The 144,179-nt window shown below is 41.1% G+C and overlaps 1 protein-coding gene across 9 annotated transcripts; it reads right to left on the minus strand.

Annotated features, from left to right (window-relative positions):
- Positions 1–751: 751 nt before the first annotated feature.
- fam204a (family with sequence similarity 204 member A) lies at positions 752–115,499 on the minus strand. 9 transcript variants are annotated; one of them, XM_059947951.1, is made up of 10 exons: positions 115,376–115,495; positions 103,600–103,678; positions 94,656–94,713; positions 91,697–91,811; positions 87,327–87,417; positions 82,049–82,136; positions 77,342–77,441; positions 65,941–66,030; positions 13,222–13,328; positions 752–1,842 (listed from the first exon to the last, which is right to left on the minus strand). In XM_059947951.1, the coding sequence occupies exons 3-10, from the start codon at positions 94,685–94,687 to the stop codon at positions 1,791–1,793; spliced, it is 675 nt and encodes a 224-aa protein (XP_059803934.1). In that variant the 5' UTR covers positions 94,688–94,713; positions 103,600–103,678; positions 115,376–115,495; the 3' UTR covers positions 752–1,790. The 9 variants fall into 9 exon arrangements, with proteins under 9 accessions (XP_059803934.1, XP_059803936.1, XP_059803941.1 ...); XM_059947953.1 differs by having other exon boundaries at positions 115,412–115,480; XM_059947958.1 differs by lacking the exon at positions 103,600–103,678 and adding an exon at positions 97,746–97,799 and having other exon boundaries at positions 115,376–115,479.
- Between the last annotated feature and the right edge of the window lie 28,680 nt (positions 115,500–144,179).

The following is a 144,179-nucleotide window of genomic DNA, read 5'->3' on the forward strand; positions in this document are numbered from 1 at the left end:
CTTCCAACCAATAAGTCTTTGTGATCCAAACCGATGAATACATGTTGTCAGGACAAGGGAATTGCCTGTTCTTAAGACGCTGCTATGGACAGTGTAGATGCATAATAAGAGAAACACAGAGGAAGTTGCTGGGTATCCGAGAGTGAATAAGTAATGAGAAACAAGCGAGAGATCGGGACTGATGGGATTGCTTTGCTGGCTTCCTTGCATGGCATAAAAAGAACAAATAAATAGTCACTGTGACAGGAACTTTCTTTGTGCCAAACTGACTGTACCATTGGAAAAAAAAATTTCAACTTATCTTGCATTATTTCTCTTCAACTTAATGAATAAAAATGTTAAACTGTTTATATAACTGTAAATGAAGATATCTTAAATTAATTAAATAATAAACTTATAAGCTCAGAAACAAATTTTGCCACCAGCTGTTAAACTCTTTGCTGTAGAGGTGTTAACCAAGTAAACATAATAAATAAAACTAGTAATTATCAGTTTCTTTTGATGTTATATTTATCCTAACGTGATCCTTTTGAGCTAGTGATGGAGAGGAGGTCACTAAACAAACTGTTACCCATTATGGACTATCTAGCACATCCTCTCTATGACCTACTGAATAAGCAGCAGAGCACCTTTTCAAATAGACTCATTCAGTTCTGCTGTCACAAAAGTCATTACAGAAAATCTTTCCTACCAGATGCAATAAGCATATACAACAATTCATCTCTGCGCAACAGGAGAACACACATCATAGTACAATAGTCTCTGCTTTATTATTTTGTACATTATTATTGCACATTGGTACATTATTGTGTATATTATTATTCTGCTTTTTATTATTAGTTAAGTCTACACACTGCTAAGTGTGTTTTTAAATGTTGCTGTTGTAACGAATTTCCCACTCAGAATCAATAAACTACTTAATATTATGCGTTAGACAATTAGCTTTTTTTTAGTAAAGTTGATACATGATATACAGTAATCCCTTTCCTCCTCCCCCACCTCCCAAGACACACACACACAAACTCCTCCTTTCAATTTATCCACAGAAAAGAGTCGAATGGTGAGAAGGACATCAAATTGACAAAACATGTTTATGACAGGAGGAAGTATAAAGTTTTTGTCAATCTGTAAGCGGAAATAATACACATGAGATGTACAAACATATCATCCAGAGCGAAATGCAGTGACTGCTTTATGAGAAAAACATTATCCATTCTTAATGTTATAATCAAATGATTGGATATTTTATTCCACAACAATCTTCTGCAAACCTTTTGTTCCAGTGACTGATAGGAATAAAGAGTTCTTGAGGAATGCAAAGCAGTTTTTTTTTCTCCATTGGTAGAACAACATAGCAGTACAGGGACTGTATTGTTATTTCAACAGACATGGGCAAAGATTTTATCTCATGGTGGCTTGAAAATGCAGTCTTCTGTTTGTAAATAGCACTTACATTGAATGAGGTAGTGGGATAGACAGAAACACCTACTGCATTATTGTTCACATCACGAAACTATGTCACCAGAGAATATTACTGGGCTTGCTGGGGGTTATTTATGAAATGGGGAAATCTTCTTTCAAGCTCCTTGACCATGTTCAGATTTTAAACACTTAAAGGTTAACTCATTCTCAATCAGAAATGTGCAGTCATGGAAGCAGCAGGGCACAATGGTTGTTATATTCCTGTAAAGTGCTTCCAGATGACTCTCTTGAGATTGGATTGAGAGTGCAAGTGCAGGTCAAGTGTTTCACATCTCAGTGCTCACTTAATTTCCATCCCGTGTCAAACATCACATATAGCCCATGTTGCTTTTTGTCTCCCATCTTTTCTTAGCTTCAAATCTGGATTGTATTTAAAAAGATACAATGTTAGCTTGTATTTTATCTGCTTCAGAATGATCTATTTAACTCAAATACCTTTTAAAGTACAGTGTTGACAAATCACTATAAAGAAAATGGTTAAATTCTTCATGATGCTGACACCTAACATAAACTAGCAGACATGAACATGCCAAAGCCTCCCACCTTTTTTGCCACTTTCTGTACGTATGTTGTAACATATATGCTCCAAATAGGGATGTGAGTTTCTATGAAAATTATGGCTTTAAAGCACTATTTTGTCACCCATGGTATCTGGTGGGTACTCCCATATGCTGCACTGCCACAACAGCTAGAAGTAATGTATCACTGAAAATATTGTTACCAAACTGTGAATATAATGAATTTTCAATAGCTTTTCTTTTTCTAGAACTATTTTGAAGATAGGTTGCAGATGCTTTTCCCACTGAAACTGGTCCAATTGCTAATCTTTTGCACTGCCTGCAACATAATATACTTTCAGAGCATTGTTCACATTGAATCCATAATCATGATTTGTTCAGCTGGCCAATACACTGTTATTATGTCAGATTTCATCTTAGCACTGTTACTTCTTTGGCTTGGTTTATGTATCACCAGAACAATGAAAGTGGGAATAAAATGCTTCGAGCATGAATCACAGATCAGCCGGTGTTCAGAGGTCAAAGAAACAGGAAACAGAAAGGGAATGTCATAAAGAATTGTTGCTGAATCAACATAGTGGCAGAAGGTTATTCAAGTCCTTTTAACATTGTTAAGATACACACCATTTGGTTTTCACATGATGATTTTTGTTTCAAATTTATTTTGTGTAGCTAGTTGTAATTCCAAGTTCTGTTAACTAGGCAGTGTTGCAGACTTTTGCTTCATTTTCACGATGTCCCCTAGATTAGACAGGATAACAGCCATTCCCAGTGTTTATCATCCAGATTTTAGAGCTGTGTAAAGGATTTAGTACATAGACTGGGTGTAAGCAAAGAGACACCATGAGTGTGAAGGGGGTGGTACTGGTACAAGTTTTAAGTATGCAACTTGGTCTATACACAAAGCTCAAAATAGCACTACCCAGCAACTCCATTTTCTCCCCCATTTGTTTCTGCTGTCTGCAAAGCATGCATGGACATTTTCCCGCATGTTGAGTTGCTCTTTCTAATGGTCTAGCTAACAACTCGCTAAACTCATAACATGTTGTTAAGCAAATGATTACATTAGCTTCCACTGTGATTTGATCCTGTGACAAGAGACATGTGAAGCAAACATCTTAAGGGCCTGCTTGGAATTTGTTAAAACAAAAGAAGAACTATAAATCTTAACATGTTTCAACATAACATGGAAAATCTTAGATACATTTTTTTCACCTAATTCTAAAACAAGTCATAACATATTGTGCACATTATCAGTTTTAGAATAAATGGCCCAGATTTTCCTGTCAAAATACTAATGCGTGAGGGAAGATTTATGTGCTAAATGTATAGCAGCAGCAGAGATGGAAAATGCATTCTTTAAGTCAAGCATTCACAGTTACTACTTCACTTTTGCCGTTAGCTTCATGATGATGGGATCTTGATCTCTGGGATAAATTTGAGGTATTCACATGACAGCTAAACTCACTACTTGGTTAAATACTGTCTATTTCTGTTCAAACCATTTTTTATGACAATAGAGGTTAATTACAGCCAAACAGTCACTCTGAAACTGAAAATGTAACCATTCCAAATGGAGAATATCAGTCTTTTGTTGTAATTAAATGAGATTTTGAAAATCCCCTTCTGTCTATTGACCTATTAACCTCCCCTTTCCCTACATTTATTTTAAAATTGTGTGGCTAATTTGCCTCTAAACTTCCTTATGGTCTTTGCACATATTGTTTCAGAGTCCTTTAATCTGGACTATCCAAGAAAAAAATTGAGTTACTTAAGGTCTGGCTCAAGACACCAGGGTTTTCTTTGCTGTAAAATGATTAGATCTACTTCTTACTTCCAGTGTCTTTGGGTAAAAACAACTTGAATCCGAATCTACAAAGCCTAGTCTGCCTAACATTGGATTCTGCTGATCTTTCTTTGCAAACTGAGTACCTCTAGTAATTTGGTGTGCTGCAAAAGCTCAAATACACTCCTTGGATCCTTCTCTACAGTTAATTTTGTGATACGAGCATCCTGTACAATCCCAGGCAGAGTTTCAACCCCCTCTTCTATCCATTTATTGACAACGGCATCATTTATGTCAATTACAGCCGCTCAGTGAACAACAGCTTACTTGGGAGCAAGGTTACTGGAAACAGCTGGTCATGAAGAGAACAGTCAACTGATGAAATTTTCTCGTGTGTTTAAAATTCCCTCTCACTCTTCAACCTCTATCATATTCAAATATCTTGCATTCCCTTTCACTAAACTTTATATTAAACAGTAAATATATTAGTTTATTAAAAATGAGATATTCAATACATCTTAGAAGACAATTAGAGGCATTGATTGTGTGGATAGCCAGAGGCTTTTTCCCCAGAGCTGAAATGGCTAACACAAGGGAGCACAGTTTTAAGGTGCTTGGAAGTAGGTACAAGTGGGATGTCAGAGCTAAGTTTCTCATACAGAGGGTGGTAGGTGTGGAAGGTACTGCCGTTGAAGGTGGTGGAGGCAGATACAAAAGGGTCTTTTAAGAGATGCTTAGATAGGTACATAGAGCTTAGAAAAATAGAGGGTTATGTGGTAGGCAGCTTCTAGAGTAGGCTACATGGTGGGCTGAAGGGCCTGTAATGTGCTGTAGATTTTCTATGTTCTATATGCGTTAAGGCAGCAATATATAGCAGATATAATGAGGCATGACGTTTACCACAACATACGTATATTAAAGCCTGTAATATATACCCAGATTGCTACTATAAATAGGACAACAGAATTCTATCACATTAACCCTTAAAGAATTGATACCATCAATAGATATTGTATCCATCCTGTACTCAGATTCACATTTCAGTGCACGGTACACAATCTCAAGAAGTACTTATCAATAGAAAAGGTCTGGCTTCCAATTTTTATCCTCAATATTCTTCAGATCTTTTCAAGAATAAAGACATGTTCATAGATAGGTGAACAGGCAGCATGTTTCCCAATGCCAATGATCATTTTTATCAGTGGGTAGCAAATGTCAAATCGGTTGAGTTTCCTTCAGCATCTATCAAATTATTTATTATGTAGAATTATATTTTTGCTGGATTTATTAAGTTTCTCTAACTCTATAATTGAAATTCAAAGCCAGAATGACCTCGTTCCCAATTGGCTGGAACATTGCTTCAAAGTTGATTTTTCAACCAGCCACAGAAGCAACAATGAATGTTTGTTCAATAGATTAAAATATTGAACTACCGGCATCACCCTCGGACAACAGCAATTTTAATGGAATATGCAGGCAGATATTATAATCAGTGATCTATTGTGATGCCATGTTAAAATCAGTTACAAATTTTTTGGGTGATGCTCCAAACTGAAACTTAATTGTTTGCAAATTGATTGTGCAAGACAATATTGCTGAAATGTCAGAATGTATTCCATTATATTGCAGTTAAATGGGAATGAATAATTCATAGAGAGTAAAATAAAACATGCACTCATAGAACACTTCACAAACTTGGGACTTCCTGAAGCACTTTACACTTACTTAAGTATCTTTTGAAGCGTTCCTGCTGTAATGAGGAAATTTGAAAGCTAATTTACACAGACTTTATAAATAGCATCATGATATTAACCTAATAAGCTTGCATATGATTTTTAAAATTTATTTTTATTTATTTTATTTAGACATACAGCACCCCCCATGTATCCATATACCCTATTTGACCAACTAACCTACAAACCCACGTCTTTGGTATGTGGGAGGAAACCATGCGGTCACAGGGAGAATGTAAGAACTCCTTACAGACAGTGGCGTAATAGAACCCAGGTTGTTGGGGTTGCAATAACATTATGCTAACCACTATGCCGTCATGCCACCCCAAATGATGGCAACTGTGGGATAGAGGTGGTAAATTTGTGAAATTTATTAACACAGGCAGCTGTGGAGGCCAGGTCATTGGATGTATTTAAGACAAAAAGTTCATGATTGAACATGGCATCAAAGATTACAGAGAGAAACCTGGGGAGTGGGGCTGTGGAGAAGAAAAAAGTATCAGCCGTGATTGAATGGTGGAGCAGGCTCAACTGACCAAATGGCCCAATTGTGGTAGATGTAGTGTATATGGATTTCATAAGGTGAATTTGATAAGGTACCCCATGCAAGGCTTATTGAGAAAGTAAGTAGGCATGGGATTCAAGGGGACATTGCTTTGTGGATCCAGAATTGGCTTGCCCACAGAAGGCAAAGAGTGGTTGTAGATGGGTCATATTATGCATGGAGGTCGGTGACCAGTGGTGTGCCTCAGGGATCTGTTCTGGGACCCTTATTCTTTGTGATTTTTATAAATGCCCTGGATGAGGAAGTGGAGGGATGGGTTAGTAAGTTTGCTGATGACACAAAGGTTTGGGGTGTTGTGGATAGTGTGGAGGGCTGTCAGAGGTTACAGCAGGACATTGATAGGATGGAAAACTGGGCTGAGAAGTGGCAGATGGAGTTCAACCCAGATAAGTGTGAGGTGGTTCATTTTGGTTGGTCAAGTATGATGGCAGAATATAGTATTAATGGAAAGACTCTTGGTAGTGTGGAGAATCAGAGGGATCTTGGGGTCCAAGTCCATAGGACACTCAAAACTGCTGTACAAGTTGACTCTGTGGTTGAGAGAGCATATGGTGCATTGTCCTTCATCAATCATGGGAATGAGTTTAAGAGCCAAGAGGTAATGTTGCAGCTATATAGGACCCTGGTTAGATCCCACTTGGAGTACTGTGCTCAGTTCTGGTCGCCTCACTACAGGAAGGACATGGAAACCATAGAAAAGGTGCAGAGGAGATTTACAAGGATATTGCATGGATTGGGGAGCATGCCTTCTGAGAATAGGTTGAGTGAGCTTGGTCTTTCTTCCTTGGCGGGACGGAGGATGAGAGGTGACCTGATAGAGGTGTACAAGATGATGAGAGGCATTGATCGTGTGGATAGTCAGAGGCTTTTTCCCAGAGCTGAAATGGCTAGCACGAGAGGGCACAGTTTTAAGTTGCTTGGAAGCAGGTACAAAGGAGATATCAGGGGTAAGTTTTTTACACAGAGAATGCTGAGTGCACGGAATGGGCTGCTGGCAATGGCGGTGGAGGTAGATACGATAGGGTCTTTTAAGAGACTCCTGGACAGGTAAATAGACCTCAGAAAAATAGACGGCTATGGTAATCCTAGGTAATTTCTAAGGTAAGGATATGTTCGGCATAGCTTTGTGGGCTGACGGGCCTGTATTGTGCTCTAGGTTTTCTACGTTTCTAATTCTGCTCCTATGTCCTATGGTCTTATTGGTTAGGAAAGTGGGATAATTTGTGCTCTAACACGAGGAAATCTGCAGATGCTGGAAATTCAAACGACAACACACACAAAATGCTGGTGGAACACAGCAGGCCAGGCAGCATCAATAGGAAGAAGCAATGTCGACGTTTCGGGCCGAGACCCTTCGTCAGGACTAACCGAAAGGAAAGATAGTAAGATAGGACGTGGAATTAAAATGTGTGGCCACTGGGAGATCCTGCTTTCTCTGGCGGACAGAGCGTAAGTGTTCAGCGAAACAGTCTCCCAGTCTGCGTCGGGTCTCACCAATATATTAAACCACGTCCCATTCCCATTCTGACATGCCTATCCATGGCCTCCTCTACTGTTAAAATGAATCCAAACTCAGGTTGGAGGAACAACATCTTATATACTGGCTGGGTAGCCTCCAACCTGATGGCATGAACACTGACTTCTCTAACTTCTGTTAATGATCCTCCTCCCCTTCTTACCCCATCCCCGACATATTTAGTTGTTTGCCTGTTCTCCATCTCCCTCTGGTGCTCCCCCCCGCTTTCTTTCTCCTGAGGCCTCCCGTCCCATGATCCTTTCCCTTCTCCAGTTCTGTATCACTTTCGCCAATCACCTTTTCAGCTCTTAGCTTCAATCCACCCCCTCCGGTCTTCTCCTATCATTTTGCATTTCCCCATCCCCCCTCTACTTTCAAATCTCTCACTATCTTTCCTTTCGGTTAGTCCTGACGAAGGGTTTCAGCCCGAAACGTCGACATTGCTTCTCCCTATAGATGCTGCCTAGCCTGCAGTGTTCTACCAGCATTTTGTGTGTGTTGTAATTTGTGCTCTATTCCCTGTCTTTGAAAGAATGTTATCAACTCTTTCCTATCCACCTGAAAGAGTAAATGGCTACCTATTCCCCATCCACCTGAGAGAGTCGATGACCCTGTTTCCTGTCCAACTGAGAGAGTAGGTTTCCTATTTCCTGTTTCCTATCAACCTGAGAGAGTAGATAATCCTGTTTGCTGTCCACCTGACAGTAGATAATCCAGTTTGCTGTCCACCTGACAGTAGATAATCCTGTTTGCTGTCCACCTGACAGTAGATAATCCAGTTTGCTGTCCACCTGAGAGTAGATAATCCTGTTTGCTCTCCATCTGACAGTAGATAATCCTGTTTGCTGTCCACCTGACAGTAGATAATCCAGTTTGCTGTCCCCCTGAGAGAGTAGATAATCCAGTTTGCTGTCCCCCTGAGAGAGTAGATAATCCTGTTTGCTGTCCCCCTGAGAGAGTAGATAATCCTGTTTGCTGTCCACCTGACAGTAGATAATCCTGTTTGCTGTCCCCCTGAGAGAGTAGATAATCCTGTTTGCTGTCCACCTGAGAGAGTAGATAATCCAGTTTGCTGTCCACCTGACAGTAGATAATCCAGTTTGCTGTCCACCTGACAGTAGATAATCCAGTTTGCTGTCCCCCTGAGAGAGTAGATAATCCAGTTTGCTGTCCCCCTGAGAGAGTAGATAATCCTGTTTGCTGTCCCCCTGAGAGAGTAGATAATCCTGTTTGCTGTCCACCTGACAGTAGATAATCCTGTTTGCTGTCCACCTGACAGTAGATAATCCTGTTTGCTGTCCACCTGACAGTAGATAATCCTGTTTGCTGTCCACCTGACAGTAGATAATCCTGTTTGCTCTCCACCTGACAGTAGATAATCCTGTTTGCTGTCCACCTGACAGTAGATAATCCTGTTTGCTCTCCATCTGACAGTAGATAATCCTGTTTGCTGTCCACCTGACAGTAGATAATCCTGTTTGCTGTCCACCTGACAGTAGATAATCCTGTTTGCTCTCCATCTGACAGTAGATAATCCTGTTTGCTGTCCACCTGACAGTAGATAATCCTGTTTGCTGTCCACCTGACAGTAGATAATCCTGTTTGCTGTCCCCCTGAGAGAGTAGATAATCCTGTTTGCTGTCCACCTGACAGTAGATAATCCAGTTTGCTGTCCACCTGACAGTAGATAATCCTGTTTGCTGTCCACCTGACAGTAGATAATCCTGTTTGCTGTCCACCTGACAGTAGATAATCCTGTTTGCTGTCCACCTGACAGTAGATAATCCTGTTTGCTGTCCCCCTGAGAGAGTAGATAATCCTGTTTGCTGTCCACCTGACAGTAGATAATCCTGTTTGCTGTCCACCTGACAGTAGATAATCCTGTTTGCTGTCCACCTGACAGTAGATAATCCTGTTTGCTGTCCCCCTGAGAGAGTAGATAATCCTGTTTGCTGTCCACCTGACAGTAGATAATCCTGTTTGCTGTCCACCTGACAGTAGATAATCCTGTTTGCTGTCCACCTGACAGTAGATAATCCAGTTTGCTGTCCCCCTGAGAGAGTAGATAATCCTGTTTGCTGTCCACCTGAGAGAGTAGATAATCCTGTTTGCTGTCCACCTGACAGTAGATAATCCTGTTTGCTGTCCACCTGAGAGAGTAGATGACCTTCAGTTTCCTATCCATCTGAGAGAGTTGAAGACCATCTGATTCCTGTCCACCTGCGACCAGATGACCATCAGTTCCTAATCCGTCAGGGTCAGTAGATGTTCATTAATTTCCTATCCACATAAGAGTTTAAATTACCCTATTTTCTATCCACCTGTGAGAGTGACGACTATCTGTTTCCTATTCACTGGGAGAGTAGGTGACCCGCAGTTTCTGTCCACCTGAGAAAGTAGAATACCATCAGTTTCTTGACCACCTGAGAGTAGATTACCTTTGGTTTCCTGTCCACCTGAGAATAGATAACCATCAGTTTTCCATCCACCTGAGACAGTAGATGACCCAGTTTCCTATGCACTTAAGAGAGATGACGAACAGTTGTCTATACATCCAAGAGAGTAGATTACCAACATTTTCCTATCCAGCTGAGAGAGTATATGACACGTTTTCCTATCCACCTGAGAGATCACAAGATCTCAATACAAAGGAGCAGAAGTAGGCCATTCAGCCCATCGAGACTGTTCCGCCACTCTACCATGAGCTAAACTATTCTCCCGTCTAGTTCCAATTTCCGGCTTTTTTCCCATATCCCTTGATACCCTGACCAATCAGATACCTGTCAATCTCCTCCTTAAAAACCTTCAATGATTGGGCCTCCACAGCTGTATGTGGCAACGAATTCCATAAATCCATGACCCTCTGGCTAAAAAAATTTCTCCTCATCTCTGTTTTAAATGGGTACCCTCTAACTCCAAGACTGTGACCTCTTGGCCTGCACTCACCCACCAAGGGAAACAGCCTTTCCACATCTACTCTGTCCAACCCTTTCAACATTCGAAATGTTTCTATGAGATCCCTTGTCATTCTTCTGTACTCTGATGAATACAATCCAAGAGCTGATAAACACTCCTCATATGTTAGTCGCTGCATTCCAGGAATCATCCTAGTGAATCTTCTCTGAACTCTCTCCAACATCAGCACATCCTTTCTAAGATAGGGGGCTCAAAACTGCACACAGTATTCCAAATGGGGTCTCACCAGTGCCCCATAGAGCCTCATCAACACCTCCTTACTCTTATACACTATTCCTCTTGAAATGAATGCCAACATAACATTCGCTTTCCTTACTGCTGATCCAACCTGGTGGTTAACCTTTAGGGTATCCTGCACTAGGACCCTGAGTCCCTTTGCACTTCCGATTTTTGCATTTTCTCCCCATCTAAATTATAATCTGCCCGATTGTTTCTTCTTCCAAAATGTACAACCGTACATTTCGCAACATTGTATCTCATCTGCCATTTCTTTGCCCACTCTCCTAAACTGACCAAGTCTCTCTGCAACCTTTCCGTTTCTTCAACACTTCCTGCTCCTCCACCTATCTTGGTGTCATCCGCAAACTTAGCGAAAAAACTGTTTAATCCATAATCTAAATCATCGATATACAGTGTAAAAAGAAGAGGCCCCAACACCAACCCCTGTGGAACACCACTAGTGGCCAGCAACCAACCAAATAGGATCCCTTTATTCCCACTCTTTGCTTTCTGCCTTTCAGCCAATGCTCCACCCATTCCAATATCCTTCCTGTAATTCCACAGGCCCTCATCTTATTAAGCAGCCTCTTACGTGGCACCTTATCAAAGGCCTTTTGAAAATCCAAATACACAACATCTACAGCCTCTCCCTTGTCAACCTTATTTGAGATTACCTCAAAAAATTCCAATAGGTTAGTGAGGCAGGATCTTCCCTTCATGAAACCATGCTGGCTTGGGCCTATTTTGTCATGCATCTCAAGGTAATTCATAATCTCATCCTTGAGAATCGACTCCAATAACTTTCCCACTACCAATGTCAGACTAATAAGTCTGTAATTTTGCTGCCTCCCCACTTTCTTAAACAATGGAACTACATTTGCGACCTTCCAGTTCTCCGGAACCGTGCCCAAATCTACTGATTCCTGGAAGATTATTTCCAATGCCTCACAATCTCCAAAGCCACCTCCTTCAGAACCCGTGGATGCACTTCATCTGGTACGGGAGACTTATCTATCCTTATCTAAAGAGCAGATAACCATCAGTTTCTTATCCAATTGAAAGAGTAGATGATCCTGTTTCCTATCCTCTAGAGAGAGTGTAGATGACAATCAGGTTCCTTTCCACCTGAGAAAGTAGGTGACCTTGTTTCCTATCCATCTGAACGTAGAACACCCTGTTTCCTGTCCACCTGAGAGAGTAGACGACCCTGATACCTATCCACCTGAGAATAGATGACCATCATTTTCCTATTCACCTGAGAGAGTAGATGACCATTAGTTTTCTGTCCATCTGAGAGAGTAGGTAATTAGTTTCCTGTCACCTGAGTGATGAGATGGCTATCAGTTTTTGTCCACCTGAGTGAATAGATGACCATCAATTTCCTGTCCACCAGAGAGAGCAGATGACTGTCAATTTCCTGTCCACCTGAGAGAGTAGATGACTGTCACTTTCCTATCTACCCAAGAAAATAGATCAGATTTATGTTTCAAACAGATATCAACATCTCTGACAGTACAGAGTTAGTGGAATAATCTAGGTGTAAGTCAAACTGGGGTGGATAGTCAGAGGCTTTATCTGAGGGCTGAAATGGTTAGCACGAGAGGGCACAGTTTTAAGGTGCTTAGAAGTATGTACAGAGGGGATGTCAGGGTTAATTTTTGACACAGAGAGTGGTGAGTGCGTGGAATGGGCTTCTGGCGATGGTGGTGGAGGTGGATACAATAAGGTCTTTTAAGTGACTCCTGGACAGGTACATGGAGCTTAGAAAAACAGAGGGCTATGGGTAAGCCTAGGTAATTCCTAAATTAAGTACGTGTTCGGCACAGATTGAGGGCCGAAGGGCCTGTATTGTGCTGTAGGTTTTCTATGTTTCTAAATGAACACCAAAAACATCTTCACCGTTAATGTTTGACTTTGTTGCCTGTCTGAACAGACTGACGTGTCAGACTCACGACATAATCAATGATCCGCAGCAGCAACCTTAGTCAACTGAATGGACAAACATTAGAAACATAAAGTGCATCAAAAAGTTACTGATTTTAAAAGGTAATGCTTCAGACTTAAACCGTTCATAGTACAAAGTTGTCAAGGCTGAAAAATCACTGAAACTAAGTGTTGCCATATTGCAAACTTGGCAATGTAAAACACTACATCAGGTATTGATCCTTATCAAAATATCACTTAAGCTATCTCTGGAAGATTAATTAATTATCATGCCATTGGTAGATAGCATCTTGGAACATACAGATTGCAGTTTCCAATGTGTGACTGCCAGAAACCACAGGATATTTCTAGAAGTTCTAGAAACATTACCCAGAAATGCCTGCATCAGATAGCAAATAAATTATCTCTCAAGGATCCTTGTCTCTCCTGAAGATCTCTCCTCAGTTTGTATATGGAAAACTGATTGATGATGTATGACTTACCCCCATGCAAGCTGCTTCTTCTTTTGAGCCTGTTGAGAAGCTTCAGCCTCTTGTTTGGCTTTGGCAAAATCACGACAATCAACAGCTTTTGCTATTTGCACACCCAGCTATTGAAAAACCAAGAGTTAAATGCAAGAACTTAGTAAATCAAAATTTATTCCAAGATAGCACATTTGCCTTCTTACCAGAAATCTGGTCATCAGCAAAATAATTATTAAATGGTCCTAATATTTTTAATGTTCTTCTTCACATCTATTCACAGTGAAATTCATGAAATGGTTTCAATTGACGTAAAAAGAGCTGAGTATTTCCAGTTCCAAAAAAATTCTCACTGAAATGCAAACTGTGCACAGATATGTAATAGAATTACACTATTGCCAAAGGCATAACCTGCTAAACCATTAAACTGAAGATTCAGCATTCCTTAGTTTCAACAAATATTTAGCTTCTTTGTTAACTTACGGGGGGGGGGGGGGGAGGGACAAGAAGGAAACTGCAATAACTTGAAAGCTATGTGAAGCAATATTTTTAAAGCACGAGGTTTGTCCCAGGCTGTTCACACGAATGGTCGTACATTTTCAGAATATGATGGTGAGAGTTGTTGTCCTAATATTCCAACCTACTCAATCTTCCTGCTTTGCATAATTTTGTGTAAATTCAACTCATATATTGTTTTTTTTAGATTTCTAAATTTGTTCTCGTGATTAGGGTTCACTGGCAAGTTCTCAAATGGTGGTCAGGACTGTAAATTGGGGTAGTGGTGTCTCAGAAAGCTGCTGTATTTTTGTGGTGAAGTGTATTTCTTTATGACATAGAATGAGGCCATTTCAGCACATTGTGTTCATTCTGGTCACAAAGCTATCTATTATCTACGAATTTTGACTGCTTGAATCACAACTGACTATGGTAACCCCAATGCACAGGAATGCAAGAGACTACACAGACTGGTGAGCTCAGCCAATTCCATCACAGGTTCAGCTCTTTCTACCACCGAGGACATCGACACGAGGCCATGTCTCAGGAAGGAAGACAACCTGATTCATAAAGATCCCCACCATCCAAGCCATGCCATTTTCTCATTGTGGGCATTAAGCATGAGATTACAGGAATCTGAGGACCCACAACCCAAGGCTCAACAATACCACTTCCTTACTAGTACTTGAACTGACCTCAGAAACCCTAATTCTACCTTAGACTACATTTCCCTCAATTTGCACTAATGTTGTTATGTTTCTTTTGTAGTGTATGTATAATTTACATAATTTATTTTTGTCATGTTTGAAATGTACCTTGCTGCTGTAGCAAAAAAGTAAATTCTTATGACAGTTAACCCTGGGAATTACATCCATGGCAATAAACTTGAATTTGAGCTTGTATTTTCCTTATCTAATGTCCCCATATTCCCATCAGGAGACAGGTAAATTAGAATGGGAGGAAGGAAACTGGAGTAGTTGGGGTTAATTCACGTAGGCACAGGAAGAAGGTGCAAAATCCACACAGTGTCAGGTGAGCATTTAACCTGGGTCACTGGGGCTGCGAGGCTGAACCACTGTTCCATCACGTTGCTAACATTTTTAATGTGTCAACAAACCATCTGGAATACACACTGCATTTCTCCTCTGCCCTCCCAAAGGCTCAGGCCCAGATTACTTGGGTACTGTGTATCGTGCAGCAGCACATTTGAAGGGTCACGCTCTATGTAAGACTGGGGCATATCTAACAGACTACAAGACCAGCTCTATTCACAATTAACATGCATGAATTTACAAACTTTTAGGAGGAATCAGTCAGGTTCAAAAACCCTTCTGGAATTCTCTCTGGCTCAGCCAGAAGGACTGAAGCCAAATTGGTTGCTCCAAGTGCTCATTCAGTTTAAACATGGCTTGTGTGGTTTTCAACTAAGTTATTAAAAATCAAATCTTCTTTTGGCATTTTGTTTCCCAGCTCTTTAGATTGTTTCTCAGCAAACTGTTTCATTTCCAATAGAGACATTTTGATTTTCTCTCTAATAAGTTCTCCCAGGCTATGCATTTTGTATGTGACACATGACTTCATTTCTATCATCAGCACTCTCTAGCTGGCTGCCAGATGCACAAGGTTCACCTGGAGTAACTCCTATATCATTGGGAATCAACTGGCATCTTTGTCCCTGACTTTGAACACTTAATGAAATTTAACTGCATTCACAAGCCTGTTTACACAACTTACAGCTAATAACGCCTCTGCCACAAAATTGCCTCTGGGCAATCCATAACAGCCTTATAACACTTCTAGACATCCCATTCCTTGATTTGTTCAGCTTTGGATTTCATCAACCTCCCTCACTCTCTTGAAAATCTTCCTCAGAGCTTACCACTGATTAAGCCTTTGGTTACCATATCTAGTATCACACAAAATGCTGCAGGAACTTAGCAGGCCAGGCAGTGGAAAGTAATAAACAGTTAATGTTTTGGGCTGAGACCCTTCATCAGGATTGATACTGAAAGGGGAAGAAGTCAGAATATAAAGGTTTGCTCAGCAATCTAAGTAACACTCTGTGAAGCACCCTCAGATGTTTGATTTTATTAAAGGCATTATACAAATCCAATCTGCTTATAATTGGCAGATATCTATGTCCTGACAGACCGCGGCTCAGTTGGTAGATATCTACGTATTGAATTGAATTGAACTGAATTGACTTAATTTCTCACATCCTTCACATACATGAGGAGTAAATATCTTTTATGTTACATCTCCGTCTAAATGTGCAATCATAGTAATTTATAATAAATAGAACAGTAATGTAATATAGAGTACAGTCAAATCAGCGTGAGTTAATCAGTCTGATGGCCTGGTGGAAGAAGCTCTCCTGGAGCCTGTTGGTCCTGGCTTTTATGCTGCGGTACCGTTTCCCAGATGGTAGCAGCTGGAATAGATTGTGGTTGGGGTGACTCAGGCCCCCAGTGATCCTACAGCCCTTTTTACACACCTGTCCTTGTAAGTGTCCTGAAACATGGGAAGTTCACTACTCTAGACGCACTGGGCTGTCCGCACCACTCTCTGCATTGTCCTACAATTAAGGGAGGTATAGTTCCCATACCAGGCAGTGATGCAGCCAGGATGCCCTTGTAGAAAGTTCTTAGGACTTGGGGGCCCATACCAAACTTCCTCAACCATCTGAGGTGAAAGGTGCGCTGCTGTGCCTTTTTCACCATACAGCTGGCAGCCCATGGCTCAGTTGATCAATATCTGTGTACTGTCAGACCATGCTTCAGTTGATAGCTATCTATGTCCTGTCAGGCCATGACTCAGTTGGCAGATATCTATGTACTGTCAGACCATAGTTCAGTTGGCAGATATCTATGTGCTGTCAGTCCATAGTTCAGTTGGCAGATACCTATGTGCTGTTAGTCCATGGTTCAGTTGGCAGATATCTACGTACCGTCAGTCCATGGTTCATTCGGTAGATATCTATGTACTGTCAGACCATAGTTCAGTTGGCAGATATCTACATACCGTCAGTCCATGGTTCATTCGGTAGATATCTATGTACTGTCCGACCATGGTTCAGTTGGCAGATGTCTACGTACCGTCAGACCATAGTTCAGTTGGCAGATATCTATGTACTGTCAGTCCATGGTTCATTCGGTAGATATCTATGTACTGTCAGACCATAGTTCAGTTGGCAGATGTCTATGTACCGTCAGACCATAGTTCAGTTGGCAGATATCTATGTACTGTCAGTCCATGGTTCATTCGGTAGATATCTATGTACTGTCCGACCATGGTTCAGTTGGCAGATGTCTACGTACCGTCAGACCATAGTTCAGTTGGCAGATATCTATGTACTGTCAGTCCATGGTTCATTCGGTAGATATCTATGTACTGTCAGACCATAGTTCAGTTGGCAGATGTCTACGTACCGTCAGACCATAGTTCAGTTGGCAGATATCTATGTACTGTCAGTCCATGGTTCATTCGGTAGATATCTACGTACCGCCAGTCCATGGTTCATTCTGTAGATATCTACGTACTGGCAGCTCATGGCTTATTTGGTAGATATCTATGTACTGTCAGTCCACAGCTCATTTGGTAGATATCTCCGTACTGGCAGCCCATGACTCAGTTGACTGAACTCCCATCACTAAATCAGATGTTGGGCTCAGAGTAGTGCTCAAGATTCAAGGCTAAAATACTAGCGTCATCTATCTGATGAATTATTAAACCAAGGTTTCATCTCCACTCTACATTAGAAATAAATGGTCTGTGGCACACTTTCAAAGAAGAGCAGGGGAGTTATTTCTGATATCTTTACATATCAATATTTACCTTTCACCCAACAACATAGCACTGCTTATGAAGATTCAGGTCTATAAATGGGCAATTTTACCATGTTGTTAAATGAAAATACTGAGGGGTTGCTGCAAGCATTCAGTTGAATAATTTGAAAGATAAAGATTTTATATGAGTCTCCCTAGATCATACTTTTATTTTTCTTTTCTCCCATGGGAAAGAAATTTTGCATCTTTGTTACTGGTGGTATAGGTCTGAACAAATATTAATGAAAGATGCATGGATATTCATCCTTCTACTATAACTTAAGAACCAACTATTTCTGCTCATGAAGGAATACTATTCAAACAAACTCTCAGGGTAATTGTCTAAAAACAAGACTGTCCACACACATTAAAATATATAGCAGATAACTCATTAGAGGAGATAACAGAGCGGGGGAGGGGAATGTTGACAATCTTTGGACACTATTTTCCAAAATTGAAAAGCACAATAAATTAAAAAGTTTTTGAATGATTAATTTCCTTATAAAGCATAATTTGTTTAATCAGTTTTATGATTATGCAGTTAAACCTACAGGTACTTATGTATTACAGGTTCACTTTGGAATTGCCAACATAACCAGCCTTACCCAAGTCAATGTTCCTATTACTGAGTAACTTGAAGGTGACATAAACATATTGAACTTATTTCCAATTAGGCAATCATCACAGCAGTATTTTTTTTACTCTAATATTATGGGACCTTTAAAATACATTCAACACTTCATGCAAAATAAGCTGTATCTGTCAATAACTAATTAATGGCTGCAAATTGTAAAAGAATGCACTCAATTAAGAATTATCTGCATCTCACTAACATTCAGTGATGATTGAAAGTCATACAAAACACACTGGTCCAGCTCTGCATGTACAACCAGAAATAACCGCACATGACAAACCAAGTTTCTCAAAAATTAATAAAGGCATTTCAATTTCAGTATATTATTACTATGGCTCTTTGGCTAACAGCAATTATATTTAAGATTTTAAAAAATACACAACAATTTTTTTTACAAATGCAAGAAAGAATGCTCACTATTTTCATCTATCACAAATCAAATGCACATGCCAATGCTTTCTGATTCCTTGCAAAGTTCAAAGGTTCAAAGTAAATTTATTATCAATTCAGTGATGCGGTGAGTAAAGCTGAGTGAAGTTATCCCCTCTGGTTTAAGAGCCTGATGGTTGAAGGATAATAACTGTTCCTGAACTTAGTGGTCTGGGTCCTAAGGTTCCTGTATCTTCTTCCTGATGGTAGTAGCAAGAAGAGAGTATGGTCTGGGTGGTGGCACTCCTTGATGATGGATACTACTTTCCTGCAACAGCACTTCGTGCAGTTGTGCTCAATAGAGGGAAGGGCTTTACCCAAGATAGACTGGGCTGTATCCACTGCTTTTTGTAGGCTTTTCTATTCAAGGACATTGGTGTTTCCATACCAGGCTGTGATGCAGCCAGTCAATATACTCTCTGCCCCACATCTACAGAAGTTTGTCAAAGTTTTAGATGCCATGCTGAGTCTTCACAAACTTTTAATTAGAAGAACTGCCATGCTTTCTGCTGGACCTAGGAAAAGTAATCTGAAATGATAACACTGAGGAATTTAAAGTTACTGATTCTCTCCACCTCTGATAATCAATAATCAGCTCCTTGGTCTTGCTGACATTGAGTAAGAGGTTATGGCACCATGTAGCCAGATTCAGCCAAAGACAGTGGTGTTATCAGCAAATTTAAATATGGCATTCGAGCTGTGCTTAGCCTCATATTCATAAGTATAAAGCGAGCAGAAGAGGTGGAGAAGCACACAATCGTGTGGTGCACCTGTGCTGATGGAGATTGTGGAGGAGATGTTGTTGCCAATCTCAACTGACTGGTGTCTCACTATAAGTGAAGAAATTGAGGATGCAGTTGCACAAGGAGCTACTGAGGAGAAGGTCTTGAAGCCTATTCGTTATTTTTGAGTGGATGCTTTTATTGAATGTTGATCTGTAGTCAATGAAGACATCCTAATGTTATGCACCTTTGCTGTCCAGAAGTTCCAGGGTTTGAATGAAGAGCAAATGAAATGGCATCTGCAGTTGACTTGTTGTGATGGTAGGCAAATTGGAGCAGAACAAAGTTGTTTCTCAGGCAGGAGTTGATATGTTTCATCACCAACCTCTCAAAGCACTTGATCATAATGAATGTACAGAAAAACCTACTGGATGAGGCAGGTTACCATGTTCTTCTTAGGCACTGGCATAACCGAAGCCTGCTTGAAGCAAGTGGCTATCTCAGACTGTCAAAGCAAAAGGTTAAAGATCCCAGTGAACATTCCAGCTGGCTGATCAGCGCAGGCATTTAGTATATGGTTAGGTACCCCATCTGAGCTAGATGCTTTCCGTGGGTTCATTCTCCTGGAAGATGCTCTCACATCTGAAATCATAGGATCATGGGTCTGTGGGAGTCTGTGAAGGTGCCTCCATGTTTTGACAGTCAAGGCAAGCATTAAAAGGCATTGAGCTCATCTGGGAGTGAAGCTTTGTCACCTATGCTACTTGGTGTCACTTTGTAGGAGCTGATAGCATTCAAGCCCTGCCACAGCTTTTGAGCATTCTTCAGTGATTCAGGTATAGAACAGAATAGTTACCTCGCATCTGACATGATTTTCCAGAAATCGTACCTGGCTTCTTGTATCTTATTTTAGTACCAGACATGAACACCACTGATCTTCCTCAGTAGATTGTGAATCTCATGATTCATCCAGAGCTTCTGGTTAGGGAAGACTCTGAAAGATTTTGTGGACACATACTCATCTATGACTGTTTTTATATAGCCCATAATAACTGTGGTGTATTTGGTTCAGATTCTCTCATGAGTCCTTGAACATAGCCCAGTTCACTGACTCAAAAGCAATCCTGTAGCTACTCTTCTGCCTCCTGCGCTGAAAGGTAGGCAGTTTTAATGTCCTAAAGCAGTGGTCATATGTATTAGGACCTTTGGTGCTACAGGTGATATGTTGATGATTATTGAGCACAGATGTCTTCAAACAAGCCTGATTGAAGTCCCCAAACATGGTTTGAAAGGCATCAGGGTAGGTTGTTTCTTGTTTGCTGGGAGCAGCACTTAAATACATCAAGTTCTTGCTTAGCATTGGCCTTTGGTGGCAGATAAACTGCGGTCAGGATCATGGTGAAGAACTCTCTTGATAATTAAAACGGTTGGCACTTAATCATCAAATGTTCCAGGTCAGGGGACCAAGGGCGCATAAGACTGCTATGTCCAAGCACCACACAGAGATTATCGTGAAATATGGACCTCATTTTGCCTTCAGCAGTCCAATCTATCCGATGGATTGAGAAGCCTTCGGATGTAATTGTCATATTCAGTATGTCTGGGGTGAACCACGTCTCCATGAAACAGCAATTCTTCATTTCCCTCCGATACAGTAATCTTGCCCTTAGGTCCTCAACCTTGTTCTCCAGTGACTCTATATTTGCTAACAAGATGCTGGGCGGAGGAAATTACATGTCCCTTCATTTTAGATGGACTTGGAGTCTTCCCCTCCTCCCTCGCTTTCAGCCATGGCGATGTACCTTCTTCTGCTTAAAGCATGCCTGAGAGTTAAGTCCACTGAGTCATTCAGAAGATTGTGAAATGGTTTGTTTGTTAAGAAGGCTCAAAAGTACCTTTACTTAAAAGGGTATTAGAGACTGCAGATTGCAGTAAGTTTAGTTCAAAAGATGTATATTTGAAAGTTTTACAAACAGCCTGCAACACATTGTCGTGGTTTACCAGTGCCATCTTGCCAAAAGGAATTTCAGAAATTATAACATTATTCACTATGGTAAGATCACTGAATTTTTAGCTTTGTTATTAAACAGAGAATACTTTTTGAATTTCGTGTAACAAATGCTACTATAAATATATATCACATTCCATTTCAATACTCTTGTAGACCATTTGTCAATTCGTATAATGATTAGCAAGCATTTTAAATAACAAAAACCCATATATTTAAAATATTTAATGCATCCATATACAGTGTACATTATTTTTATTCAGTTCATTAACTTTTATGTGCATGTTAATGACAGAAAGAACTGAAAACATGTGCCTTAATATGCACTGCACTAAGCATGCACTAGAGCGCCGCCACTGGTGACAGGGTATGGTTTCATCCTGAACACAATTTACAGTATCCTGCCCAAATCTGTTCATAGGAATGAATGAGTTACACCTACATACCCCAGTTCAATTGCCAGAGCCACCCCAGGAATGACAAAGAAGCAGGAAAACTTGGATCTGTTCTGTTCACGAGCTTCCAAATTCACTTCACGACAAGTGTACCAGAAACTTCAGTTCCCTGGGTTCCAGCAAGATAATAACAGGAAAGAAGGAACAGATCCAAGTTCCAAGTTCCAATGATTTGGTCAGACTTTGTATTAAAATCTAACTAAGATAGCAGAATTCAAACACCCAATATGAAAGGACTGCTGATGTATTGAAGATTACTAAGTTTACTGATACTAATATTGTGGTTTTCTGGAGAGACAATAAAAGACCATAAGACCATAAAATATAGGAGAAGAATTAGGCCATTTGGCCCAGCGAGTCTGCTCCACCATTTCATCATGGCTGATCCAATTTTCTCTCAGCCACAATGTACTGCTTTCTCCTTGGATTCCTTCGTGCCCTGACCAATCAAGAATCAATCAACCTCTGCCTTAAATATACATAAAGACTTGGTCTCCGCAGCTACCTGTGGTAATGAACTCTCTGGATAAAAAAAATTCCTTTTCATCTCCATTCTAAAAGGATGACCCTCTATTCTGAGGCTGTCCCTCCGTTTTAGATTCTCCCACCAGAGGAAACATCAGCTCCCATCCATTCCATCAAGGCCACTTAATAGGTTTCAATGAGGTCATCCCTCATTCTTCTGAATTTTAGTGAATACAGAGCTATCAAAAACTCTGCATATGACAAGCCATTCAATCCTGGAATAGTTTTCACAAACGTCCTTTGAAACCTCTCCAGTTTCAGCACATGCTTTCTAAGGGGCCCAAAATTGCTCACAATACTGCAACTGAGGCCTTACCAGTACTTTATAAAGTCTCAGCATTACATCTTTGCGTTTATATTCCAGTCCTCTTGAAATGAATGCTAACATTGCATTTGTCTTCCTTACCACAGACTCAACCTGCAAATTAATCTTTAGGAAATCTTGCGCAAGGATTCTAAGTCACTTTGCATCTTAGTTTTTTTGTATATTCTCTCCATTTAGAAAAAAGTCAACCCTTTCATTTCTTCTACCAAAGTGCATGACCATACACTTACTGACATTGTACTCTATCTGCCATTTATTTGCCTACTCTCCTAATCTGTCTAAGATCTTCTGTAGCCTCCCTACTTTCTCAAAACTACTTGTCCCTCCACCTATCTTTGTACCATCAGCAAACTTTGCAAAAAAACCCATCAATTCCATCATCCAAATCACTGACTTTTCACGTAAAAAGAATCGGTCCCAACACAGACCACTGTGGAACACCATCAGTCACCGGCAGCCAGACAGAAGAGGCTCCCTTTATTCCCACTCTTTGTCTCCTGCCAATCAGCCAATGCTTTATCCATGCTAGAATCTTTTCTGTATTTCCATGGGCTCGTAGTTTGTTAAGCAGCCTCATGTGTGGCACCTTCTGAAAATCCAAGTACACTACAAGTCCCCTTTGTCTATCCTGTTGCCATTTCTTCAAACAATTCCAACAATTTGTCAGATAAGATTTTCCCTTGAGGAAACCTTGTTGACTACGGACTATTTTATCAAGTTCCTCCAAGTACCCTGAGACCTCATCCTTAATAATCGACACCAACATCTTCCCAACTATTGAAGTCAAACTAACTGACCTATAGTTTCCTTTCTCCTACCTCTCTCCCTTCTTGAAGAGTCGACTGACACTTGCAATTTTTCAGAATTCAGGAACCATTCTAGAATCTAGTGATTCTTGAAAGATCATTCCTACTGCCTCCACTATCTCTTTCAGAACCCTGGGATGTACACCATTCAGTCTAGATGACTTATCTACCTCAGACCTTTCAGTTTCCAAAGAATCTTCCCTCTAGTTATGGTAATTTCACAGTTCATGACCCCTGACACCTGGAACTTCCAACATACTGCTAGTGTCTTCCCCAGTGAAGGCTAATACAAAACACTTATTTAGTTCATCCACTATTTCATTTCCCCCATTGCCACCTCTCCAGCATTGTTTCCAGCGGTCTGATATCCACTGCGCATTATAGCAGCCGTCCAGCAACACTTGCACAGTACCAAGCAGCACTCTTGCCTCTCTTTTACACATCATGTATCTGAAGAAACTTTTGGTATCTTATTTAATATCTCTGGCTAGCTTACGTTGGTATTCTATCTTTACCTTCTTAAGGACTTTTTTAGTTGCTTTCAAAAGCTTCTCAATCTTCTAACTTCCCATTAATTTTTGCTCTGTTATATGCCCTCACTTTAGCTTTTACGGTGGCTTCTGACTTCTTTTGTTAGCCATGGTTGTGTTATCTTTCCTTTAGAACCAGGGGTCACCAACCTTTTTTGCACCGTGGACCAGTTTAATCTTGGGGGTGGTAGTGTTGTTAATCACGACCGGAGTATAGGTGGTAAGTCAACTATAAGTCACTTATAAGTGGCTAGTACACTCAATTTTGTTTCTTAAAGGGTTTATCTAACGAATTTAATATTAAACACACAGTGCATATTTTCCTCACATGAATACAGTGATAAGTCAATTATAACTCACAAGTCAATAGCATCATAACATTTTAAGTAACGTTTGGAAATTAAACACACTGCGCATATTTTCCTTGTATGAACATATAAAATCATTGCAGCATACCAATATCGCTGAATCAGTGGGAGCCAGTCATTCTGCAATTTAGTTTTCGCAGCTCTCAGCACTTGCTTCTGTCCTGCTTGCTTACATTTATTTCACTATAAAAGCTCAACAGGTTTGTCTTTAAGTGCAGGATGCTTGGACTCAAGGTGCCGAAGTAGTTTTGAGGGCTTCATTGCTTCATTATACAGCCTCCAGGCCCAAACTCCATCCTCCCGCCTGCCCGCCATCAGACGCCTTGGCCAGGTGTGGCTGGTCATGGATGAGGAGAGAGGACAAGGTCAGGGCTGAAGATCCCCATGCCCGGGCTGCGGCGGTCACAGTCTGGAGAGAGTGACTGACAGACCGAGCAAGGAGTGCGACAGGGCGCGTGCCCACGCCCCCTCCCCCCATAGGTAGGTAGGATCTATCAGCCAACAAAAGTTTGACTCGAGGGATGACTTTCAGTAAATCGCAGCGAGGGAGCTGCTCTGCTACTTACGAAACTCTGAGCCCGAATTAGGTCATCTACGAATATTTTAGCACCGGGTTCCCCACAAACATTCGGTGTGCTAAACAGGTTTAGAGGCGGCGCCCATCTGTCCGTGCTCCAGGCAAGTACCAACAGCACCGTCTTGTTGTGGCTGGTTACCCGAGGCCAACCAATGATCCCTGGCGCTATCACTGCGTTTAGGCGACTGATGACCTTGCATGCGTTCAAGTTCATCAGCGGGCGTGACAGGGAATGAGGAAAGGTGTAGCTGACTCATATTGTTTCATATCGCCAAATCATATCATTTCCTCGCGGCCCGGTAGCACATGCTTTGCGGCCTGGTGGTTGGGGACCACTGTTTTAGAATATTTCTTCCTCTTTGGGATGTATACATTCTGTGTCTTCCAAATTGTTGCAGAAATTGCTGCTCTGCCATCATCCCTCCCATTGTTCTTAACAATCAATTCTGGTGAGCTCCTCTCTCATGTCTCCACTGTAATACAGTACTGATACATCTGATGTTAGCTTGTCCATCTCAAATTTCAGGGTGAATTCAATCATATTATGATCACTTTCCCCTTAAGGTTCGTTAAGGTCTCTAATCAATTCTGGTTCATTGCACAACACCCAATCACGAATAGCTGATTCCCTAGTGGGTTCAACCATGAGCAGCTTTAAAAAGCCATCCCATGGGCACTCTAGAAATAGCCTCTCCTGGAATCCAGCACCAACCTAATTTTCCCAATCTATCTGCATACTGAAGTCCCCCATGACTAGTGTAACATTGTCTTTTTGATATGCATTTTCTATCACCCATTGTAATTTGTAGGCCACATCCTTACGACTTACAAACAAGCTGAATGAACCCAGCATGTCTGACAGCATCTGCTGAAATGAGCAGTCAACGTTTCGGGCCGAGACCCTTCATCAGAACTGTTTGGGGGTTTGAAAACAACTCCCATTGGGGTCTCTTTACCCTTGCAGTTTTTTAGCTCTATCTACAATGATTCAACATCTTACAACCCCATGTCACCTCTTTTTAATGATCAGATTTTATTTCTTACCAACAGAGCAATGACGCCCCTTCTGCTTTCCTGCCTGGCCTTTCAATACAATGAGTATCCTTGGACATTAAGTGCCCAGCTATAATCTTTCAGCCATGGTTCAGAGATGGCTAGAACATTATACCTACCAATACGCAACTATGCTGCAAGTTCATCTACCTTATTCTGTATACTGCGTGCATTCAAATATAACATCTTCTATCCTGTATTCATCTTTTCGACTTTGTCTGCACTTAATGTTGCAACTTATCCTGTTGACAGCAAATTTTCCTATCAGCCGCCTCTCCTTACTAAACATTGCTTCTATTTGTAAACCAGCTGCCTCATCTTCAGCACGATTATCTGCCTTTTCTACGATACTTCTTGCATTAGGGCACTAGTTGCACCATGCTCAAGCTTTTCATTCCTCAACTTGCCTGTGGGCTTACCAGTATCTGTTTCCACAACCTCTCCATTAACTGTTCTGGCACTCTGGTTTCTATCCCCTTGCAACTCTAGTTTAAACCCCACCATGCAGCATTAATAAACCTTCCCACTAGGATATCAGTCCCTCTGCAGTTCAGGTGCAAACCGTCTCTTTTGTACAGGACCCACCTTCCCTGGAAGAGAGCCCAATGATCCTAAAATTTTATACCCTCTGTCCTACACCAACTTCTTAGCCACATATTATATTGTATAATCTTCTCAGTTCTGGCCTCACTAGCACGTGGCGCGGGTAGCAATACTGAGACCACAACCCTGGAGATTCTGCCTTTTAATTTAGCACCTAACTCCCTGAACTTTCTACGCAGAACGTCATCTCTTGAGATTGTCATTGGTACCTACACAGACCATGACTTCGGGCTGTTCACCCTCTTACTTAAGAATACTGAGAACTCGATTCAAGATATCCTGGACCCTGATGCGTGGGAGGCAACATACTATCCATGTATCTTAATCTCATGCACAAAACCTCCTGTCCATTCCTCTAACTAATGAATCCCCTATCACCACAGCATGTCATATCCCCCCCTTTCCCTTCTGAGTCACAGAGGTAGACTCTGTGTCAGACAGCACTGACCACTGTGACTTTCCTGTTAGGTCATCCCTCACCCCCCCACCCCCCATCTCCCCAACAGTATGCCTGTTCAGAGAGATAACCACAATGGTACTCTGCACTGGCTCCTTAACCCCTTTCCTCTTCCTGTCACCCAGTTTCCTGTGTCCTGCACCTTGGATGTAACTACCTCTCTATATGTTTTAACTTCCATCTTTTCAGCCTTTAAAATGATCTGGAGTTCATCTGGTTTCAGCTCCAACTCCTTAAAACGGATTGTTGAGAAGCTGGAGCTAGATGTATTTCTTGCAGTTATAGTCATCCGGGAGACTGGAGGTCTCCGTCTTCCCACATCGCACAAGAGAAGCATTCAACTATCATGCCTGGCATCTCTACTGTGCTGGATGAGCAGATATATAGAAGTGAAGGAGAAAAAAAAATTAACCTCAAGCCTTTTTTGCCCTAATGCGATGCTTCTCTGACTGAAGTCTCTCTTTATGGAAGCCTCAAAGAGCTAAAGCATCAAGTTCACCACTCTAACTCTTGTCCACATGAACAACAGCCACTATGACAAAGGGACACTAATTTCAAATATTGGGCACCTCAAATATTAAGTCCAGGAACTTTTCGTTTGAATTAATCTCTCCAACTAGGTCTCACTCTTGGGTAGCCATTATTCTCGGTTAACTTGGTGTTTTTTAAAAAAATTCAATACATGAACTGAGGAATACCAGTGAAGAGTTATTTCCTCAATTTCATAACAAAACAAAGAAAATCATAAAAAGAATACTCAGAGATTGCAAGCGTGTCATTCCAAATTCTAATATGAACACAATCTAGAATCACTTGTCTATAATTTAACATCTATTACCAATGAATAGGAGTGGCACATTGTCTCTGTTCTTAGAGACAGACCTTAAAACTGAGATAATAGACAATAGACAATAGGTGTAGGAGTAGGCCATTTGGCCCTTCGAGCCAGCACTGCCATTCACTGGGATCATGGCTGATCGTCCACAATCAGTAGCCCATTCCTGCCTTCTTCCCATATCCCTTGACTCCGCTATCTTTAAGAGCTCTATCTTTCTTGAAAGCATCCCGAGATCTTTGTCTGTGCTTTTTATATACGTTTCAAAAGCATTAACATATTTTGATGAACCCAAAGGACGACAGAAATCTTTTGTGGGATGAGGACTTGCAGTGGCTACTTTTGATTAAGTATTACTGAAATTTCCCTGGCTCTTACCTGTCTCATATAGCCTGAACATCCCTTTAGAACTGTAACTGTAATGATTTATACATAATAGCAGGAACCTTTAACATGAGCTGGAATGGTACAATAACAAGAAGCATAACCTTTCTTATAGCATTCAGCTACAAAGAACACAAAATTAGATGGATTTGATCAATTAACAGATAAGCAAAATATCCACTGAGATTTTTCCAATGACTGTAAAACTCAAGATTTTAAATTCTCTTAATAATTTGTCACAAATTATAACTCTTCAATTCTGCTAATGTCTTTGAAATATTTGCATGCACTTTTAATACCTCAATTCAATTGAAGTGCTATTTTCCAGCATTCATAATATGCAATATTTTTCATTCCCTTTACATTATGGAAATTTTGGTAAACAGTGGAAACTGCAATACAGGCCGAGTGAAGCTATGGTCAAAGTAATATTGTGTCACATCATTGTGCAGATCAGTTGGGAATGAGGGTGGAAAGGACAAAGTCTGAGCATGCAGTAAGAAAACTGAACTCCAGATCTAAAAGCTGGTGAAGTTCAGATGGAAATGGAGGGTGGAGAGGACAGAGTCTGAGCACGCAGTAAGAGAACTGAACTCCAAAGGCTTTTTATCACTGTATTTCAGGAACCAAGGGTGTAAAATGTTCTAATTTGGGTTATATTAAAAGCCATAAAAGGTCTTTCAAAAAGATTAATGGTACTTTCTTGGATTGAAGATAAGGGTTTTAGCTGGCTGGAAATACAAGGTTTTTGCTAGGCCCTTGAGGCATTCATCTATACAGCCACTTGGAAGCGTCTGCATAACCTCCAGCTAATCAACAGTAAAGATTTTTCCCCCAAAATTCCTCATAATTTAATAACAAGAATACTATTAAATCCAATGGGGATGGGGAAATAATGCTAAAATTGTTATTAATAATTCAGGGAAAGGTTCACTGGCTGTTTTAAAACAAACATTTTTGAAGTAGAAACTCTGCTGTGATTTGTGTGTTAAATTATGTTATCAGTTCAGTCTGTGGTTTCCTTGATTGTCTTTACTGGAACTCTGCATTAATGTCTATGCAAGTTACCTAGGAGACCAAACAGATCAAAGAGACAAAACTCCAATGTCTGATTAATCAGCCTACAAACGGCTTATTTTTTTTTTTGCCTTCATGCAAGTATGAAAATTAGATTCTGGGAACGGTACATTGTGCAGATTTGTTCATTCTTATCAGAACAAAGCACGCAGCAGCTTATTTCATGGATCACTAGCCCAGTTGTCAATGCAACACTGAGCAGGTGACAGCTCTTCATTTCATAGGTTGAACAAAATTAGTGAATTTCAGTGTAAATTAGCCTTTCATCTTGTAGGTAATATGGCAGATTTTCAATTTCCAGGGTCTATACGCTAAAAAGTCTAAAATATTCTTATCCTCCCTCCCTCCAACAAACACATAGCTGGCGCCCATGTTTTCACATGTTCTTTATCTCCGCTCTTCCAAGTGAGAAAAAGCTTATTAGTTTGCTTTGAACTTCAATCGCATTTACAACAACAGTTTTATAAGCTAATTAGAAAAACAGATTAATTAATGACTAACTAGTAATAAAATGGCAATCAGGAAGAAAGAAACAGAGGGTGCTAAGCTTCAACTACCATCAATTAATACCTCATTACAAACAAATTATATATGTATTTTGCTGTGGGCTTCAATTTACTGAAAAATGACTGCAATTAAAAAGAGAAAACATGTTGCTTAATTAAACTGCAAAAAATCAATAGCACAAAAAAAAGGCTTTGCCTACCTCGGCAATTAGTAGAATACAATAAAACTAATTCTGTTGCTTGACTTTCTTAGCCTATTATTGAAGCTCAATAACATGCTCCACTAATTTAAAACTAAAATCACAAGAGGAAGTCTTCCTCACATTCAAAAACATTCTAAAAAATTATCCTTGACATTTTTGTCTACTTATCTTAGAGTTTATTAACTTTGAATAACTCAGTGATGAAACCTTTAACTAGTGATCACTTTTATAAACTTGACTGAACTAATCAAATATAATGCACTATTAACTATTCCTGGTAATAAATAACATCCATGCCCTAAATTCAGCCTTAAAAAGCGATGTTTAAAGCAAGCCTGCAATGTGTTAAATTCAAGAACTATATGAGTGGCATTATCTTCATTAATGTAACAAAGTCTCATAGCAAATCTCTTTAATGAACCATAAACTGTTTTTACTGAAAACAGCTTTTAGTATGCTAGGGCAATTTAAAAGTTAATTGCATATTTGACTTTCAACCATCATACCATTCAAAATTCATAAGCTGAATTCTCTAAGTTAATTCTTGGGATGTTTTTAATTTGCTGTTACCTGTTGTCAAAGTAATTGGCTAATCAAAAAATGCAAAACTAAGTTATTTATTTTTGACTATTAATCTTAATTGCCAAGATCTTGCCACTGTAATTCTGCAGGAGCTAAAATTAATCTACTGATTTACAAAATACTGATCCTGATCTGTTATAGTTACTATTCTATAGCTTTGCTGAGTACACCAGCAGAGAAATGAATCTCAGGGTTGTCTGTGGTGACATATATGTACTCTGATTATAAAATTTGAACTTTACTTTGAAATAACACAAAAACACTGGATATTCTGCATTAGTACTCACTGGAGATTTGGGATATTTGTGTTATTGTCATAGCACAGTATTTACATTATTAGTACTAGGAAAATTAAATAGCGGTGGACTCATATAGAAAGATTACAATGAAATGACAAAAAGAACTCACAACTCCACCCAATTTTTAAATGGCTTCTGGAAGGGTTCAAAATGGATAGTTAGTAGAAACTCATAACGGCATTTCATTTGACTGGTGTGTATGGTGCGCAGGCTTGGGTTCTCATGCAATTTTATTTCCATAAACTCAAGATGATAGAAATGTGGTGTGCCCTGAATATACCATGCTACTGATTTTTTAAAAAATACTGCCTACTTCCTATAGTGAAAATTACAGGACTACTCTCATAGGCGCCAGTGTAAACACTGTATAATAGACAATAGACAGTAGGTGCAGGAGTAGGCCATTCAGCCCTTCTAGCCTGCACCAACATTCACTGTGATCATGGCAGATCATACACAATCAGTACCCCGTTCCTGCCCTCTCCCCATATCTCTTGACCCCATTATCTATAAGAGCTCTATCTAACTCTCTCTTGAATGCATCCAGAGACTTGGCCTCCACTGCCTTCTGGGGTAGAGCATTCCACATATCCACCACTCTCTGGGTGAAAAAGTTTTTCTGCATCTCTGTTCTAAATGGCCTACCCCTTATTCTTAAACTGTGGCTTCTAGTTCTGGACTCACCCATCAGCGGGAACATGCTTCCTGCCTCCAGTGTGTCCAATCCCTTAATAATCTTATATGTTTCAATCAGATCCCTTCTCATCCTTCTAAATTCCAGTGTATACAAGCCCAGTCGCTCCAATCTTTCAACATATGACAGTCCCGCCATTCTGGGAATTAACCTTGTGAACCTACGCTGCACTTCCTCAATAGCAAGAATGTCCTTCCTCAAATTTGGAGACCAAAACTGCACACAATACTCCAGGTGGGGTCTCACCAGGGCCCTGTACAGCTGCAGAAGGACCTCTTTACTCCGAGACTCAATTCCTCTTGTTATAAAAGCCAGCATGCCATTAGCTTTCTTCACTGCCTGCTGTACCTGTATGCTTGCTTTCATTGACTGATGTACAAGAATACCTAGATCTCGTTGTACTTCCCCTTTTCCTAACTTGACTCCATTTAGATAGTAATCTGCCTTCCTGTTCTTGCCACCAAAGTGGATAACCTCACATTTATCCACATTAAACTGCATCTGCCATACATTTGCCCACTCACCCAACCTGTCCAAGTCACCCTCCATTCTCATAACATCCTCCTGACATTTCACACTGCCACCCAGCTTTGTGTCATCAGCAAATTTGCTAATGTTACTTTTAATCCCTTCATCTAAATCATTAATGTATATTGTAAACAGCTGCGGTCCCAGCACCAAACCTTGCGGTAACCCACTGGTCACAGCCTGCCATTCTGAAAGGGACCCGTTAATCACTACTCTTTGTTTCCTGTCAGCCAGCCAATTTTCAGTCCATGTCAGTACTCTGCCCCCAATACCATGTGCCCTAATTTTGCCCACTAATCTCCTATGTGGGACTTTATCAAAAGCTTTCTGGAAGTCCAGGTACACTACATCCACTGGCTCTCCCTTGTCCATTTTCATAGTTACATGTAATTGCTCTACATAAGCTTATACAGATCATAAATATAATAAATAGGCTCGGTCATTTAACTTCCTGGTGTGACCAAAACCATAATAATAAAGTAAACATAAACTGCTGGAGTTTCACATTTTCAGAAGGATATTATTAGGCAATGTGATGCAACCATATAATCATTAGCTATCAAGGCTAACCTTATGCGATACACACAAAATGTTGGGGGGACTCAGTAGGTCAGGCAGTGTCTATAGAAATGAATAAACATTCGACAATTCAGGCTGACATCCATCTTCAAGACTGGAAAAGAAGAAGGAAGATGCCAGAATAAAAAGGTTTGGTGTGGGGAAGGAGGTTAGCTGGAAGGTGACAGGTGAAGCCAGATGTATAAGAAAGATAAAGGATCAGAGAGGAAGGAATCTGATAGGAAAGGAGAGAGGACTTTAGAAGAAAAGGAAGAAGGAGGGGACCTAGAAAGAAGTGATAGGTAGAAGAGAAGAGGTAAGGCTAAAGGAAGAGGGGAGGGAAAAGAAATTACAGGAAGAAAACTATAATGAGAATGCATGTCACATATGTGGCATGCATCCTCGTTACAGTTTTCTCCTGCAGCACATTATTACAAGGTTATATTCAATAAAATTTGTGATGTACCAGAAATCCTTCTAATGAATGCTTGTAATGGTGGTTTCAGAGGTAGATTAAATAATTGGAAAGAGCCCAAATGAAAATCAAAGACCATTTAGTGAACAAAATCATGTGGTGAAAATAATACTTGTGGGATCAAATATTTTAAAAAATTAGTCTTTTCGTCTTTTTTTTAATCTTTGAATAAAACCAGAAATTAATCTGAGAGGCATGCTTTTTTAACTAAAACTGTTATTATACAAAAGCTGTATCTCAATAAAATGTGTAATGTACTGAATTTTCCCTTATCTACTGTCAGCACCAACTCTCAACCAATTTACTCTCATAATTTTATAAATGTGTTGGCCCACGAACAGTCATTAATAGCTCAACCAAGTGGCCATTCTTTGTGGCCAATTTCACATTGATTATCAGCAAGTATTGCTTTTGAGAATTCACAGGATGACAATGACCACTCATGTATACACTTAGTCAGGAATATTAAACTCTCTGCAAATCAGCCAAGAAACAAAGACATTTAGAGTGCAGCGAGTAGCCTCTTAGGTTATTTTGGTTCTACTGGAATACTCCAGCAATGCAAAACCAATCTCAATCCTGATCTTTTTCCAGCAGGTCTATACCTTGATTTGGTTTCAGGTAAATATTGAGTTAGTTTGATACCTCAATACAGTATAAGGGAATATGGCTCTAACAGAATTGTTAAATTCTGGATGAAATATTAAATACATAATTCATGTTTTTTTGATGGACACAAATCTCACAGCATTCTATAAAAGTATTTGACGAGGCACAAGAGTGACTGTACTTCAATTGTGTTTATTGGTTGTAATAAGTTAGGGCATACTGAAATTGTGAAAAGCACTATCCCCAACGTTTTATTCTGGCATCTCCCCCTTTCCTTTTTGGTCGCAAAGAAGGGTCTCAGCTTGAAATGTCAACTATTTATTCATTTCTACCAATGCTGCCTGACCTGCTGAGTTCCTTCAGTACTTTGTTGTGTTTCTTTGGATTCCCAGCATCTGCAGACTTCCTCGTGTTTATGTAAATTCAAATCCTTCTTTTTATTAATTCTATCCGAACTTCAAAAGGCTCCCATTGTTTAAAATGTTTATATAGGGCAGGGTAATATATTTGAAGTAAAATCATTTCAATGAGCTGATTCAAGTCACACAACGCTTTTCTCTATATACTGCAATTACCAGCAAAATTAATTTGTTTACATCAGAAAAGAACATCATAATTGGAAGCGGTAAAGCGGTACATACAGGAATGTGGAGGGGTACAGTACAAAAATTCAATCTTGCACAAACAAAGCAAAAAAATATTTGAATTTATTTAAAATTTAAATGAATTAAATCTCAATCATTGATTTTAAATCCCAATCAGATTTTACTTTATATTACACTGGTAAAAACTAACAAACTGGCAGTCTGAAAGATTGCACAGTCCTTTGAATTGGAGATGTATCTGTAGAGCTAGGATAAATAAAGGTGAATCTGCCTTTTAATTTAAAACACTGATGTACTATTAAGCTGTTCATATAATTTTAGATATTCATTTTCACAAAATTTAGGGTTAAGCACAAGGACTATTTATCTATTGATTTATTTACGTAGAGATATTGCATGGTAACAGGCTCTTACAGCTCAATGAACCCACGACACCCAAATGACCAATTAGCCTACTAACCCATACGTCTTCAGAAAGTGCGAGGAGGCCAGATCACTTGAAGGAAAACTGTGTAGTCACGGGGAGAATGTATGTACACACTCCTTACAGACTGCTGCTGATTTGGTCGGGGCTCACTGGCGCTATAACAGCATTATGTTAACCACTACACTACCTTGACAGCCTTAATCAGGCCCTTTAGCATGACATCAACCACTCAGGCACATTAATATTATGTAAATAATATTTTTATTATTTTCCCACATCCTACCACTTATCTACAACCTACACACTTTAACCTACCAACTCATCTCTTTGGGATGTGGGAGGAAACTGGAATCCATGTAGCCACAGGAAGAATGTGCAGTATAAAAAGAGGACAGAATACTGACTGTTTTCCCTCCCCATGCTATTAATGTTAGGAAATATATTGGAGGCAACATGATTAGTAGATGCATGGAATAGATTAAAGGGGTAGTTGTGGAATCAGGTAGTTTGGTGGAGTTTAAGAAGCTTTACTATTCTATGCATGTTCTACCTAAATGTAAAACCAGTGAAGTCTAAACCTACACAAAATGCTGGTGGAATACAGCAGGCCAGGCAGCATCTATAAGACGAAGCACTGTCGATGTTTCGGGCCGAGACCCTTCATCCTGACGAAAGGTCTTGGCCCGAAACGTCGACAGTGCTTCTCCTTATAGATGCTGCCTGGCCTGCTGTGTCCCACCAGCATTTTGTGTGTGTTGCTTGAATTTCCAGCATCTGCAGATTTCCTCGTGTTTGCTTTTGAAAGTCTAAACCTACTTATAATACATCCGAATCATCCCCTTATTTCTTAACCATTCTCTCAAGCAACATCACCACCACTTGGGTCATTCATGCTCTCTTGCTCTCTAGCCTCCCCCCCAGAGCCATCTTTATTCTCTCCATTCTTCTCCCTTCTCTAATATGATATCTAACCTCCCCTAGTTCTGATAAAAGGAGTTCCATTGTTTTTTTTCACTTCACACCTTGTCTGAGCTACTGAATATTTCAAATATTTTGTTATTATTTCAGATCTCCAACATTTTCAGTTTTCCATTGTCTTAAATTGATGTATATCAGAGAAAATTATTTAAGCTGACGTGGAAGAATGTGCATCATCCAACAACAACTTTTTTTAAAAAGTAAGCTTTCTTACAACCATTCTTGTGGCTCAACTTTGCAATCTTGGATTTTCTTCTAAGTTATTGGGCACAGTGAATGTATGAAACAATGGCTAAAAAGCTCATTGTATGATAAAATTAAACATCATAATATAATAATCTTAATATCTAAATTGAATCATTAATAAGTAAAATATCCAGCCAACATTATATAGCCCTAGCTTCAATGACATTACATATAGTAACCTAAAAGAAATCAACCACTTAAGACCAATTTTGTGTAATGGTCAAAATGAACTAAAGATAAACTATGTACCACTCTATATATTTGAGGGGAGTTTTCTGCTAGTAGGAGGACTACAAAGAATGAGTATATTCAACTAGCATCTGCAAAGGTTCCTTAATTTACCAACAAATCACTTTATCTGGAGTTTTTGATTTTCTGGTTCACTTGACATGAAAGATTTCTGATCGTTTTTAAAGTTCTTTTGAAAAGTCTTTAGACAACAATTAATTTCACACTATGAATGTATAACAAAATGCATCTTATACTTGATTACAACTTTATGTGAGAAAAGTTCACCAAAGTTCACTATCCTCCAATAACATAATTCCTCTAAATTATACAAAATCGATTAAAATATTTTGGCAGTGTCTTAAATGAGGTCACTACGTTTTATTGTAATTAAATTATTGCTTTGGGCTAGAGCACTCACAGACAGTACGGCACCTTTGCAAAAACAAGAGTTATCTAAAGCTACAAATCAAATGTGAAGTTTGAGTTTTGGCCAAACAAAAAATTTCAGATGAAGAGATTGCTTCAGGCCAACAGCAAACAATTTCTGGTTTTAAAACAAAGGCATGTAGGTAAGCTGCAGATTTCTCCCTAACAGCCTCAGTACTGGGCAAAACTGTTATGCACAAGTATATAGCTAGGATACCTAAGACTTCTACACAATATTGTAGTAATTTTATGTATTGCACTGTACTACTGCTGCAAAACAAAACAAATGTTATGATATTTGTCAGTGATGATAAAACAGTCCACAACTCTATTGTGGACTGAGAGTGGGAAGGGAGCAGGGAGAGGGGAATCTTGGTTGGGAAAAGGGGAAGGAAGAGGGGAGGGAGCAAGAAGCACCAGAGAAACATTTTGCAATGCTCAATAAACCAACTGTTTGGAATCAAATGACCATGCTTGGTATCTCACAGCTGGGTGTTTATGCCTCCGCACCATGTCCTGTCCCTAGTAATCCTCTGTCACCTGTCTTACACCCCCTTATCATTCCCAACATCCTTTGCTCCTGCCAGATTTACAAATTGCATGTTGACAAATACAGTACTGTGCAATGATCTTATATACCCTAGCTATATATATGTGCCTAAGACTTTTACACAGTACTGTACCTCAAAAACCCACTGTATATATACTGTAGTTTTCATCAGATATGAACTTTGTAAATAGAACAGTAATAATTACTTACCAGAAGTGTTTAAACAGTGCAGTACTTTATTCCATCTAGTCACTATTAATCAATGTCCTGTATGCCTTTCTCTTAGCTACTTAATAATACTTCTGGAGAAAGCTTTGGGCATTAGTACGAAGATGTTTAGTTAGTTGAGTAGCATTAAGTATGAGAGCTTCTACACCCCCAATTCATCATGATGAACACTCTCTGATTTATCTGATGTAGGCGGACTCTTTAATGACCACCTTTCTCTCAAGGAATTACTCCTGTTCATAATTTCTGTTGATAACATTCACTTTAGGCACTTAGTTATTTGATTTATGCATTTTGTGCATTGGCATCTAAAGATTTAGTTAACTGTGAAGTAATCATGTATTGAGACTGCCATCTACTATATTTAACATTAAGGAAAATAGTACAAACATCTTAGGTACATGAGAGGTATTAAAAAGACTTTTGACTCAGATACCCTAAGCGCTTTACTGTATATTTTCATTTTGGAGTATAATCTTCATGGACTGTAAGAAATACGACACCAAACTTCACAAGGCAAACTTCGATAAACTGTAACATAATAATAACCAGATTTCTTCTAATTTCTCCTGGATTATGCTCTGCAAGTATGTGTTTTACATAATTAACTTATTTTTTATTTATTTACAGCACCTTAACAGGTCCAGGAAAATGATCCTGTGCTGCCCAAATACACCAATGTGACCAATTAACCTACCAGCCCATATGTCTTAGGGATGTGAGGAAACCCACCTGGTCTCAGGGAGAACATACAAACTCCTTACAGAAACCAGCAAAGTTTAATCTAGCTTACTGGAGCTGTTATGCTAACCACTACTCTACCATGCCACCCACTTAAAGATTAAAATACTTTTCAAAATTTGTGAACGTGGTGCTTCTGACAGGCTGATTTCAAGGGGAAACCCAAGAGTTTGTCATGTTGGCACCTATCAAGACATACTTTTAACTGGCATGTCAGCAGACGACTCTCCTCACTCTTACCACTTCCCATGTGTTTCACATCCAATGATCCAAATTCACTTCAGCATATTGATATCAAGTGTGCAAAACAGCAACAGCTCGAAGAAAGGAATTTAGCCATTCAGCCCATCAAGTCCTTTCCACCATTCCATCATGGCTGATCCTGGAGCCCTCTCAACCAGAACTGAGGGAAATACATGTTAGTAGGGAAGTGGTGTTAGGTAAACTGAAGGGATTGAAGGCAGATAAATCCCCAGGGCCAGATGGTCTGCATCCCAGAGTGCTTAAGGAAGTAGCCCAAGAAATAGTGGATGCATTAGTGATAATTTTTCAAAGCTCCTTAGATTCTGGATTAGTTCCTGAGGATTGGAGGGTGGCTAATGTAACCCCACTTTTTAAAAAAGGAGGGAGAGAAAAACCGGGGAATTATAGACCAGTTAGTCTGACATCGGTGGTGGGGAAAATGCTAGAGTCAGTTATCAAAGATGTGATAACAGTACATTTGGAAAGAGGTGAAATCATCGGACTTGTGAATTTGTGAAAGAAAAATCATGTCTGACGAATCTTATAGAATTTTTTGAAGATGTAACTAGTAGAGTGGATAGGGGAGAGCTAGCGGATGTGGTATACTTAGATTTTCAAAAGGCTTTTGACAAGGTCCCACACAGGAGATTAGTGTGCAAACTTAAAGCACATGGTATTGGGGGTATGGTATTGATGTGGATAGAGAATTGGTTGGCAGACAGGAAGCAAAGAGTGGGAGTAAACGGAACCTTTCCAGAATGGCAGTCAGTGACTAGTGGGGTACCGCAAGGCTCAGTACTGGGACGCCAGTTGTTTACAATATATATTAATGATTTAGACGAGGGAATTAAATGCAATATCTCCAAGTTTGCGGATGACACGAAGCTGGGCGGTGGTGCTAAGGGGATGCAGGGTGTCTTGGTTAGGTTAGGTGAGTGGGCAAATTCATGGCAGATGCAATTTAATGTGGATAAATGTGAGGTTATCCACTTTGGTTGCAAGAACAGGAAAACAGATTATTATCTGAACGGTGGCTGATTAGGAAAAGGGGAGATGAAACGAGACCTGGGTCTCATTGTACACCGGTCATTGAAGGTGGGCATGCAGGTACAGCAGGCGGAGAAAAAGGCAAATGGTATGTTGGCATTCATAGCAAAAGGATTTGAGTACAGGAGCAGGGAGGTTCTACTGCAGTTGTACAAGGCCTTGGTGACACCGCACCTAGAATATTGCGTGCAGTTTTGGTCCCCTAATCTGAGGAAAGACATTCTTGCCATAGAGGGAGTACAGGGAAGGTTCACCAGATTGATTCCTGCGATGGCAGGACTTTCATCCTGAAAGACTGGATCGACTAGGCTTATACTCACTGGAATTTAGAAGATTGAGGGGGGGATCTTATTGAAACATGTAAAATTCTAAAGGAATTGGACAGGCTAGATGCAGGAAGATTGTTTCCAATGTTGGGGAAGTCCAAAACGAGGGGTCACAGTTTAAGGATAAAGGGGAAGCCTTTTAGGACTGAGATGAGAAAAAACTTCTTCACACAGAGAGTGGTGAATCTGTGGAATTCTCTGCCACAGGAAACAGTTGAGGCCAGTTCATTGGCTATATTTAAGAGGAAGTTAGATATGGCCCTTGTGGCTAAAGGGATCGGGGGTAAGAAGAGAAAGCAGGTACAGGGTTCTGAGTTGGATGATCAGCCATGATCATACTGAATGGTGGTGCAGGCTTGAAGGGCCGAATGGCCTACTCTTGCACCTATTTTCTATGTTTCTATACACCTGTCTCCTCACCATATTCTGTGGTGCCCTGACCGATCAGAACTATCTACTTCTGCCTTAAATATACTCATGGACTTGGCCTCCACCGCAGTCTGTGGCAGGACATTCCACAGATTTACTACTCACTTGCTAAAAAAATTCCTCCTTACCTCTGTTCTAAAAGGTTGCCCCTCAATTTTGAGGCTGTGCCCTCTAGTTCTTGATACCCCCACCACAGGAAACATCCTCTCCATATCCACACTATCTAGTCCTTCCAACATTCACTACGTGTCAATGAGATCCCCATGCATTCTTCTAAATTCCAGTGAGTACAGGTCCAAAACTACCAAATGCTCCTCAGATGTTAACCCCTTCATTCCCAGAATATTCCTTTTACAGGGCTTCCTTCATTTTTCTAGTTATGTTGTTGGTACCAATATGTACCACAATTTCAGGCTGCTCAGCTTCCCTTTTCAGGATATTATGGACGTGTTCAGAAACATCATGGACCCTGGGATCTGGGAGGCAAAGTACCAACCGTGTTTCCTTTTTGCGTGCTCAGAAGCACTTATCTGCCCCTCTGACTATAGAGTCTCTTATAACTGCTTTCCATGTTTGATACTAGAATCAAAAAATACGCATCAAGGGTAGGAAAATGAGTTAGGTCAGTCATAATCTTGTTGAGTGGTGGTGCAGACTGAAGAGTCTGAATAATCGACTTCTGCTCCTTTCTCTTATGTTAGGAAGCTGCTCTGTGACAGGTAAAATACTAATGTATTAAAGAATATGGAAGTGTCACCTTATGGGAGGAGGGAGCGGCGGGCGAGGTGCTTACTTCTTTAAAGGCATGAATAGATTTCTCCAAAATAGTCCACTGTTATCAGGAAATGAATTGTGGGTTTCTGTTATCTGTTATCCACTTATATCTATTATACTCTCACAGCTACCTGGACTATACTCTTTCCCACCTGTTACTTGTAAAAACTCTATCCCCTTATGTCAATTCACTGTCTCCGCTGCATCTGCTCTCAGGATGAGGCTCTTCATTCTAGAATGGAGACGTTCTCCTTTTTCAAAGAAAGGGGGTTTCCTTTCCTCCACCATCAACGCTGCCCTCAACCACATCTTCCATTTCACGCCCGTTGCTCTCACCCCATCCTTGTCCACCCCACCAGGGATAGGATTCCTCTTGACCTCACCTACCACCCCACCAGCCTCTGCATCCAGCACATAATTCTCCGCAACTTCCGCCATCTCTAACTGGATCCCACCACCAGGCACATCTTTTCCTCCCCCTCACACTTTGCTTTCTGCAAGGATCGCTCCCTACATGACTCACTTGTCCATTCGTCCCTCTCCACTTATCTCCCTCCTGGCAATTATCCTTGCAAGTGGAACAAGTTCTACACCTGCCGCTACACTTCCTCCCTCACTACTGTTCAGGGCCCCAAACAGTCCTTCCAGGTGAGGCAACATTTCATCTATGAGTCTGTTGGGTTCATATATTGTGTCCAGTTCTCCCAGTGCAGCCTCCTGTATATTGGTGAGACCCAACGTAGACTGGAAGACCAATTCACCAAGCACCTACGCTCTGTCCGCCATAAAAAGTGGTATCTCTCAGCAGCCACTCAATTTAATTCCATTTCCCATTCCAATATGTCCATCCATGGACTCCTCCACTGTCGTGATGAGGCCACACTTAGGTTGGAGGAATAACTCTTTATTTTTCAATTGGATAGCCTCCAACCTAAATTTTTCAATTAGTTAACTTTTCTTCTATTTGTGCTAAATATACGTTGATTTAATTTAAAGTGGTGCATAGGGCTCATATATCGAAAGATAAATTAGCTCGTTCTTACTCTTCTATAAATCCGATCTGCGATAGATGTCATTCTGAGGTAGCCTCTTTGACTCAATTGGTCTTGCCCTCTTTTGGAAAAATATTGTAAAGATATTTTTGATGTATTCTCTATAGTTTTGCACATTGATTTACAAACTCACCCTATCACTGCAATTTTTGGTTTACCAATGATTGATCTGCCCTCTTCAGCTCGACGGATGATTGCATTTGCTACTTTAATGGCTAGAAGATCTATTTTATTGAATTGGAAAGAGAGGAATCCTCCAACTACTTCTCAATGGTTTTCCCAAACCATATCCTGTTTAAACTTAGAAAAAATTAGAAGTGGTACCTTTGATCCCTTGGTTAAATTTGAGGAAACTTGGAGGCCATTTATCCAATACTTTCATCGAATGTAATCTGACCTTTTCTGATTCCTTTATATTATTTATTAATTTGAGTACTTCCCCCACCCCTTTTAAATCTGCCCCTCAGTTTTTATTCTCCAATCCTGCTGAAGGGTCTCAGCCCAAAATGTCAACTCTACACATTTCCATAGATGCTGACTGGCCTGCTGAGTTTCTCCAGCATTTTGTGTGTGTTGCTCGGATTTCCAGCATCTGCAGATTTTCTCTTGTTTTTAATACTACCGAAGGTAGGGAGGAATGTGCCCTGATGTACTGGGCTGAGTCCACTACTCGGTGCAACCCCTTAAGCTCCTGCAAACCAAATTGCCATATCAAACCAAGATACAACAGTGCATTCCCACAACCCAGAACCTTCACACATAGGCCCTCCCCTGGTTACATGTGATCAAGCATTTGGGATACTAGTAGGAAGGTTTCTGACCTGCAAACTATCCAGGTTAAGAACAGTTCACAGGAATAGAACTTTGCTATCCCTGAGAAGAGCCTATACTTGTTGATTAATTCAGCAAATTTCTATTGAGTTTGATATCTTTTCAGCAAATGTGCTCAAGCTCATAAAAAGATCCAACTTGTGTGAAGAAATTTTCAATTCCCTTCTACTTCTTTTGCAAACTTTCCCCAGTTTATGCACCATAGTTTTCAACTAACTTGTAAGAACTATCTTCTTCATACTTGCTTGATCAAAGTTGTAAAATTGTAATGATCCAAGTGGGATCATCTTCTGCTGAAGGAGAACAATTGCAATCTCTCCACGCAGCTTCAGTCACTTATTCCAAATTTCCCTTGCATTCTATTATATATTCCCAGATAGCCCAATCAGCGATTTCTAAAAATTTAAGATGATAAAAATTCATTCTTTTTATGTTAAATATCCCCATTTACAAAGTAAACATAACTAATGCTTTCCTATATGTCTGAATTCCTTGACATCCCATCTTGAAAGATCTTTAGAGATGCTTTTCTTGCACCCTCTGATCATGCACTCCTCTCAAAGTAGCATTATTTAGGTTACGTATGCCTAAAAATGTGATCATACTCTTCAATGGGATTGAATTATAGCACCAAACCAAAATACATAGTGCAATCACTACTCTACAGTATACATATGACATGATGAAACTTGCTATTGCATGCCTGAAGAAAGACCCTGCAGAAGTAATATTAATCCTCTTGAAATGTATAAATGATGTCTCTGGAGCTGATTGATGTATATGAAATTAGCACTTGGTGTGGAAATGGCACAGGAAATTAGGTCCCAACCATTTAAAGGATTATCATATTTTTGTAGGTTTGTTAGAAAATCAGTTTGTACAGAGCTCACTGTCTTGGACACAGCGTGAGCTTGAAGTCATAGTACCTCTGATTGTTTGAGAGCATGCTTGAGATGGATTTTTTGGTTTGTTCAAGTGTCTAGTTATAAGGTTGTGTGGTCCTTTTTCAGCATTTATCTGATTACATGCACTGAATGTGATTGTGACCATTTCCATATTGTGTGGAATCACCATGGAAATTCAATCAGCCAAATAAATCTGAAAGGCAGCTCAAGGGCAATTTGGGATAAGCAATAAACACCAAACTACCAGTGCTTTCTAATATCCATAAAGTGATAATGATAAGAAGTGAAATTCAACCCCACAGTGATACAATTCCAATGCTGCCGTTCCTCTGTTAGAATTCATTTCAAGCAGGATTTAGGAGGAAAGATTTTTGAAGTGCGATTGCACCTTCAACTTTCAAATCTAAAGTCAATAAAACTGCAGTCAAAACTTGGATTGAAAAAGCAGAGCTTGAGTACTCGAATGCATTTCCATTGTAGGGTGGCTTCTGAGACACTCAGTGACTTGGACTATATATATTATGTGACTTATGTTTTTCTACTATCATAACTATATTTGCTATATGTGCTGTGAGTGTGTACTGTGTTTTGCACTTTGGCCCCGGAAAAACACTTTCTTTTGGCTGTACTGATGTGGATGGTTGAATGACAATTAAACTTGAAAGTTGGCCACCAGTCATATTGGAAAAGATGGGAGTGAAGCTTAATAAAGAAACAAATGGAGCTAGCCTCCCTGCTTTCCTAAAAACATAGCACAGACCCTCAAGGTAGATCAAACAATATTCTAAATATCCCATTGTGCATTCTCATCAGCCCTCATCGTAAGGTTGGCCTATGTTAATTACCACAAGTGCTCCACCACTGAATCTTTTGGGTAGGAGCAGGCCTGGAAGCTCATGTGAAGATCCCAACTTCAAATTGCTCTCTACAGTGCATGCAATATCAAGATCAGAGTCAGTGGAACTAAAGGATGGTGGCACAATGCTTGATCCTTCTTTTAAATGATAGCTAAGCTGCCAGGGTCTGAAATAGGAAATATATGAGCACGAGCCCATCAATAGAGTAGGACCAAGGTAAAATAGTCGTGTTCAAACAGCCTGATGATATGATGAGGTGCAGTAGAAAGAAGAGGATGTAAGGAAAAGGATTAGCTATTCACATAACATTCTTAATTATCTCCAACCTCCAAGAAGGTTGGCATGGTAGCATCGTGGTTAGCACAATTGCTTGACAGCATAGCAACCACCGATTGGGATTTGATTCCTGTGTGTAAGAAGTTTGTATGTTTTCCTCATGTCCACCTGGGTTGCCTTGCAGGCTGCCTCCAGCACAATCCTTTCTGATTTGACTTGACACAAACGATGCAGTTCAATGCTTCATTTGTTTCGATGTACATGGGAAAAATCAAGTTAATTTTTAATTTTATCTCCTACTGGTCATTGATCACTAAACAACCCAGACATTTTTTTTTTCATATTGATGTCTTTACCAGCTCCACTTTAGCCCTCAGAGGCTTCACTTAGAATTAGGATGTCCGTTCGATGTCAGTAAGTGGGATGTCTGCTCCTGGATTAGTGGAGCTACATTCTTTTCAGTGCTCCCCAAGCTGCATGATGAATTCCAGCATCAGTTGAATTTAGTGCTCATGTAAGACACGCATGGTTGCCAAGTATTAGCAGAGCCTGCTTCCAGCTGTGGGAAGGGATCTTTCAGATATACATCTTTTTTTAATGTGTTCCAATGAGGAAAAATATTGGTGCTATCACCTGATGAGTGTACATTGCTGCATTTTTTACATGCACAAAATCTACAGACTACTAGAACTCAAATTTTCTTCAGCTTCTGCAGAATGTAATTTTAACACTCTTTTATGGAGTAGAACTTCTAAGCTCTATAAACGTGCAGTGCAGAGTATATTGACTGGATGTATCACAGCTTGGTATAGAAACACCAATGGCCTTGAACAGAAAATCCTGCAAAAAGTAGTAGATATGGCCCAGTCCATCATAGGTAAAGCCTTCCCCATCTACACCGAGCACTGCCGCAAGAAAGCAACTTCCATCATCATGGACCCCCACTACCCAGGTCATGCTTTCTTCTCGATAGTGCCATCAGGAAGAAGGTACAGGAGCTGCAGGACCCACACCACCAGGTTCAGGAACAGTTACTACCCCTCAACCATCAGCCTCTTGAACTAGTGGGGATAACTTCACTTGCCCATCCCTGAACTGTTCCCACAGCCTAAGGACTCACTTTCAAGGACTCTTCATTTCATGTTCTTGATATTGTTGTGTTTTGCGCATTGACTGTTTGCCCATCCTGTTGGTGTGGTCTTTCACTGATTCTATTGTGTTTCTTGGATTTACTGAGTATGCCCACAAGAAAATGAATCAGTGTTGTATATGGTGACATAATGTACTACGATAATAATTTACCTTGAACTTTGAAGTTAATATCTGTGTGATGCATCTCTTTAATTCTTTGCCTATTAAATCACAATTTATATACTTGACATCTGATCGAGAGAACAAGCTACATGTGCTGGTCTCTTTTCTTTTGTGCAATAAAAAAAGAGGGGGAGGTGTTGCGTTGCTTGTCAGAGAAAATATTACAGCAGTGCTCTGGCAGGATAGATTAGAGGGCGCGTCTAGGAAGGCTATTTGGGTGGAATTGAGGAATGGGAAAGGTGTAGTAATACTTTTAGGGTTGTATTATAGACCACCTAATGGGGAGCGAGAATTGGAGGAGCAAATTTGCAAGGAGATAGCAGATATTTGTAGTAAGCACAGGGTTGTGATTGTGGGAGATTTTAATTTTCCACACATAGACTGGGAGGCCCATACTGTAAAAGGGATAGATGGTTTGGAGTTTATAAAATGTGTACAGGATAGTTTTTTGCAGCAATACATAGAGGTACCAACCAGAGAAGGGGCAGTGTTGGATCTTCTGTTAGGGAATGAAATAGGTCAGTTGATGGAGGTATGTGTTGGGGAGAACTTCAGGTCCAGTGATCACAATGCCAATAGTTTCAATATAATTATGGAGAAAGATAGGACTGGACCCAGGGTTGAGATTTTTAAGTGGAGAAAGGCTAACTTTGAGGTGTTGCGAAAGGATTTAGAAGGAGTGGATTGGGACAATTTGTTTTATGGGAAGGATGTAATAGAGAAATGGAGGTCATTTAAAGGTGAAATTTTGAGGGTACAGAATCTTTATGTTCCTGTTAGGTTGAAAGGAAAGGTTAAAAGTTTGAGAGAGCCATGGTTTTCAAGGGATATTGGAAACTTGGTTAGGAAAAAGAGAGATATCTACAATAAATATAGGTAGCATGGAGTAAATGAGGTGCTCGAGGAATATAAAGAATGTAAAAAGAATCTTAAGAAAGAAATTAGAAAAGCTAAAAGAAGGTTGCTTTGGCAAGTAAGGTGAAAATAAATCCGAAGGGTTTCTACAGTTATATTAATAGTAAAAGAATAGTGAGGGATAAAATTGGTCCCTAGAGAATCAGAGTGGACAGCTATGTGTGGAGCTGAAAGAGATGGGGGAGCTTTTGAACAATGTCTTTTCTTCTGTATTCACTAAGGAAAAGGATATTGAATTGTGTAAGGTAAGGGAAACAAGTAGGGAAGTTATGGAAACTACGACGATTAAAAAGGAGGAAGTACTGGCGCGTTTAAGGAATATAAAAGTGGATAAATCTCCGGGTCCTGACAGGATATTCCCTAGGACCTTGAGGGATGTTAGTGTAGAAAATAGCAGGGGCTCTGACAGAAATATTTCAAATATCATTACAAACGTGTATGGTGCCGGAGGACTGGCATATTGCTCATGTGGTTCCATTGTTTAAAAAGGGTTCTAAGAGTAAACCTAACAATTATAGGCCTGTCAGTTTGATGTCAGTGGTGGGTAAATTAATGTAAAGTATTCTTAGAGATGGTATATTTAATTATCTGGATAGACAGGGTCTGATTAGGATTAGTCAACATGGATTTGTGTGTGGAAGGTCATATTTGACAAATCTTATTGAATTTTTTGACGAGGTTATGAGGAAAGTTGACAAGGGTAAAGCAGTGGATGTTGTCTATATGGACTTCAGTAAGGCCTTTGACAAGGTTCCGCACGGAAGGTTAGTTAGGAAGGTTCAATCGTTAGGTATTAATATTGAAGTAGTAAAATGGATTCAAATGGGAGACGCCAGAGAGTAGTGGTGGATAACTGTTTGTCAGGTTGGAGACCGGTGACTTGTGGTGTGCCTCAGGGATCTGTACTGAGTCCAATGTTGTTTGTCATATACACTAATGATCTGGATGATGGGGTGGTAAATTGGATTAGTAAGTATGCAGATGATACTAAGGTAGGAGGCGTCGAGGATAATGAAGTAGGTATTCAAAGCTTGCAGAGAGATTTAGGCCAGTTAGAAGAGTGGGCTGAGCGATGGCAGATGGAGTTTAATGCTGATAAGTGTGAGGTGCTACATTTTGGTAGGAATAATCCAAATAGGACATACATGGTAAATAGTAGGGCATTGAAGAATGCAGTAGAACAGAGTGATCTAGGAATAATGGTGCATAGTTCCCTGAAGGTGGAATCTCATGTGGATAGGGTGGTGAAGAAAGCTGTTGGCCTTTATAAATCAGAGCATTGAGTATAGGAGTTGGGATGTAATGTTAAAATTGTACAAGGCATTGGTAAGGCCGAATTTGGAGTACTGTGTACAGTTCTGGTCACCGAATTATAGGAAAGATGTCAACAAAATAGAGAGAGTACAGAGAAGATTTACTAGAATGTTAACTGGGTTTCAGCACCTAAATTACAGGGAAAGATTGAACAAGTTAGGTCTTTATTCTTTGGAACGTAGAAGGTTAAGGGGGGACTTGATCGAGGTATTTAAAATTATGAGGGGGATAGATACAGTTGACGTGGATAGGCTTTTTCCATTGAGAGTAGGGGAGATTCAAACAGGAGGACATGCGTTGAAAGTTAGAGGGCAAAAGTTTAAGGGTAACATCAGGGGGAATTTCTTTACTCAGAGAGTGGTAGCTGTGTGGAATGAGTTTTCATTACAAGTGGTAGAGGCAGGTTCGGTATTGTCATTTAAAGCAAAATTGGATAGGTATAGGGACAGGAAAGGAATGGAGGGTTATGGGCTGAGTGTGGGTCAGTGGGATTAGGTGAGAGTAAGCATTCGGCATGGACTAGAAGGGCCGAGATAGCCTGTTTCCATGCTGTAATTGTTATATGGTTATATGTTATATAAAATCCAAATGGAAGACAACTTCTGTATCATTTTACGTTCTTAGAGATAGTGTGAGCTGTCTTAATTAGAAGAATTCTTAATAAATTATTCAAGTTTAAACCAAGAAAAAAATAAATCAAAATATTTAACCCAATGTAAAACCAAGTATTTAAAACCTATCAAATGGAGGAAAAGAAAAAAACTGAATTACATGAGAGATAAAATAAAGACAAACATTTGAAAAAGCTTATTTTAATTTAAAAGGGCAATTTAAGTATCTGAAGAAATGTGACTCTATTCCATGTAAAAGTGAGTCTTCAGCTCCAGAAACTGGTGGCAATGATTAATATGTCATTAAAATTTCACTTACACTTGAATATAATACACCCAAATTTTCTTGGGCTGTGTAGTAACTGACTATTTAATACATGCTGCAACTTCTCTTTTAATGCAGAGAACTTCAGTGAGGTACTGGTGCAGCAAAGTAATTTGTTGATTACAGTCCTGGACTGTGCAGGTACCCAGTTTCCTCCATAACAATGGTCGGTGCTGTTGGAATCAATGCTTGCACTACTGCACAAAATATGCCAGTATCAATAGACAATAGACAATAGGTGCAGAAGTAGACCATTCGGCCCCTCGAGTACGCACCGCCATTCTGAGATCATGGCTGATCATTCACTATCAATATCCAGTCCCTGCCTTGTCCCCATATCCCTTGATTCCCCTATCCATCAGATATCTATCTAGCTCCTTCTTGAAAGCATCCAGAGAATTGGCCTCCACCGTCTTCCGAGGCAGTGCATTCCACACCTCCACAACTCTCTGGGAGAAGAAGCTCTTCCTCAACTCTGTTTTAAATAACTGACCTCTTATTCTCAATCCATGCCCTCTGGTACTGGACTCTCCCAACATCTGGAACATATTTCCTGCCTCAATCCTATCAAATCCTTTAATTATCTTAAACGTTTCAATCAGATCCTCTCTCAATATCCTCAATTCCAGCGTGTACAAGCCCAATCTCTCCAATCTCTCTGCGTAAGACAGCCCTGCCATCCCAGGAATCAACCTAGTGAATCTACTCTGCACTTCCTCAATTGCCAGAATGTCCTTCCTTAAACCTGGAGACCAAAACTGTACACAATATTCCAGTTGTGGTCTCACCAGGGCTCTGTACAAATGCAAAAGGACATCCTTGCTCTTGTACTCAATTCCCCTTGTAACAAAGGCCAACATTCCATTTGCCCTCTTCACTGCCTGTTGCACTTGCTCATTCACCTTCATTGACTGGTGAACTAGGACTCCTAGGTCTCTTTGCATTTCTCCCTTACCTAACTCTACACCGTTCAGACAATACTCTGCCCTCTTGTTCCTGCTTCCAAAGTGGATAACTTCACATTTATTCACATTGAATGACATCTGCCAAGTATCTGCCCACAAACCCAGCCTATCCAAGTCTCCCTGTATTCTCCTAACGTCCTCTTCGCATGTCACACTGCCACCCAGTTTGTATCGTCAGCAAACTTGCTGATATAGTTTTCAATGCCCTCATCTAAATCGTTGACATAAATCGTAAAGAGCTGTGGTCCCAATACAGAGCCCTGTGGTACCCCACTAGTCACCTCCAGCCAGTCCGAGAAACACCCATTCACTGCTACCCTTTGCTTTCTATCTGCCAACCAGTTTTCTATCCATGTTGAAACCCTGCCCCCAATGCCATGAGCTCTGATTTTACTCACCAATCTCCTATGTAGCACCTTATCGAATGCCTTCTGAAAATCTATGTACACAACATCCACTGGCTTACCCTCGTCTAACATCCTTGTTACACCCTCAAAAAACTCCAACAGATTAGTCAAGCATGATTTGCCCTTGGTAAATCCATGCTGGCTCGGCCTAATCCTATTTCTGCCATCAAGATGTGCCACTATTTCGTCCTTAATAATGGACTCAAGCATCTTCCCCACGACTGACGTTAGGCTAACAGGACGATAGTTCTCCGTTTTCTCCTTCCCTCCCTTCTTGAAAAGTGGGATAACATTAGCCACTCTCCAATCTTCAGGAACTGATCCTGAATCTAAGGAACATTGGAAAATGATTACCAATGCATCCGCAATTTCCTGAGCCACCTCTTTTAGAACCCTCGGATGCAGACCATCTGGACCCAGGGATTTATTAGCCTTCAGTCCTACCAGTCTACTCATCACAGTTTCTTTCCTAATGTCAATCTGTCTCAATTCCTCTGATATCTTATGACCCTGGCCCATCCATACATCTGGGAGATTGCTTGTGTCCTCCCTGGTGAAGACAGATCTAAAGTACGCATTAAATTCTGTTGCCATTTCCCATAACAATTTCTCCCAATTCATTCTTCAAGGGGCCTACATTGTTCTTAACTATCTTCTTTCTCTTCACATAGCTAAAAAAGCTTTTGCTATCCCCTTTTATATTCCTGGCTAGACTGAGCTCATACCTGATTTTTTCCCTCCGTATTGCTTTTTTAGTTAAGATCTGCTGTTCCTTAAAACTTCCCCAATCATCTGTATTCCCACTCAACTTGGCCCTGTCATACTTCTTTTTCTTTAATGCTATACAATCTCTATTCAAACTGTTGTGATTAATATTATCAATAATAATAAACTATTAAACAACATACTACACCAATTATACTACAAACATGTATCATAAATACTCAGGCAAACACAAGGAAATCTGCACATGCTGGAAATTCAAGCAACACACACAAAATGCTGGTGGAACACAGCAGGCCAGGCGGCATCTATAGGGAGAAGCGCTGTCGACATTTCGGGCCGAGACCCTTCATCAGGACTAACTGAAAGGAAAGATAGTAAGAGATTTGAAAGTAGGAGGGTGAGGGGAAAATGTGAAATGATAGAAGAAGACCGGAGGGGTTGGGGTGAAGCTGAGAGCTAGAAAGGTGATTGGCAAAAGGGATACAGAACTAGAGAAGGGAAAGGATCATGGGATGGGAGGCCTAGGGAGAAAGAAAGGGGGAGGGGAGCACCAGAGGGAGATGGAGAACAGGCAGAGTGATGGGCAGAGAGAGAAAGAAAAAAAAAGGGAGGAAAAAACAACTAAATATATCAGGGATGGGGTAAGAAGGGGAGGAGGGGCATTAACAGAAGTTAGATAAGTCAATGTTCATGCCATCAGGTTGGAGGCTACCCAGCCGGTATATAAGGTGTTGTTCTTCCTACCTGAGTGTGGCTTCATCTTGACAGTAGAGGAGGCCATGGATAGACATATCAAAATGGGAATGGGACGTGGAATTAAAATGTGTGGCCACTGGGAGATCCTGCTTTCTCTGGTGGACAGAGCGTAGGTGTTCAGTGAAACGGTCTTCCAGTCTGTGTCGGGTCTCACCAATATATAAAAAGCCACACCTGGAGCACCGGATGTCGTATACCACACCAGCCGACTTACAGGTGAAGTGTTGCCTCACCTGGAAGGCCAGTCTGGGGCCCTGAATGGTGGTGAGGGAGGAAGTGCAAGGGCAGGTGTAACACTTGTTCCGCTTGCAAGGATAACTGCCAGGAAGGAGATCGGTGGGAAGGGACAGGGGGGGATGAATGGGCAAGGAAGTCACGTAGGGAGCGATCCCTGCGGAAAGCAGGGGGGGGGGGGGGGGAGGGAAAGATGTGCTTGGTAGTGAGATCCCGTTGGAGGTGGCGGAAGTTACGGAAAATTATACGTTGGATCTGGAGACTGGTGGGGTGGTAGGTGAGGACAAGGGGGACCCTATCCGGTGGGGTGGTGGGCGGATGGGGTGAGGGCAGATGTCCTCCCCTTCTTACCCCATCCCTGATATATTTAGTTTTTTTTCCCCCTCCCTTTTTTTTCTTTCTCTCTCTGTCCATCACTCTGCCTGTTCTCCACCTCCCTCTGGTGCTCCCCTCCCCCTTTCTTTCTCCCTAGGCCTCCCGTCCCATGATCCTTTCCCTTTTCTAGCTCTGTATCACTTTTGCCAATCACCTTTCTGGCTCTCAGCTTCACCCCACCGGTCTTCTCCTATTATTTCGCATTCTCCCCTCCCCCTCCTACTTTCAAATCTCTTACTATCTTTCCTTTCGGTTAGTCCTGACAAAAGGTCTCGGCCCGAAACGTCGACAGCGCTTCTCCCTATAGATGCTGCCTGGCCTGCTGTGTTCCACCAGCATTTTGTGTGTGTCACAAATACTCAAATTATTTTTGTATAAATACATTAATTATGAAAGAAAAAAATGTTATACGCAATTAAATACAATTAGTTCTCTCATCATTTATAGAATCCAAATTGCGCCACTGGGTAAAAAATGTATTATTCTAATTAGACCTAATTTTATGTTAATACTTATTATTTCAACTATCATCTGGATAGCAATAATTATTTCTCATTAACATTTTGAAAGATCTAGTGAGTACCCAAGATGATCTGTAAGGAATAACATTCTCATGCTACAACAATACATGACAAATGGAGTGGTAGAGGGTTCCTGATGTCTCAAACCTGTCCCACCATTTGATATAATAGTGGCTGATCCGCCCCTAGCCTCTTCTTGCTAGTTTATCTTTTTCTTTTTCAATCTTTTTATTAGTTTTTTTAAGAAAAACATAACATAATATTATATTACATACGTTATGAATACAATAGATTTGAAATTGAGTTGGTAACAAGGTAACAATATCTTATTAAACTATCAGCAAAAAAGGATCATACAATATCAATCTAATCTATATTGATTATACATGAAAAGATTAAAAATAATCATCAAAAGAAAAAGAAATGTAAAATATAAGAAAAAATGTATATTTAAAGAAATAATAAAAAAATAAACCTAAACTAACATGGGAAATAATAATAGTTTATAAGTATATGATAGTGTCAAAAAACTCTGGAACTCCATACCAGAACAAGAATAATAAGAGTAAAGGTCTGGAAGAAGTCAAATTAATTCATATGAAAGTGTCGAATGAACGGTCCCCAAGTTTCTTCAAATTTAATTGATGAGTCAAAAATAGTACTAATTTTTTCTAAACTTAAACAAGAAATAGTTTGAGAGAACCATTGAAATGTGGTAGGAGGATTTACTTCTTTCCAATTTTGTAATATAGATCTCCTGGCCATTAATTTTACAAAGGCAATCATTCGTCTAATTGAAGGGGAGAATCGATTATCATCTTCATTTGGTATACCAAAAATTGCAGTGATAAAATGAGGTTGTAAATCAATATTCCAAATTGAGGAAATAGTAGCAAATATGTCCTTCCAATAATTATGTAAAGTAGGACATGACCAAAACATGTGGGTCAATGAAGCCACATCTAAATGACATCTGTCACATTGAGGATTAACAAGAGAATAAAACCGAGCAAGCTTATCTTTAGACATATGAGCTCTTACCTTTTAATCTCCTTAGTTTACCTTTTAAAAGTTTACCTTTTAATCTCCTTAATTCCCCACTTTCAAAAATTTCTCTACTCCCCCCTTTAAATTCCATTGATCTAGGGTTCACAAAGCTCCAAGGGTATGGAGACTCAACGAAAGCACTTAGTGTCTTCAATAAGAAGAAATTTCGACATATCTGAGTTCTAAATAATGCCTCCTTATCTTTTTCCTATGGCTTTTCTTCAAGACTCTCCCTCTAGTGCAAGGGTTCCCAACTTACTTTCGGACCAATATCATTAAACAAGGGGTCCGTGGAACCCAGATTGGGAACCCCTGCTTTAGTAGAAACAGCTCAACACTTATCCTCGAGGATCTGCTACAATAGAATGATCACTCATTCTTCTGTTGATCTACTAATTAAAATTACAAACTTCCTTCAAGAAGGCTGCGAGTGAACTGCTGATTTTTCAGAATGGAGGGAGTTTTTTTACTACTTGGGTTAAAGAGAGGTGAGACTGCGCAGGTGTGTGACGTCAGCCAGTAGAGCACGAAAGGGTTAAAAAGACCGCCAGTGTCGGAGCAGGCAGCGAAGTGAGAGGCAGCAGAGTGGTAGGGCTTTGGCTCAAAGGGGTTAGGCGGTAATGGGACGAGGAAAGGTAGGAAGTATGTGTGTGAGGCCAGTTTTCTGTGCTTGGTGTCAGATGTGGGGGTTCCTGGGGTCTCACAGCCTCCCGGACTGCTATATCTGCACCAGGTGTGTCAAGCTGCAGCTCCTGAGGGACTGAGTTAGGGAACTGGAGAGTGAGAAGGTGATAGAGAGGAGCTATAGGCAGGTGGTCACACCAGGGCCATGGGAGACAGACAAGTGGGAGGGGGAAGGGGAAGAGTCAGGGTCTAGAGAGTACCCCTGTGGCTGTACCCCTTGACAATAAGTACTCCTATTTGAGTACTGTTGGTGGGGGAGGGGAACAGCCTACCTGGGGGAAGCGACAATGGCCGTGCCTCTGGCACAGAGTCCGGCCCTGTGGCTCAGGAGGGTAGGGAAAGGAAGAGGAAGGCAGTAGTGATAGGGGACTCTATAGTCAGGAGTTCAGACAGGCAATTCTGTGGATGCAGGAAAGAAATGCGGATGGTAGTTTGCCTCCCAGGTGCCAGGGTCCGGGATGTTTCAGATCACACCCAAGATATCCTACGGTGGGAAGGAGAACAGCCAGAGGTTGTGGTAAATATTGGTACCAATGACATAGGTAGGAAAAGGGAAGAGGTCCTGAAAAAAGACTACAGGGAGTTAGGAAGAAAGTTGAGAAGCAGAACCGCAAAGGTAGTAAGCTCGGGATTACTGCCTGTGCCTTGCGACAGTGAGAGTAGGAATAGAATGAGGCGGAGGATAAATTCGTGGCTGAGGGATTGGAGCAGGGGGCAGGGATTCAGATTTCTGGATCACTGGGACCTCCTTTGGGGCAGGTGTGACCTAAAAAAAAGGGTAGGTTGCACCTGAATCCCAGGGGGACCAATATCCTGGCGGGGAGGTTTGCTGAGGCTACTGGGGAGAGTTTAAACTAGAATTATTGGGGAGTAGGAACCGAACTGAAGAGACTGGGGAAGAGGAGGTTAGCTCACGAATAGAGAAAGCTTGAAGCCATTGCGAGAGGGAAGACAGGCAGGTGACAGAGAAGGGACGCACTCAGACCGAAGGCTTGAGATGTGTCTATTTTAATGCAAGGAGTGTTGTGAACAAAGTGGATGAACTTAGAGTGTGGATCTGTACTTGGAGATATGATGTGGTGGCCATTACAGAGACTTGGATGGCTCAGGGACAGGATTGATTACTTCAAGTAACGGGTTTTAGATGTTTCAGAAAGGACAGGGAGGGAGGCAAAAGAGGTGGGGGCGTGGAACAGTTGATCAGAGATAATGTCACGGCTGCAGAAAAGGTGGATGCTACGGAGGGATTGTCTACGGAGTCTCTGTGGGTGGAGGTTAGGAACAGGAAGGGGTCAATAACTTTATTCGGTGTTTTTTATAGGCCGCCCAATAGTAACAGATAGGGAAACAAACCCTGGCAAGTTGTAATAATAACAGAGTTGTCGTGATGGGAGATTTTAATTTCCCAAATATCGATTGGCATCTCCCTAGAGCAAGGGGTTTAGAAGGGGTGGAGTTTGTTAGGTGTCTTCAGGAAGGTTTCTTGACACAATATGTAGATAAGCCTACAAGAGGAGAGACTGTACTTGATTTGGTATTGGGAAATTAACCTGGTCAGGTGTCAGATCTCTCAGTGGGAGAGCATTTTGAAGATAGTGATCATAATTCTATCTCTTTCACAACAGCATTGGAGAGAGATAGGAACAGACAAGTTAGAAAAGCGTTTAATTGGAGTAAAGGGAATTATGAGGCTATCAGGCTGGAAATTGGAGGCTTAAATTTTTAAACAGATGTTCTTAGGGAAAAGTATGGAAGAAATGTGGCAAATATTCAGGGGATATTTGTGTAGAGTTCTGTATAGGTACTTTCCAATGAGACAGGGAAGTTATGGTAGGGTACAGGAACCATGCGTGGTGTACAAAGACTGTAATAAATCTAGTCAAGAAGAAAAGCCTACAAAAGGTTCAGAGAACTAGGTAATGTTAGAGATCTAGAAAATTATAAGGCTAATAAAAAGGAGTTTAAGAAGGAAATTAGGAGAGCCAGAAGGGGCCATGACAAGGCCTTGGCGGGCAGGATTAAGGACAACCACAAGGCATTCTACAAATATGTGAAGAACAAGAGGATAAGACATGACAGAATAGGACCTATCAAGTGTGACGTTGGGTAAGTGTGTATGGAGCTGGAGAAAATGGCAGAGGTACTTAATGAATACTTTACTTCAGTATTCACTATGGAAAAGGATCTTAATGATAGTAGTGATGACTTGCAGCAGACTGAAAAGCTTGAGTATGCAGATATTAAGAAGGAGGATATTTTGGAGCTTTTGGAAAGCATCAAGTTGGGTGAGTCACTGGGACCGGACGAAATGTACCCCAGGATACTGTAGGAGGTGAGGGAGGAGATTGCTGAGCCTCTGGCGATGATCTTTGTATCATCAATGGGGACGGGAGAGCTTCCCGAGGATTGGAGGGTTGCAGATGTTATTCCTTTATTCAAGAAAGGGAGTAGAGGTTGCCCAGGAAATTATAACCAGTGAGTCTTACTTCAGTGGTTGGTAAGCTGAAGGAGAAGATCCTGAGAGGCAGGACTTACGAACATTTGGAGAGGTATAATATGATTAGGAATAGTCAGCATGGCTTTGTCAAGGGCAGGTCTTGCTTTACGAGCCTGATTGAAATTTTTGAGAATGTGACTAAACCCATTGATGAAGGAAGAGCAGTAGATGCAGTGTATATGGATTTCAGTAAGGCATTTGATAAAGTACCCATGCAAGCCTTATTGAGAAAGTAAGGAGGCATGGAATCCAAGGGGACATTGCTTTGTGGATCCAGAATTTGACAGGGGGTGGGAAATGGAGTGAAGGGACTCAGGATAGGACCGATAGGTTCCGCTGATAAAGAATGGCATGAATACATTCGAAAGATGTGGCATAGGATTAGAAGATATTGAATCCCTGTGGATTAAGTTAAGAAACTGCAAGGGTAAAAGGACCCTGATAGCAGTTATATACAGGCCTTCAAACAGTAGCTGGGATGTGGACTACAGAAAATAGGAAAGGGCAATGTTATGATTGTCATGGGAGATTTTAACATGCAGGTAGATTGGGATATTCAAGTTGGCAATGGACCTCAAGAAAGCGAACTTGCTGAATGCCTACAAGATGGCTTTTTAGAGCAGTTTGTCATTGAGCCAACAAAGGGATGAGTTATACTGGATTGGGTGTTATGTAATGAGCCAGAGGTGAATAGGGAGCTTAAGGTAAAGGAACCCTTGGGAGGCAGAAATCACAATATGATTGAGTTCAGTTTGAGATTTGATAGGGAGAAAGTAAAGTCTGACAAGCAGTATTTCAGTGGAGTAAAGGAAATTACACTGGTATGAATCAGAATCAGAATCAGGTTTATTATCACCGGCATGTGACGTGAAATTTGTTAACTTAGCAACAGCAGTTCAATGGAATAATCTAGCAAAGAGAGAAAATAAATAACAATAAAACAAAACATAATAAATAATCAAGTAAATCAATTACGTATATTGAATAGATTTTTTAAAATGTGCAAAAACAGAAATACTGTATACTTAAAAATGTGAGGTAGTGTCCAAAATTTCAATGTCCATTTAGGAATCAGATGGCAGAGGGGAAGAAGCTGTTCCTGAATCGCTGAGTGTGTGCTTTCAGGCTTCTGTATCTCCTTTCTGATGGTATCAGTGAGAAAATGCATGCCCTGGGTGCTGGAGGTCCTTAATAATGGATGCTGCCTTTCTGAGACACCGCTCCCTGAAGATGTCCTGGGTACTTTGTAGGCTCATGCCCAAGATGGAGCTGACTAGATTTACAACCTTCTGCAGCTTCTTTTGGTGCTGTGCAGTAGCCCCTCCATAATAGACAGTGATGCAGCCAGTTAGAATGCTCTCCATGGTACAACTGTAGAAGGTTTTGAGTGTATTTGTTCACATGCCAAATTTCTTCAAGCTCCTAATGAAGTATAGTCACTGTCTTGCCTTCTTTATGACCACATCGATATGTTGGGAGGAGTTGGCCAAAGTAAATTGGAAGGAGGTGCTGGAAGGGATGGTTGGTGCAGCTGTAACGAAATCCAATTTCCCCTTGGGATCAATAAAGTTTGTCTGTCTGTCTGTCTGTCTGTCTGTCTGTCAATGGCTTGAGTTTCTGAGGAAAATGAGGGAGGTACAGGATATTCCAAAAACAAAGTACTCAAATGGCAAAATAGTAGAACTGGCTGACAAGGGAAGTCAAAGGTAATCAAAAAGCAAAAGAGAGTGCATACAACAAAGCAAAAATCAGTAAGAGGATTGGGAAGCTTTCAAAAACTTACAGAAAGCAACTAAAAGTTCCAGAGGACTGAAAAATTGCAAATGTCACTCCACTCTTTACGGAAGGAGGGAGGCAGCAGAAAAGAAATTATAGATCATTTACCCTGACTTCAGTGGTTGGGAAGATGTTGGAGTCAATTAAGGATGAGGTTTTGGAATACTTAGTGATACAGGGACAAGATAGGACAGAGTCAGCATAGTTTTCTTAAAGGAAAATCTTGCCTGACAAACCTGTTGGAATTCTTCAAAGAGATTGAAAGTCGGATAGCTAAAGGCGATGCAGTAGATATTGTATATTTGGATTCTTCGTAAGGCCTCTGACAAGGTGCCACACATCAGGCTGCTTACTAAGTTAAAAGCCCATGGCATTACAGGAAAGTTACAACAAGGTTAGAGCATTGGCTGATAGGTAGGAGGCGATGAGTGGAATATAATGTTCCTTTACTGGTTGGCTGCCAGTGACTAGTGGTGTTCCACATTGATCGGTATCGGGACCATTTTTAAAAATTCTGTATATCAAGATGATAGGATAGATGGCTTTGTTGCCAAGTTTGCAGATGATAGGAAGATTGGTGGAGGGCAGGTAGTGTTGAGGAAACAGGTAGGATGCAGAAGGACTTGGACAGATTAGGAGAATGGGCAAGAAAGTGGCAAATGAAATACAATATTGGAAAATGCATGGTCATGCACTTTATTGGAACAAATGAACGTACATTCTATTTTCTAAAAGGGGAGAAAATCCAAAATCTGAGATACAAAGGGACTTAGGAGTCCTTCTGCAGAGCACCCTAAAGGTTAACTAGTGGTGAAGAAGACAAATGCAATGGTAGCGTTCATTTCAAGAAGTCTAGAATAAAAGAGCAAGGATGTGATGCTGAAGCTTTACAAGACACTGGTGATGCCTCACCTTGAGTTTTGTGAGCAGTTCTGGGCTTCTTATCTAAGGAAAGATACGCTCCCATTGGAGAGAGTTCAGAGGAGGTTCACAAGGTTGAGTCCAGGAATGAAAGGGTTATCATGAGGAATGCTTGATGGCTTTGGGTCTGTACTCATTGGAATTATGAAGGATGAGGGGGGGGGTCTCATTGAAACATTTTGAATTTTAAAAGGCCTAGAAGTGAAAAGGATGTTTCCCATGGTGGGGGAGTCTAGGACAAGAGAGCACAGCTTCAGGATAGGGCATCGATTTAATAGACAATAGACAGTAGGTGCAGGAATAGGCCATTCGGCCCTTCTAGCCAGCACTGCCATTCACTGTGATCATGACTGATCATACATAATCAGTACCCCGTTCCTGCCCTCTCCCCATATCCCTTGACCCCGCTATCTATAAGAGCTCTATCTAACTCTCTCTTGAAAGCATCCAGAGACTTGGCCTCCACTGCCTTCTGGGGCAGAGCATTCCACATATCCACCACTCTCTGGGTGAAAAAGTTTTTCTGCATCTCTGTTCTAAATGGCCTACCTCTTATTCTTAAACTGTGGCCTCTAGTTCTGGACTCACCCATCAGCGGGAACATGCTTCCTGCCTCCAGCGTGTCCAATCCCTTAATAATCATATATGTTTCAATCAGATCCCCTCTCATCCTTCTAAATTCCAGTGTATACAAGCCCAGTCGCTCCAATCTTTCAACATATGACAGTCCCGCCATTCTGGGAATTAACCTTGTGAATCTACGCTGCACTCCCTCAATAGCAAGAATGTCCTTCCTCAAATTTGGAGACCAAAACTGCACACAATACTCCAGGTGGGGTCTCACCAGGGCCCTGTACAGCTGCAGAAGGATCTCTTTACTCCTATACTCAATTCCTCTTGTTATAAAGGCCAGCATGCCATTAGCTTTCTTCACTGCCTGCTGTACCTGCATGCTTGCTTTCATTGACTGATGTACAAGAACACCTCGATCTCATTGTACTTCCCCTTTTCCTAACTTGACTCCATTTAGATAGTAATCTGCCTTCCTGTTCTTGCCACCAAAGTGGATAACCTCACATTCATCCACATTAAACTGCATCTGTCATACATTTGCCCACTCACCCAACCTGTCCAAGTCACCCTGCATTCTCATAACACCCTCCTGACATTTCACACTGCCACCCAGTTTTGTGTCATCAGCAAATTTGCTAATGTTACTGTTATGAGTGATGAATAGACCTAATGGTCAATGGGGTGCAGAGTTAACCATTCCCAACCCCGCTCCTGAGAACTACGAACTATTGCTGTTGCTATGCTGCTCATGAGAGACAGAGAGATGAAACACAGGCAAGAACATCTGCTACAGATAAGAGAGGGGAGAGAGACTGTTGATTTACTGTATTTTGACTCTTTCTGGATTATTTACCTTCCACTACAAGGACTTTACTTTGCTCGTTAATATTCCTCAGGAGATAGCAGGAGTGGCCTGATTTGATGGACACAGTCATTCAGAGTTGATGGATAGCTGAGACCCCGTGCATGGGGATAAAAGACAGGTCTGGAGAGACACCCTTCAGACACACCAGTGGACACTGACTGCGTGTTGGGAACCCACAGAAAGGTGGGGGCTTCAGAGACCGAATCAGGAGATCGGTCAGTAAAGCTCACAATGTTACAGCAGGGCCGGTGGGGACTTGTGTGTGTGTCCACTCATACCAGAGTGACGAGTTCACCACAGAAGAATGGTCTAGCTGAAGACCACAATGATACAACGGACTAAGAAAGCAACGGAAGGTTTGCCTGTTGTAGCTGTTACCTCTTGCTCTCTCTCTCTCTCTCTTCAATGATTTCAATACAACAACCATAACTACCTCAGCATTTATGAACTGAACTCTATACTTTCCTATGACAAATCATTTACCCCTAGACATCGATAGAGCTTGTTTATTATTATTATTATTATTCCTACACTTTTAGGTTTATTACTGCTGACTTGTTTTATATGTATATTTGCATTTCTGATATTGTATTGTGTAGTTTACTAATAAACACCTTTAGTTTGGTACCACCAGACTCCAACGGATTCTTCTTTCTCTGCTGGTCAGACACCCAGTTATGGGGTACGTAACATTACTTTTAATCCATTCATCTAAATCATTAATGTATATTGTAAACAGCAGCAGTCCCAGCACCGAACCTTGCCGTACCCCACTGGTCACAGCCTGCCATTCCGAAAGGGACCCGTTAATCGCTACACTTTATTTCCTGTCAGCCAGCCAATTTTCAATCCATGTCAGTACTCTGACCCCAATACCATGTGCCCTAATTTTGCCCACTAATCTCCTATGTGGGACTTTATCAAAAGCTTTCTGGAAGTCCAGGTACACTACATCCACTGGCTCTCCCTTGTCCATTTTCATAGTGACATCCTCAAAAAACTCCAGATTAGTCAAGCTTGATTTTCCCTTCATAAATCCATGCTGACTCGGACTGATCATTCTATTGCTATCCAAATGTGTCGTAATTTCCTCTTTTATAATTGACTCCAGCATCTTTCCCACCACTGACGTCAGGCTAACTGGTCTATAATTCCCTGTTTTCTCTTTCCCTCCTTTCTTGAAAAGTGGGACAACATTAGCCACCCTCCAATCAGCAGGAACTGTTCCTGAATCTATTGAACATTGGAAAATGATTACCAATGCGTCCATGATTTTTAGAGCCACCTCCTTAAGTACCCTGGGATGCAGACCATCAGGTCCTGGGAACTTATCAGCCTTCAGACCCAACAGTCTATCCAACACCGTTTCCTGCCTAATATAAATTTCATTCAGTTTATCCATTACCCTATTTCCTTTGGCCACTATTACATCTGGGAGATTGTTTGTGTCTTTGCTAGTGAAGACAGATCCAAAGTACCTATTCAACTCATCTGCTATTTCCTTGTTCCCCATAATAAATTCACCCGTTTCTGACTTCAATGGCCTAATTTTGGTCTTAACTACTTTGTTGCTTTTCACATACCTAAAGAAGCTTTTACTATCCTCCTTTATATTCTTGGCTAGTTTACCTTTGTACCTCATTTTTTCTTGGCGTATTGCCTTTTTTGTTATCTTCTGTTGTTCTTTAAAAGCTTCCCAGTCCTCCGGCTTCCTGCTCATCTTTGCTATGTTATACCTCTTCTCTTTAATTTTTATACTGTCCTTTATTTCCCTCGTCAGCCACGGCCGCCCCTTACTCCCCTTAGAACAGAGGTGCAGAGAAATTTCTTTAGCCAGAGGCTGGTGGTGAATTTGTGGAACTTGTTACCACAAGCAGCTATGCCAGTCAGGTTGTTGATGTATTTAAGGTGGAGATTGATAGGTTCTGGATTGGCTACAGCATCAAAGATTATGGGGACAAGTCCAGGGAGTGGGGCTGAGGAGGTGAAAAAAGGATCATCCATGAATGAATGGCGGAGCATACTCGATGGGCCAAATGGCCTAATTCTGCTCCGATGTCTTCTGGTTTTATTATAGTCTAAAATATTGTCAAGATTTTGGAAAAATGAAATCCAAAGACCACACATTTTCTTAAAATAAAGAGAAAATCATGAAACTGTGCTGAAACAATTCAAGATTAACTTGAAAGACAGCGAAATCACTCAAAAACTTCTATAGTTGTACCGTGGTGAGCATTCTGACAGGCTGTGTCACTGTCTGGAATGGAGGGGCTATTGCACAGGACTGAAAGAAGCTGCAGTAGATTGTAAGTCTCGAGTACTAGCCTATAAAGTACCCAGGATATCTTCAGGGAGCGGTGTCTTAGAAAGACAGCGCCCATTATTAAGGACCCCCAGCACCCAGGGCATGTCCTTTTTCTCGCTGTTACCATCAGGTAAGAGATACAGAAGCCGGAAGGCACACACTCAGCGATTCAGGAACAACTTCTTCACCTCTGCCATCCAATTTCTAAATGGACATTGAAGCTTTGGACACTATCTCACTTTTTCTAATACACAATATTTCTGTTTTTGCGTGTTCTTTTAAATCTATTGTAATTGATTTACTTGTTTATTATTATGTTATTTTATTTATTATTATTATTTTTTTCTCTCTCTGCTAGATTATGTATTACATTGAACTGCTGCTGCTAAGTTAACAAATTTCATGTCACATGCCGGTGATAATAAACCTGATTCTGATCAATCTATAATACCTGCAATATTTATCATAAGAGCATATTCTGTTCATCAAAATAAAACTTATGTTGCAATTTGGCTAAATTGAATCTACAATGAAAGAGGTTTCTCTGGCAATATGAAAATATGTATATATTTAAAGCATATGTGATACAACAGGCATCAACATAGAATAGCCTTTCATCATGATTTACCCCTAGTAACGTTGAAGTGGGACACACACACACACACACACACACACACACACACACACAATTAAACCTAATTATTTTACTAAATGTCTGGATTCACAGCATGTTAGAGAGGAACTGGTTTTTGTCCAATTTCAAAATTATTTCTAATTGAGAAGAAATATTTACGAAACCAAACTGCACCTTTCTTAATCCAGTGGATTTTTCAGACTAACAAAAAAAGTATAATATAAACATATGCAGAATAAGTTCATTTGGAAGACAGATTGCATTATGGACATAATTATTCACAAATCCAGAAAGAGAAAATTTCCAAAAATTCCTTCTGGACAAGTAGCTGCAGAAATGCTAGGGTGAGGGTGGAAACCACTAAATTCAATATCTACCACAGAAATGAGAAGAATGGGTGTTCAGGCAAAATATCAGAAAGGCATTCAGCAGCTGTGATGCCTGAACTCAGCAAGGAATCAAAGGCTTGAATTTTGCAGTTTACACTCTTAGAGATTATTACAGAATTTTTATACTCTTTAACTTGGCAATTTACAATAAATAGTGTTTCAGTTCGCTACCCTCCAGAGAATCTAGTATTTGAGTAACACCCCAAGGTACAGAATTATCTGTCAGCTGACCTGACTGAAGAACCCTCCCTCATGCATTTGGCCTAAACCATAAATATTCGAAAATTTAAGTCAGTGTAAAACCATATACAGAAAACAAAATAAGGGGGGAAGAAAATGGATTGAGAGAGAGATAGGTAACAAAGCAAAAAAATTCTATTTGATAAAAAGAAACCCAATCCTTTCAATATTTGCCAAGGTAAATCTGTTGCCAGAGAGGTTGCTCGTGCTACTGAAAATAATAAAAATCCAGTTACAATTTCCAGCCATAACTTTTCCTGGAACATTTACTGGAGAAGGACTGAAACTCACGTTCTTCATGTTAAGACACTAAAATAGTACAATATGAGAAGGAAACATCCTTGTACTATCAATGCTTCAGATAATAAAAGCAGCAATGTGATTAAATCCATTGTTATTTCCACCACAAAATCTGTCTAATACCATATGAAGGAGAGACAACAAAATAATATTTTTGAAATAGTCTTCTAATGAAGAACTATTAAAAATGAAACATGGATTCCATGAATATTTTAAACAATTCCAGCTTTTGTTCTTCACATGGAAAGGCTAAAAAAATTAATGTACTGTAATTTATCATGATGAAGGCACAGCTTGTGGCCTAACAGCTTACCTTACGAAGAGCAAGGTTGTCACTCAACCGCTCTGCTTCATCTATGTCCCCTGCAGCAATGGCCTTGTCAAGGTTTTTTTCTAGATTTGTCTGAAAAACAGTTTAATAAGAGAATTGCAAATAACAGAATGTAAAACTTCAGCTACCTGAGGCTACATTTGATGGGGAAGAAATCATTTATGTAAGAAAAGACCTGAACAAGTAATGACTTGTAAATAAAACACCATCTGTTAGAGTTGTTGCTGAGTACTTTCAACATATTCATCTTTATTTCAGTTATTATCAACTAGTCTTACACTTGTAACTAGTTAATAATTTCTTTTGCATTGAATCCAACAAAATAACTTTCAGTATAAAACCATAAGGTATCGGAACAGATTTAGGCCATTCAGCCCATTGAATTCACTCCTCCATTTCACCTAGATTCCATTCAACCCCATACACCTGCCCTCTGACTATATCCCCTGACGGCCTGACCAATCAGGAATCTATCAGCTTCCACTTTAAGTATATCTACAGACTTGGCCTCTACCGCTATCTGTGGCCGAGCATTCCACAGATTTACTACTCTCTGGGTAAAAAATCTCCTTCTTACTTTTATTCTAAAAGGTTGCTTCTCAATTTGGAGGCCATGTCCTCTAGTCCTGGATACCCCCACCAGAGAGAACATCCTCTCCACATCCATCTATCTTTCAACATTCGGTAGACTTCAATGAGATCCCTTCTAAATTCCAGTGAGTACAGGCCCAAAGCTGCCAAATGCACTTCATATGTCAACCCCTTCATTCCCGGAATCACCTTCGTGAGCCTCCTCAGGACACTCTCCAATAAATATCCTTTTTGAGATAAGGGACCAACTGAACCTAAATAATGTCTTAATGCAGCCTAAATAATGTCTTATAAAGTTTCAGCACTATCTCCTTATTTTTATATTCTATTCCACTTAAAATTAATGCCAATATTGCAATTGCCTTTTTTTTACCACAGACTCAGCCTGTGAATTAACCTTCTGGGAGACTTGCACGAGGACCCCTAAGTTCTTTTGCACCTCTGATGCTTCAATTTTCCCTCACACATCATACATTTTCCAACACTTTTTTGTCCATTCTTCCAATTTGTCTAAGTCTTGTTGCAATCGCATTGCTTCCTCAGCGCTACCTATGCCTCCACCTATCTTCATATCAACTGCAAACTTTGTCACAATGCCATTGATTCCACAATCTAAATCACTGACAAAAAATGTGAAAAGTAGCAGTCCCAATACTGACCCCTGAGGAACACACTAGTCACCAGCAGCCAACCAGAATAAGCCCCCTTGATTCCCACTCACTGCCTCCTGCCTGTCAGCCATTCCTCAATCTATGCCAGTACCTTTCCTGTAACACCATGGGATTTTATCTTGCTTAAACAGCCTCATGTGAGGCACCTTATCAAATGTCTTCTAAAGATCTAGTAAATGACATCCATTGTCTTTCCTTTGTCCAACCTGCTGGTTAATTCCTTGAAGAATTCTAACAGATTTGCTAGGCAAGTCCCCTTACAGCCACCATGCTGACTTTGACTCATTTTATCATTAATCTTCAAGTATCCCAAAACCCCATCTTTAATAATGGACTCCAACACTGGCCTATGATTTCCTCTCTGTCTTCCTCCCTTCTTAAAGAATGGAGTGACATTTGCAATTTTTCAGTCCTCTGGGACCATGCCAGAATCACTTCAACAACCTCTTTCAGGATTCTGAGATGTAGTACATTAGTCCAGGTGGTTTTCCACCTGAAGACTTCCAGTTTGCCTGGCACTTTTTCCTTTGTAGTAGTATTGGCACTCCTGCTCCCTGACACTCACGGATCTCTGGCATCAGGGATATGGGGAGAAGGCAGGAACGGGGTACTGATTGTGGATGATCAGCCATGATCACATTGAATGGCGGTGCTGGCTCGAAGGGCTGAATGGCCTACTCCTGCACCTATTGTCTATTGTCATACAGCTAGTGTCTTCCACAATTCAGTAAAAAACTTTACTGAATAAGAAGTAAAGTTCTTATTCAGTTCGTCTGCCATTTCTTTGCCCCCAGCAAGTTTTTTCCAGTGGTGCACCTCCCTTTTACTTTTTATATAACTGAAAATACTTTTACTATCCTGCCTTTTATTATCAGCTAACTTGCCCTCATATTTCAGCTTTTCCTTTCTGATAGTTGTTTTAGTTGTGCCTTTTGTTGGATTTTAAAAGCATCCCAATCAGCCAACTTCCTATTCACTTTTGCTACCTTCTATGCCCTTTCCTTGGCTTTTATGTAGTCCTTAACTTCCCTTGTCAGCCACAGTTGCTTACCCCTGCCATTTGAGAACAACTTCCTCTATAGGACATACCTATCCAGCACCTTGTGAACTATTCCCAGAAACTTCAGCTTTCTTTGCTATGCCATTAACCCTGCCAGTATCTCTCTCCAAAACACCTGGGCCAGCTCCTCTCTCATGCCTCTGGAATTCCCTTCATTCCATTGCGATACTGATACATGTGACTTATGCTTCTCCCTCTCAAACTGCAGTTATGAATTCAATCATATTGGAATCACTAGCTCCAAAGGGTTCTGTTACATTAAGCTCCCTAATAAGATCTGGGCTTTTACACAACACCTAATCTAATATGGCTTTTCCTCAAGTAGGCTCAAAATCAAGCTGCTCTAAAAAGCCGTCGTGTAGGCATTCAACAAATTCCCTCACTTGCAATCTGACACTAACCTGATTTTTCCAAATCCCTTTTATACTGAAGACCCCCAATACAATTGTGTCATTACCCTGTTTACAAGCCCCTTTCCAGCACCTTTTGACATCTCAACCCCACATCTTGACTGTTATTTGGAGGACTATATATGATTCCCATAATGATTTTTTTTACTCCTGCAGCTTAACTTCACCCACAAAGATTCAACATTCTCTGACCCTACGTCACCTCTTTCTAAAGATGCAATTCCATCTCTTTACCAACAAACCCACACCACTGCCTATGTCTTTCTGCCTGTCCTTTTGTTACAAAGTATATCCTTCGATGTTAAACTCACAACTATGACCTTCTTTCAGCCATGAGTCAGTGATGTCACTATGTCATTCTGACCAACCTCTAATTGCTCCCTGAGTTTAATTCACCTTATTCCTGACGCTACGTGCATTTAAGTACAAACTACTGCAATGTCAGAATCCGAATCAGAATCAGGTTTATTATCACTGGCATATAATATGAAATTCGTTAACTTAGTAGCAGCAGTTCAATGCAATACATCATATAGAAGAGAAAAAAAATCGATTACAATAAATGTATATTGAATAGATTAAAAACAGAAATACTGTATATTAAAAAAGTGAGGACATGTCCAAGGGTTCAACATCCATTTAGGAATCAGATGGTAGAGGGGAAGAAGCTGTTCCTGAATTGCTGAGTGTGTGTCTTCAGGCTTCTGTGCCTCCTACCTGATGGTAACAGTAAGAAAGAGGACATGCCCTGGGTGCTGGAGGTCCTTAATAATGGATACTGCCTTTCTGAGACACTGCTCCTTGAAGATGTCCTGGGTACTTGGTAGGCAAGTACCCAAGATGGAGCTGACTAGATTTACAATCCTCTGCAGCTTCTTTTAGTCCTGTGCAGTAGTTTCCTCCCTCCCCACACCAGACAGCCCTGAATTTCTAAGGAACAGCATTTGTCTCTCAATCTGACAACAGGGTCCATTTTGATAATTAACATAAAACGTTATGTTCAGTTTGGCAAATGTTGTCACAGCATCTTCACACATAGAATTAAACAAAATAGCAAACTAGCTGCATTACTGTGGAATGCCTACTAACATATTATTTTAGGTAACAATGTTTAATTATACCAACACAAATGATAATGGTTCTGTATTTCAGAGTCTTGAACTGGATTGACAATTGCATTTTTTTTTGTATTCAAGAACTAAACACCAATAGCTGTCAACTTGATGTGCAACGTCTTGGCAATCTTATGTTATAGTCGCTCTGCTACTGGCACAAATATTCTTCACACACTAAATTCTTACCTCAAGACGTTGAAGATTTAAATCATCCAATGATAGCAGACACAAAACAGAGTTTAAAATAATTGTGTGATATTTGATTTTTTGCAATCTGTACTTCACCGAACTGGTTTTAACCTGTTTTACATCAATTATATCTTAAACATTAGTCTATCAATTCAGTCCCTGAAGCAGAAAGATGTTTTTTCCTTTCTTTTTTACAACGCCATTAGGGTGACATAAAGCATACTGATTAACATTGTCAATCTTGATCAGGTATTAGAGTGTCTAAATATTTAACTTTGGCATGCAGACATTTGTTATTAAACTATCTTGCACAGTAAAACCTGCAAGTGCCTGCAAGACGAAGCGAGTTGACTGTGAAGTCTCAGCAAGCGTCAACAGACTACAATGTAAAGACACATTGCATCCTTTAGCCATTGTTTTTCTGCTGCACATTTGACAAGGGTAAACTTTCTATGTGCTGTTCTTGTGTATCTTCACCATATGATCTTTATGTGGTATCTCCTGTACCTAATAAAGTTGTCGTGGTCTTTTGCTGGAGTAGTCCATTCACTTCAAGATTCAATGTGTTGTGCATTCACAGATGTTCTTCTGCACACCACTGATGTAACATGTGATTATAAGAGTTACTGTCGTCTTTCTGTCAGCTTCAACCGGTCTGGCCATTCTCTTCTGACCTCTGTCATTAACAAGGCATTTTGCCCACGTAAAAGAGATAGATTTCTTTTCTTTTTTTCACTATTCTCTGTTAGCTCTAGAAACTGCTGTGCATTAAAATCACAGGACATCAGTAATTTCTGAGATACTCAAACCACCCCGTCTGGCACCAACAACTATTCCATGGTCAAAGTTGCTGAAATCACATTTCTTCCCCATTCTGAACAACTGAATCTCTTGACCACAGAAACACTGAAAACCTACAGCACAATACAGGCCCTTCAGCGCATAATGCCATGCCGAACGTGCACTTACTTTAGAAATTACCTAGGGTTACCCATAGACCTCTATTTTTCTAAGCTCCATGTACCTATCCAGAAATCTCTTAAAAGACCCTATTGTATCCACCTCCACCATTGTCGCTGGAGCCCATTCCATGCTCTCACCACTCTCTGCATAAAAAACTTACCCCTGACATCTCCTCTGTACCTACTTCCAAGCATCTTAAAACTGTGCCCTCTCGTGTTAGCAATTTCAGCCTTGGGAAAAAGCTTCTGACTATCCACACGATCAATGCCTTTCATTATCTTATACACCTCTACCAAGTCACCTCTCATCCTCTGTTGCTCCAAGGAGAAAAGATCAAGTTCACTCAATCTATTCTCATAAAGCATGCTCCCCAATCCAGGCAACAGCCTTGTAAATCTCCTCTGCACCCTTTCTACAGTTTCCACATCCTTCCTGTAGTGAGGTGACCAGAACTGAGCACAGTACTCCAAGTGGGGTCTGACCAGGGTCCAAGGTAGCTGTAACAATACCTCTCGGCTCTTAAACTCAATCCAATAGCTGATGAAGGCCAACACACCGTATGACTTCTTAAACACACAGTCAACCTGCGCGGCAGCTTTGAGTATCCTCTGGACTCGGACCCCAAGGTCCCTCTGGTCCTTCACACTGCCAAGTGTATTGCCACTAATTCCATGTTCTGCCATCATATCTGACCTACCAAAATGAACCACCTCACATTTATCTGGGTTGAACTCCATCTGCCACTTCTCAGCCCAGTTTTGCATCCTACAATATCCCACTGTATCCTGACAGCCTTCCAAGCTGTCCACAACACCCTCAACTTTTGTGTCATCAGCAAATTTACTAACCCATCCTTCCACTTCCTCATCCAGGTCAATTACATGAATCACGAAGAGAAGGGGTCCCAGAACAGATCCCTGAGTAACACTAGTGGTCACCTACCTCCATGCAGAATATGACCGGTCTACAACCACTCTTTGCCTTCTTGGTGCAGGCTGGTTCTGGATCCACAAAGCAAGGTCCCCTTGGATCCCTTGCCTCCTTACTTTCTCAATAAGCCTTGCATGGGGTAACTTATCAAATGCCTTGCTGAAATCCATATACACTACATCTACTGCTCTACCTTCATCAATGCATTTCATCACATCCTCAAAAAATTCTACCAGGCTTGTAAGGCACGACCTGCCTTTGACAAAGCCATGTTGACTATTCCCAATCATATTATGCCTTGCCAAATGTTCATAAATCCTGCCTCTCAGGATCTTCTCCATCAACCCACTGAGGTTAGACTCACTGGTCAATAATTTCCTGGGCTATCCCTACTCCCTTTCTTTAATAAGGGCACAACATCTGCAACCCTCCAATCCTCCAGAACTTCTCTCATCCACATTGATGATGCAAAGATTATTGCCAGAGGCTCAGCAATCTCCTCCCTCGCCTCCCACAGTAGCTCGGCCCCAGTGACATCCAACTTGATGCTTTCCAAAAGCTCCAGCACATCCTCTTTCTTAATGTTTATATGCTCCAGCTTTTCAGTTTGCTGTAAGCCATCCTGACAATCTCCAAGGTCCTTTTCTGTAGTGAATACTGAAGCAAAGCATTCATTAAGTACCTCTGCCACCTCCTCTGGTTCCATTCACACTTTTCCACTGTCACACTTTATTGGTCCTATTCTCTCACATCTTATCCTCTTGCTCTTCACATACTTGTAGAATGTCTTGGGGTTTTCCTTAACCTTGCTTGACAAGGCCTTCTCATGGCTCCTTCAGGCTTTTCTAATTTCATTCTTAAGCTCTTTCCTGATAGCATTATAATTTTCTAGTTCTGACATGGATAAACTTTCTCCATTGAGAGTAGGGGAGATTCAAACAAGAGAGACATGAGTTGAGAGTTAAGGGACAAAAGTTTAGAGGTAATACAAGGAGGAACTTCTTTACTCAGACAGTAGCAGCTGTGTGGACTGAGCTTCCTGTAGAAGTGGTGGAGGCAGGTTCGATTTTGCCATTTAAAAAAATTGGATAGGTATATGGACAGGAAAGGAATGGAGGGTTATGGGCTGAGTGCAGGTAGGTGGGACTAGGTGAGAGTAAGCACTCGGCATGGACTAGAAGGGCCAAGATGGCCTGTTTCCATGCTGTAATTGTTATATGGTTCTCTATCATTATCTACTTTTTTGAACCTTTCATAAGCTTTTCTTTTCTTCTTGACTAGATTTTCTGCAGCTTTTGAACACCATCTTTCCAGTACCTTACCATCCTTTCCCTGTCTCATTAGAATGTATCTATGCAGAACACCACACAAATATCCCCTGAACATTTGCCACATTTCTGCCATATATTTCCTTGAGAACATCTGCACCCAATTTATGCTTCCAAGTTCCTGCCTGATAGCTTCATATTTCCTTTTACTTCAATTAAACATTTTTCTGACTTATCTGCTCCTATCCCTCTCCAATGTATGGTAAAGGAGATAGAATTGTTATCACTGTCTCCAAAATGCTGTTCCATCGACAGACCTGACACCTGACCAGGTTCATTTCCCAATACCAGTTCAAGTACAGTCTGTCCTCTTTTAGGTTTATCTATATATTGTGTCAGAGAACCTTCCTGAACACACCTAAAAAACTCCACCCCACCTAAACCCCTTGCTCTAGGGAGATGCCAATCAATATTGGGGAAATTAAAATCACAACAGCCCTGCTATTACTGCACCATGTCTGCATGCTTTTATGCATTGATTTGCTGCCACATGATCAGCTGATTAGATATCTGCATTAAAAATCAGGTGTACCTAATAAAACGGATATTGAATGTACAGTCAGCCCTCCTTTTCCGCGGGGGATTGGTTCCAGGACCGCTCGCGGATACCAAAATTTGCGGATGCTCAAGTCCCTTATTCAACCTGTCTCAATGCAGTAGGACCAAGCGGAACCCCAGAGCTTATTTAACCTGTCTCATTGCGGTGGACACTAGGACCCAGCGGTAGAGATCTGAATCCGCAGTGTTTCTGTTCACAAAAATAAACACGAACACGATTGAAAATAAAGTGGAAAGAATAAACGCAATCGGAAAGAGGTGAAATGCCATCGGTCATTGGAAAATCGTTAGGCTATGTCGGTCAATGATCAGAACAATTTTAAAGGATAAAGTGAGAAAGGCTCTGCCCCAATGAAAGCTACAATTATTACTAAGCAACGCAGTGGTTTAATTATTAGGTTTTGGGGTTTTGGGTTTTTGATCCTCCACATCAACCAGGCACGGATGGAGAGCGCGCTCGGAAGTGGTCTGTCACTGGATCGAACTCGGGAACTTCCCGAGCCCAGCGCTGAAACATACGTTCTTAAGTGTTTTATATGCATAGAAAGGTAAAATATATACTATATACTAAGACAAACGTTTGACTAACTGACGCTAAATAATACCGGATGTACCTGTTCCGACTTACTTAGTAAGAGAACTTCCAATCTTTTTTGATCCCGATCCACGATAACGCACACACATCCTCCCGTATTCTTTAAATCATCTCTAGATTACTTATAATGCCTAATACAATGTAAATGCTATGTAAAATGGTTGTTATACTGCATTGCTTAGGGAATAATGCTCGAACAACAAGTGCTGGAAGAGCACTTCCGGGTTTTTGCAATTCACGGTTGAATTCGCGGATAAGGAGGGCCGACTGTATATTGTTAAAGCAATGATAATGAAGGAAGTATCATTCCCTGGCTCCAATTCATGACTTGCCAAATACATTTGGGGAAAAGATTATAAATTTGATTTGTCCTTCAGCTCATTTTGCACTTCAAAGTAGAAAAGTAATTCTTATCATACTGTGGATTATAAACATTTAAAGATTAAATGTTGGTAAAAAAAAACAGATCGAACATGGCTGTTGTCCAAATGGATTCTGAAACTGAAGCATAGAAATTCATCAGGGAGAATAAACAGTCCCCAAAAGCCAAAATTAACTGTCACTTTGCAAAAATCTGCATTAATAATAATTAACCTACACCTGTCAAAGAACTTGTTTTACAACTTGATAAACGGTTAAATAAAGTAGAACTTTATTGGTTTAAATAATGATCATAATCGAAAACATAAGAAATTTAACAGATGCTGTTAATTCAGGGTAATACACAATAAATGCTGGAGGAACTCAGCACGTCAGGCAGCAGCTATGAAGAGGAATAAAATGTGTCATCTAGACTGGAAAGAAAGGAGAAAATAGTCAGAAAAGGAGGGAAGTGGGGAGAGGGGATGGAGGGCAAGCTGGCAGATGGGTCAGGGGAAGATAGTTGAGTGTGGGGGGGGGGGGGGGATGAAGTGAAAAGCCAGGAGGTGGAAAGGTAAAGGACTTCATATGATGGAGCTTGATAAGGAAGTGGATCATTGGAGGAAGGAAAGGTAGAGGAACAGCAAAGTGAGGTGGTAGGCAGATAAGGATAAGAGAAATGGTAAGAAGGCGGCCCGTATGGGAATGGAAAAGAAAGAGAAAGGAAGGAGATGGATATTACCAGAACATAAGATCATAATCCATTATCTTTCTGAGAAAGTCCCTGGCCTCAAAGATGATTTGCCTTCCCTTCAGTTTTAAGAGGTTTGTGCTGGGCAAATATGGGGTCCTGGATGATGGATGGTGCCTTTTTGAGGCATCGTCTTTTGAAGCTGTTCTCAATGTTAGGGAGGCTGGTGCCCTTGATAGGACTGGATGAGGTTAACAACTTTCTGCAGCTTTTTCTCATACTGTGCATTTCCCTTCCACACCAGATGGTGATACAACCAGTTAGATTTGCTTTTTTTAAGAGCAAAAACCTTGATGTGAATAATTTTAAAATGGGAAGGTTTGCAAAATAAAGTTTGATTGGAACACATGTTGAATATTTATTCAGCTAGTACTTGTTAGGAATTGTAGGTAATTTCAAATTGAACTGTTTAGGATTTCTTCTCAGAAATACCAGCAAAATTTCTGAATCATTTTTGTTAGGGTTTTAAATGATTTTACTCAGAAATGCTGTTTAATAGCATTAAAGGAAGTTGAGTTTAGCAGATGACAAAGAGTGAGGGCAGGACTTTTTCCACCTGTTATTGAGCTTCCATTCTCCACTCTCCGTAAGTACCCCCTGCCTAACAATCAGTAACAGCAAGGTGTACTTGTGTGCAGAGTATTATAAAGTTCCACAACATTTTACAGGAAATTATCACATGGAATTTGCAATGAATCACAGAAGAGGGTTTAGAAAACATCACTTAAATGATAGTTAATGAGGAGCAACCCAAAGGGAGAAAACGGAAATGGTTAAGGGAGGGAAGTTTCAGGAGGAAATTTCAGAAGGCAAATCCCACTGCACTGAAACAATTATAGTCAGGGATGAGTAAAAGGGAAGATCTTCACAGTGTTATATGTCAGACACAATTGCAATAAGAGAGTAAGGGGGTGGTGAATCTATGGAATTCATTGCCACAGATAGCTGTGGAGGTCAAGTCATAAGATCATAAGCCATAGGAGCAGAATTAGGCCATTTGGCCCATCAAGTCTGCTCCAGTATTTCATCATGGCTGATCCATTTCTCTCTCAGCCCTGGTCTTCTGCCTTCTCCCCTAACCGTTCATGCCCTTACTAATCAAGTCATCGGGTATACTTAAAGCAGAGGTAGATAGGTCCTTGATTAATAAGGGTTTCAAAGATTACGGTGAGAAGGTAGGAGAATGGGGTTGAGGGAGATAATAAATCAGCTGTGATATAATGGTGCAGCAGACTCAATGGGCCAAATGGCTTATTCTGTTCCAATATCTCTTATGGTCTTATGGAGAGTGTGTGCCAATGACAAATATGAAAATAAGAACAGATTTTTAAATCACAATGTTGCTTAATCAGTGATCAAAGTAGATTAACAAGCACAGGCCTGAATAAATGGTAAGGCACAAGGCAGGATGCTTCAGAAGAGCTTAAGTTCAGAGACGGTCCACAATGGTCCAGTGCTGTATTACAGTAGTTTAGTCTAGAGGTAACAATGATAAGGATGAGAGATCAAGCAGCAGATCAGTTGACATAATCCATATTGATATCATGTTAGAAAGTTGGAAAAAAGGCAACCTTAATGTTGGAACTGATGCTGAGTTGAAACTTATCTTGGAGTCATATATGATGCTAAAATCACAGTCACCTCAGTTCTACATTTTGACACGTCCATCCTAAATGTTTACCACTCAAGACTATTTCTTTGACCAAGTATTTCAGTCATCCCTTCTAATTCTTTCTTGCTAGCTCTGTTGATAATGCTGCGTAAGGTTATTTATCAGGCACTTCAGATTTCTTTTCATCTATAGTGAGGCCTGTCTTATGAAGATCAAAGTTGCATACAATAAAATCAGGGAACATTATTACCTTTGAATGAGATGTGTTGCATGCAGGAGACTTAAATCTATCATTTGCTCCAAAATATTGCCTTAGTTCACCCCAGTGGGCCTTCCTCAAGGCCAGATCACTGTAAAATCAAGGACAATATTAACATTACTAGCATAAAATTAATTACAATTTGAAAAAGTAAAACATTCAATAACCAAGCTATTACCATCCTATATAATAACACCTGTCACTCTCTTGATATCATCATTGTCCAATTTCAAATTGTCCAATTGCGTCTCAGATCGGAGTTCTGAGAGGCGGGACTGCACAGGCGCGTGAAGGAGGCCTGGGAAGGAGGGAAGATATAAAAAGAACACAGCCTTAAGAAGCGGGCAGCGGAGTGCGCCGGGAGCAGAGTGTAGGGCTTGGGCTCAGGGGGTTTAGGCGGAAGAGGGCACAGTAGGCTTATCTTTTAGTTCTTGTTATTTTCAGTTATTCGGGAAATATGAGTGTGAGGGCAGCTTGTTGTTCTCGGTGTCGGATGTAGGAGGTCCTGGAGTCTCCGAGCCTCCCGGACGTCCACATCTGCGCCAGGTGCACCGAACTGCAGCTCCTGAGGGACCGAGTTAGGGAACTGGAGCTGCAGCTTGATGACCTTCGCCTGGTCAGGGAGAGTGAGGAGGTGATAGAGAGGAGTTACAGGCAGGTGGTCACCCTGGGGCCACGGGAGGCAGATAGGTGGGTCACGGTCAGGAAGGGGAAGAGGCAGGTACTAGAGAGTACCCCAGTGGCTGTACCCCTTGACAATAAGTACTCATGTTGGGGGGGGACAGCCTACCTGGTGGAAGTGACAGTGGCCGGGTCTCCGGCACAGAGGACGGCCCTGTAGCTCAGAAGGGTAGGGATAGAAGAAAGAGGACCATAGTAATAGGGGACTCAATAGTCAGGGGTTCAGACAGGCGGTTCTGTGGAGGTGCTCGGGAGTCCCGGATGGTAATTTGCCTCCCTGGTGCCAGGGTTCGGGACACTTCTGATCGTGTCCAAGATATCCTGAAGTGGGAGGGTGAGGAGCCAGAGGTCGTGGTACATGTAGGTACCAATGACATAGGTAGGAAAGGGGAAGAGGTCCTGAAACGAGAGTACAGGGAGTTAGGAAGGCAGTTAAGAAGAAGGACCGCAAAGGTAGTAATCTCGGGATTACTGCCTGTGCCACGCGACAGTGAGAGTAGGAATGGAATTAGGTGGAGGATGAATGCGTGGCTGTGGGATTGGAGCAGGGGGCAGGGATTCAAGTTTCTGGATCATTGGGACCTCTTCTGGGGCAGGCGTGACCTGTTCAAGAAGGACAGGTTACACTTGAATCCTGGGGGGACCAATATCCTAGCGGGGAGGTTTGCTAGAGCTACAGGGCAGACTTTAAACTAGTAAGATGGGGGGGCGGGAATCAATTTGAGGAAACTATGGGAGAGGAGGTTAGTTCACCAGTAGAGCAAGTAAATAGACAGTGTGTGAGGGAGGCAAGGCAGGTGATGGAGAAGGGATGCGCTCAGCCCGAAGATGTAGGGGAGAAGAAAGAAAAGGATAATAAATTTGAATGCATTCTTAGGGATGAAAAGAGAGGATGAGGTGGAGAGTATCTTAAATGTATCTATTTTAATGCTAGGAGCATTGTAAGAAAGGTGGAGGAGCTTAAAGCGTGGTTATGATGTTGTAGCTATTAGTGAAACATGTTTGCAGGAAGGGTGTGATTGGCAACTAAATATTCCTGGATTTAGTTGCTTCAGGTGTGATAGAGTAGGAGGGGCCAGAGGTGGAGATGTTGCATTGCTTGTCCGAGAAAATCTTATGGCGGTGCTTTGGAAGGATAGATTAGAGAGCTCCTCTAGGGAGACTATTTGGGTGGAATTGAGGAATGGGAAAGGTGTAGTAACACTGATAGGAGTGTATTATAGGCCACCTAATGGGGAGCGTGAGTTGGAAGAGCAAATGTGTAAGGAGATAGCAGATATTTGTAGTAAACACAAGGTGGTGATTGTGGGAGATTTTAATTTTCCACACGTAGACTGGGAAGCTCATTCTGTAAAAGGGCTGGATGGGTTAGAGTTTGTGAAATGTGTGCAGGATAGTTTTTTGCAACAATACATAGAAATACTGACTAGAGATGGGGCAGTGTTGGATCTCCTGTTAGGGAATGCAATAGGTCAGCTGACAGATGTATGTGTTGGGGAGCATTTCGGGTCCAGTGATCACAATAGCATTAGCTTCAATATAATTATGGAGAAGGACAGGACAGGACCTAGAGTTGAGATTTTTGATTGGAGAAAGGCTAACTTTGAGGAGATGCGAAGGGATTTAGAGAGAGTGGATTGGGTCAAGTTGTTTTATGGGAAGGATGTAATAGAGAAATGGAGGTCATTTAAGGGTGAAATTATGAGGGTACAGAATCTTTATGTTCCTGTTAGGTTGAAAGAAAAGGTTAAAGGTTTGAAAGCACCATGGTTTTCAAGGGATATTAGAAATTTGGTTCCGAAAAAGAGGGATGTCTACAATAGATATAGGCAGCATGGAGTAAAGGAATTGCTCGAGGAATATAAAGAATGTAAAAGGAATCTTAAGAAAGAGATTAGAAAAGCTAAAAGAAGATACGAGGTTGGTTTGGCAAATAAGGTGAAAGTAAATCCGAAAGGTTTCTGCAGTTATATTAAAAGCAAGAGGATAGTGAGGGATAAAATTGGCCCCTTAGAGAATCAGAGTGGTCAGCTATGTGTGGAGCCGAGGGAGATGGGAGAGATTTTGAACGATTTCTTCTCTTCGGTATTCACTAAGGAGAAGGATATTGAATTGCGTAAGGTGTGGGAAACAAGTAAGGAAGTTATGGAACCTATGACAATTAAAGAGGTGGAACTACTGGCGCTTTTAAGAAATTTAAAAGTGGATAAATCTCCGGGTCCTGACAGGATATTCCCCAGGACCTTGAGGGAAGTTTGTGTAGAAATAGCAGGAGTTCTGACGGAGATCTTTAAGATGTCATTAGAAACGGGGATTGTGCCGGAGGATTGGCGTATTGCTCATGTGGTTCCATTGTTTAAAAAGGGTTCTAGAAGTAAGCCTAGCAATTATAGACCTGTCAGTTTGACATCAGTGGTGGGTAAATTAATGGAAAGTATTCTTAGAGATAGTATTAATAATTATCTGGATAGACAGGATCTGATTAGGAGTAGCCAGCATGGATTTGTGCGTGGAAGGTCATGCTTGACAAACCTTATTGAATTTTTTGAAGAAGTTACGAGGAATGTTGACGAGGGTAAGGCAGTGGATGTAGTCTATATGGACTTCAGCAAAGCCTTTGACAAAGTTCCACATGGAAGGTTAGTTAAGAAGGTTCAGTCGTTAGGTATTAATGCTGGAGTAATAAAATGGATTCAACAGTGGCTAGATGGGAGATGCCAGAGAGTAGTGGTGGATAATTGTTTATCGGGATGGAGGCCGGTGACTAGCGGGGTGCCTCAGGGATCTGTTTTGGGCCCAATGTTGTTTGTAATATACATAAATGATCTGGATGATGGGGTGGTAAATTGGATTAGTAAGTATGCCGATGATACTAAGGTAGGAGGTGTTGTGGATAATGAGGTGGGTTTTCAAAGCTTGCAGGGAGGTTTATGCCGGTTAGAAGAATGGGCTGAACGTTGGCAGATGGAGTTTAATGCTGAGAAGTGTGAGGTTCTACATTTTGGCAGGAATAATCCAAATAGAACATACAGGGTAAATGGTAGGGCATTGAGCAATGCAGAGGAACAGAGAGATCTAGGAATAACAGTGCATAGTTCCCTGAAGGTGGAGTCTCATGTAGATAGGGTGGTGAAGAAGGCTTTTGGAACGCTGGCCTTTATAAATCAAAGCATTGAGTACAGAAGTTGGGATGTAATGTTAAAATTGTACAAGGCATTGGTAAGGCCAAATTTGGAATATTGTGTGCAGTTCTGGTCACCGAATTATAGGAAAGATATGAATAAATTAGAGAGAGTGCAGAGACGATTTACTAGGATGTTACCTGGGTTTCAGCACTTAAGTTACAGAGAAAGGTTGAACAAGTTAGGTCTCTATTCATTGGAGCACAGGTTGAGGGGGGATTTGATCGAGGTATTTAAAATTTTGAGAGGGATAGATAGAGTTGACGTGAATAGGCTGTTTCCATTGAGAGTAGGGGAGATTCAAACGACAGGACATGATTTGAGAGTTAGGGGGCAGAAGTTTAAGGGAAACTCGAGGGGGTATTTCTTTACACAGAGAGTGATAGCTGTGTGGAATGAGCTTCCTGTAGAAGTAGTAGAGGCCAGTTCAGTTGTGTCATTTAAGATAAAATTGGATAGGTATATGGACAGGAAAGGAGTGGAGGGTTATGGGCTGAGTGCGGGTAGGTGGGACTAGGTGAGATTAAGAGCTTGGCACGGACTAGGAGGGCCGAGATGGCCTGTTTCCGTGCTGTGATTGTTATATGGTTATTATTTTCTACAGGAGTGATATGTGGAAAACAAATTTCAAAGCGATAGGCATTAACTAAGCATTCTTCATAACTATTGAGAATTTTATTGACTGAATTATATTCAGGAAAAACTAATTTAAGCTCATTTTAGAAGCATTGTTGATTTATTCTTATTAAATTGGTTTAACAATTTTAAAAAAACGAAATCATTGCACAACTGTGAGAGAACTGATAAAGTCTATACATTAATTCCACTTAAATACCTTTCAGTCTCAGTTTTCTGCTCTTGCATGGATTTCTGCATTTCGATGAAAGTCTCCTCGTTATTCCTTCCTACATTTATCAGGCCTTCTGCACAAGTATAATTTCAATTATATACAAATCCATTAACTATGATGATCCAAAAACATTTGTAATACTGACATAATTTTTTCCATTAGCTTACAAAGGATTGAGGACAAATGATGTCCAGAAAGAATGATATGGAGTACTATCTATTTTGAATTATTGACTTGTGAAATCCTTCAATTATTATTACCTTCAGAGAATTAAAGTTCTAAGATACAGAAATGAAAGACTTATTGTTACATATAAATCTCCTTCTAAGGTTCTATTTATCTTTATCAATTATTTTATCAATCTATATCATGAATATTCTTCAGTGGTATTGGTGGTGGGTAGTCAATAAGTGATTTTTTTAAAGTGCTTGGATGTCAGGGGTAAGTTTTTTTACGCAGGGAGTGGTGCAACAGCGGTTCAGGTGGATACGATCGGGTCTTTTAAGAGACTCCTAGATAGGTACATGGAGCTTAGAAAAACAGAGGGCTATGGGTAACTCTAGGTAATTTCTAAATTAAATACATGTTTGGCACAGCACTGTGGGCCAAAGGGCCTGTATTGTGCTGTAGGTTTTCTATGTTTTTAAGTCATACAGAAATAGAGTTAAATAACACAGAAACAAGCCCCTTGGCCCAAACTGATCATGCTGGCCGAATTGCTCATGATGAATGTACAGCAGCTTCAGCCTGGCCCCCCAAGTCTTACACTTAAGTTTTCAGGAACACACTGGATCCATTGATTCCTTGTAGCACTTTATTCATACAAACGACAGCTCTACCAATTTTTTGTTTTTAATTTCAATGGAGACACGTTCCCCTGTCATTCCTCAGTAAGAATAAGCTTTCCTCTTCACAGATTATGAATAAATTTTGCAACTCAAATTGGCAGAAGCAAAAAACAAATCCCTCTCCCATTCCTATGTTGAGTATTATATTCTAGTAAAAGATTTCACGATCACCCAGAGTTGTTGTGGACCATGCCACCTGCAAGGCGCCTTGTTCCCAAACCCCAGCTCATCCTGTTAGGGAGGGTATTGGTGAACGGTCCCATGGCCCTGGAGGGGGGAGAAGATGAGAATGTTCTGCCTCTGGAGGTGCTGCTCATTTTGAACACAATTTGTTTTGTACAATCATCACTTCCTGTTTGTAAGCTGTTTTTTTAACATTATTTCCTACATGGTTTAATTTGGATTTTCACTTGGAGCAAACACATTCATTTCCATCCGATCTTTACTTGCCCTGAAACAGCAATATCTGAGTCTTGAGCTTCTTAACATTGGTAAACACTCAATAGATACACTTTGAAGGAATTGTTATGTTTATCATTTATCACTATTAAGCTGTCATTGTGCTCCAAGTTCACTCTCATCCATGCTATAGCGATAGAATGTTGCATGTATGCATTTTACCTTGTTTAACACTTATCATGAGAATAATTGATAATATTAGCATATTCAGCCACACAATGATTCTGCATTTTAATTAGAATTGACTTTATTATTTACATCCTTCATATACATGAGTAAAAATCTTTCTGTTACATCTCCGTCTAAATGTACAATGTGCAATTTATGCTAATTTATAATAAATACTATATAAACAGAAATACAGTTACATCAGTAGGAATTAATTAGTCAGATGGCCTGGTGGAAGAAGCTGTCCTGGAGCCTGTTGGTCCTGGCTTTTATGCTGCAGTACCACTTCCCAGATAGTAGCAGCTGGAACAGTTTGTGGTTGTGGTGACTCGGATCCCCAATGATCCTTCAGGTCCTTTTTACACACCTGCCTTTGTAAATGTCCTGAATAGTGGGAAGTTCACATCTACAAATGTGCTGGACTGTCCGCACCATTCTCTGCAGAGTCTTGTGATTGAGGGCAGTAGAGTTTCCATATCAGGCAGTGATGTAGCCAGTCAGGATGCTCTCAATTGTGCCCCTATAGAAAGTTCTTAGGATTTGGGGGCCTACACTAAGCTTCTTCAATCGTCTGAGGTGAGAGATGCTGTTGTGCCTTTTTCACCACACAGCTGGTATGTATCGACCACGTGAAATCTTCGGTAATGTTCGTGCAGGGGTTAGCCTGTCTCCATTCCTCCTGTAGTCCACAACCAGCTCCATTGTTTTTGCGACATTGAGGGAGAGGTTGTTTCCTTGACACCACTGAGTCAGGGTGATGACTTTTTCTCTGTAGGCTGACTCATTATTATTTGAGGTTAGGCCAACCTGTGTAGTGTCGTCAGCAAATTAGCAGATTGGAGCTGTGGGTAGCAACACAGTCATGGGTATACAGGGAGTAAAGGAGGGACTTAGTACACAGCCCTGAGGGGCATCTGTATTGAGGGTCGGGGGCAGAGGTGAGGGAGCTCACTCTTACCACCTGCCGGCAATCTGACAGGAAGTCCAGGATCCAGCTGCACAAGGCCAGGTGAAGCCGAGGTCTCTGAGTTTCTTGTCAAGCCTGGAGGGAATTATGGCGTCAATTGTTGAACTGTAGTCTAAGAACAGCATCCTCACATAAGCATCCCTCTTTCCCAGATGTGTAAGGATGGTGTGTAGAGCTATTGTGTCATCTGTTGATTGGTTGTGCCGGTAAGTAAATTGTAGGGGGTCCAGTGTGGGTGGTAGCATGCTGCAGATGTAGTCCTTGACCAGCCTCTCAAAGCATTTGCTTATTATTGAGGTGAGTGTGAAAGGACGCCAGTCGTTCAGACATGTTACCTTGGTCTTTTTAGGTACTGGAACAATGGTGGATGTTTTTAAGCAGGAGGGCACTCTACACTGGGAGAGGGAGAGATTAAAAATTGAATCTAATACACGTTTTACTTAGCTTTCAGTAGATCCACAAAGTTTTCTCATTAAAAATCATGAAGAAAGTTTCTGGCTTGGGTGATTTTTGAGAAGCTGTTTAACACCCTGCCTAGCTTTGTACACAACACACTGCAAGGGCAGTCGAGAGACTGTTACTGTTTCTGTTTCTGCCTAGATGCTCTGATTTCTGCATACATCCCAAAGACATAGAGGTTGATGGGTTAATTTACTGTGGTACATTGCCCATAGTGTATGGGTGGGTGGTAGAATCTTGAGATGGGGGTTGGTGAAGAGTTGATCCTCACCAACTGTAGGTTGGAATCTGCAGATAAGACTCAATGTGAAATAGCTTTACCAGACTGAGCTCTATGATGAGACGTACCATAATCTTTAGTAACTGAGACAAAGTAGTATTTACCCCACAGAATTTGAAGTAAGAAGCTTTCTTACAGTGATGTGCAAGATTCTGAGAAGTTCTGAGGCTGGAGAATACAAACTAAGATGAGGCGTTTCAGAATAAAGAGTTGATTATTTGGAATTGAGGTGAAGAGAAATTTTGCAAATTTCTTTGCAAATTTGCAAATTTCAAACTTTTGAAAATCTTTGGAATTTTCTACTCAGAAGATTGGGTGTGCTCAGTCAATCAATATATTCAAAGCAGCGATCAACATAGTTTTGAATGCTAAGAGGATCAAGAGAAATGGGAATTGGGATGGGAAACAGGACAGTAATCATTTAGCCACAGCTTTATTAAGCAAACAAGTAGCTGCTAAGGGACATACGGTTGACATTCTTCTGTTGCTTGTTTTTATTCTTTTTATAATTTTGGACATCTGTTTTAAACCGTATCTACATATTAATAAGTAGGAAAGAGCAGTAACAGGTTCAATCCGAGTCATTAATGAAAGTAAAATGAAAAATAAGTAGTACTTTTTTCCTGAGGCAGCATAATTATAGCAACACTTTACTACGTAAGGCTCTGTAGTTTCACCCAAATGCACCTCAGATCTGTTTCCTAAGCAATCCGTAGTGATGAGACTCACTAAATGTGAGAAACACTGGACCTGTACAGATTCAAGCAGGGGTTCCCAAATCAGAGCAAACAGACTCCTTGCATTGGTTCACAACATAAAAAGTATAGAAATCCCTGGATTAGAGATATGTACTATAGAGCAACATATAGAAAAACGTACTAAACAGTTTTAGATAAGTTCTGATAGATTAGAAAAATTAATAAATATGAAGTATCTCAGATTCAGATAACATAGAAACATAGAAAACCTACAACACAATACAGGCCCTTCGCCCCACAAAGTTGAACCAAACATGTCCTTACAATAGAAATTACTAGGCTTACCTATAGCCCTCTATTTTACTAAGCTCCATGTACCTATCCAAAAGTCTCTTAAAAGACCCTATCGTATCTGCCTCCATCACCATTGCCGGCAGCCCATTCCACGCACTCATCACTGTCTGAGTAAAAAACTTACCCTGACATCTCCTCTGTACCTACTGCCCAGCACCTTAAATCTGTGCTCTTGTGGCAACTACTTCAGCCCTTGGAAAAAGCCTCTGATCATCCACACGATCAATGCCTCTCATCATCTTATACACCTCTATCAGTCACCTCTCATCCTTCGTCGCTCCAAGGAGAAAAGGCCGAGTTCACACAACCTGTTTTCCTAAGCAATGTTCCCCAATCCAGGCAACATCCTTGTAAATCTCCTCTGCACCCTTTCTATGGCTTCCACATCCTTCCTGTAGTGAGATGACCAGAACTGAGCACAGTACTCCAAGTGGGGTCTGACCAGGGTCCTATATAGCTGCAACATTACCTCTCGGCTCCTAAATTCAATTCCACGATTAATGAAGCCCAATACACTCTATGCCCTCTTAACCACAAAGTCAACCTGCACAGCAGCTTTGAGTGTCCTATGGACTCGGACCCCAAGATCCCTCTGATCCTCCACACTGCCAAACAGTCTTACCATTAATACTATATTCTGCCATCATATTTGATGAACCATTTCACACTTATCTGGGTTGTACTCCATATGCCACTTCTTAGTCCAGTTTTGCATCTTATCAATGTCCCACTGTAACCTCTGACAGCCCTCCATACTACCCACAACACCCCCAATCTTTCTGTCATCAGCAAACTTACTAACCCATCCCTCCACTTCCTTACCCAGGTCATTTATAAAAATCAGGAAGAGCTAATTTATCACATGTGTATGGAAACATGCATGAAATGTGTCGGTGGATCTCAGCCCCGATTATCATTTCATTAACATTATTTTATGAATTGTGATTCTATATGACATTAGTACCCAATTTGCTGCTATCAATTTTCATTAATAATTGAATGAAGTAAATAATTTCTTAGTAAGTCATACCTGCAGCAGAAGCTTTTCGTTTTCGTCTCACCCTCTTTTTTAAGGAAAGCTGAGCTGCAGCACTCCTTTTTTCTTTCAATTCCTGAAATTTCTGAGAAAACAAAACAGGATTAAAATAACAAAAAACCTCAACAGATCATTATTGTGCTTGCTGCAATTTAATTCACAGATGTGAATGAATGGATTGTATTTCACAAATCAGAAAATTATTCATGATGGTGGTAAGAACATTATATAATATGAGAAGATGCTGGGAACAGCTTGAAAGAGGCAGCATCTAGAAAGAGAAAGAGAGTTAATGCTTCAGATCAAAGATCCTTTGTCAGATCTGACACAGAGAAGGAACAAGGTATTGTAAGTTGCAAAGGTGAGGGGAGTGATATGGAAGGAAATATCTCTGATAGTATGTGCCTGGGCTGCTCTGTGATAAATTCAAGTCAATGAGTCAATAGAATACTACTAAATACTGAAAGCACTACAGAAAATGACCATGTCCATTAAACAGGCTACTCCCATCGACCTGCACCAGGGCCCCAGCCCTCCTTATCTCTACCATCCATGTACCTATCCAAACTTCTGTTAAACATTGAAATTGAGTTTATTTGCACCACTTGAGCTTATATGCCCATTCCACATTCTCGTGACCCTCTTGAGTGAAGAAATTTCCCCTCATGTTTCCCTTAAACTTTTCACCATTCACCTTTAACCCCTGGCCTCTCATTGTAGTCCCACCCAACCTCAGTGGAAAAAGCCTGCTTGCATTTACCCTATCTATACCCCTCACAATTCTGTATACATCTATCAAATCTCCTCTCAATCTTCTATGTTCCAAGGAATAAAATCAGAACATTCAATTTTTCCTTATAATTAAGGTCCTCCAGACCTGGCAACATTGTTGTAAATTTTCTCTGTACTCTGTCAACCTTACTTATATCTGTCCTATAGGTAGGTGACCAAAACTGCAACATTACTCCAAGTTAGGCCTCACCAATGTCTTATACAACTTCACCATAACATCTCGTCTCCTGTACTCAATACAGTGACTCATAGAAACATAGAAATCTACAGCACGTTGAGGGCCCTTCGGCCCACAATGTGGCACTGACCATGTTATATACTGCAGAAACTGCCTACAATTACCCTACCGCCCTCTACTGCTCTAAGCTCCACGTACCTATTGAAGAGTCTCTTAACAGACCCTATTGTATCCGCTTCTACCACCATCACTGCATTCCATGCACCCACCGCTCCCTGTATGAAAAACTTATCTCTGACATCCCCCTTGTTCCTACTTCCAAGCACCTTAAAACTATATCTCCTCGTGTTAGCCATTTCACACATGGGGAAAAGCCTCTGCCTATCCACATGATCAATGGCTCTCATCATCTTATACACCTCTATCAGGTCACTTCTCCTCCTCTGTCACTCCAAGGAGAAAAGGCAAAGTTCAAGAAGGCCAATGTGCCAAAAGCTTTCTTTACAACACTATCTAACCATGATAGATAATAGATCTATCAACAAATTATGGATCTTTATTCCCAGATCTCTTTGAACTACTGCATTCCTCAGTCACCTATCATTCACTTTGTAAGGTCTATTCTGTTTGGTCCTACCGAAGTGTAATGTCTTGCACTTCTCTGCATTAAATTCCATCTGCCATTTCTCAGCCCAATTTTCCAGCTGGTCCAGATCCTACTGCAAGCTAAGATAGCCTTCCTCACTGTCTAGTACACCTCCAATCTTGGGGTCATCTGCAAACTTGCTGATCCAGTTAACCACATTATCATCCAGATCGTTGATATAGATGACAAAGAACGATGGACCCACCACTGATCCCTGCTACACTCCACCAGCTATGGGCCTCCAGTCACAGAGGCAACCATCTACGACCACACTCTGGCTTCTCCCACAAAGCCAATGTCCAATCCAATTTATTACCTCAAACTGAATGCCAAGAAACTGAACCTTCTTGGCCTACCTCCCATGCAGGACTTTGTCAAATGCCTTGCTAAAGTCCATGTAAACAACATCTACTACCTTCCCTTCATTAACTTTCCTGGTAACTTCTTCGAAAAATTCTATAAGATTGGTTAGACACGATGAACCTTGCACAAAGCCATACTAACTATCCCCAATCAGTACCTGTCTATCCAGATACAGATATATCAGGTCCCCTGGAATATCTCCCAATAACATTCCCACAATATACTCTTAACATATCTGTAGAATCCCTTAGATTCTCCTTTTTGTCTGCTAGGGCAACCTCATGCCTTCCTTTTGGACTCCTGATTTCTTTCTTAAATGTTCTCTTGCAAATTTTTTCTTCAATTGTTTATTTAAAAACATCTCCTCAATCACATATAATACTTATCACCTATAGCCTATAGTAAGTCCTGGGCGACACTGAAGTTTGAGTTAATAAACAGCAAGCAGTCCATCTAAAAAAAACACTCCTCCTAATCTGGCGTTACTGCAGGACAAACACGTTTAATATCCTGGGGGTCACCAATGGCCAGAGACTTAACTAGCACAGTCATAATGCAGTTACATGTGCCTGGCAGATTCTGTGATAGGTGGCTCACTTGTAGAGCTAATTGAAGTTTCCCTGTCAGATATAAAGTTACTGTCAACAATGTAATGGAAAATTCACCAATTGTTAGATAATCTAAAATCTCAAAAAACTGAACATCATAAGAAAGTGAACTTCTTTTATCAGCACTGAATTTAGTCAGTATCTGCTCCTTCTTCAATTGTGTATGATGGCCTGAATAGGTTCTCGTGCAAAAGAACCAACAGCAAATCTGCCTATTCTAACATAACCTCTTTTCCCAAGCAGATAACAAGAATGGCAATGTTATATAAGTCTGATGATTATTGTCAGATGGCAGAGTAACTTTATGCTGCTAACATAATTTGTGTTCTTCGACATCTTTATTCCAAATAATTTCCATAAACTTTTTCTAATAAATGACAAGAATAAAAGCTGACATAAACTAAAATATCCCTTCTTATCTCATGCTTAGAGTCAGCAATTTAGTTTTCACTTGGTGGAAATAATTACAGAAAACAATTGTGTTGAAGGGTTTAGCTGACATCTTTACTATCTGTGGACTGGTGATAACATCTCCTCCGCGCTGATGATCAACAATGGTGCACCTCAGGGGTGTGTGCTTAGCCCAATGCTCTACTCTCTTTATGACTGTGCTCTACCCATGACTGTGTGGCTAGGCATAGTTCAATTATCATCTATAAATTTGCTGATGATACAATCATTGTTGGTAGGATCTCAGATGGAGACGACAGGGCGTACAGGAGTGAGATATGCCAACTAGTGGAGTGGTGTCGTCGCAAAATGTGGCACTCGATGTCAGTAAGACGAAAGAGCTGATTATGGACTTCAGGAAGGGTAAGATGAAGGAACACATACCAATCCTCATAAAGGGTTCAGAAGTGGAGAGAATGAGCAGCTTCAAGTTCCTGGGTGTCAAGACCTCTTAAGATCTAACCTGGTCCCAACATATCGATGTAGTTATAAAGAAGGCAAGACAGCAATTATACTTCATTAGGAGTTTGAAGAGATTTTGTATGTCAACAAATACACTCAAAAACTTCTTTACATGTACCGTGGAGAGCATTCATACTCTCTGGTATGGGGGAGGACTGAAACAGGACTGAAAGAAGCTGCAGAGGGTTGTAAATTTAGTTGGCTCCATCTTGGGTACTAGCTTACAAAATACCTAAGACATCTTCAAGGAGTGGTGATTCAGAAAGGCAGTGTCCATTATTATGGACCTCCAGCACTCAAGACGTGCCCTTTTCTCACTGTTACCATCAGGTAGGAGGTACAGAAACCAGAAGGTACACACTCAGGGATTCAGGAACAGCTTCTTCCCCTCTGCCATCCAATTCCTAAATGGACATTGAACTCATGAACACCACCTCACTTTTTAATATATATTATTTTTGTTTTTTGCACGATTTTTAATCTACTCCAATATGTACACTGTAATTGATTACTTAGTTATTTATTATTGTTCTTTTTCTTCTTCTTCTATATTATGTATTGCATTGAACTGCTGCTAAGCTAACAAATTTCACAACACATGCCGGTGATAATAAACCTAAACCTGACACTGATTCTGATACTAATAATGTTATTCCTTGATTACTGTAGGACATATTCATAAATTCTCTACCAATCATTTTCAGTTTTTTCTATATCTCAATAGTCAATTAACATTTGACTTTCCCATAGGGGAAATTAATCAACTGTATAGTTGCCAGTTTGTAATGCATAACAAAACTGAATAAGTGAAAGAAAATAGAATTAAATAACTATTACTAACTTAACCACATAATGAAAAACATACTTTCCATAGATGCAGAGAAACTCCGGATGGACACTCCTCTGTTATATCTGAAGGTTTTGTTTCCTTCAAACTGCTATCTGCTTCACTTGTACTGCCACTCTCTTCAGGGAGCATGCTGAAAGAAGTTACATAAAATAGGAAAAGAAGTAAGAAGCAGAGAAATGAGAGAAGCATAACAATTCACAGGAAAATTGTAGAAGGCAAAGTTTCTTTACAAACTTAACTTTACAAATCTTGCTTTAGAAAACAAACATAAACATTGAATAACTAACCTGGTAACTACAAAGCCCATTTCCAGAAAAGTTGGGATATTTTCCAAAAAGCAATAAAAACAAAAATCTGCGATATGTTAATTCACGTGAACCCTTATTTAACTGACAAAAGTACAAAGAAAAGATTTTCAATAGTTTTACTGACCAACTTAATCATATTTTGTAAATATACATAACTTTAGAATTTGATGGCTGCAACACACTCAACAAAAGTTGGGACAGAGTTAAAATAAGATTGAAAAGTGCACAGAATATTTAAGTTACACTGGTTTGGAAGACTCCACCACATTGGTAGCAGGTGAGGTATCATGACTGGGTATAAAAGTAGCGTCCATCAAAGGCTCAGTCTTTGCAAGCAAGGATGGGTCGTGGCTTACCCCTTTGTGCCAAAATTTGTGAGAGAATTGTTAGTCAGTTCAAAAGGAACATTTCCCAATGCAAGATTGCAGAGAATTTATGTCTTTCAACATCCACAGTACATAATATTGTGAAAAGATTCAGAGAATTCAGAGACATCTCAGTGCATAAAGGGCAAGGTCGGAAACCACTGTTGAATGTGCGTGATCTTTGAGCCCTCAGGCAGCACTGCCTAAGAAACCGTCATGCTACTGTGACAGTTATAGCCACCTGGGCTTGGGAGTACTTCGGAAAACCATTGTCACTTAACACAGTCCGTCGCTGCATCCAGAAATGCAACTTGAAACTGTATTATGCAAGGAGGAAGCCATACATCAACTCTATGCAGAAACGCCGACGAGTTCTCTGGGCCCGAGCTCATCTCAGATGGACTGAAACACTGTGAAACCGTGTGCTGTGGTCAGATGAGTCCACATTTCAGCTAGTTTTCAGAAAAAACGGGCGTCGAGTTCTCCGTGCCAAAGGTGAAAACGACCATCCTGATTGTTATCAGCAAAAGGTGCAAAAGCCAGCATCTGTGATGGTATGGGGCTCCATCAGTGCCCACGGCATGGGTGAGTTGCATGTATGTGAAGGTACCGTTGACTCTGAGGCGTATATTAGGATTTTAGAGAGACATATGTTGCCATCAAGGCGACGTCTCTTCCCGGGACGTTCATGCTTATTTCAGCAGGACAATGCCAGACCACATTCTGCACAGGCTACAACAGCGTGTATGGCGCATCATGAAGAGGAGAATCAGGCAACGGAGACCACGGACTGTTGAGCAGCTAAAGTCTTATATCAAGCAAGAATGGACAAAACTTCCAATTGCAAATCTACTACAATTAGTATCCTCAGTTCCAAAATGATTAAAAAGTGTTATTAAAAGGAAAGGTGATGTAACACAGTGGTAAACATGCCTCTGTCCCAACTTTTGTTGAGTGTGTTGCAGCCATCAAATTCTAAATTTGTGTATACTTACAAAATACAATTAAGTTGGTCAGTAAATCTATTGAAAATCTTTTCTTTGTACCTTTGTCAGTTAAATAAAGGTTCATGTGAATTAACATATCACAGATTTTTGCTTTTATTGCATTTTGGAAAATATCCCAACTTTTCTGGAAATGGGGTTTGTATATTAGGACTATATTACAGTTTTCAATATTTCATTTAATATGTCAGGTAACTACAGACTGCTGCATTCAGCAGATTGATGAACAGATTTCATAATGTGAATATTGAAGTCCAGTAAAAATGTTAATACAAGATTGACTTAATTAGAACATCTACACGAACAGCTTTGGATCGGAAACAGAAAAAAAGATTCACATTACATTAATATAGACTACAGTTATTGAAAAATGTTTAAGTTATGTCAGAATGACAAACATGCATTACAGAAGATCTTTCTCATTCCACTGAAAGAAAGGTTTAGCATCCATCTCTAAATAAAACACGAGGAAATCTGCAGATGCTGGAAATTCAAACAACACCACACACAAAATGCTGGTAAAACACAGCAGGCCAGGCAGCATCTATAGGGAGAAGCGCTGTCGACGTTTCGGCCCTTGGGTTTCAGCCCGAAACATCGACAGCGCTTCTCCCTATAGATGCTGCCTGGCCTGCGGTGTTCCACCAGCATTTTGTGTGTGTTGTTGTTTGAATCTCTAAATAAACATTGTTTTTGATGACTGAACAGCAAAATCCTGATACGGAGTTTCATGACACTTTTTGGTTGATATTGTCCTCCTTTTGTAATTTCTTTCTCTCCTTGAGACAAACCAATCTGGGTCTGAAAAGAGAAAATTGATTCTAAACTGATAACTAGTTAGGATAGATATCCCAATATTGTTCATTTGCTATGTGTTGTGTTGTACAACATAGGCGATCATGACTACGATTGTTCTTGGCAAATTTTTCTACAGAAGTGGTTTGCCATTGTCTTCTTCTGGGCAGTGTCTTCACAAGACAGGGGACCCCAGCCATTATCAATACTCTTTCAGATTTTCTGCCTGGTGGTAGTGGTTACATAACCAGGACTTGAGAAATGCACCAGCTGCTCATACAAATATCCACCACCTATTCCTATAATTTCATGTGACCCTGATCGGAGGGGGGGAGGGGCTAAGCAGGTGCTATACCTTGTCCAAGGATGATCTGAAGGAGTGCCTTACTCCTCCTTTGGTGCAGACGTATCTTTACCCCACCACCCTGCTTTAATATAGTATGCTCATTAAAAAAACCTATAACTCAGTGTGCAAATTTTCAGATTTCTAAAGAGTTCTTACCTGAATGGTTTTTGGTCTGTGAAATCTACCATTGCAGTTTTTGGGAATGGATTTATACCTTGAAAACAAGGGAAAATTTAAAACTTATACATTCACACTGAACTAATTGAAATGAAAAATATTACTTTAACATGACAGTACTTACATAGAATCTACATGAGGTGCTGCCTTAAGAAGGCAACATCTATCATCAAAGACCACCAACTACCAGTATAGAACCCTGAGAGTCCAAACTACCAGGTTCAAAACTGCTACTATTCAGTTCTAAAGTTTGTAAACCATCCCACAACACTATGGCCACCTTATACTGAAATGGACTTTTTATGTTCTAATTGTGTCCTTGTAAAAATTGTGTAATTATGTTTTATTGTGAACACTATTTATATGCTGCTAAGTGTCTGTGATGCGGTTATATAGAAGATTTTCAATGTACCTCTGCAAACGTGCATTTGTGCATATCAAAGTCAAGTCAAAGTCAAATCACTTTTGTCATTTCAACCATCAACTGCTGGTACAGTACACAATAAAAATGAAACAATGTTCCTCCAGGACCATGGTGCTACATGAAACAACACAAAACTACAATAGACTATGTGAGGCAGCACAAGGCTACACTAGACTAAGTAAAACAACACAAAAACTACACTGGACTGCAGACCTACACAGGACTACATAAAGTTCACAAAACAGTGAAGAGCAGTACAATAATTAATAAACAAGACAATAGGCACAGTAGAGGACAAATTACAATATAATAATAAATGATGTAGATGTCAGTCTAGGCTCTGGGTATTGAGGAGTCTGATGGCTTGGGGGAAGAAACTGTTACACATTCTGGTCGTGAGAGCCTGAATGCTTTGGTCCCTTTTGCCAGATGGCAGGAGAGAGATAAGTTTGTGTGAGGGGTGGGTGGGGTCCTTCACAATGCTGTTAGCTTTGTGGGTGCAGCGTGTGGTGTAAATGCCTGTAATGGCAGGAAGAGAGACCCCCGATGATCTTCTCGGCTGACCTCACTATCCGCTGCAGGGTCTTGCGATCCGAGATGGTGCAATTCCCGAACCAGGCAGTGATGCAGCTGCTCAGGATGCTCTCAATACATCCTCTGTAGAATGTGGTGAGGATGAGGGGGTGGAAGATGGACTTTTCTCAGCCTTCGCAAGAAAGTAGAGATGCTGCTGGGCTTTCTTGGCTATGGAGCTGGTGTTGAGGGACCAGGTGAGGTTCTCCACCAGGTGAACACCAAGAAATCTGGTGCTCTTAACAATCTCAACGGAGGAGCCGTCAATGTTCAGCGGAGAGTGGTCACTCCACGCTCTCCTGAAGTCAACAACCATCCCTTTTGTTTACATTCAGAGATAAGTTGTTGGTTCTGCACCAGTCCGTTAGCTGCTGCACCTCCTCTCTGTATGCTGACTCGTCGTTCTTGCTGATGAGACCCACCACAGTCGTGTCATCAGATATGACAGCAAACACAACATTAAGACTTCTGAAATTCTACTGAATACCAAGGAGACACATTTCCTAAAAGATACCAAGACTCTACAAGGTTGCTCTAAAGCAGGAGTTCCCAACCTGGGGTCTACGAACCCCTTGTTTAATGGTTGCATAAAAAAGATCGTGAACCCCTGCTCCAACCAAATAACCAAATTTCCAGTTTTTAAACATTCCAGATCATAACTTAATTGTCTTTCTTAAAGGGAATAAACAAACTAACATGAAGAAAAGACAAGCAACACACACAAAATGCTGGTGGAACGCAGCAGGCCAGGCACCATTTACGGGGAGAAGCACTGCCAACGTTTTGGGCCTCAGCTGATAGATGCTGCCTGGCCTGCTGTGTTCCACCAGCATTTTGTGTGTGTTGCTTGAATTTCCAGCATCTGCAGATTTCCTCGTGTTTGCTGAAGAAGACATATTATTTTAACATTTTAATGCATTAGAACTGTACATTAAAACAGTAATGTGTGGGGTGGTGTGCCTCCTGTAGTTTTGACACAAGCATTATGTTTAGTAGAAGTGGTCTTACATAACTGCAGATGGGAAAGGTGTACAGGAATGGAGTTCTTGTGGGAGTGGATTGGGAAGATAATCCATCAGGTAGACTGAAGTAGGAGTGACCCAAGGATTGTAAAAAGAGCGATGAAAAACAATGGGAATGGAGAGGACCTGGGTGGGATGATAAATTGGAAGAAGGTAGGTTGATCAGGGAAATGATCAGAAAGTTAGCAGGAGTTGGAGAATTTTTGAGACCCATGTTATTTATGATTTAATGCTTTATGGAGCCAAAGAATGAAAATTCACTAATATGATGCTGATTTACAAATTATCTGTAACACCCTGGTTAAGATTTTGGAGAAGTGTTTGTGAGAGACACTGGTTGAAATCTTTTTTTTGGTGGAAGCTGGGAGAAGACAGGAGGGAAGATGACTGAGGATGCCGTCCCTGTAGCGCAGGGTGTTCTGTGCAGATGAATGGCTTCAACGAGGAAGGACCTATACGCCCATGGGAAACCCGTTTGTTCGAGATGGATTTCGAGCAACATTCGGAAGGTGGTGTGTGCTTTCACAGACCAAGGGTCCAGCACGTGATTCACAGACAAATTCAAGAGGAGCTCCAACTAAAGCACACATTTGACTGTTTAAGTATAAAGGGCCCTTTTTTTTCCCTCTCTTTCCTTTAATAACTGTTTAAGTTAACATTCTTAAATATACTTCTTTATAATTGTATGCACTGTACAATCCTTGCTGACGGGCGATTGCTGGGGGCAGTAAATCACACAAACCGGGGTTTGGATGGGTGAGACATCCCAACCTCATGGATTTAGCAGGATCAGTCGTATGCACCCTAGCCATACAAAGTCTGAGAAAGGAGGGTTTTTCATCACAGAGTCCAGCGGCGAGGGGCTAACGAGCTGCATTTCCAGAGGAGCCCAATAAAAACGGGTTTCATATCTAATAACAATCCGGATTTTTTTTAAATTCCATGACATCACACACAAAAATTAAACATTATATTATGCAAAACTTTCACTTAGATTTCACATAAGCCAAAATTAACAATTCAAGTGACACAGTGTAAAAATATCCTTACTTTGTAAAACAACAGGCACAAAATGCTGGAGAAACTCAGTAGGTCTGGCATCCTCTATGGAGGGGAAGAAACATTGACTGTTTTATACCTCCAGCAGTTTGCATGCATTGTTCTGTATTTCTACCATCTGCAGAATCTCGTGTTCATACTCTGTAAAAGTAGGATTTTAAGAACTAAATGTTTCACTAATATTTTGCATTGTCTTTTTGATCGTTGTCTTTTCGCTGTACATTGCTGAATTTTATTGACTTCAAACAAGCCAGTGGTTTAACATCCTTTGTTAACAGAAATGTCAAGCTTTGTAGTATGAGTGACTGGTGGGAATATAATGAATATGAAATGAAACAAATATACTGGCTAACAATCCAATTCTGTAATAACTTCAGAACCATTTCTGCACTGGCATAAGTTACTAAGACCATCACAAAAAAAAACTTAAGCTCCCGTACACTGGACATGATCATAGATCTTTTTAACCCAGTGATATTATTACTTGAAGCATAATACCCCTGCCAAATGATGATTACTAATAGATGTAGAGAGCTCTCAATGGACTGCTTATATACCTTCATTATAAGCTCACTAACACAAAATGGGGAACAAGCTCGAAAACATTGCGAGCCAGTGCACTTGCTCTTTGCTATTCCACTGCCAAATACGCCTGCCCTGCATGGGAAAGATCTACTCATGCTAAGAAGATGGATGCCATTCTGAATGCAAGCTGCCAACTTATCACAGGTTGTTTAAAACCAACAAACAGCAGAAGCCTATATGTCCTGCCGGTTATGTCCTGATATAAGAGAAATGGTAGCCACCAAGAAAGAACGACTCTGTCAAATATCAGATGAGAGATAGCTTCTACATAGTCATACATCTACACCCAGTTGCCTAAGTCAAGGAAGAGCTTCAGGAACAGTGTTGATCCATTACAATCAACCCCATCTGAAGCCCACATTGCCCTGTGGAAGGAACGGCTCATCAGTCCCAAACAACCCCCAATGATGGAAATTCCACCAGATGAAAGCCTTCCCCCAGGAGCTAATTGCAACTGGGCGACCTTTAAGTGTTTTAACAGACTTAGGACTGGTGTAGGTCATTCAAAGGTGTCACTAAGCAAATGGGGATATACAACCAGCCCAACAATCTGTGAATGTGGAACTGAGTCACAAACTATGCAACATCTCCTGCAATGCCCATCGCTAGAGGAACTATTGCAGATCTTGCTGCATTCAACAACAAGGGGCAAAAATGTGTCCAGCTCTGGCTGGGCCACGTATAGACTATCCGTGGACATGATAAAAAGAATCATCTTCATTATAGCTGTATTATCACCAGTAATCTAAAGGAGGACATGTAAACCAAATCAAAGACCATATGTGCAACAATCATAAAATTGCCTTTAGTCTGCAATAGACTGATTTTTTTCAATGATTTCCATTAAACTTGTCAGACAAAACTTGCCTTTCCAAACTCATGCTGTTCTTCATTAACCCACTTCTTTCCAGGGGAGCATTCCACTTTGTTATTAGCTTACACATCACAGGCGTTAACAGACTGATTTATAGGTGTCGATTTCCTCCTTTGAAGAATAGTGTACAGTGGGAACCAAAGCAATAATTTGTACTTAGACTGTTCATTTCACTTATAAAATCATCCCAATGCACTTGTATGCTGGCATAACTTCCAGAGCCAAGTGATGTTTGAAATATTGCAGTTATACCTTCCAGATTGAAATAACGGTTGAAATATCCTCATAGCCTCTTATATTTAAGATGTGAGTTCCATCAGTAATCTTGGGTATATGTCAACAGGGCCCTAGTCCTTTCCACTAGGTTACACCATATCTTTTTCAATATCGCATCTATGTAGTTATTGTGGCCAGCTGCTCCACCTCCTCTTACATCACCTTGAAAACTCAGAAAAAGCAGTCCATTGTTGCCTTGCTTTCATCTACAATTTTGCTTTCTTTTTTATTTCCATTTAACATAGCCTAAATTAACTATTTCCCTTTGCCTGTTAAATCCATCACTTTTGTTCATACAACAATGTATTCTCTTCCTTTTGTACTTTTACAACTGTTTCAATATTTTTCTTTACTATTCTTTAACTTGCTATGTATCTAATTCCTCTTCTCAACCTTAATCTAATTTTCAATTTCAAGCACACATTTTCCAAATTTTCTGCAAAATCAACAGTAGTTATATTTACAATCATGCTCAAGTTCAGCATACCTTCGCAGTGCAACACACACAAAATGCTGGAGGAACTCAGCAGGTCAGACAGCATCTATGGAAAAGAGTAAGCAGTTGATGTTTCGGCCCAAGTCCTTTCTCCAGAACTGAGTGGGAAGGGGTAAGATGCCTGAAATAAAAGGTGGGGGGGGGAAGGGGAAAGAAGCTAGCTGGAAGATAAATGTCAAGAAGATCAAGGGCTGGAGAAGAAAGAATCTTACAGGAAAGTGGAGCATAGGAGAAAGGGAAGGAGGAGGGGATCTAGGGGAAGTAATAGAATTAAAAGGTCAGAGTGGTGAATAGAGGAAGGGGGAGGGGAAAGTTGTGATCTGCACCAGCTGCTCATGTGGCAGCCCACCACCTGCTCCCATGGCTTCATGTGACCTTGCTTGGAAGCTAAGCAGGTGCTCACCTTTCCCAACAGTGACCTGCAGGCTAGCACCTCCTACACCTTTCTACACATCCATTGGTAGAGACGTATCTCCACGCTACTATCCAAAACCACAACAGATCCTTTTTCATTGATACATCTAAATATGGTTGTTTGTCTTCCCTAATATTCTTCATTCCCCACTTGATCTGTCAAAATTATACCAGGAGTGGCTCTTTAAATAAGAAAATGTGTTGATCTGGAAAGTGATCTTGAATGATTTCCTTGAATTTCTTTCCTTTTTATTTTTAGTGAGACTGTTGAATAGTTTAATGCTATTCTATATACTCTCAAGGGAGTAAATTTCTTTCCGATTCCTTACTAATTTAAAACTAAGCAGAATGAATATGTTGGCACAATCACCTATGAAATTCTATATACAAAGCAGCAGTGATGGATACAACTTATTACAATCAGTCCAACAGTAACTGCAAAATCATTCTCTGGTGTTCAAACAACACACACCAAATGCTGGAGGGACTCAGCAGGCCAGACAGCATCAATGGGAAAAAGTACAGTTGATGTTTTGGGCAGAGACCTTGCTGAATGGTTTCAGCCTGAAACATCGACTGAGCCCTGTCAAAGGGTCTCGGCCTGAAATGTCAACTGTACTTTTTTCCATAGATGCTGCCTGGCTTGTGGAGGTCCTCCAGCACTTTGTGTGTGTTGTTTGGATTTCCAGCATCTGCAGATTTCTCATTTGCTCTGGTGCTCAATGCAGCTTCCTAAAAACTTTTTAAGAATATGCAATAGCACATTTCCTTTCTAAATTTGAATAATACTTTGACCATTAATTGCTGTTACTGAGCCACTTCCCTTTTTGTATCCAGTTTTCTGCCAATATATGCATTTCACAAAAATTATAAATGATATGCAAGTATAAACCTACCAATCTAAATTAAAGGGTCTGTAGCTTTTAAATGTAAAAGAAAAGCCAAGTAAAAAGTAATGAATGCCTCGGCGATATCATAATGAAAATGATCTTATTTTTAGTCTTCAGATGATGACGACTGCTTGAGCTTTGCTCTTTCAGTCAAAGATGCCAGCTGAACTCCACAACACAATTGTTTTCCATAATTATTCACACCTAGCAAAAACTCAATTGCTAACCATGAGCAGAGTTAGAAAGGCATGCTGTCGAACACTGTGTCCAAATGCAGTGATTGCTAACCGTGAACCAAAAATCTGCTATTTTTTTCTATCTTCTCTTGAATTAAACGGTCTGTTATTTAAATTCTGATTTCCAGTTTAAATTGCCATTTCCTACTGTAGTTGGACATTTTAGTTTGTACAATTTTAGCTTGTACAATCTCCTGCATTTTGTTCTTGACATTTATTAGAAAATGTTTATGGAAATTATTTCAAATAAAGATGTTGAAGAACATAAAGTATGTTAGTAGCACAAGGTTTCTCAGCCTTCGTACAGTAATCATCAGATTTACACACAGGGAATACGATTATCCTTTATATTTCTTACTGTAACATAGTTTTTTTTATGTATTGCACAGTAAAGTCATAAAGTCACTGAATACTACAGCACAGAACAGGTCTTTTGGCACATCTAGTCAGTGCTGAACCATTAATCTGTCTAGTTCCACTGACCTGAACCCAGACCATAGCCCTTTCTACCCTGCCATCTATACATGTATCTATCTGAATTTTTCTTAAATGCTGAAATTGAACTGGCATCCACCAGTTGGGCTGGCAGCTCATTCCACACTCTTACAACCCTCCAAGAGAAGTTGTTTCCCCTCATGTACAGCTTAAACATTTGACCTTTCACCCTTAGCCTATGACCTCTAGTTGTAGTTTCACCCAACCTCAGTGGAAAAAGCCTGCTTGCATTTATCCTACCTATAACCCTCATAATTTTGTATACCTCTATCAAATCTCCTCTCAATCTTCTACATTCTAGGGAATAAAGTCCTAACCTATTCAACCTTTCCTATGACTCAGGTTCTACCTTGTAACATCCTTGTAAATCTTCTCTGCACTTTTTCAGTTTTATTTACTACCTCATCTTGAATGCCAAGCGACTGAACCTTCTTGACTAACCTCTTGTGTGGGATGTTATCAAATGCATCACTAAACTCCATGTAGATAATATCCACAGCCTTGCCTTCATCAACTTTCCTGGTAGCTCAAATAAGATTGATTAGACGCAACCTACTACGCACAAAGCCATGCTGACTATCCCCATCTGACCCATCTCTTATGGCTCCATACGTAGATGACCACTCTGATTTTCCAGAGGACCAGTTTTGCCCCTTGCTATCCCTTTGTTCTTAACGTATCTGGAGCTCCTTCACATTATCTGCTGAACAACCTCATACTTTTGATTAGCCCTCCTGATTTCCTTCTTAAGTGTGCTATTGCATTTCTTATTCTCCTTAAGTACAGTCGGCCCTCCTTATCCATGGGGGATTGGTTCCGGGACCCCCCACGGATACCAAAAAACACGGATGCTCAAGTCTCTTATTTAACCTGTCTCAGTGAGGTGGTCTTTAGGACCCAGCAGAACCACGGACCTTATTTAACCTGTCTCAGTACAGTGGACTTCAGGACCTGGCGCAGCTCTGAATCCGCAGTGTTTCTGCTCACGAAAATAATCATGATCACGATTGAAAATAAAGTGGAAATAATAAAGCGATCAGAAAGAGGTGAAATGCCATCGGTCATTAGAAAAGCATTAGGCTACAGTCGGCCAACAATCGGAACAATTTTAATGGAGCACGTGAAAGGCCCTGCCCCGATGAAAGCTACAATTATTACTAAGCAATGCAGTGGTTTAATTATTGAAATACATAAGTTTCTTAAGTGTATTATATGCATAGAAAGGTAAAACATATACTATATACTAAGACAAATGTTTGACTAACTGACACTAAATAATACTGGATGTACCTGTTCCAACTTCAAATCTGATTTAAAGACAGACTCAGGAACGGAACTCGTTCATAACCCGGGACTGCCTATACATTAAAATCATCTCTAGATTACTTATAATACCTAATACAATGTAAATGCTATGTTAATAGTTGTTATACTGTATTGTTTAGGGAATAATGACAAGAGAAATTAGTCTATCCATGCTCAAACAACAAGTGCTGGAGAGAGAACTTCCGGGTTTTCTCGATCCGCACATGCTGAACCCTCGGATAAGGAGGGCCGACTGTACTGCATTTGTTCTTACCTGTCTATAACTGCTATGCACTTCCTTTTTTTTCTTAACCAGGACCTCAATATCTTTCAAAAACCAAGGTTCCCCAATCCTAGCAACAGAAACAAAATGTTGGAAGGACTCAGCAGACCAGGCAGCACCTGAATTGAATTTATTACTTACATCCTTCATATACATGACTAGTAAAAACCTTTACGTTACATCTCTGTCTAAATGTGCAATTTATAGTTATTTATAATAATTATGTAAAACAGGATAGTCAATATAACATAGAAATACAGTTGCATCAGCATGAATTAAGCAGTCTGATGGCCTGGTGGAATCTGCCCCAGAGTCTGCTGGTCCTGGCTTTTATGCTGCAGTACCATTTCCCAGATGGTAGCAACTGAAACAGTTTGTGGTTGGGGTGACTCAGGTCTCCAACGATCATTTGGGCCCTTTTTACACACTTGTCTTTGTAAATTCCCAAATAGTGGGAAGTTCACATGTAGTCCTGTGTAAATCTGTAGTCTAATGGAGTTTTTGTGTTGTTTTACATAGTCTAGTGTAGCCTTGAGTTGTCTCACATAGTCTAGAGCAGTTTTGTGTTGTTTCATGTAGCACCATGGTCCTGGAGGAATGTTGTTTAATTTTTACTGTGTATTGTACCAGCAGTTTATGGTCGAAATGACAATAAAGAGCAACTTGACTTGACTACAGATGCACTGGACTGTCCATACCATTCTCTGCAGAGTCCTGTGATTGAGGGCAGTACAGTTTCCATATCAGGCAGTAATGCAGCAAGTCAGGATGCTCTCAATTGTGCCCCTATAGAAAGTTCTTAGAATATGGGGCCTACTTCAATCGTCTGAGGTAAAAAAGGCGCTGTTGAGTCTTTCATCACACAGCTGGTGTGTACAGACCACATGAGATCCTCGGTGATGTTTATCAGAGGAACTTCAAGCTGTTCACCCTCTCAATTCCAGATCCATTGATGTCAATAGGGGCTAGACTGTCTCCATTTCCCCTGTAGTCCACAACCAGCAACTTTGTATTTACGACATTGAAGGAGAGGTTGTTTTCTTGACACCACTGAGTCAGGGTGATGACTCCTTCTCTGTAGGCTGCCTCATTATTATTTGAGATTAGGTCAATCGGTGTAGTGTTGTCAGCAAATTTAACTAGCAGATTGGAGCTGTGGTTGGCGACACAGTCATGGGTATACAGAGAGTAAAGGAGGAAGTTTAGTACACAGCCCTGAGGGGCACCTGTCTTGAGGATCAGAGGGGCAGAGGTGAGGCAGCCCACTCTTACTACCTGCCAGCGATCTGACAGTAAGTCCAGGATCCAACTGCACAAGGCAGGGTGAAAGTCGAGGTCTCTGAGTTTCTTGTCAAACCGATGGAAAGGAGTACAGTTGACGTTTCAGGCTGATACTCTGTTATTGTTACTTTTTCTCCTAACAGAAGCAAAAAAAACTCAGTACTCTCAAAATTTCATTTTTGAACACCTTTGCCAGAAAATAGTCTGTCCAAATCCACACTTGCTAGTTCATTTCTGATACCATCAAAATTGGCCTTTCTTCAATTTAAATCTCAACTCGCAGACCAGACCTATCCTTTTCCATAATTTTTCTTGAAACTAATGACATTATGATCACTAGATGTAAACTGTTTCCTGCACACATTTCTGTCACCTGCCCTGCCTCATTCCCTGATAGGAAGTCTTAGATTAGATCTCTCTAATTGAGACCTCTACGTATCAATAAAGAATTTCCTGAGTCCTGACGAAGGGTCTTGGCCCAAAACATCGACAGTGCTTCTCCCTATAACCATATAACCATATAACAATCACAGCACGGAAACAGGCCATCTTAGCCCTCCTAGTCCGTGCCGAACCCTTAATAAATGCTGCGTTCCCCCAGCATTTTGTGTGTGTTGGTTGAATTTCCAACATCTGCAGATTTCCTTGTGCTTCCTGAACATACAGTTGAAGTCAGAAGATTACATACACCTTAGCCAAATACATTTAAACACAGTTTTTCACAATTCCTGACATTTAATCCTAGAAAACATTCCCTGTCTCAGGTCAGTTAGAATCACAACTTTATTTTAAGAATGTGAAATGTCAGAGTAATAGTAGAGAGAATGATTTATTTCAGCTTTTATTTCTTTTATCACATTCCCAGTGGGTTAGAAGTTTACATACACTTTGTTAGTATTTGGTAACATTGCCTTTAAATTGTTTAACTTGGGTCAAACGTTTTGGATAGCCTTTCCACAAGCTTCTCACAACAAGCTGCTGGAATTTAGTTCCATTCCTCCAGACTGAACTGGTGTAACTGAGTCAGGTTTATAGGCCTCCTTGCTCACACACGCTTTTTCAGTTCTGCCCACAAACTTTCTATCGGATTGAGGTCAGGATTTTGTGATGTCCACTCCAATACATTGACTTTGTTGTCCTTAGGCAATTTTGCCACAACTTTGGAGACATGCTTGGGGTCATTATCCATTTGGAAGACCCATTTGCGACCGAGCTTTAACTTCCTGGCTGATGTCTTGAGATGCTGCCTCAATGTATCAACATAATTTCCTTCCTCATGACACCATCTATTTTGTGAAGTGCACCAGTCCCTCCTGCAGCAAAGCACCCCCAAAACATGATTCTGCAACCCCCATGCTTCATGGTTGGGATGGTGTTCCTCAGTTTGCAAGCCTCAACCTTTTTCTTCCAAACATAACGATAGTCATCATGGCCAAACAGTTCAATTTTTGTTTCATCAGACCAGGGTACATTTCTCCAAAAAGTAAGATCTTTGTCCCCATGTGCACTTGCAAACTGTAGTCTGTTTTTTGTATGGCGGTTTTGGTGCAGTGGCTTCTTCCTTGCTGAGTAGCCTTTCAGGTTATGTCGATATAGGACTCAATTTATTATGGATATAGATACTTGTCTACCTATTTTGTCCAGCATCTTCACAAGGTCCTTTGCTGTTGTTCTGGGATCGACATGCACTTTTCGCGCCAAAGTACGTTCATCTCTAGGAGACAGTATGCGTCTCCTTCCTGAGCCATGTGACGGTTGCGTGGTCCCATGGAGTTTATACTTACGTTCTATAGTTTGTACGGATGAATATGGGACCTTCAGGCTTTTGGAAATAGCTCCCAAGGATGAACCAGACTTGTGGAGGTCCACAATTCTTTTTTCCCGAGGTCTTGGCTGATTTCTTTTAATTTTGCTTGTAAACTTCTGAACCACTGGAATTGTGATATAGTCAATTAAAAGTGAAATAACCTGTCTGTAAACAATGGTTGGAAAAATTACGAGCATTTGGAGAAGTACAGTCTACTCTACTCTACTCATGGATAGTCAACATGGCTTTGTGAAGGGAAGATCGTGCCTCACGAGCCTGATTGAGTTTTTTGAAGAGGTAACACAAGAAATTGATGAGGGTAGGGCAGTGGATGTGGTCTACATGGACTTTAGCAAGGCATTTGACAAGGTCCCTCACAAAAGACTCATCCAGAAAGTCAAGAGGCATGGGATAAGTGGAACCTTGGCTATTTGGATAAAAAATTGGCTTAAAGGAAGAAGCAGAGGGTAGTTGTGGAAGGAAAGTATTCTGCCTGGAGGTCAGTAACTAGTGGAGTGCCGCAGGGATCTGTTCTGGGACCCCTGCTATTTGCGATTTTTATAAATGACATGGATGTAGAGGTGGAGAGATGGGTGAGTAAGTTTGCAGATGACATGAAGATTGGAGGAGTTGTGGACTGAGCTGTAGGTTGTCGAAGGTTACAAGAGGATGTAGACAGGCTGCAGAGTTGGGCAGAAAAATGGCAGATGGAGTTCAATCCGGATAAGTGTGAGGTGATGCATTTTAGAAGGACAAACCAGAAGACTGAGTACATGATTAATGGTCAGTTACTTAAGAGTGTGGATGAACAAAGGGACCTTGGGGTTCAAATCCATACATCCCTCAAGGTCACTGCGCAGGCTGATAGGGTAGTTAAGAAGGCCTATGGGATGCCAGGCTTCATTAATGGCGGATTGGGTTCAAGAGTAGAGAGGTCATGTTACAACTCTACAAATCTCTGGTGAGACAGCACTTAGAATATTGTGTTCAATTCTGGTCACCTCATTATAGGAAGGATGTGGAAGCTATGGAGAGGGAACAGAGGAAATTTACCAGGATGTTGCCTGGTTTGGAGAACAAGTCATAAGAAGCAAGGTTAGCAGAGCTGGGACTTTTCTCTTTGGAGTGTAGAAGAATGAGAGGGGACTTGATAGAGGTCTACAAGATTATGAGAAGCACAGATAGGGTGGATAGTCAGTACCCGTTTCCCAGGGCACCAATAGCAAACACCAGAGGGCATATGTACAAAATTAAGGGAGGGAAGCTTAGGGGAGACATCAGGGATAAGTTTTTTACACAGAGGGTTGTGAGTGCCTGGAATGACTTGCCAGGGATGGTGGCGGAGGCTAAAACATTAAGGGTATTTAAGAGCCTCTTGGACAGGCACATGGATGAAAGAAAAATAGAGGGTTATGGGGTAGTGTGGGTTTAGTACTTTTTTTAAGGATTATATGGGTCAGCACAACATGGAAGGCTGAAGGGCCTGTACTGAGCTGTAGTGTTCTATGGTTCAATTACTCGTGTCATGCACAAAGAAGATGTCCTCAACGTCTTGCCAAAACTACAATTTGCTAATATGAAATCTGTGGAGTGGGTAAACAATGAGTTTTAATGACTTCAACCTAAGTGTATGCAAACTTCTGACTTCCACTGTATTTGATGATCTCTATCCCATCCAGTCTTCACAGCATGGAGTCAATATACTGGAAGTTAATATCACCTACTATCACAACCTAATGTTTCTTGGAACATTCTGTGATCGCTCTCAACTTTGATCCTCTAAATCCCGTGAACTCAATAGCGAGGTCATACCTTTATTACTCATTTCCAACCATAGTACCTCACTGGACGATTTCTTCAGTCTGCCCTGTTTGAGTACTACTGTGACATATTCCATGACCAGTAATGCCACCACTCCCCCTTTAATCCCTCTCACTCTGTCACATCGAAAATAATAGAACCCTAGAATATAGAGCTACCTGTCTGGCCCCTACTGCAACCAAGTCTTACTGATGGTCACAATGTCATAATTTTATCTGTTGATCCATGCCCCAGGCTCATCTATCTTTCTTACAATATTTGCATTGAAATATATGCAGCTCAGAACACTAGTCTCACCATGCTCAACCTTTTGATTCCTGATGTAATATGCAGGCTTAATAACAACTTTCTCCACAAGCACTCTTGCTCTGGGACTCTGGTTCCCAACCCACTGCAACTCCAGTTTAACATCCCCTCACATCCCCTGTGCAGCAATTGCAAACCTTCCCACTTGGAAATTAGTCCTTCTCCAGTTTAGCTGCAAATCATCTCTTCTATACAGGTCCCATCTTCCCTGGAAGAGAGCCCAATGGTCCAAAAATCTGAAGCTTTCCCTTCTTAGCCATTTATTAAACTTAATAGACTTCCTATTTCTGGCCTCACTCGTATGTGGCATGGGTAGCAATCCTGAGATTGCAACCCTAGAGGTCCTGCCCTTTAACACCTAAATCCCTGAACTCACTTTGAAGGACTTTGACACTCCTCCTACCCGTGTACAATGCGGACATGACTTCTGGCTGCTCAACTTCCCACTTAAGAATGCTGAGGACTTGATGCTTCAGTATTCACTACAGAAAAGGATCTTGGTGATTGTGGGGATGACTTACAGAAGATTGAAAAGGTTGAGCATATTGACATTAAGAAAGAGGATGAGCTAGAGCTTTTCGAAGCACCAAGTTGGATAAGTCTCTGGGACTGGACAAGAGGTACTCCAGGCTACAGTGGAGAGGAGAATGCTGAGCCTCTGGCAATGATCTTTGCATCATTAATGGGGATGGGAGAGGTTCATTTTTATAAATGACTTGGATGAGGAAGTGGAGGGATGGGTTAGTGAATTTGCTGATGACACAAAGGTTGGGGGTGTTGTGGACAGGTGTCAGAGGTTACAGTGGGACAGCGATAGGATGTAAAACTGGGCTGAGAAGTGGCATATGGAGTTCAACCCAGATAAGTGTGAGGTGGTTCATTTTGGTGCATCAAACATGATGGCAGAATATAGTATTAATGGTAAGACTTTTGAAGTGTGGAGGATCAGAAGGATCTTGGGATCCAACTCCATAGGACACTCAAAGCTGCTGTGCACGTTGACTGAGTGATTAAGAAGGCATACGGTGCTTTGGCCTTCACCAACCGTGGGATTGAGTTTAAGAGCCGAGAGGTAATGTTGCAGCTATATAGGACCCTGGTCAGACCCCACTTGGAGTATCGTGCTCAGTTCTAGTCACCTCACTACAGGAAGGATGGGGAAACTATAGAAAGGGTGCAGAGGAGATTTACAAGGATGTAGCCTGGATTGGGGAACATGCCTTATGAGAATAGGTGAGCAAATTTGGCCTTTTCTCCTTGGAGCAGCAGAGTATGAGAGGTGACCTGATAGAGGTGTATAAGATGATGACAGACATTGATCGTGTGGATAGTCAGAGGCTTTTTCCCAGGGCTGAAATGGCTAACACGAGAGGACACATTTTTAAGGTGCTTGTAAGTAGGTACAGAGGAGATGTCAGGGGTAGGTTTTTTATGCAGAGTGGTGAGTGCGTGGAATGGGCTGCTGGCAATGGTGGTGGAGGCGGATCCGATAGGGTCTTTTAAGAGACTCCAGGATAGGTACATGGAGCTTAGAAAAATAGAGGGTTGTGGGTAAGCCTAGTAATTTCTAAAGTAAGTACATGTTCGGCACAGCATTGTGGGCTGAAGGGTCTGTATTGTGCTGTAATTTTTCTATGTTTCTATCCCAGATGTCCCTGACCCTGGCACTGGGAAACAACATTCTATTTAGGAATCTCATTCTCTTCCACAGAACCTACTTTCTGATCCCTGAACCAACGAATCCCTTATAAATACAGCTCAGCTCAGCTCCCCACCTTCCCTTCTGAACCAAAGAGCCAGATTCAGTGCGACCTCTTTCCTCTGCTAGGTCATTGCCTCCTCCCCCAACAGTATCCGAAGTGCTATAGCTGTTGTTGAGGGGTATAGTCACAGGGGTACATAGACTATAGAAAAGTACAGAACAGGACAGGCCATTCGGCCCACATTGTTGTGCCGAGCTAGCAAAAGCAAATCATAAAACATAGTAATCCCTCCTGCCTACACCAGATCCATATCTCTCTATCTTCCTTACATCTATATGTCTGTCCAAAAAAATGCCTCTAATGTATTTGCCTTTACCACCATGCCAGGCAGTGCATTTCAGGCATCCACAACTCTCTGAGTAAAAAAACTTACTCCTCACATCCCCCTTGAACCTAGCCCTTCTCACGTCAATCTACTAAACATTAGTGTTAGACACTTCAACCATGGGAAACAGACACTCTGTCTACTCTATCTATGCATCTCAGAATCTTGTGAACCTCTATCAGATAGCCACTAAGCCTCCAGCACTCCATAGAAAACAGCCCAAGTTTATCCAGCCTCTCTAAATCAGGCAGCATCCTGGATAACCTCTACTGCACCCACTCCAAAGCCTCAACGTACTTCCTATAGTGGGGTGACCAAAAATGTACGCAATACTCCAGATGTGGCCTATCCAGAGCTTATAAAGTTGCAACATAACCTCCTGAATTTTGACCTCAATGCTTCGAGTAATAAAAGCAAGCATTCCATAAGCTTTCATAACCACCTTATCAACCTGCGTAGCCACTTTCAAGGAGCTATGAACTTGGATCACAATATCTCTCTGCTCAATAACACAATTAAGGACCTTGTCCTTACCAGTGGTCTGTCTCCTTGCATTTGCCCTGCCGAAGTGCAACACCTCACATTTATCTGGGTTGAACTCCATCTGCCATTTCTCAACTTGTATAGCAACTGATGTATATCATACGTATTCTCTGCCAGTCTTCTACACCATTCACAACTCCACCAATCTTGGTATCACCTGCAAACAGGGGTGGAGCTGAAGACGGCACCAGAGGGCAACTTCACACAACCCATCGGTGATAAGTTAAATTCTTCCTCTTGATTTTTCTTTTTGGGGTGGCTGGGGTGCTGTCAGGGTCTTTGATCTATAATAGCACTGAAACTGCAGATCTGCATGGCAGCGTGTTCCCATTTTTGGAGCTCGCCAATTGGCCGCACATTTTATAAATCCAGGTTGGCTGGAAGTCAGGCGCCTTTGGGGTTCTGCTTTGTGGACACGAATTGTCCCAGTGTTACAAACTGCAGCTAAACAGGAGTGAGAACATCGATGATACTATGTTCTTGTTTGGTTGAACCCCAAATCATACCAACCCTAAACACATATTGTTTATGAAAGCTGGCCTTCTCACCATTGAGTCATGCAGCAGTTAGCAGAGATAGTTAATGAGCCAAGTTTGCATATGAGCCCTGGTGAGGGGTTACATTGTATAAGAAGAAATAAAAAATGAATAATGAGAAAATTCTACCTACGGTCTATACTTCTCTTCGATGAAGCCTTGATGACCAAGATCTCAACTCCTCACTCCAACACTGGCCCACTCACACAATGGTGCTCTCTGCTAAAAACTAACCTGTTTATTGGATCTTGACAAGTGTCTAATTATGACCAATCCAAAGTCTCCAATGTCACTGTTGCATGGGACAATGGCATGCAAAATGTGCCAACTGCCCCCACTTCCTTCTTTTAAACTCTCTCCCTCTACACAATCTAGTAACTCCTCAGGAACTGTGGCACATAAAAGGTGAAACTGTTGTCATAAAATGTCACATTTTGCAACACATGTCAGTAATAATAATTATAATTCTGGTACGATATGTAAGTGAAGAAAATTCTTGTTGAGCCAGTCTGGTCACCAAGGAAAAATAAAAAAAAACAGGGAGCACATTGCGAGTAATTGGGAAATAAAGGAGATACCATGTGAGCAAACATGTCATAAATCCAATTGGAGCATTACACAAAACAACATTCATCGAGAAAATAAAGGCTATAAAAATAAAGTACGGCACATTCTATGGAAAATGAAAGGTGTAAAAACACAGTAGTCAAAGATAGAATGGAAGGGTGGTGGCAAAGGATAATGCTAAATAAAGGTATATAAAAAAACAATTCCCAGGAGGAAAGAACTATATATATACTTTCTCTCTCAAGTGTCTTTCTTTCTCAGGTTCTGTGCTACTTGGAGGTTTCACATTACTCCCAGTAACTCCTCAGAATCTGCAGGACATTATTCATAATTTTTGACAATTTAAGTATTCACCTTTTGTTATATACAACCTTTAAATGATTATTTCCATTACTAAATTAATAAATGCCATATATTCTGTAAGTCTATAGCATCACCCTGATGAACTACCGTGAATTGCTCAATTATTCCTAAACAGCCTCTGTACCCTTGGATAGTTTGACACTATAGATAATGGATAACTTTAGTTGTTGTTTCATTCTTTAAGAAAATAACTGCAGTTATAAACCAAGTAACTGTAGGCTGGTGAGCTTTATGTCAGTAGGGGAAATTCATGGAGAAAATCCCAAGGGATGTGATTTTTGTACATTTGGAAAGGAAGGAGCTGATCAGAGATAGCTAGCATAGCTTTGTGCAGGAAAATCCTGTCCACTAATTTGACTGAGATGTTTTTTTAGAAACATAGAAAACCTACAGCACAATACAGGCCCTTTGGCCCACAAAGCTGTGCCAAACATGCCCTTACCTTAGAAATGACCTAGGGTTACCCACAGCCCATGTACTAAGCTCCATGTACCTATCCAGGAGTCTATCATATCTGCCTCCACCACCGTCGCCAGCAGCCCATTCCACACACTCACTCTGCATAAAAAACTTACCACTGACATCTCCTCTGTACCTACTTCCAAGCATCTTAAAACTGTGCCCTCTCGTGCTAACCATTTCAGCCCTGGGAAAAAGCCTGACCATCCATATTATCAATGCCTCATCATCTTATACACCTCTATCAGTTAACTTCTCATCCTCCGTCGCTCCAAGGAGAAAAAGCCAAGTTCACTCAACCTGTTCTCATAAGGCATACTCCCCAACCCAGGCAACATCCTTGTAAATCTCCTCTGCACCCTTTCTATGGTTTCCACATCCTTCCTGTAGTGAGGTGACCAGAACTGGGCACAGTACTCCAAGTGGGATCTGACCAGGGTATGTAACTAAATGAATATGTAACTAAAAAAAGGGAGGCATTTTGCAAAGTCCCACACGGTAGGCTATGTCCAGAAGATTAAGATGTATGGAGTCCAAGGAAATCTGACTAACTGAACCTAAAACTGGCCTGGTGAAAGAAGGCAGATGGTAGCACTGAAAAGATGCTTTCCTGAATGGAAGTCAGTGACTAGCAATGTATCACAGGGATCGGGGTTGAGACCAGTGTTGTTATATATTAATAACTTGAATGTGAACTTAGGAGGATCAACAGGCAGGTTGTCTAAGGCTGGAGCAGGATACAGAGTAGATGGAAATTTGGGTAGTTCAAGATACTGGAGTGACTGGACTTGTATACACTGGAATTTAGAAGGATGAGAGGGGATCTGATTGAAACATATAAGATTATTAACGGATTGGACATGCTAGAGGCAGGAAAAATGTTCCCGATGTTGGGGGAGTCCAGAACCAGAGGCCGCAGTTTAAGAATAAGGGGTAGGCCATTTAGAACAGAGTTGAGGAAAAACTTTTTCACTCAGAGAGTTGTGGATCTATGGAATGCTCTGCCTCAGAAGGCAGTGGAGACCAATTCTCTGGATGCTTTCAAGAAAAAGTTAGACAGAGCTCTTAAAGATAGCGGAGTCAAGGGATATGGGGAGAAGGCAGGAACAGGGTACCAACTGTGGATGATCAGCCATGATCACACTGAATGGCAGTGCTGGCTCAAAGGGCCGAATGGCCTACTCCTGCACCTATTGTCTATTGTCTATAATGCATTTGGGTCAATTAAAGGGGAGGCAGAACACTACATAATGTTAATGAACAGAGGAACCGTAGATTCAGGAACATGGTTCTCTGAAAGAAGCAACAGTTTTATATGGTTTATGGAACACAACTCTGAATAGAATAATGGAGAGAGTACAACAAAGTTGCCAATGAAGGACAAGGGCATAGTGTTGTTCCAAAAGGTAAGTACAGGGCAGGGCATAGGGTTGTTCCAATATGCTACTGGGCAGGGCACAGGGTAGTAGCCCCCAGCGGATGAATAAAGCGAAGAACATGGTACAATTCTGAATGGCCAGTGGACAGCAGAAAAGTGGATAGTTCACAATAGACGAATGGAGGACAGAGCACAGGTTAGCTCCCTTAAGGAATGGAGAGGACATGTGCAGAGTAGTTTTAGTAGAGGAATGGAGGGTAAAGTACATTGGAGTGGCCTATAAATGAGTGGAGGGCAAAGCACAGAATGGCTCCAAAAGAAGGACAAGGTCCAGGGTAATTCCCAATGGCCGTATGAGGGTCAGACGTTGTTCATTCCCTGGTGATACCACTCTATATTACCAATACAAGAGATTCTGCAAATGCTGGAATCTTAAGCAACAGACATAAAATGCTGGCAGCATCCTACGGGCCCTTTATTCTCCTCCACAGATGCTGTTTGACGCTGAATTCCTCCAGCATTGTACGTGTGTTACTCGAGATTGCGTTTGCTTTGACTTTTCGTAATAACGCGTGAATTTGCAATCTATGTACATGATAAATCACTAATACTGGCTACCTTCATCCCAGATACTGCTGATGGATTTGATGTTACCTCACCACCGCAGTGCCACGGTCAGGGCTCCCTCCCGAAAATTAAAATGGCGCCTGCACCCGCTGAGCTGCGGGCGGCCGGAACGCGGTAACAGAGTGAGGAGTTCCGCCGGAAAGGTTACGGAGAGGCAAACGTGCGGCTCCACCGGACAGAATACAGAGCGGTACCCAGGTACAGCGCAAAGTCAGCTTTGTGGGCACGTGTCGGAATCAAAATCGGGTTTAATATCATGTGTTCATTTCGCTGCTATTTTACTCTGTAAATCTCAGCAGTCGCAGTTTTCCATTCAATGTCCTATGGACGTATGTTACAGATTTTATGTGGGATGAGGTCAGTGGGTAGTGACCTTTTGGAAACTGGTCAGCCTCCCCCCCCACTCCTGAGGAGCAGATTGTGCGGAAGGCGGGTTACACCGGGGGGGGGGGGGGGGTCTAAGGCGATGTATGCGTGGGGTTTAGGCTACTAACTATGGGGTCTTGTGGGGTAAGACTTAAAATAACGCCAGTAATTTTGAGTGCGAAAGCTTTTTGGAATTTTTGTAAAAGGAAACTCCTTGTTCACTATATTTACCCTTGTGATTATCTATATTAATTGTTCCAACAATGGCATTTAACTGACTGGATCTCAAAGCCTGAAATTCCCTCCCAAACTCTTCATCTTTTTTCTTTGAATATTCTTTCAAAATTTTGACAACGTCTTTGGTTATCTTTAACCTCAGTGATTCAGAATCAAATTTTGGTTGTAAGTGCTGATTATGAGATGCGTCGGTCCTGTAAAGTGATTGTATAAATGCAAACAATTTTTAAGAAATGAAGCAGCTATTTTTGCTGTTGAAAGTAGCAAGTGCACAGAATGTATTCTGGTGGGAAACTTCAGTTTTCATCAACGAGTCTGCTTTGGCAGCACATCACAGAAACTGCCTAAATCCTGAAAGACACATCCACTATATGGAGTTTGCAGCAAATATTGAGCAAACCACACAAAGGATAAATCCTCTTAATCTCGTCTGTCTACAACAAGGGTTCCCAATTCCCAACCTGGATGAACCTTGTTCAGTGTAAGGCTGTATACCATTAAAAAAAGTTTGGGAAACCCTGGTCTATAACAATGTTATTGAGAAGCTGCTACTTCTACTAATTAAGACAGTTGCCCAAATATGTCTTATTTTCAAATACCATCTGGTTAATTGTCATCAATCTATACTCGCTCATTATCCTGAAGTGTTATTAGTGGCCACTTGGGCATAAATAACTTGCTTATTGATGCCTGGTTGGAGCTTTGCCAGGACTGGCCAGTTTCAGATTTGTATAGATTATCAATCATCGCATCCCAGGAATTCCTCAGGGCGGTGTCCTTTGTCTACTATCAGTAACTCTCCTTTGCTAGACAACGGACCAATGCCATCAAGAAAGAGTCTATCCTGGGGATTCCCAACTTTTTTTTATACCATGAACCCTTACCATTAACTGAGAGGTCCACGGACCCCAGATTGGGAACCCTTTGGTTAGACTCTAACCACAATCCTGATAGTGCATCACATTACCAGCACTGGTCCCACACCATCAAATTCCTGATGGACATTACTAACTGGAAACTCAACTGATGTAGCCATATAAATGCTGAGATGATAAGGCTGTAAATCTTAATGTAAGTGGCTGACTTCGGAATCAGGTTTAATATCACCAGCATAAGTCATAAAATTTGTTGGTTTTGAGCAGCAGTACATTGAACATAGAATAGTACAGCGCATTATGGGCTCTTCGGCCCACAATATTGTGCTGACCCTCAAACCCTGCCTCCCACATAACTCCCCCCCCCCCCCACCTTAAATTCCTCTGTATACTTGTCTAGTAGTCTCTTAAACTTCAGTAGTGTATCTGCCTCCACCACTGACTCAGGCAGTGCATTCCACGCACCAACCACTCTGAGTGAAAAACCTTCCTCTAATATCCCCCTTGAACTTCCCTCCCTTTACCTTAAAGCTATGTCCTCTTGTACTGAGCAGTGGTGCCCTGGGGAAGAGGCACTGGCTGCCCACTCTATCTTTTCCTCTTAATATTTAGTACACCTCTATCATGTCTCCTCTCATCCTCCTCCTCTCCAAAGAGTAAAGCCCTAGCTCCCTTAATCTCTGATCATAATCCATACTCTCTAAACCAGGCAGCATCCTAGTAAATCTCTTCCAATGCTTCCACATCCTTCCTATACTGAGGCGACCACAAGTGTGGCCTAACTAGAGTTTTATAGAGCTGCATCATTGCATCATGTCTCTTAAACTCTATCCCTCAACTTATGAAAGCTAACACTCCATATGCTTTCTTAACTACCCTATCTATCTGTGAGGCAACTTTCAGGGATCTGTGGACATGTATCCCCAGATCCCTCTGCTCCTCCACACCACCAAGTATCCTGCCATTTACTTTGTACTCTGCCTCAGAGTTTGTCCTTCCAAAGTGTACCACCTCACACTTCTCCGGGTTGAACTCCATTTGCCACTTCTCAGCCCACTTCTGCATCCTATCAATGTCTCTCTGCAATCTTCGACAATCCTCTACACTATCTACAACACCACCAACCTTTGTGTCGTCTGCAAACTTGCCAACCCACCCTTCTACCCCCACATCCAGGTCATTAATAAAAATCACAAAAAGTAGAGGTACCAGAACAGATCCTTGTGGGACACCACTAGTCACAACCCTCCAATCTGAATGTACTCCATCCACCACGACTCCCTGCCTTCTGCAGGCAAGCCAATTCTGAATCCACCTGGCCAAACTTCCCTGGATCCCATGCCTTCTGACTTTCTGGATAAACCTACTAAACCTTGTCAAATGCCTTACTAAAATCCATGTAGATCACATCCACTGCACTACCCTCATTTATATGCCTGGTCACCTCTTCAAAGAACTCTATCAGGCTTGTTAGGCATGATCTGCCTTTCACAAAGCCATGCTGACTGTCCCTGATCAGACCATGATTCTCTAAATGCCCATAGATCCTATCTCTAAGAATCTTTTCCAACAGCTTTCCCACCACAGATGTAAGGCTTTGCAATACTTAATAAAAATATAAATTACAATAAGAAATATATATAAAATATGTATTTCAAAAAGAGAGGGAAATAATGAAGTAATATTCATTGCCTGTCTCCTGATATGTTGATGTGTGCCTTCAGACTCCTGTACCAGAGGGCATGTCCTGGGTGATAGGGATCCTTGATGATGGATGCCACCTCTTTAAGTCACCGCCTTTTGAAGGTGTCCTCAGTGCTGGTGAGGCTAGTGGCAATGACAGAGCTGACTGAGTTCTCAACTTTCTGCAGTTTTTTCTGATTCCATTCAGTGGCTCCACCCCTCCATACCAGACAATGATGCAACCAGTTGGAATGGTCTCCACTGTACACCTGTACAAATTTGCAAGCGTCATTGGTGATATACCAAGTCTCCTGAAACTGCTATTATTAACCAACAGACTCTCACAGCTACCTGAACTATACCTCATCCCACCCTTCTCTCAATTCTCTGTCACCACTGCATTTGCTCTCAAGCTGAGGCTTTTCATTCTAGAATGAAGGAGATGTCCTCCTTTTTCAAAGAAAGAGGCATCCCTTCCTCCACCATCAAGGCTGCCCTCGACCATGTCTCTTCCATTTCATACACGTCTGCTCTTAGCCCATCCTCCCACCACCGTACCAGGGATAGGGATCCGCTTGTCCTCACCTACCACCCCACCAGTTTCTGCATCCAGCACAAACGAGAAAATCTGCAGATGCTGGAAATTCGAGCAACATAAACAAAATGCTGGAAGCATTCAGCAGGACAGGCAGCATCTAAGGAAAAAAGTACAGTTGACGTTTCAGTCCTGCTGAAGGGTTTCGGCCCAAAACGCCAACTGTATTTTTTCCTTAGATGCTGCCTGGCCTGCTGAGTTTCTCCAGCATTTTGTATGTGTTGCTCCACATCCAGCACATAATTCTCTGAAACTTTTGCCGCCTCCAACTGGATCCCACCACCAAACACATCTTTCCCTCCCCCATTTATTGCTTTCCACAGGGATTGCTCCTACATGACCCCTTTGTCCATTCGTCCTTCTCCACTGATCTCCCTCCTGGCACTTATCCTTGCAAGCGGAACAAGTGCTACACCTGCCCCTACATCTCCTCCCTCACTACCATTTAGGGCCCCAAACAGTCCTTGCAGGTGAGGTGACACTTCACCTGTCAGTCTGTTGGGGTCATCTACTGTATCCAGTGCTCTCGGTGTGACCTCCTGTATATCAGTGATACCTGATGTAGATTGGGAGACTGCTTCACTGAGCATCTATACTCTGTTCGCCAGAACAAGCAGGATCCCCCACCCATTTTAATTCTACTTTACATTCCCATTCCGATATGTTCATCCATGCCTCCTCCTCTGTCGCGATGATATCTAGTATTCCATTTGGGTAACCTCCAACCTGATGGCATGAACACTGATTTCTCAAGCTTCCAGTAATGCCTTCCCCCCAACCCTTCACCATTTCCCACCCCTTTTCCTTCTCTCATGTTATCTTCTTGCCTGCCCATCGCCACCCCTGGTGCACCTACCCCTTTTTTTCTTTCTTCCATGGCCTTCTGGCCTTCTGTCTTTTTCACCAATCAACTTCCTAGCTCTTTGCTTCATCCCTCCCCCTTCAAGTTTTGCCTATCGCCTGATGTTTCTCTGTCCCCTCCCCCTGCCTTTCAAATTTACTGCTCAGCTTTTTCCTCCAGTCCTGCTGAAGGGTTTCAGCCCGAAATGTCAACTGTACTTTTTTCCATAGGTGCTGCCTGGCCTGCTGAGTTCCTCTGGAATTTTGCGTGTGTTGCTCCTAATGAAGTACAGTTGCTGTCATGGCATCTTTGTAATGGCATCATTATGTTCAGCCCAGGATAGATCCTCAGAGATGTTGAAACCAGAAACTTGAGGCTGCTCACCCTTTCCACTTATGATCCCCAGTGAGGACTGGTGTGTGTTCCATCAACTTTCCCTTCTTGAAATCTACAATCAGTTCCTTGGTCTTACTGGTATTGAGTGCAAGTTGTTGCTGCGATACCACTCAGTCAGCTAATGCCATTGTGCCCTGGCCCACCTGGACAGCCCTAACTTTTACGTCAAAATGCTTTTCATTTTCATTTTAGCACAGCATTCAATACAGGTGCTGTGATCCCCTCCAAGCTGATAGCCAAACCTCATCAGCTTGGTATCAGTTCATCCCTCTGCAATTGGACCTTGGACTTTCTGACTAACAGACCCCAATCTGTTAAATTAGACAACCTCTCCTCCTCCATTCTCCCCCTGAACACCGGCGTGCCTCAAGGCTGTGTGCTGAGCCCTCTTCTATACTCTCTTTTCACCTATGACTGCATTCCTGTATGTGGTTCCAACTCCATAATCAAGTTTACAGACGATACTACTTGGCCTGATCAGAGGGGATGACAAGGCGGCTTACAGGGATGAGGTCCAGCATCTGGCCACGTGGTGTGCCGATAACAATCTGGCTCTTAACACCCAGAAGACCAAGGAGATTATGGTGGACTTCAGGCAGGCTAGGAGCCATACTCATGTCCCCATCTACATCAAAGGAGCTGTAGTGGAGCGTGTATCAAGCTTCAGATTCCTTGGTGTCCACATCTCTGATGATCTTACCTGGTCCCTGAACTCCTCCATCCTGATCAAAAAGGTGCAACAGTGTCTTTATTTCCTGTGGAGCATCAAGAAAGCTCACCTCTATCCCTGGATACTGACGGACTTTTACCGCTGTACCATTGACAGCATACTCACCAACTGCATCTCAGTGTGGTATGGCAATTGTCACGTAACGGACTGCAAAGCACTCCAGCAGGTGGTGAAAAATGCCCAGCGGATTATTGGCACCCAATTGCTTACCATTGAGAACATCTACCATAAACGCTGCCTGGGCAGGGCGAAAAGCATTATGAAGGATGCAAATCACCCTAACCATGGACTTTTTACTCTCCTCCCATCCGGTAGGTGCTACAGGAGTCTCCGCTCCCGCACCAGCAGGCACAGGAAGAGCTTCTTCCCTGAGGCTGTGACCCTGCTGAACCTCACATCTCACCACTAAGCAGTATTGCACCCATACTGTACTGTCTCAGTACTTCTATATTTGTATGCTGTAGCACTTACTTTTTATTCACAATTATTTTGTAAATAACACTGTTCTTTTGTTCTTTTGCTCTTTTGGTTAGATGCTAATTGCATTTGTATCTGTACTCGGCACGATGACAATAAAGTTTAATCTAATCTAATCTGTCTCACTCTGGTCTGCCTCTTTGTTACCATCTGAAATTCTGCCAACAATTGTTGTGTCATCAGCAAATTTATAGAAGGTGTTGAAATTATCCATAGCCACACAGTCATGGGTGTAGAGAGAGTAGAATAGTGGGCTAAACACACATCTTTTCCCACCATCTACAAGACATGGTATTCTTCATTTGCCTTGGTGAGTCCACCTCCAACAACTCATAAAAGCTTAACATCATACATGATCCTGTTACTGCTATCCAAATGTGTCATAATTTCCTCTTTTATAATTGACTCCAGCATCTTTCCCACCACTGACGTCAGGCTAACCGGTCTGTAATTCCCTGTTTTCTCTCTCCTTCCTGTCTTGAAAAGTGGGACAACATTAGCCACCCTCCAATCAGCAGGAACTGTTCCTGAATCTATAGAACATTGGAAAATGATTACCAATGTTTCCACGATTTCTAGAGCCACCTCTTTGTACCCTGGGATGCAGACCATCAGGTCCTGGGGATTTATCAGCCTTCAGACTCAACAGTCTATCCAACACCATTTCTTGCCTAATATAAATTTCCTTCAGTTCATCCTTTACCCTAGTTCCTTTGGCCTTCACCAAAAGGATTGCAGTGATTCTGAGTTTAAGGTAAATTTATTATCAAAGTACATATATGTCACCATATACAACCCTGAGATTCTTTTTCTTGCAGGCATTCACAGTAAATGCAAAGAATACAATTGAATCAATGAAAGACCACACCCAACAGAACGGACAAACAACCAATGGGGGAAAAAGACAACTACGAATACAAAAAGAAAGAGAAGCAAAAGAGACAATAATAATAAATAAATAAATATGCAACAAATGTCGAGAACATGAGATGAAATGTCCTTGAAAGTGAATCCATATGTTGTGGGAACAGTTCAGTGATGGGGCAAATGAAGTTGAGTGAAATTATCCCCTTTGGTTCAAGAGCCTGGTGACTGAGGTGTATTAACTATTCATGAACCTGATGCTGTGGGTCCTGAAGCTCCTGTACCACCTTCCTAATGGCAGCAGTAGGCAGAGCCTGCTCACCTCAAGGGCAGTAAGGTTGGCAATAAATATTAGCCTTGCCAGCAACACCCGGATTCTGAAAAAAATTAATGTTTTACAAACTTAATGAAAGGCGAGCAGATAAATGAATACAAATTTTAAGTAAGTTGTAAATATCATTATTGATCCTTTTGATATTTAATTCTAGCATTTACTTGATATTCTGGCTATCAATGTGGGATTTAAATCTATGTCTCTGAATTCTTAGTCCAGATCTCTGTCAGTGATCCACTAAGTTAGCAATCCTGATACCATACCACATTTAGAACTTGATGCATTATTTAAAAATACTGAACCAAAGGTAAGTAAACTTCTGAAAGTTAGTATCTCTTTAAAACATAATGTAAATAAAGTGCACAGGAGCATTTACTTCATTATACTTCATTAAAAATACTTTATTAGGAGTTTAAAGAAATTTGGCATGTCAACAAAAACACTCAAAAACTTATATGGATGTTCCATGGAGAGCATTCTGACAGGCTGCATCACTGTCTGGTATGGGGTAGGGGCTACTGCACAGGAGAGAAAGAAGCTGCAGAGGGTCATAAATTTAGTCAGCTCCATCTTAGGTACTAGCCTACAAAGTACCCAGGACATCTACAGGGAGCAGTGTCTCAGACAGGCAGCGTCCATTACTGAGGACCCCCAGCTCCCAGGGCATGCCCTTTTCCCACAGTTACCATCAGACAGGAGGTACAGAAGCCTGAAGGCACACACTCAGCGATTCAGGAACAGCTTCTTCCCCTCTGCCATCTGATTCCTAAATGAACATTGAACCTGTGAACACTACCTCACTTTTTAAATCTCTGTTTTTGCATGATTTTTGATCTATCCAATATACATGCACTGTAATTGATTGATTTTATTTTTTTATTCCATATTATGTATTGCATTGAACTAAAGCTGCTAAGTTCAGAAATGTCATGACACATGCCAGTGATAATAAACCCGATTCTGAATCATAAATAGTCTGCAACTATCAACTCATTATTTTATAAACCTTCTGTTTTAAACTTAAAGTAGAACTTCCCCAACACAGTTTCCTCTTCTTATTAAATTAGTCTATGTTATAAAATGCTGACTTATGACCTCATAAGTTAAAGACTTAATTGGATTTTAACCAAGCTTGTATGTGATGTTCACTCATCAGACATTAGAAAGTTAAACATTCACGTGGTAGGAATAGTCTGTCAGGATATTTTCACCGCTACCAGAAAATTCCACGCAGAGCAAAAATATTGAAACATTTCAGATGTTAATGCAAAGAATCTTTTTTTAAAGAAACACGATATTTAATTTATATTTTTTCTAATTGTCTATACACTTTAATTTCCATTTTCACTACCTTGTCCTCAATTTCGAAGCCTAGGAAATACCAATCCATTTTATTTGAGAAATAACAAGGATTGAACAGCAACACACACACAGAAAGTGCTGGAGGAGCTCAACAGCTCAGGCAGCTTCTATGGAAATGAATAAACAGTCAAAGTTTTGGTCCAAGACCCTTCGTCAAGACTGGAATGGAAGGGGGAAGACACCAGAATTAAAAGGAAGGAAGGAGGACTAGCTAGAAGGTGACAGGTGGGAAAGGTAAAGGGCTGGAGAGGAAGGAATCTCATAGGAGACAAAAGTGAACCATAGGAGAAAGGGACAGAGGAGGGGACCCAGGGGGAGTTGATAGGCTGGTGAGAAGACATATGACGCCAAAGTGGGGAGTAGGAGAGTGAGGAATTTTTTTTACCGGATTGAATAGGTTTTTGGTGTATAGTATCTCGGCCGAGAGAAAAAGTTACTGAGAGCTCATTACACTGCAACTAAAACAAAGAACAGAATAGTTTTTACTGCAAAGTACACATATCTGCATAGTTTGTATTTTTTTAAATTTGACTAGTTTAGTGAACAAAGTTGTTTCAATTATTAGTGAATAATCCCAGATTTCAAGATTCTGATTTTAAGTACTGAAACTGAGACTTAATATATGTATTTTCAGTATTATTTGTGGTCCTTTAATAACTTTAAACACATTTCTTCCTTTGCATTGGCTTTGCTTTATAATGTGAATATAAAATAAATTAAATTTAATCTAACTAAATGTTTGAAGACACAAGATGAATAGGAGGAATGGAGATCTCAAGCAAGAGGATTTCAGAAGAAAATGATAATTTAGGGTAGTATTGATAGAGGTGGCATGGTGATGGGACGATGATGGAACAATGGTAAATACGAGCACAGGTAGTGGAATAAGTTGGTCCATTATAGAAACATAGAAAACCTACAGCACAATACAGGCCCTTCAGCCCACAAAACTGTGCCAAACATGTCCTTACCTTAAAAATTACCTAGGGCTACACATAGCCGTCATTTTTCCAAGTTCCATGTACCCGTCCAAGAGTCTCTTAAAAGGCCCTATCGTATCCACCTCCACCATTGACATCGAAAGCCCATTCCACACACCACTCTCTGCGTTTTTAAAAAAAAACACTTAATTTTGACATCTCCTCTGTACCTACTTTCAAGCACCTTAAAACTGCCTTCTCGTCTAGCCATTTCAGCCCTGGGAAAAAACCTCGGACTATCCACATGATCAATGCCCCTCATTATCTTATACACCTCTATCAGGTCACCTCTTATCCACCGTCACTCCAAGGAGAAAAGGCTGAGTTTATTCAACTCAGGCATGCTCCCCATTCCAGACAACATCCTTGTAAATCTCCTCTGCACCCTTTCTATGGTTTCCATATCCTTCCTGTAGTGAGGTGACCAGAACTGAGCACAGTACTCCAAGTGGGGTCTGACCAGGGTCCTATATAGCTGTAACATTACCTTGTGGCTCCTTAACTCAATCCCACGATTGTGAAGGCCAATGCACTGACTGCCTTCTTAACCACAGAGTCAACCTGCACAGCCATCTTTGAGTGTCCTATGGACTTGAACCCCAAGATCCCTCTGATCCTCCACACTGTCAAGACTCTTACCATTAATACTATATACTGCCATCATATTTGACCTACCAAAATGAACCACCTCACTCTTAACTGGGTTGAACTCCATCTGCCACTTCTCAGCCCAATTTTGTATCCTATCCTTGTCCCACTGTGACCTCTGACAGCCCTACATACTATCCACATCACCCCCAACCATTGTGTCATCAGCAAATTTACTAACCCATCCCTCCACTTCCTCATCCAAGTCATTTATAAAAATTGCAATGAGTAGGGGTCCCAGAACAGATCCCTGAGGCACACCACCGGTCACCAACCTCCATGCAGAATGTGACCCGTCTACAACCACTCTTTGTTTTCTGTGGGCAAGCCAGTTCTGGATCCAAACAGCAGTGTCACACAACATATGCCAGTGGTATTAAACCTGATTCAGATTCAATTTAGTGCTGTGTTTTCCATTGACCAAGCCATAGAGCCAGTCTGTGTCTAAGTCCCCTGATCAAAATTTCGCAAAATGGCAATAAAAAAGGAGTAACCAGCAACTGTTATAACTTGAGTTGCAGAGTCTCCAAAAACAAGAAGGGGCAGTGCGGGCTGTTTGAGCCGAAAAGGCCTGTTACCCTGCTGTATCTATAAATAACATATTTGCATTAACAATTTCATATGCCATTGTGGGCAATTTATGGTGCAGTGGAAATGCAAGAGCACTTGCACTATTAAAGATTCAACATGCAGACCTGAGAGAGATTTGTTTCAAAGTACGTTTATTATTAAAGAATGTATACATTTTAAAGCCTTGGGATTTGTTTGCTTACGGGCAGCCACAAAGGAAGAAACCCAAAAGAACCAATTAAAAAGAAATTAAATAAGACTAATATCCAATGAAAGAGGGGAAAACACACATCACGCAAACAACAGAAGCAAGCAAGAACGTTCTGAACCAAAATTAGCCATTAGATTCAAAACTTGGCGTAGGCCCAGAGCCTCAAACTCAGTTCACCATATTAATGGGCACAGAGCACAGCAGCTGGGCAGTCTTCATAGCTTCACCGCCATGGAGAGAGGAGTGAACATCATGGAAGAGCGAATGAAATCGGCTCTTGACTCCGAGCCCATCTATCTGGGCTGGCATTTGTAGACTCTCATATTGGTGAGGTGACAAATCTGTTTCACTGATTGCAGTTTACAGTAGAAGTCTCAATGATTGTATAAAGTGTTTTAGCCCAAAATTCCATAATTTCTAAAATAGTTGGAATATCACAAATGTGACCTCACACTCCAAGAAAGAAGGGAAGAAAGAAAAGCCAGTGTTGTACACCAGTAAGCCTAATATAAGGTAGAAATGAAGAGATTGATCAGTAAGGAAGTGGGGAAGGTCATTTGGAAAAAAAATAATAGCATTCCGTAGATTTGTAAATGGGAACTTGTGTTTGGGGAATCATGATTGACAAATAGGTTCTAACTTTTTGAGGTTGAAACTAACAAATTAAGAGTGAACAAGTTGATTTGAGGTGTTGGACTTTCAGAAGGCCATCAATAAGGTGTCGCAAAGCCAGAGAGTGTGATATTGTAGATAGTATAATGGAGTGGATTGAGAATTGGTTAATGAGCCTAAAACAGGGTAGGAGTGATCAGGTCATTTTAGGGTTAAAAGGCCATGATGTGGGGTGCTTCAAACTCTGTTGTAGGTCCTGGCTGTTCATAGTTTATATCTCTGTTTTGCACAAGAGGATCAAGCGGACCAACTTTAATGATACAACACTACATGGCAGTGTGAGTAGGATACTCAGAGAGTAAATGAGGATAGGGAATGACCATGGACATGACAGATCGATGGACATAATGTGAAAAAATGTGGGATTAATCATTGCGATAGATAAAGTAGAAAGACTATGTTTTTTCAAAAATAACGACAGACTGAAAATTGGTAGTGTACATTGGGACCTGTGCACCTTTTTACCTGAATCATTGAATGTAATTTGTAGGTTCAGCAGACAAGGAAGACAAAGGTTATGTTGACATTTATTGAATCCTGCTCTAATTACACAGAGCATTGATGAGACCACATGTCAAACAGGGTTTTGGACTGTTCTCCCTATCCAAGAATGGATGTACTATTGAATTGAATTGACTTTATTTCTTACATCCCTCACATACATAAGGAGTGAAAATCTTTACGTTACATCTCCGTCTAAATGTGCAATGTTCAATCATAGTAACTTACATTAATTTATAATAAACAGTCAATGTAACATACAGTACACTTAGATCCGAGTGAGTTAATCAGTCTGATAGCCTGGTGGAAGAAGCTGTCCTGGAGCCTGTAGGTCCTGGCTTTTATGCTGTGGTACTGTTTCCCAGATGCTAGCAGCTGGAATAGATTGTAGTTGGGGTGACTTGGGTCCCCAATGATCCTATGGGCCCTTTTTACACACCTGTCCTTGTAAGTGTTTTGAATCATGGGAGGTTCACAACTTTAGATGTGCTGGGCTGTCCGCACCACTCTCTGCAGAGTTTTGTGATTAAGGGAGGTACATTTCCCATACCAGGCAGTGATGCAGCCAGTCAGGATGCTCTCAGTTGCGCCCTATAGAAAGTTCTTAGGACTTGGGAGTCCATACCAAACTTCTTCAACCGTCTGAAGTGAAAGAGGTGCTGTTGTGCCTTTTCCATCACACAGCTGGTACTAGAGTGCAGGAAAGAGCCACCAGGTTGATTCCTTGGATGGAGTGTTTGCTATAGTGGATAAGATTAAGTACATCTAATATCTGATTTCTGGGATTCAGCATCATTTCCGTTGTATAATGCTCCCATGAAGAGCTTTGGAGTCACTTTTCTCCTCACTAAAGGTGCTACACAGGTAGAACATAAACACCTCCTTCACCACCCTGTTCAGCTGCGTCACCACTTTAAGGGAATTATGTACTTGTACCCACTAGATCTTTCTGTCCTATAACACCGTCAGGGGCTCTGCCATTTATTGTGTAAATCTTGCCATGGTTTAACTTCTCAAAATGAAACACTTTGCACTAGTCTGAGTTAAATTCCATCTACCTTTCCTTGGCTCACTTTCCCAGTTAATCTCAATCCTATTATAATACTACATAACTGACTACAATTTCAGCTAAATGTGTTCCTTGTCACTTTTTCTCTACTACCCATCTACTGACATCTTTTTGTACACATATTTATTTCCAAGCCCCACCCAATTCCCTCAATCACTCAGTTTATTTACCAACCCTTGCCCCGATCTCTCACCACCCACACACTTCTCCCACTCTTTCTTTCTACCACTCTACCTTGTTATTTGGTTCCACTGTGCAGCTTCCTTTCCCATCACATTCCATTATTTGCAGTCATCTGTTGCCTCTACCTATCACTTTCCATGTTCTGTCACCTCTTCTACCCTTGCCTTCCCTGAATTAACTCCATCTGACATTCAACTACTCCTTACCCGGATACACATAGCATTTGCCAGATGTTGCCCCACCCACCTTCACCTCTTTATACTGGCTATTGCCCCTCAGGTAGAACCATAGAATATTACAGCACACAAACAGGCCTTTTGGCCCTTCTTGGCTGTGCCAAACTATTTTTCTGCCTAGTCCCACTGACCTACACATGGACCACATCCCTCCATAAACCTCTCATTCATGTACCTGTCCAAGTTTTTCTTAAATCTTAAAAGTAAGCCCGCATTTACACTTCATCTGGCAGCTCATTCCACACTCCCACCGCTCTCTGTGTGAAGAAGCCCCCCCAATGTTCCCTTTAAACTTTTCCCCCTTCACCCTTAACCCATGACCTCTGGTTTTTTTCTCCCCTAGCCTCAGTGGAAAAAGCCTGCTTGCATTCACCCTATCTATACCCATTATAATTTTATACATCTCTATCAAATCTCCCCTCATTCTTCTACACTCCAGGGAATAAAGTCCTAACCTATTCAACCTTTCTCTGTAACTCAGTTTCTCAAGTCCCGGCAACATCCTTGTAACCCTTCTCTGCACTCTTTCAACCTTATTAATATCCCTCCTGTAATTCGGTGACCAAAACTGCACACAATACTCCAAATTTGGCCTCACCAATGCCTTTACAACCTCACCATAACATTCCAACTCTTATACTCAATACTTTGATTTATAAAGGCCAATGCACCAAAAGCTCTCTTTACCACCCTATCTACCTGTAACGCCACATTTAGGAAATTCTGTATCTGTATTCCCAGATCCCTCTGTTCTACTGTACTCCTCAGTGCCCTACCATTTACCTTGTATGTTCTACCTTGGCTTGTCTTTCCAAAGTGCAATACCTCACACTTACCTGTATAAAACTCCATCTGCCATTTTTCAGCCCATTTTTCCAGCTGGTCCAAATTCCACTGCAAGCTTTGAAAACCTTCCTCACTGTCCACTACATCTCCAATCTTTGTATCATCAGTGAATTTGCTGATCCAATTTACCAGATTATCATCCAGATTATTGATATAGGTAACAAATAACAATGGACCCAGCACTGATCCCTGTGGCACACCACTAGTCACAGGCCTCCACTCAGAGAAGCAATCCTCCACTACCACTCTCTGACTTCACCCATTGAGCTAATGTCTAATCCAATTTACTACCTCACCATGTATACCTAGCGACTGAATTTTCTGAACTAACCTCCCATGCGGAGCCTTGTCAAAGGCCTTACTGAAGTCCATGTAGACAACATCCACTGCCTTCCCTTCATCCACTTTCCTGGTAACCTGCTCGAAAAACTGTAAAAGATTTGTTAAACATGACCTACCATGCACAAAGCCATGTTGACTCTTGCTAATAAGTCCCTGTCTATCCAAATACTTGTAGATCCTATCTCTTAATACTCCTTCCAGTAATTTACCTACTACCGACATCAAACTTACCAGCCTATAATTTCCCGAATTACTTTTAGAATCTTTTTTAAACATCGGAACAACATGAGCTATTCTCCAATCCTCTGGCACCTCACCCATAGATACCAACATTTAAAAAATATCTGCCAGGGCCCCTGCAACTTCAACACTAGTCTCCTTCAAGGTCCGAGAGAATACCCTGTCAGGTCCTGGGGATTTATCTACTCTGATTTGCCTCAAGATAGCAAGCACCTCCTCCCCTTCAATCTGTATACGTTCCATGACCTCACTACTTGTTTGCCTTATTTCCATAGATTCCATTCCAGTTTCCTTAGTAAACTAAGGAAAACTAAGACGCAAAAATCCCACTTAAGATAACCCCCATTTCTTTTGGTTCCATACATAGCCGACCATTCTGTCATACATCTCTCTTCTTCTTCATCAGAGTTCCAATATCTCTAGAGAAGCAGGGTTCCTTATTCTTATTCATTTTGCCTTTAATCCTGACAGGAACATACAAATTCTGCACTCTCAAAATTTCTCCTTTGAAGGCCTCCCACTTACCAATCACATCCTTGCCAACCTGTCCTAATCCACACTTTTTAGATCCTTTCTCATTTCTTCAAATTAGTCCTTTTTCCAGTTTAGAACCTCAACCCGAGGACCAGATCTATCTTTATCCATGATCAAGTTGAAACTAATGGTGTTATGATTACTGGAACCAAAGTGTTCCCCTACACACACTTCCGTCACCTGCCCTAACGCATTTCCTAATAGGAGATCTAATATTGCATCCTCTTTAGTTGGTACCTCTGTATATTGATTTAGAAAACTTTCCTGAACACATTTTACAAACTCTAATCCACCTAGACCTTTAACAGTATGGGAGTCCCAATCAATGTGTGGAAAATTAAAATCCCCTACTATCACAACTTTATGTTTCCTGCAGTTGTCTGCTATCTCTGTGCAGATTTGCTCCTCCAATTCTTGCTGACTATTGGGTGGTCTATAATACAACCCCATTAATGTGGTTATACCTTTCTTGTTTCTCAGCTCCACCCATATGGCCTTGGTAGACAAGCCCTCTAATCTGTCCTGCCTGAGCACTACTGTAACATTTTCCTTGACTAGCAATGCCACCACCTCCCCCCCCCCCCCCCCACCCTTCATTCCTCAGCCTCTATCACGTCTGAAACATTGGAACCTGGAACCTTAATCTAGCTGCCGGTCCTCCAGTTTCACTAATGGCTACAATGTCATAATTCCACGTGTCAATCCAGGCCCTCAGCTTGTCAGCCTTCCCCACAATACTCCTCGCATTGAAATAGACACACCTCAGAAGATTATTACCACCACTTACAACCCTTCTATTTGTGACTTTGCATGAACTTGCAACATCATTTATTTTCACCCTGCTCCACTATCTGCTCTGGCACTCTGGTTCCCAACCCCCTGCAAATCTGGTTGAAACCTCCCCCAATAGCAATAGCGAACCTCCCTGCAAGGATATTGGTCCCCCTGTAGTGCAGGTGTAACCTGTCTCTCTTGTACAGGTCCCACCTGCCCCAGAAGAGTTCCCAATGATCCTGAAATCTGAAACCCTGCCCCCTACACCAGTTCCTCAGCCACGTGTTCATCCTCCAGAGCATTTTATTCTTACCCTCATTGGCACATGGCACAGGTAGCAATCCTGTGATTACTACCCTCGAGGTCCTGCTTTTTAACTTCCTACCAAGCTCTCTATACTCACTCTTCAGGATCTCCTCACTCTTTCTTCCTACGTCATTGGTACCGATGTGTACCACGACATCTGGCTGATCACCCTCCCACTTCAGAATGCTGTGCACGCGATCAGAGACCGCCCTGACCCTGCACCCGGGAGGCAACAAACCATCCAGGAGTCTGTCACAACCACAGAACCTCCTGTCTGTACCTAATTAACGAGTCCCCTATCACTACCGCTCTCCTCTTCTACCACCCTCCCTTCTGCACTGCAGAACCAGACTCAGTGCCAGAGATCTGGCTGCCGCAGCTTGTCCCAGGTAAGTCATCACCCCCAACAGTATCCAAATCAGTATACTTGTTGTTGAGGGGAATGGCCACAGGGGAACCCTGCTCTGCTTGCCCTTTCCCTTTCCCTCGCCTGACGGTAACCCAATTACCTGTGCCCTGTTCCGTAGGTGTAACTACCTCCTGGAAGCTACTATCTATAAACTGCTCAGTCTCCCGAATGATCCAGAGGTCATCCACCTCTTGCTCCAGTTCCCTAATGCAGTTTGTTAGGAGCTGCAGCTGGGTGCACTTCTTGCAGGTGTCGTTGTCAGGGACACCGGAGGTCTCCCTGACTTCCCACATCCTGCCTGGCATCCTGTCTACTCTAAATGAACAAAACAAAACTTACCGGAATCTACTTTCGCCTCTGCCTGTTCACGCCGAAGCCTGTTGAGCCAAAGCTGTCCCACTCTGCTTCCTTTCACTGCACTGCCTGCTCTCCACGCTGCCCGCTGTATATGGCAGTCTCTTTTTAAACTTTTGGCACTCTACGTCGAGCCTCTTTTTCCCCAAGCAGTTAAAAAAAATGACTTCTCTCCAAGATGCCTTTACTCCTTCACTCTCAGCCTCTTGCCTTGATTTAAAAAGATATTTCAATCCAGGCAATAGGTTTAGATGCACAACATCAACTGTCCATTTCCCTCCATGGTTTCTATGTGACCTGGTGAATTGCTCCAGCAATTTGCTACTTTCTATTTGGAAGTTGTTCTCTGACCACAAGTTGGGCTTCACTGGAGCAATGGAAAAGGCCAAATACAGAGAGATGGGGACAGAGTAGGAAGGAGAATTAAGCATTCAGGCTGCTGGAATCACAAGGCCACTGTGGTGGGCAAGGTTCTCCATTGGTTTCTCCATAGTACAGCTCATATTGTGAGCATGAAGAGTAGTTAAGTAAATAGCAAGAAGTACAAAGTATCAACTGCTTCACCTAGAACAGGGGTTTCAAACCTGGGGTCCACAAACTCTTCAGTTAATGGTAGGGGTCCATGGCATTTAAAAGTCAGGAAGCCCTAACCTGGAAGGAGTGTTTAGGTTCTTGTATGGTGGGAAGGAAGAAATAAAGGGGAAAGGGTAACATTTCTTGGGGTTTCATGGGACAGCGTGAGCTTTCACAGATTCTTATCATCAATTGGCCATTTCTGATGAAAGGCCATTCTCTGCAAGTCAAAATATTTTTTGATTTCTCACAATTCCTACTTCTGATGAAAGATCATAGGCCTGAAACATTAACCTTGTTTCTCTCCCCACATGTGCTGTTGACCTCTGAGTATTTTCAGCATTCATTGTTAGGAAGAAAATATTCTCTGCTTTTCGTATAATCTGCAAAAGCAATTTTCTTTTGCAGGCATAATCAATTATCACCTGGATTTTTTATTCCTAGGGGAAGATGTGGGAAGATAATTCAATATGACTAATTATGTAGCAAATTTCTTCAATAGAGGGAAAAAAAAACACCTTTTGCATTTGTGAGGCACTGTGAATGATCACCAGGACTTTACAAGGCCTTTCATAGTCAATTAAATAGTCTACAGTATTGGTTGTAGTGGAGTAAATGCATTGTCACTACACACAGCAAACTTCACTAGCAGTTTGATCAGGTAATTACTTCCAGTGATACTGAATGAGGAAAATATTAATCAGAATGCTGAGGGCAGCTCTCTTGTTCTTCAGAACAATACCTTAGATTTCTATACCCACCTCTGAAAACAAATGAATCTCTGTGGCTGATCTGTGGAAAAGAACACCATTTCCTGTACAATATTCTTATAACAGGGACATTTGTAGTAAAATTATACATATTTGATAGCTTGATGAATTGATGGGGCTACTACATTAATTAGATTACCTTTCATTAGTGCTCTCTGGTCTTTATCATTGCTAATCATCAATTTTTTTGGCTCTGGTGCACAGTTGAAACAAACCAGTATGGGTGCGTTCTTTGTTTGCTCATTTTAATACCATATTAAGTTCCAGGCTGCATATCTAAATTGGCTAAACAAATTTTCATAGCTTTTTTTGCTTGGCCATCATGGTCCTGTTTGATGTTTAGTACATACTATGGCTTGTATTCTGCAGCTTTCAGTCTTCCTCACCCTAACTTAGTTCTTACAATGGCCATGGTGATGCAGTTACTATATTCTCTGCACCACACACAGGTTCAGACGGTAATTCAGAGCTCTGGCATGTCATCTTTTGACAGTCAAGGAGAACCCAATATTTTCAATAATCTTCCAGACCAAAAAAACTGGTAAAAATAAATCAAGCAATGCCTTTTCATTCTTACATTCAGGGACAATGCAATAAGTGGTGTTCTATTGTTTTTCTTCAAACCAATAGCACTTTTGCCTCTCATGTGGCCCTCTGAGGTGGTACACTACTATGATAATTGAGGGGCTTCCTAACCCTACTTGGCCCCTCCCTGTCCAGAAGCAGAAGAACCCTATACCGTGGCCCTTCCCTACCAAGTGCTGCAGAGGCTTCACCAAGCTTCAGTGATTTCCTCGGCACATACTCCTGCAGTCTGGAATGTGCCAGTCAGCAGCATTCCTCCAGGGACATCTCAATGTGCCAACAGACCAAAGTTCTTTCACCAAGTTGACCATCTGCCAGCAGTACTTGATGCCCATTTCCGTGTGTGTCCCTGGGAACAGCCTCTCGTGTTCTGTCCAGACATGTAGGAAGGATGTGACTTGGAGGATCCCTTTCATTGCTAGTCATGCAAGCTTTTGATCTCTTGATGAGATCTGGCAATAATGCATGCTGCCAGATGGTCTGGACTGTTTGCTCGGGGAACCAATCCCACTGTCTATTGAATCTTTATCCTGTGGTATCTGCGGGTCATTCCATGCTGACCATTGTCTGGTGGACTTGTAGTCAAAAATGGTGATCTGGAAGAACAAATGATACATCCTAATGCAACATCTTTTTTGCAGTGCAGGAGGTAAGAGCATGTACAAGAACTTCTAAGCCTTCCTCATATCCTCTTCTGGTTAATGCCAATCTTTAATTTGGAGGCTGCTTTTGCATTTCTCCTGTAACATTGGTTGTCCAGGAGTTGCAATGCATGAAGTAAATTAAAATTAATATCTGATCATTTATTGCACCCATATCTTTTTTCTTGAAAAATTAAATGCATCTTGCTTGAGATGGCTTTACCACAGATTTAAACTTTGAAAATGGCCATTGGACTTCCAAACTGCTTTTGTTTTGTTCCTTTTCAATGCAGATCCCATAACCGATTTAGTTTGCATAAATTATCAAAAATAAATTTGATCAACACGAGCCATCAGAATGCTCAGAAGTTTGTATGCAGTAATTTTTGTGACTTCCTCAATAATCTTAATAAAAAAAATTGAGATGATGATCCTTTTCAGACACCTAGTTTGTGATCACTCCATATCTGGACATCTTAATCATCATAAGATCAATATCTTGCTGAGATCAACTTATTATGGTAAATTAGAGGTGATCTTATCAGTTTGTCCTTTGTGTACATTTTATACTGACATGTCTGTTCTAAGTAAAGTGCAATTGCATCATTGAAATGCAGAGTGTGTCACATCTGTCAATTATATTCAGGTCAATTCTAATTTCAGTTCTGATGTTAGAGAGGAATTAAGTTCAAAACTCCAAGCCTGCAGTTAAGTTTGGACTCTGGAGGATAAGAGGAAATAAGCGCTGCAAGATAAACTAATCATCTAAAAACCGTAATTATATGAGGTATCTTTGTACAGCAGGCTGTTTATACGGAGTATTTGAATTGAGTTTGAAATGAAAAAAGCATATCTATGAAAGTGGTAATAATTTTTTTGTCATCTCACCCTGGTCAGGGGTTGCAGAATTCATTAGCACAGATTAATACATAATGTACAAAGTAGTTGAGATATCTAATGGCGAATGCAGCAGTCCAGGGATTGCTAATTCTGTAGTGAATGCCATGCGTGGATAATATTTGGTCTATGAATTTTTTTTAATTTGCAGTGGAGTCCAAGGATACAGGGAATAAAGCAAAACCCAAAACAGATCATAGAGCTTTGGCCTTCCTGGCCAGCAAACTGAATTGTTTTTAGACTAGTGAAGAAGGCTAATTATCCTGGGCACAAGGAGACAGACGGAAAATAATAAGATTATGGAGAATAATTTACTGATATAATTACAACAAAATTGGGTACACACAATTGTCAAATACATGTATTGCTTGACCCGGGCGAGTCAGTGAAACAAATCCTCCTTCTATCGCCATCATTAATATGTTTTTATCATCTCCAAGTGGTATTTGCACAGGCAGAGCAATTTGCATGTGTAATGTGGCTATACAAATTTTCAACCAGTTGATAATTCATGAAATGAACGAGTAGCCTGGACTGTCTCATATGCCTACATTTTAAAAGGTATTAGAGAGGGACAGAGATCATAAATTAACATTTTCTCTGACAATCCTTTACCTAATTGTCTTCAGGTTGCTATTACACCTATTATTTATTAAAGTATAATTCATTTGCTTATATCCACTTTATTAGTAACATGCTTTGTAGTATACTATGAAGTCTTTCTTGAATGGCACACTGGTAAGCAGTGAAGCTGCATTTAAAACCCATCACAATCATTCTATATACGGGCTCTTCATTCACCAAGGCATTTAATAGTGTCATCCCTTCTCTTCCAATCAGCTTTGCTAAATTAGAGTAATGCTAATTATAATGGCTATTAAAGCTGACTCTTTCACTTTGGTCAAAATGCTTTCTATTTTATTTTATTTTTGGAAAAGAACAGGCTTGGTGCTCTATTATGTGAGACAAAAGGATCCCAGCATATTTGTGTGCCACATTAAAATAAAAAGAGTTTATTTTAGCAGAAAGGTAAAAAGAACTACATAATCAGGATATGTAAAAGGAAATGTTGAAGCATTTAAGACTATGAATTTAAAATCCTGTGAAGAATTTGTTTCATTTCTTTTCTCTGTGGACCATCTATAAACTAAACAAGTGGTAAATAAATCTAAACTTGAATTTTCTGTAAATGAAGCAGCATTTTAATCCTCATTGCTAATTACATTGTGAATGCTATTAATCAGTGCTTAAATGGGAGGTTCTGTTAGATATCTGCAGTACTGACAACCAACAGAAATACTATGAAGTTGAGAGTCAAAGCTTTGCAAAAGTGTTTGTTCTTCCAGTATGCTGCTATTGCAGGAAGAAAAACAGCTGTAGGAAACAGAACAAAGGTCCGTGTAAGTAGTTAAACAAAATATAGCAGGTGCAGAAAATGTTAAAATAAGTCACTTCCCCCACGTGTTGTGATTTCCTCTCACAGTCCAAAGATGTAGCAGTTAGTAAGTTAACTGATCATTGTAAATTGTCTTAGGCTAGGGTTAAGTAGGTTGGTTGCTGGAGAGTGCGGATCATTGGCCTAGTAGAGACTGTTCCGAGCTGTATCTCTAAATAAATTAATTTAAATTTTACATTTCTGTCTGCTGTATTTCTAGTTCTGCTGCATGTTTGCAGCACTTAATGTTCTGTAACTGATCATTTTCCTAAACATTGCAAGGAAATTCAGAGATTGAGCTTTTGTCATTTGGCAAGGTGAGGAACATCTAAAAATATTTAATTCTTGATAATCTTATATGTAATAAATCTTCAGGGAAATGGGGAAATAAGTTCCTCTGGTTTTTATATTTTGAGAGTAAGGAGATTATCAACTCTCTTAAATTAAAAAGTGAGAAGGAAAGGTTGAAGGAATTCAGGGATTTCTTTAGGAATGAATTTTTTCTTATGGATAGTGTGAAGATTAAAGTAGGGAAATTAAATACCTTTTCAAAACAATAAAAGGTATAAAGCTATGGAGAAAAGGATAATTCAGTAGTTGTTCTAACAAAAGCTGGTGTGGGCATCATGGGCTGAGTGTTACAAACTGAGAGCTGTACAAATTAGGTGTAGACCTCTTGACCTCCTCCTGTCACCTCTATTGTTTAATAAGATTATGGCTAATCTAAAGGTAATCTTAGCTCTGCAGTCCCATCAGCCTGTGGTAAAACCTTTCACTCTTGCTGATCAAGAATCTATCTACTGTATATTTGCCTTAAAATTATTTTTTTTAAATTCTTCCACTGGCTTTTCATGTAGAAATTCCTAATGATTCAGTGCCAATTAATTGGGGGAAATACCTGCATAGTTCTGTCCTCAATATGCAGCCATTTATTTTTCAACAGCCACTCTCTAATTCTAGATTCATTATCAAGAGGAAGCACCCTTTCCACATCCAACCTGCAAGGCCCCTCAAGAGTTTATTTGTCTCAATAATCACTCAGGTCCCTCGCACTTCTACATTCCAGAATTAAGGCCTGTCTATTTAAATGCTCCTCATTATACCAACAAATGCCAGGATGTCTTGGCCTCATGCAATTGACCCCTATTTTATGGCAGCTGGCATAACAGAAATTCACTCTTACAGAATTCACAAATTGAAATATAGAATAAAATTGCTCTTGTTGGAAGTAATTTGAAAAAATCTTTAAACACAAGTTGTACTACTTGTGATCTTTGACACGTGTACAGATGGTGCATTCAAATATAATATGAGACCATAAGACCACAGATATAGAAACAGACATAGACCATTCAGTCCATTGAGTCTGCTCCACCATTCAATCATGGGCTGATCCAATTCTTCCAATATTCCTAGTGTGGTCTCACAAGTACCTTATAGAGCCTCAACATCACATCCCTGCTCTTATATTCTATACTTCTAGAAATGAATACCAACATTGCATTTGCCTTCTTCACAACTGACTCAACCTGAAGGTTAACCTTTATGGTATCTTGCATAAGGACTCTCAAGTCCCTTTGCATCTCTGCGTTTTAAATTCACTCCCCATCTAAATAATAGTCTGCCCGTTTTTTCCTTCCACCAAAGTGCATGACCATGCACTTTCCAACATTGTATTTCATTATGCCAAGATGGTGGTGCGACGCAGCGCGCAGTGGCCACTCCAGGAATGAATATCTGTTATCTGTAAGTAGGGGCCGTGTACAATTCTGATTTGATGGAGACGGACATGTGAAGCATGGAACAACATCTGGTGGAACTTTTGAAATGCCTGTTTCGCTGCCGCTGCTACAGTGTGATCGGAGAAATCTCCGGGAGTAAGGCCCCGAATCCTCGGCTTTGCCTGTTGCTTGGCGGCTGGTGCCGGGGTCGAAACACTCAGCAGAGATGGTGCTCGGTGCTCGATGTCAGAGGGCTGGTCGGAGGCTCGAAGTTTTCAGACGGACTCGGAGTTGGCTGTGGTCGGGGCTCCCAGAGTGCTGTATCGGCAAGCTGCAGCGCTGGAGGATCATGGCAGGAAGAGTTTTTCTTCCTTCGATCATCTGCGTGAGATGATGGGCTGTCAGGACTTTGAAACTTTCTTTTAAACCGTGCATAGACTGCTCTTTATCAGATTACGGTATTGCTTTGCACTGTTGAAACTATGTGTTATAATTATGTGGTCTTTGTCAGTTAGTCTTTTATCAATTATGGTATTGTCTGCACTGTTGAAACTATATGTTAACTATAACTATATGTAACTATGTGGTTTTGTGTAGGTCTTGTAGCTTTAGGTTTGTCTGATGGGTTTGTAGCTCCTTTCTGGGGAACGTGCTAAGACAGTAACGCGATATCGATACGCAGCAGCCTCTCCGGACTCTGGATTGGGGATTACCAAACGTTATGTGGTTTTTCTTGTGTGGTCTGTTTTGTGCTTTTTCATTATATCATTCCAGAGAATGTCTCATTTTTTAACTGCATTGTATTTGTGGTTTATAAATGACAATAAACTGAATCTGAATCTGAATTTGCCACTTCTTTGCCCGTTCCCCTAAACTATTTAAGTCTCTCTGCAGGCTCTCTGTTTCTCAACACTACCTGCTCCTCCATCTACCTTTGGATCATTGGCAAATTTAGCCACAAATCCATTAATCCCATAGTCCAAATCATTGATATATATCGTAAAAAGCAGGGGTCCCAACACCGACCCCTGTGGAACTCCACTGGTAACTGGCAGCCAGCCAGAATAGCATCACTTTATTCCCACTCTCAGTTTTCTGCCGACCAGCCAATGGTCTACCTATGCTCATAACTCCCCTATAATTCCATGGGCTCTTATCTTGCTAAGCAGCCTCTTGTGCAGCACCTTTCCAAAGGTTTTCTGAAATTCTGAGTAGACCATATCTACTGCATCTCCTTTGTTTTCCCTGCTTGTAATTTCCTCAAAGAATTGCAGTAGGTTTGTCAGGCAGGATTTTCCTTTCAGTAAATCATATTATCTAGTCAAGACCCTTTATTTATCTATGACGGACTGCAACAGCCAACCGCATTGCTGTGAGCAACACACACAAAATGCTGGAGGAACTCAGCAGCACAGGCAGCATCGACGGAAAAAGTACAGTCAGCGTTTTGGGCCGAAACCCTTCGGCAGATCTGGAGAAAAAAACCTGCGTAGATTTAAAAGGTAAGGGAGGGCAGAGAGAGAGAGAGAGGAACACCAGGCGATATGTGGAATTTGGAGGGGGAGGGAAGAAGCAAAGAGCTAGGAAATTGATTGGTGAAAGGAGACAGAAAGCCATAGAAGAAAGATGAAAGGTGGGAGGGGGAGGAACACCAGAGCGAAGCGATGGGCGGCGAAGGAAATTACATGAGAAAGGGAAAAGGGGATGGGGAGTGGTGAAGGGTTGGGGGAGGCATTACTGGAAGTTTGAGAAATCAATGTTCAGGCCATCAGGTTGGAGGTTACCCAAACGGAATATAAGGTGTTGATCCTCGAAACAAGCTGTGGCCTTATCCCGACAGATGGGCATATCAGAATGGAAATGGAAAGGGGAATTAAAATGGGTGGCCACTGGGAGATCCCACTTGTTCTAATGGACGAAGCGCAGATGCTCAGTGAAGTGGTCTCCCAATCTACACCGAATCTCACCAATATACAAGAGGCCACACTTGGCGCACCGAGTAGAGTGGTGGGATGAAAGATATACAGGTAGCAGGGTGGGACGAGGGATGTACAGGTAGCAGGGAGGGACGAGGGATATTCAGGTAGCAGGGTGGGACAAGGGATATACAGGTAACAGGGTGGGACGAGGGATGTACAGGTAGCAGGGTGGGACGAGGGATGTACAGGTAGCAGGGTGGGACGAGGGATGTAGAGGTAGCAGGGTGGGATGAGGGATATTCAGGTAACAGGGTGGGACGAGGGATATACAAGTAGCAGGGTGGGACGAGGGATGTACAGGTAACAGGGTGGGACGGGGGATGTACAGGTAGCAGGTGGGACGAGGGATGTACAGGTATCAGGGTGGGACGGGGGATGTAGAGGTAGCAGGGTGGGACGAGGGATATACAGGTAACAGGGTGGGACGAGGGATATACAAGTAGCAGGGTGGGACGAGGGATGTACAGGTATCAGGGTGGGACGGGGGATGTAGAGGTAGCAGGGTGGGACGAGGGATATACAGGTAACAGGGTGGGACGAGGGATGTACAAGTAACAGGGTGGGATGAGGGATATTCAGGTAGCAGGGTGGGATGGGGAATGTAGAGGTAGCAGGGTGGGACGGGGGATGTAGAGGTAGCAGGGTGGGACGGGGTATGTACAGGTAGAAGGGTGGGACGAGGGATGTACAGGTAGCGAAGTGGGATGATGTATCTATAGGTAGTGGGGTTGGGCAAGGTATACACAGGTTGTGAGGTGGGACGAAGTATCTGCAGGTAGCAGTGTGGGATGAGGTATAATACATTAAATATAATGCATTGCTGTGACCTGGGTTTGGATGGTAACAGCTCATTGTAATAGTGCACGCTAAACAAGCTGTGAAGAAGTACCTGACTTGTGCAATCATAGCTTTGGGGGAAAATGGAACAAACAATTTATGCTGAGCAAGAATTCATAGCTATTGGAGTAATTAGTCGCTCTGTTCTTTGGGGGGGATTGGCTGAAATGTGATCATTACCTTGTGCACTGATAGAGTTCCATGTTAGAGCATTATTGCACTGTAAGTGATATTGTGCGGGATGTGGACCCAGAAAAGCTTGCTGCCAATGAACTTTGAATACTGTCTATGTACTAGATAATGAGATCATCACTGCCTGTTGTGTTATGCACTATATATGTTAACTATAGCAATTACACTTGCCATGATGTCCTAAATTCTTGGCATTGGTAATTGTATTTTTTATCTGACTTTTTCTAAGAAATTATTAAATAAAAGGATGTGCATTTATATAGTATATTTCAGAAGCTCAGGGTGTGTCAGTGACAATGGGTGACATGTAATCACTTTTGCCTTGTGGCTGATGTGGCAGCCAGTTGTACAGGGTGAAGGTCCTTGACAAGATAAACAACATTAACAGCATCAATTGAAGAAAATCTGTGCAAGTCTCTATGTACAGTACCTACAGGGTTTGCAGTACTGAGAATAAATTTCCGAAGAAATTCTGCGCTTTGTATGCCATATTTAAAAGAAAATATCTATTAGTAAATTTCCTCTTGGAATTACTTCTGGTAAGTCAGGAAGTCTACTAAATGTAGAACCTAGTGACGTACATTTAATGGTGAATGGTGTACTTGAATACAAGTCAATCATGAGTTTTATTGTGTTTATACTGTGGGGCAGCACAGTAGCATAGCCTGCGACTTGATTTCAATTCCCACAGCTCTCTGTAAGGGTTTGTATATTTCCCCATGAGCTTGTGGGTTTCCTCCAAGTGCTCCGGTTTCCTGCCACGGATGTACAGGTTAGTAGGTTAACTGATGACTGTAAGTTGTCCTGTGATTGGGCCCAGTTGAATGATGGGTTGCTGGGTGGTGAGGCTTGTAGCGTTGGAAGGGTCTGTTCCACGCTGCATCTCTAAATAAATACAATATCCAGACTGTGATGTCTTCGGGTGGTTTGGTTAGAAATCAAAAGACAATTGGATCAGAGTGTGCAGATATAATTCTATCTCTAGTTTGAAGCTAATTCTTCACATTTCTTCCTTTTCTTCCTTGATTATGTTTTTTTAGGGGGAGCAAAATTATCTAGACCTTAATAGGGTTTTTCTTAAGTTTGAGGACATATCAAAGAAACCTTTGGTAGATTACTGCAGAGTAACTTGAATATTGTAGGTGTTGCAGCCATTCTGGGCTGGTGGCACGAGAGGTGAATATTTAGGATGGAATGTTTAGAATGTCAAACACGTTGGCTTCTTTGTCTTGGCAACACACAAAATGCTGGAGGAACTCAGCAGGCTAGGCAGCATTGATGGAAAAGAGTAAAGAGTTGATGTTTTGTGCTTTTCCTTAGGTGCTGCCTGACCTGCTAAGTTCCTCCAGTATTTTGTGTGTTGCTTGGATTTCCAGTGTCCGCAGATTTTCTCTTGTTTGTTCTTTGTCTTGGATTCGGATTCTGTTGAACTCCTTTGGTATCGTCAGAGCAAGTGCAAAGTGCTCCTTTGGTATATCCAGGCAAGTGGACAGTGTTCTGTCACACCTTTGACTTGGGCCTTGTAATTGG

This window comes from Hypanus sabinus, chromosome 22, assembly GCF_030144855.1.
Source record: "Hypanus sabinus isolate sHypSab1 chromosome 22, sHypSab1.hap1, whole genome shotgun sequence".
NCBI lineage: Eukaryota > Metazoa > Chordata > Chondrichthyes > Myliobatiformes > Dasyatidae > Hypanus > Hypanus sabinus.

What these genes read in the sequence shown, in the direction of transcription:
- fam204a (XM_059947957.1), bottom strand. Translation starts at nt 94,687, where the DNA reads ATGGTAGATTTCACAGACCAAAAACCATTCAG. An exon ending in ACAACCTTGCTCTTCGTAAG is followed by an intron (nt 13,329 to 65,940) that starts GTAAGCTGTTAG and finishes GTTTTTCAATAG; the next exon opens with CTGGGTGTGCAAATAGCAAA. An exon ending in AAGAAGCAGCTTGCATGGGG is followed by an intron (nt 1,843 to 13,221) that starts GTAAGTCATACA and finishes AATACAATCCAG; the next exon opens with ATTTGAAGCTAAGAAAAGAT.